At 35.8% G+C, this 116,270-nt stretch overlaps 2 protein-coding genes across 16 annotated transcripts; both read right to left on the bottom strand.

The window, feature by feature from the left end:
- Nucleotides 1–28,398: 28,398 nt before the first annotated feature.
- On the bottom strand, nucleotides 28,399–86,180 carry LOC147391169 (tRNA-specific adenosine deaminase TAD2-like). 12 transcript variants are annotated; one of them, XR_015182978.1, is made up of 12 exons: nucleotides 85,969–86,180; nucleotides 78,146–78,221; nucleotides 70,909–70,974; nucleotides 52,080–52,117; nucleotides 50,094–50,160; nucleotides 43,365–43,524; nucleotides 43,176–43,272; nucleotides 36,278–36,381; nucleotides 35,997–36,069; nucleotides 32,810–35,014; nucleotides 31,253–31,504; nucleotides 30,309–30,876 (listed from the first exon to the last, which is right to left on the bottom strand). XR_015182978.1 is itself a non-coding variant. In XM_086459234.1 (12 exons), the coding sequence occupies exons 5-12, from the start codon at nucleotides 70,972–70,974 to the stop codon at nucleotides 34,999–35,001; spliced, it is 621 nt and encodes a 206-aa protein (XP_086315360.1). In that variant the 5' UTR covers nucleotides 75,047–75,147; nucleotides 78,146–78,221; nucleotides 83,664–83,705; nucleotides 85,969–86,180; the 3' UTR covers nucleotides 34,924–34,998. The 12 variants fall into 12 exon arrangements, 10 of the variants coding, with proteins under 10 accessions (XP_086315360.1, XP_086315358.1, XP_086315359.1 ...); XM_086459234.1 differs by lacking the exons at nucleotides 30,309–30,876; nucleotides 31,253–31,504 and adding exons at nucleotides 75,047–75,147; nucleotides 83,664–83,705 and having other exon boundaries at nucleotides 34,924–35,014; XR_015182979.1 differs by lacking the exons at nucleotides 32,810–35,014; nucleotides 35,997–36,069 and adding an exon at nucleotides 28,399–29,226 and having other exon boundaries at nucleotides 30,414–30,876.
- A 9,883-nt stretch (nucleotides 86,181–96,063) lies between these two features.
- LOC147391168 (uncharacterized) lies at nucleotides 96,064–113,060 on the bottom strand. Of its 4 annotated transcripts, none has more exons than XM_086459633.1 (5): nucleotides 112,612–113,058; nucleotides 112,431–112,509; nucleotides 98,892–98,960; nucleotides 96,678–96,846; nucleotides 96,064–96,263 (listed from the first exon to the last, which is right to left on the bottom strand). In XM_086459633.1, the coding sequence occupies exons 1-4, from the start codon at nucleotides 113,019–113,021 to the stop codon at nucleotides 96,742–96,744; spliced, it is 663 nt and encodes a 220-aa protein (XP_086315759.1). In that variant the 5' UTR covers nucleotides 113,022–113,058; the 3' UTR covers nucleotides 96,064–96,263; nucleotides 96,678–96,741. The 4 variants fall into 4 exon arrangements, with proteins under 4 accessions (XP_086315759.1, XP_086315763.1, XP_086315760.1 ...); XM_086459637.1 differs by lacking the exon at nucleotides 96,064–96,263 and adding an exon at nucleotides 98,119–98,287 and having other exon boundaries at nucleotides 96,715–96,846; nucleotides 112,436–112,509; nucleotides 112,612–113,060; XM_086459634.1 differs by lacking the exon at nucleotides 96,064–96,263 and adding an exon at nucleotides 98,119–98,287 and having other exon boundaries at nucleotides 96,721–96,846; nucleotides 112,612–113,059.
- Nucleotides 113,061–116,270: the final 3,210 nt, after the last annotated feature.

Genomic DNA, 116,270 nt, shown 5'->3' with positions numbered 1-116,270 from the left:
TTGATTGTTTAGATGTGATTATTTTTTGAATTTTTTCGCCCACAAAACAATCCTTTAGTTGATATTAAAGCCTTCTATATGTTTATCATGGTCTCTTTTTCTTTTCTAGTTTAGTTGGAAGTTGTTTTTTTTTTCTTTATCTTGATGGAGTTGACCATAAAAGAAGAGAAGAAGATTCTAGAAATGATGAGAAATGGAGATTAATCCCAGAGGTATCAAGATGTTATACCTAATTGCAACGTTATTTGTTTGGTTGATGATTTCTTGATTATTGAGATTACAATTGTGCTTATTACCTACAAGGTAAGTAAGGTTGTCCATTGATCGGGCTGGGCCGGGTTTTTAATGTTAAAAATCTTCTCTTGAACCCAATCGATCTAAATATCAGACTTGACCAGGTTTAAGAAATAAAACCTTGGTCCAAGCCCGATCCACCTATATTTGGGCCATTTGAGGGCTAGGCCAAACCCATTTTAACTATTTTTATTATATCAAAAGCATACCCAATAACAATAAATTGATCAAAATAATATTTTATTATTAGATTTGACAAAACTAATTGCATTCTATACAATAATATTTTATGGGCACCATTATTAATTTATAAAAAAATTATTATGTAATATATTTTAATATAGTACAATGGGTTGAGCCTCCTAACAGACTTACATTCGAAACCCAAACATTGCCCATAATAAAACGGGCTTAGGCCGATTCAATAACTAAATGGACTAAATTACTAAACACAAACCAAGTCCATGGCGAGTTGGATTGGGCCAAAATATGGCCCATTGACAGTCCTAGCGGTAAGAATTGGTCAAAGAGTCTTAACTAGGGTTTAAAATGGGTCAGATTTGGGCCGAATATAAGTATATCCATATCCAAATTTTTTATCCAAATCTGACTCAGATCATATTAACTAAATCATAATCGAACAATTTTGCTTTCACTAAAACTATATATGGATTCGACCCAACTAAATTAGTTGATTCGGGTCGGATAATTTCGAACTCTTTAACTCTCATCCACCCACATGTACAAGGTTATGTCAAGAAAAATCCCTAAGGATGGCCAAAAGAAGGCTTGAGACCTTAACTACTACCCAACGCTTGTTTGTTGAAGAAAAATATCTTAAAAAATATAAAAATATAATTTTCAAAGTAACATATTGTGGACAAGTGATTTATTCAATTTTGAATATATCATCCACTTTGGGAGATTTTGGAGTCGCCACCATTCATATTTGAAATGGTTGTGAATGGTCACCCGGATTGCATTTTTTTGAAAAATCATGTTTTTTGACCTTTGATGACTCTCGTATGGATATGACTGATGAGTGTCTCCAAACACTCAATTATACGCACATTTTCTGGATATTTATCTTGATTTTTGTACCTATTTCTCTATATTAAGATAATAATCATGATAAGCCTCAAACCACCACGTTGCATGTTAATTAGGCTTAATTATATATAAATAAATTAATTTACTAGATAAATCTAATTACGTGTGTTTCTTGTGCAGAAAATCAACAATTTGGAATCAAAATCTCAAGGCAAAAGCATTTGGGCCCACTTTGGAATGCCCTAATCCTTTGGAATGCCCTAATCCTTAACTCATATTCTCCTCTTTTGTCTTTTGTGCAAAGAAAAGTGGAGGCTACTTTTAGACTCTTCTACACACATTTTTCTCTATAAATAGAGCCTTCATTTCTAGAGAAAGGGTCCCATCTTGGTTCTCTTATCCAAGACTCCTTTAATTTAAGGCTCTTTGCCTATTCTCTTATTTTTTGTATTTTCATTTTTTAGTTATTTTCTTTTGGTTAACTAGTCTTGTAAGAAGTAGAAGAAGAAGAAGTTGTAATTTTCTCCATGAAATGAAGAAAAGTTCTTTCATCTCTTGTCTTCCCTCTCTTGCAATGACATTAGGCTAAGTTCCCCTCCATTGGAGAGTGGAAAAGCCTAGAGCAAGTTCTTGTGTTATTTCTAATTTTATGCCTTTCTTTTATTTAAAATGCTTATGAATTCTCTTTAAGTTTCTTGCACATTTTATTCTTAATATAGATACTTTATGCTTAGATTAGATCAAGATAAAGTATGCTTAAATTAGATAATTTGTAGTAAGAAGTTCTCAAGAAATTCTACTTTGTTTTTGTTCCTTTATTTCATTTTAATTGCAAAACTTTCCGATCTAAGGAGCTAACACCAAGCCCTTATGATTGAGTTATAAAAAGGCTAGAGACTAGAAATTGCTCATTAACATGTTTTAGGTAGATCCACCTCCAATGGTGTTTTAATTCATAAGTTTACTTGCTTTTAATTTCATTTACTTTAGTTTATTTTCTAGCAATTTTACATCTTCTTATAAGTTCAAAAATACAAAGAAAAACAATTTTAATTCCTTTTAGTTAATTTGAATTTTATTTTCTTAGCTTAGCTCTATTCCTCCTTTCTCTTGGGTTCGATCCCCTACTTGCCCCACAAGTAAGGTAAAACTAAGATTATTATTAACTCCGGTGAGAAGAACAACGATAGTCTCATCAATGACTCATTTTATCCAACTTTTGATTCAAGGTAAGGGAGTTCATTTTATGGAGTAGGGAAGGTGTTAAGCACCCTACTCCATCCACCATTGGTGGTAACCTCGAACTCAGTCCATCTTGAAAATAAAAATAAAATAAAAAAAATAATCAGAAAATCAGATATGTGCCCTCAAGTATGAGGGGTTTTGATATTGGTTCAACCCATTGAGGGCACCCTTATTGAAAAATGGACCCTTTGATGGTTCAAATCATGGTGGTGTGTGTGAAGGTGTGTAGAAAATGATAAGTAGAAGAGAGTTAGAGGGGTGTTCTTTTGTCCAAATCCACCTTACTCCTTTGTTGACTTTCTTTGCCTTTTCTTGATGAATCCCTTTGACCTTCTTGGATTTGCTTGAGAAGAAGTTGAGAATTGAGGGTAATGGAGGTGAGTTGAGAGTTGAGAGTTTGAGAGTTAAGTAGAGAGGTTTTTTTTATAGAGTATTTTTCTCAAATTTTCATTAGGTAATGAGAGTTGAAAATGAGGGGGGTTTTATAGAGTTTGGGAGTTATTTTTAAGGGTAAGATGGGGTGAAATGAAGAGAAATGATAGAATGGTGTGGGGTTTAAAAAAAGGTAAGGATAAATTAGAGATAATTGAAGGGCATTTGTGTAAGAATGGTAAATGGGTTGTTTTACAATCCAAATGAGTTGGATCTTTCAACCTATTTGGGTTGAGTATTAGATGGAATAAATTAAATGAGAATGGTTGAGAGGATGAGATTGTGTAAGAGAATAATTAATTGGTGAAGTGAGTTGAGGGAATGGGATTTTAATTAAAATAAGGGTGGTTAATGATATTTTGGAAGGGTGTGGGAGATGATGCCATGTGGCAAATGGGGAGGTGATGAGATTGGTTGATTGGTGATGGTGGTCGTTTGATTAAAGAGAAAGGTATGGGTTAGTTTAGTAATGATGGTGGGAGGTATGAGTTGAGGTGATTTTGTTGGAGTGTTTTAAGGGAAAGTGTTGGGTTGAGATGTAGGAGACATGGGTGGTGATGTGGGTGGTTGATGATGTTAGAGAATGGTGATGGGGGTAGGTGATTAGATGAGGGAGGTGAGAGGGGGTGATGACATGGGTCATTTTTTTATAATAGATTGTGATTGGTTGATGTGGGTAATGGGTTGTGGTTTAGATAATAAATTGGGTATGAATAATGTCTTGTGGGCTTTGTAGTGTTGGGCTTGGGTTGTAGGTTATTTTGGCTTTGATGGGACTTGTTTTGGGTTGGATTTTTTTAGGATGAGTAGGTTTTAGGGTTTAGGTGATATGAGATTAATTTTAGGTTAGGGGGTAAGGTGAGAAATTGGTTCTTGGAGAATTGAGGGTTCATGGGCATTGAATGGGCTTAGGGTGTTTACGGACTCGGAGGCGGAGCGGTGGAAGTAGATGAGGGGTAGGCATCCCAAGTCTCACATTTTTTAATTTTTTAATTTTTTAATTTTTTAATTTTTTTGAGATTTTGCAATCATCGGTTTGATCAGAAATGCCACATGTTGGCAAATTGGGCCTTTTAGGCCCATGAGAGCGTTTATCGAGCATTTGGGTATTCTTGGATACATCGGCGGAGCGGTGAGGATTGGTCAAGTGTAGGATAGCTCAAACCCTTTTGGTGGGTCCCTTAGGTCATTGGAGGTCTTAGGGGTCTCGGTTCAAGCAAAATGTCATTTTTAATGTTTTGGGCCCTGGAGGCCTGTTGGCCAATTTTGTCGAAAAATCTGTATTTTGAGTGGAGTGGGATAAATGGGAGCATGTTGAGTCATTTTCATGTGGGTCCATTAGACCCTTAGGAGGTCTTAGGGGCTTCGATTTGATAGAAATGCCACATTTTAAAGATTCGGGCCTTCAAGGCCCATTGGCCAAGTTTATTGGGGCCCTTTCGAGTGAGGGCTCGTTCAAATTGGGGTTTCTACACATATCATTTGGATTTAAGTTGAATATAAGGGTAGATCCGTATCCAACTGGATCTACTCGGGTCAAGGGACATCAGCCCATGTCCAACCAAATTTTTTATTCCGCTATTCTCAAAGGAACCAAACCTATTAAATTTGTATTCAGATCACTTGAATTTTGGATAAAATTAGACCCATTTTGTGCCCTAATATTAACCAATTTGTAGTTTTGATAATTCTAAGAATGCATTGATTGTTTAAATAACCTTAGTTTTAGAGAACATAAATTTTGTATGGATCCTATAGATTCTTTTATTTATTTATTTTTAACTCAATTATGTTAAAGTAACACTTTAGAGAATACAAGAGAGTTGGAAGACACTTAGGTCCTATTAGATGCAGGAACCAAAAGTACTTAAAATAAAAGTACTATCTTAAGTACTGTCAAAAGTACTATCTATAGGAGCTGAATAAGTATTGTGCATTTGGAAACCAGTTATGAGAAGTGTTGTCAGAAGTACTTCTGACAGAGTTTTGTATTTGAGAATTATTTCGAATTCTGGAAAATGACCAGAATACTTTTATAAGTACCAACTACTATTTTTCGTACTATATCTCTACTAATTATGCCCTAAAATACATGTTACGAGTTATCAACCATAAAAAATCCTATATTATCATTTTGAACTCAAATTATAATTAACTGTTTTACAAAATTTCGATAAAAACTCCCTTAGAAATTGAATATATGAAAAAAAAAATTGTAAAAATATTAGATGTAACAACAACTATAAAAAAAAATACATGTTGCAACAACTAATATGATGTTCAACAATTATAATAAAAATAAAATGTATCTATTGAAGTATGGCTCAAAATCAATTAGCAATCCAAGTGTATGTATTTTTGGGTCGGTCCAAGGTAATTTGGGTTTGGCTTGTAACTTATATGAGTGGTCCACTTATTTGGTGTTTCTAAAAGATGTTTTATTTTCTTTTGTTGCAATTCCAAGTCTAAGTCTTTACTAAATGAGAGAGTAGAGAAAGAAAGAAAATTCAAGAAAAGAGAGGTTGAGAGGTTTGGGATGCTTGAGATCTAGAAAAAAGTGAGGCTAAGTGATAGATGTGACTCATTGTATCGATTTATCCCATTTTCTTCATAGTGAAATCGAGTTTCAACATTCATACTTCCGTGAATGTAACCTATGGGTGAACCACATAAAATCTCATAATGTTTCTTATTCTTTCTTTGTATGGTTGTTTATCTTATTTGCATTTACTACTATTAGTTAGGTATGTGCCATTATTAAACGAGATTTTGGAAGGTGTAACATACAAGGTGTTGGGTGAAATACTTAATAGGTATTTGATCAAATTACTACGTGAGCAACAAGTGGTATTAACGCCTAGGTTATCTAGGGGGTTTGCAATAACGGAAAAGGGTAAAACGATGTTCGAAAATTTCGGTGGGGTAAAGTTTTAGGTAAAGCCATTTGATGGAAAATCAAACTTTACATTGTGGTAAAAGAAGACGAGCAATATTCTTATCCAGCAAGGGCTTCGTAATTGTATTTGGGGCATTGAAGGGAAGTCGGAGAACATGTCCAATGAAATGTGAGAGGAGTTGGATTTAAAGGCTATTAGATCCATTGAGTTGTATGTTTCTGATGAAATCTTATACAACGTCATGGAAGAAAAGACCATAAAAAGAACATGGGAAAACTTGAAAAACTTTACATTGGGAAGACTTTGTCTAACAAGTTATTTTTTAAGGACCAATTCTATGGTCTAAGGATAGGGGAGGGACAAGACATTAAGGAGCACTTGAGCATGTTCAATAGATCTTTTAGTGATTTTTTGAAGGTAGATGTCAAGTTTTTAAAAGAAGACAAATCATTGCTTTTGTTGAGATCACTTCTTAATTCCTTCAAATACTTTCAGACTACACTTATGTTTAGGAAGGATACCTTCAAGTTTGAAGAGGTGGTTCAAGAACTTATCTCTCACTTGACTATGAACAAGTCAAGTGAGAAGGAAGCTCAAGAGGAATGACTCATTGCAAATAGTTCAACTGAGCGGGGTCGAACACAAGAGAAAAAAAAAATCTGAAGGGAAGTATACTAAATCAAAATCTAGAAGTAAGAAAGAAGTGGAGTGCTTCTATTGTGAGAAGAATTGACAGTACAAAAGAATTATAGGAAATACAAAATAGAAGTAAAAAAGGGAAGAAAGTCAAGTCAAGCTTCACGGCAAACATCACATCTAAAAAAGATGGGGAGTTTTTAGTGGTATCTTCGAGTAATCTCACTTCTAACTCTTGGAGTTTAAATTTCTGGTGTACTTTCCATATGTATTCCAATCATGATTGGTTTGACTCCTATGAACCTTATGACGGTGGAGATATTCTAATGGATAACAATGTGGTATGTAAAGTCATTGGAATAGGTACCGTGAAGATAATAATGTATGATAGGGTTGTTAGAACCTTGGGTAGTATGAGGCATGCGTTGGTACTTAATAAGAATTTGATATCCTTAGGCATACTCGACTCAAATGGGTGTTCATTCTCGACAAAGGATAGAACACTTAAGGTGTTTAAGGGGAGCCATGGTGATAATGAGAGGTGTGAAGTTTAGAAATAGTCTCTACAAGCTTCTAGGGAACACAATTCTAAGTGAAATTACAATATCCACGAAAAAAATTCTAATAAGGATGAAATTCAACTCTAGCACTTAAGGCTTAGCTATATGAGTGAAAAATCAATACAAGAGTTACATAAGCTACTATTGTTAAAAGGTGTTTAGACATGCATGCTAGAATTTTTTAAGTTTTGTGTAATGGGAAAACAAAGTAAAATATCATTCAAGGTTGCAAACAAAGAAATCAAGAGTAAGTGGTTGTTAGACTACATTCATTCTGATGTATGGGGGCCCGCATCTATTAAATAAAAGGTAAAGTTCGTTACTTTGTCACTTTTATGGATGATTTTTCAAGAAGGTTCTAGTCTACTTTATGAAGGAGAAATTTGAAGTCTGCCAAGTTTATGAAATGGAAAGACAAAGTAGAAAATCAAATGGGAAGAAAAATCAAATAATTGAGAAGCGAGAATGAGGGGATTGGTAATTACAAAGATGACCAATTTTTGTAGTTTTGCAAAGAAAAAGGCATCACAAGGAACTTTACCATGATGAAAAATCCTCAACAAAATAGCTTGGTCGAGAGGATGACTAAAACTCGCATAAAAGAGAGAGATGCATGATGCTACATACGAGATTACCCGAACCATTTTGGGCGGAATTTGTTAACCATGCTTGTTATTTGGTTAATCGATCAACATCAAAGCTACTTGAATTTAAATGTGCAAAAGATGTATGGATGAGAAAAGAAGTTGACTCTATATTGAAGGTGTTCGGATGCAAGACATATGTTCTCATTCTTAGTGATGAGAGAAATAAGTTACAATCAAAATTACTTGAGTACATCTTCCTCGGATTCGAGAGGAGAATAAAGGGATTTAAGCTTTGGGATCCGACAAACAAGAAGAAAATCCTTAGTAGTGATGTGTTATTTGATAAAAGTTCCATGCTCAAAGGAGAAGTAAAGAAATATGATGGTGAAAAGTCAGTTGTTGGTGACAATATTATTTTTACCAAAGTTCCTATTATCACAAAGAAAACTATAAGAAAATAACCTGAAAGATCCCTCGATCCGCGGGGTGTGCGGATTCGCTTTTGATCCTTGAGGTTTGGGAGTCGCCACCTAGTTATTATGGTCTAGGAACCAAACTGACTCTAAAATGGATAAAAAACTAATCTACTACAAAAAGACTGAATCCGGGGATCATATTACGGGGTTGTAAGGTGTTAGGCACCAACCCCGCCCGGCCAATGCCGGTCTCTACTTATCCCAAATAAGATTACATTGCTAATGGTAAAACTTAGATAAAAAATAATAGAAATGTTACCTTCGATGCGCAAAGGTTCGATTCCCTCAGATATGATGAAATTGATCCTTGTACCGTACTCCTTGCTTAGTTCTGTCTCCAGATCTGATTTTCGATCTCCGAGGCAAGGTATTTCCTTCTTGGATCTGAATTCTTCGAACTTGTTATGAATTTTGGGGTGTTTTAGAAAGGCTTCTGGGTGTTTTTCAGGCTAAAATTGAAGCATGAGTGTTAGGTAAGGAGTTGGGACTTCAAAATTAGGGTTTTGGGGAGGTTGTGGAGGCTTCTTCACCTACTTTTTCTAGGGTTTTTTCTTTGATCCGAAAATAGGGTGTGGAGGCCCCTATTTATAAAGTTTTTTAGAAGAATTAGGGTTTGATTATGATTTCTTTTAAGGTTTATGATTAGGGTTTTGACTTTAGTCTTATGAGATTGACTTAGTCTTTAGGGTTTTAATTTAGGGTTTTGATTTTAATCTTATGAGATTGACTTGATTAGTTTAGATTATGGTTTTGATTTAGAATTTTGACTTTAGTCTTATGAGGTTGACTTGATTAGTTTAGATTAGGGTTTTGATTTAGGGTTTTGACTTTAGCCTTATGAGATTGACTTTAGTACTTTAACTTTAGTCTTTCTTGGTTGGCTTTTAATATCTTGACTTTAGCCTTACTTGATTGACTTTAAGATTGACTTTAGTCTTACTTGATTGACTTTAATGTTTCACTTTACATTATTTAATGATTTATTTATTAATTTCAAAATTTTTAATTATTAAAGTTGTAAAATTACCGTTTTACCATCGGAGATGATTTTTTACGTTTTAAGTCATTTTTCAATGTTCTAGGATGTTTTGGAATCAGTTTTTCGTAAGGAATTCAATAGGAATGTTGGTTTTTATCATTTATGAAATTTTTTGTGTGAAATGGTTGTGAATTTTATGAGTATTTTCATAATTTTGTCGAATTCTGTGAAAATTGACGAAATGATTTATTTGATTTCGATTTGTTATTTTATGTGTTTGAATGAATTTTTCTAAGCGTAACGTAGGCTCTAGGGTTGTTTTGATGTTAGGGGTATTTTGGTAATTTGGTCATTTTGAGTAATTTTTATCGTGAAGCTTCTTTTTGTCTGTAAGATAATGATTTCTATGTTTCTAGGGTCGTATTTTCTTAGCGTAGCGTGGTTTCTAAGGTTTTGTCAGTTCGAGATACCTCATCCAGATTTCTAAAACATATCTGGTAACAAAATAAAGCATTGGAATAAACATCCATCATTGGGAACCGTTGCGATCGGGTTGATGGGGTGTCTACAAATGCCCCTCTTTGACAGAGGGTTGAAGCAAACTAGATAGCAAATCTATTTTGACAGATAGTGCGGTATTCGAATGCCAAAGCTAGTGACAATTCATTTTGCAGCCTGATTTAGCAATTCGTCGGGGGCGTTCGGATCCTTGAGGGTTAAACTCTTCCCGAACTAAAAGGTTGTCAGGTCCTCAAGCGAGAGCTCTCATTGACAACGTCAGATCCTTGAATTTTAAAGAATTCTCCCTGACTAAAAGAACAAGTGTGCAAGTGTGTGCACTGTGTGAAACTGAGTAAAATCTGAGTAATAAAACTTGAGAAAATTTGAATGAGATTTGAGACAAATCTAAGTAAAAATTGCGAAAAAGTTGAATGTCAGACTCTACCTATTCTGGGTGAAAGAGTAATGACTTTATATATATATATATATTTTGGGAAGTCCTCCTCTACCTGTCCAGGGTGAAAGAGTAATGAACTAATTTTTTGAGAAGTTCTACTCTACCTACTCGGAGTGAAAGAGTAATGAACTAAGCTTTTTGGGAGTCCTACTCTACCTGCCCAGGGTGAAAGAGTAATGAACTAATTTTTTGGAAAGTTCTACTCTACCTACTTGGAGTGAAAGAGTAATGAACTAAGCTTTTTGGGAGTCCTACTCAACCTGCCCAGGGTGAAAGAGTAATGAACTAATTTTTTTGGGAAGTTCTACTCTGCCTACTCGGAGTGAAAGAATAATGAACTAAGCTTTTTGGGAGTCCTACTCTACCTGCCCAGGGTGAAAGAGTAATGAACTAATTTTTTGAGGGAACAAACAGGGGATTAACCTTGCATTTGATTTTTTTTTTATAATAAAAAACTGGATTTTATGAAGGTCCGGTAAACAATTTAACTCTCTTTGAATCTTAGGAGTTTTCAAAATTGCTATTAAGAGGGTAACCTTTAATTCAAAGTTAACCTTATCCTTTGGGGTTGGAATTGACTAGGTTTCAAAATCAAAATGCCCCTAGTTTGATAGGGAACATTGCACTGGGGATAATTGAACATAATCTGAAAACGAATGCCCCTAGTGTAAGGGGGGAAACTGTATTCTTTAGAAAAAGGAAGTGCCCTTGTTATGAAAATTTGAAATCCTTGATTACCGCAAACGCAATAAAGGTTTAACTTTTAATTTTAACTTTTGATATTGAAGATTTTGAGTCAGGCTCAAAGAAATTGGAACAAAATATTTCTTTCTGAAATTCATCATAGAATTTGTTCTTTCTCCCCGTCGGTTCGCTTAAGGACATGAAACTCTTCAGATCAATCATAGACGAGATACTTGTTTCCACTGAGTCTATATTTAGTTCAAAATGAGTATTGAAACTTGATTATTCGGACTTCTGATGTTTCGGCTCGGACTGCCTTTTCAGCTTCTCAACTCAATGGAGATTTTCTTTTATTTTTTCGTTGCTCTATGTTTTGCCTAGATTGCCTTTTCAGATTTTTAATCTAGCGAGCATGCTCTAGCTTTTGCCTAGATCACCTTTTTAGGTTTTCGATCTAGTGAGCTTACAATTTTTTCTCTTTTCTTTGCTCTGATTGTTGCCAAGGTCGTCCTTTCAGATTTTCAACCTTGCAAGCTTGCCTTAATTTTTGCCTAAGTCACCATTTTCGGATTTTTAACTTAGCAGGCTTTTTACTTTTTTTCATTCTAAACTTCTGGAGTTACTGTCTGATCAGCTTTACTACCTTCCTTAACTTTTTCGCACAGTACTTAGGAGGACTTTTATGGGTAGGCTTATGACTAGGTATAAAAAGAGAGGAATCTTGAGGCTCAAAAACCCAAATGCCCCTTGTGTGGCATTTCCTTTTAAATTATTTTCTTTTTCCTTGAATGTTTTTCCCCACTCTGACAATATTTATTTTTCTTTTGAATTTTTTCTTTTTAGACTTTTTTTTGTCAAAAATCTATTTTTTTATTTTGATGTAGTTAGGCCTGAAATAACTTCTCAGGTTGCCTACGTACCCCAGAACTTTGGGATCAGACCAAGACGTATTTCGAATTTTTCCCTCTCCTGGGTTAGGTGATCGGGCTGAGAAATATATATATATATATATATATTTAAAATGTTGCAAAGGGCTGAGAAATGAGATTTTGAACTGGGTAGTAGAAAAATTGATTCGACCAAAAATGACCTCCTTAAAAGTAGTACCGCTTGATCTGGTCAAAGTTGATTGACTCTGATAGTTCGATTTCATCATGGTCTTGAAGTCTGACAGCTTTTCCAGGTAATATTTTTTATGATGAACAGATCTCCCGAGTTAGGTTTGAACTTCCCTTTGGGGTAAAAAATAAGTGCCTGATTCTCTTTGAGTACCAAATCTCCGACTTGTAAGTGACGGGCCTTGACCTTTTTGTCAAACGCACGGGCGACTCTTCTTTGATAAGCTTACATGTGGTACAAAGCTTTTAGGTTATTTTCTTCAGTCAGGTTCAGTTCTTTGTACTGATGTCAGATTCAGTTTGTTTCTAACAATTGACTTTCCATCAAATCCTTGATATACGGGATCTCCATTTCAACTGATGAGACTCCTTCCATATCATACACTAGAGAATAGGAAATGACTCCAGTGGAAAACTGTATTGAAGTACACTATGCCCCCAATGTGAATGATAGCTTCTCTGACCATTCCCGGTGCGATCGACACATTTTCACGATAGTTATTTTGAGACTCTTATTAACTATTTACTTCAACCACTCCATTAATCTGAGGACAGTAGGGAGATGATGTCGGATCTTGAATTTTGAACACAAAGTAATCCTTGACTTTGAAGTGTGGCCCGTTATCAGATATCAATCCCAAAGGTACCCTGTATTGACTTATGATAGCTGCAGTGAGGACAACATTGAAACGTTTTGTAACTTCTTCTTTGATCTAGTTGGTGTTTTCAGTTGATTGAGTATGTATCTATTCCATGTCGAACAATACCTAAGCTTGCACCTAACATATCCTCATCAGACCACGTGAACAAGTCTTTTGAAATTTTTGAATAAATTCATTATCCATTCGTGTTCCTCTAGGGATATGATGGTTTCTACTTGAATCTCTTTAAGAATTATTTTCTGTTCCGAGGTCAATGACCTTTGCTTTCTTGATTAAAAGTTGAGCCTAAACCTTATCTTCTTGTTCAAGAAAGAATCTATCCTTGAAGGCAGATTAGTAGTTAATTCGTTAATGCGCTCAAGGTATTCAAAAAATTTCTTTATTCAATTAAATTTAGATAGGGCGACTGACACTATTGCAGACTCGACAAACTAACTTGACTAGAACAAAATAAGAAATAAAAAGACAGACTTGATTACTAAATTGATAGAAAGAACTGGACTCAAGACTCATAAACAACTAAAGACAATTACCCACAACGGGCTTGATTACAGACTGAGAACTCGAGAAACTATTTCCAAGCGGTTGGACTGAGTCTTCTTCTTCAGATTCTTTGCATTCTTCAGACTTACTTCTTCTCTTTTGGCCAAGACTGCATTTGGTGGTGAAAACCTCATTAGGGGCCGTCACTTTGGTAAGAGGAGGGCTAGGAGGTTTATGATTGACTGATCGGATGAGAAGGATTGGGTCAAACGAGAGTTGAGTATTGGATACCATGTTCAAAGTTTGAGGAGGTTGGTAAATGGGTAGAGGGTTGGTAGTAACATTTGACTGTTCAGGGGCAGAGACAGTAACTTTTTTAGCGTCAATGAGGTCTTGTACTGTATGACGAAGAGCGACGCAACGATTAGTAAGATGACCGGGATTTTGGTGAAACTCACAAAATAGGTTGGAATTGTGAGAAGTGGGGAGTGGATTTGGTAAAGGTTGAGGTTGGAGAGGTGCAATGAGCCCTTTACTTAATAGTTTTTGAAAGACAATGCTCAAAGGCATACCAAGATCGGTGAATTTCCTACGTGGTCAAGGTTGATTAGGGTTAAACTTGGTTACTAGATAGGATAGTAGATTGGATGGGTGTAGTAGACGTATTGGCTACATAGGCGTGATCAGCGTTAGACTTGGAATTGGTGAAAAGTTTTTTGAACTTGTTGTCAGACGGATTGGAAAGGATTCTGGAAGTGAAAGCATCTTCCAATTGGCTATCAGCTTGCAATAGAGACTCGAATATAGGAAGGTATTAGGAGACTAGATGTCGGGCATACCCTTGCGAGAGGTTTTTTAAGATAATAGCCACTTGTTCTTTCTCTGAAGGTTTATCCCACATTTGTGCAGCCTTGGCCCTCCAACGACTGATGAAGTCAGTAGATGTTTCCCCATTCTTCTGTTTAGTTGACTCCAAGTCCCTTCTTGAAGTTTCAATTTCGGTACTGTATTTGTACTGATGCCAGAAAGCCTTTGACATATTCTCCCATGTACCTACTGTAGCTGGATCTTGAGACATTAGCCATCGTAGAGCTGATCCTGACAGAGTTCGTTGAAACAGTAATATCATATGTTGGTCGCTAAGCCCCATAGTGCGCATGTTAGTAACATACACCTTAAGATGCGTTTTTGCACAACTTACCCCATTGAACTTATCCATTTCAGGCATCACAAACTTCTCTGGCAGATAAATTCTAGGGATATGGTTCAGGGCTTCAATGCCCGTTGCAATTTCATCGATACCCTTTATACTCTTCATAGCTGACTCCAGTTGAGACATTCTGTTGGCTAACACTGGATTCTCATCAACATACTCTTCGTTTCCATCAAGTTCGAAGACTTCATGGGCACGTCTCGCTGTATTTTGTTCTACCCTTTTTTCCTTTAGGATCGTCAAGGGGATTGCCAGTTGATTCTGAAATCTGTTCTAAGACTTCCACTTTGTCCTTTATACTGTTGATATCATTGGCAAAGGCTGCCAAGATCTTACGGATCTCTGTAAGTTCAGATTCTGAAGCCATCTCTCCTTGTTGACTTGGTATTGTACCTCGTTCTAACCGACTGGACTTACGACTCCAACTAGGAGGTGTCCGCTTGAGTTTGGGCGCAATGATAATCCTATATGACCCCATCAAAGGTAGATTTAGTCAATTTCCGTATTACCCCCTTGATAACATTTTGAAGAATCATTTTAATTCATGCAATGATTATTCAGAAGGAAAATAATTCTATTGCACTCTTGAAAATTATTGACAAATAATGTTTTCATTGAATAAAACTTTCATAAATCTGATTATTTTTTTGCAAGTCATTTTCTTTTTAGAAAAATACATTGGAGTAATTTTTCAAAGTCCTTGCAAAAAAGAAAATTTCCAAGGTTCATGCAAAAATATATCTTTTGTAAATCATTTTTCCTTCCTTATCTTTTCTTTTGGAAAATATTTTTTCTGGAAAATATTTTTCTTCTTTTAAAATGGGTTGGAATCCGAATCTAGAAAAGAATTTGATTTCCATTTTGATTTAAATGGCCTGGTCCATTATGATTGTTGGATCGAGATGAATTGGGTCATTATTGAATTTTTGCAAGAAATGAATTTTTAATTGGGTTGGTGCACCCATTTTAATTTTCAAAAACAACATTTTTTATTCTTGAGGACAATCATACACTCTGATCTCATCATTCACATACACTCATCAATCAAAAGGTTCTATTCAATAAACAACCCGGGAACACCTACGATAAATTCGAGTCGTGACCTACAAGGAAGGTTTCTAGACTCTAAGCTTACTACGTGCAATGCATTTTATCTGGCCACCCTTGCCCAAGCACACCTATATACATCTCGATACATGGTGACTTGGTTTGATATACCGTATAGGTGATAATCTAAAACCTCAATTCACTTCTTTGAAGTCAAAAACAACCAGTTTGATTTCCAGTTGAGAGGTGGCGCACAATGCTGAGCAAGGGCCCACTTAAATACCTTTCGTCTAGAATAGACGTAGTCTATCCCCCTCATACAGTAGGGTACAACGGGCCAAGATCTCGCTTAGGCACCGGTTTTGACCAAGAAGTGCAATTGATATACTTAGATTATCTTTTATACCTACGGGTACGAGTCAAGAGTTATACCTTTCATAAATGGTTTGACATCCCACGAGGGGACCGACCACGTACTAGTACTACGTTGGCAATAGGGACATGTGACTGTGTGGCTCACAATAGGTCAAAGGCTTAGGTCGCTCCAGCCTGGGTGCATCAATATACCTCTCAGAATCACCTGATTAGATAATATTGATGCCCCAGTTTGATATACCCTAAGGTACGTGACTAGAGTTGTGATTTTTATGAATGACGTCGCATCTCCGAAGAGACCGAGCCACGCACTAGTGTCACGTTGGCTATATGGGACGTGTAAATGAGTAAAACAGTAAACGTGCATGTGGTGTGTGCAAAACAAGGTGGGGTATGCCCGGGGCCTTTTCCAAACACTGGGCCCATGGGCCTGATCATACCATCATAATATTGATACCACATAAACATGAATCAAAATAAACATTATTCCAATCACATTATTAAAGATACGCACATCAAACCTATCAAAATCACGGCAACGTTAGATAGGCAATTGAGACAATGAATAATAATTGGATCCAATCGTTGGCACAAGCTCATTATTTTTAGTCTAAACGACGGAGATTCTTTTTATGGTCCAATCAAAAGTGGTTTTGGGTGACCCAAAATAAATCCAGGCTTCAATGAACATTAAATTGAAGATAGCATGATAGTTGTTGTGATTTGGAGTGATGAATCCCTTATTTATTTATTTATTTATTTTTTAAAACTTAAAAAAAACTAATTGATTTTAAAGAAAAGAAATTCTTTTTATTTTTATTTTTTTTGGGGTTGCCAACACACAATTTTTTATTGCTGCCAAAACATCCAACATGGCGTCAGCACACACAACACTCATTTTTTTCGTATATGTTGCTGCCTAGCAACACACAACAACAACAGCATAACAACAACACACAACATGCAACAACAATACCCAACAACACCAACAACACAACAGCAACACCCAACAACACCAACACTTTTTTTTTCTTTCGTTGTTGCTGCCAACAACACACAACAACAACATTTTTTTTAGAAGAAAGGAAAAAAAATAATATGCTACCAAAGGTCAAATCGACACGTACCTAATGAACAACCAATAAATTTTTTTTCTCTTATGTATACCATCAAGGAACAAATCGGCACACACCTAAATTTTTTTTATTTTATTTTAAAAAAGGACAGATCTAGATAAAAAAAATAAATAAATAAAAGCCTGATCCAATAATCCTTATTATACCATCAACAAAAGCCACTTCTTTGCAATGTCGCATTATTTTGAGTCATCTTAAACGACCCTCAATTGAACCACATAAATAATACTTGATTGTACCAAAATAATATGTTAAAAAAAAAAAAAATTGCCGAGAGAATATAATGCAAACCTAAAAAACAAATGAATCAAATAAACTAAAAAACAAATTAGGTCTAAATGGCAATGTTCCCATACTTGGGACTTTTCAAGTTTGATCCTCAAAAGTCCCCAGTGGAGTCGCCACTGAAAGCTTCCTCGATCCACGAGGTGTGCGGATCCGCTTTTGACCCTTGAGGTTTGGGAGTCGCCACCTAGTTATTATGGTCTAGGAACCAAACTGACTCTAAAACGGATAAAAAACTAATTTACTACAGAAAGACTGAATCCAGGGATCATATTACGGGGTTGGAAAGTGTTAGGCACCAACCCCGTCTGGCCAATGCCGGTCTCTACTTATCCCAAATAAGACTACATTGCTAATGGTAAAACCTAGATAAAAAATAATAGAAATGTTATCTTCGATGCGCAAAGGTTCTATTTCCTCAGATCTGATGAAATTGATCATTGTACTGTACTCCTCGCTTAGTTCTGTCTCCGGATCTGATTTTCGATCTCCGAGGCAAGGTATCTCCTTCTTGGATCTGAATTCTTCGAACTTGTTATGGATTTTGGAGTGTTTTTGAAAGGCTTCTGGGTGTTTTTCAGGCTAAAATTGAAGCATGGGTGTTAGGTAAGGAGTTGGGACTTCAAAATTAGGATTTTGGGGAGGTTGTGGAGGCTTCTTCACCTACTTTTTCTAGAATTTTTTCTTTGATCCGAAAATAGGGTGTGGAGGCTCCTATTTATAAAGTTTTTTAGAAGAATTAGGGTTTGATTAGGATTTCTTTTAGGGTTTATGATTAGGGTTTTGACTTTAGTCTTATGAGATTGACTTAGTCTTTAGGATTTTAATTTAGGGTTTTGACTTTAATCTTATGAGATTGACTTGATTAGTTTAGATTAGGATTTTGATTTAGGGTTTTGACTTTAGTCTTATGAGGTTGACTTGATTAGTTTAGATTAGGGCTTTGATTTAGGGTTTTGACTTTAGTCTTATGAGATTGACTTTAATACTTTGACTTTAGTCTTTCTTGGTTGGCTTTTAATATATTGACTTTAGCCTTACTTGATTGACTTTAAGATTGACTTTAGTCTTACTTGATTGACTTTAATGTTTCACTTTACATTATTTAATGATTTATTTATTAATTTCAAAATTTTTAATTATTAAAGTTGTAAAATTACCGTTTTACTATCGGAGATGATTTTTTATGTTTTAAGTCTTTTTTCAATGTTCTAGGATGTTTTGGAATCAGTTTTTCGTAAGGAATTCAATGGGAATGTTGGTTTTTATCATTTATGAAATTTTTTGTATGAAATGGTCGTGAATTTTATGAGGGGTATTTTCATAATTTTGTCGAATTCTGTGAAAATTGACGAAATGATTTATTTGATTTCGATTTGTTATTTTATGTGTTTGAATGAATTTTTCTAAGCGTAACGTAGGCTCTAGGGTTGTTTTGATGTAGGGGTATTTTGGTAATTTGGTCATTTTGAGTGATTTTTATCGTGAAGCTTCTTTTTGTCTGTAAGATGATGATTTCAATGTTTCTGGGGTCGTATTTTCCTAGCGTAGCGTGGTTTCTAAGGTTTTGTCAGTTCGAGATACCTCATCCGGATTTCTGAAACATATCTGGTAACAAAATAAAGTATTGGAATAAACATCCATCATTGGGAACCGTTGCGATCGGGTTGATGAGTTGATTAATCAGGAGAGTGAAAAAATGGGGTGTCTACAGAACCTCAAATTCAATTTGAAGTGAGTAACACATCCCATAGGCAAGAACAACAACAAGAGAAGATTCATGATGAACCTTTTATCATAATACATAAAATGCCAAAAAGGACCATCAAACCACCTTAAAAGTTTAGATGGGAGGATGATGTGCATTTAGTATTACTAGCAAGCGAAGGAGATCTAATTACATTTTAAAAAACTATTGAAATAAATAAAAAAAAAGGTTGGATGGATGCTATGATGGAGGAAAAAGAGTCTTTTCACAAGAATTCCGTTTGAGAGTTAGTTCCTAAGCTTAAGGAAAGAAGACTTGTTGGTTGCAAATGAGTATTTAGGAAGAAAGAGGGAATGCATGAGAATCGGGTATTAAATTTCAAAGAGGTTGGTTGCAAAAGAGTATTCACAAAGGGAGGGTATTGATTTGATAAAATCTTATCTCCGATAGTGAGGCACACATCCATAAGGATATTGCTGCTATGGTAGCGCATTTCGACATGGAGTTGGAACAACTTGATGTGAAGATGTCTCTTCATGGGAGTTAAATGAAGTTATAAAGAAAATCTTGTTTGTAGATTAAAGAAGTCATTATATGGGTTTAAACAATTTCTAAGGCAATGGTACAAGTGATTTGATTTCTACATGTTGAAGATTGACTACAAAAGGTGTGTGTATGATTATTGTGTTTACTCCTATGTGTTTGATGAAGTTACAATTATTCTCTTGATGTTGTATGTTGATGATATGCTCAACATGCAAGAATATGATGAAGGTTTATGAACTCAAAACACTATTGAGTAAGGAGTTCAATATGAACGATCGTGGGGTAGCTACCAAGATTTTTGGGATGGAGATAATGAGAGATAGGAAAGTTGAGAAGTTGTGGTTGTCTCAAAAGAAGTACATTTACAAGGTATTTGAGAAGTTTAGTATGCTTGATGCTAAACCGGTTTCTACTCCTTTAGCTTGACACTTTGCTTTGAATGCAAAACAATGTCCTTCCATCGATGTCGACATAGAAGAGATGATGAAGGTTCCATATGCAAGTGTCGTTGGGTATCTCATGTATGTTATGGTATACACAAGACTTGATCTTTCTCAAATTGTTAATGTGGTTTCAAAATACATTGTAAACCCGGGTAAAGAGCATTGGAAAGTAATCAAGTGGATGTTTTGTTATTTGAAAGGCACAAAAAAAATTGAGAATAGTATTTGCAAGAGAACATGGAGTTGCTAATGTGATTGGTTATGTGGATTTCGATTATGTTGGAGATCAATGATACAAACTACAAGTGCATTGTCCACTATCGAAGCGAAGTATATGGCTATAGTGGAAGCATCCAAGGAGGCTACGTGGTTGAATGGGTTAGTAAACGAGTTGGGATTGAAGCAAGAATTAGTGAAATTCAAATGTGATAGTCAAAGTGTTATTTGCCTGGCCAAGAATCAAGTGTTCCATGCTAGAATGAATCACATTGATGTTAGATTCCTTCGGATTCGAGATTGGGTCAACTCAGGGGAAATCAATGTTGAAAAGGTTCATACGGATGAGAAGGCTTCAGATTTTCTCACTAAGCTGCTTACAAGGGACAAGTTCAAGCATTGCTTGAACTTGTTTTATCTCATTGCTTGTTGAGATTAGAGGCCACCTCTTCACTTGAGATGTATGGAGATGTGAGATTTCTCATCAAGGTGGAAGTGTTATAAACACATCGAGGTTCCAAAGTTTCCAAAGGTTGAAAAGTTTTTTCGCCAATATAAAAATTGTTGAAGTATGACTCAAAATCAATTAGGCCCGGTCCAAGTGTGTGTGTGTGTTTGGGTTGGGACTGTAACTTGTGTAAGCTGCTCACTTCTGTGGTGTTTCTAAAATGGGTTTTATTTTCTTTTGTTATAACTCCAAATCTAGATCTTTTCTCAAGGAGAGAGTAGAGAAAGTAGGAAAACTCAAAAGAGAGATTGAGATGTTTGGAAAGATTGAGATCTAGAAGAAGATGAAGCTAAGTGATAGAGGTAACTCCTTGTATCGATTTGCTTCATTTTCTTCACAGTGAAATCGAGCTCCAATACTTATATCTCCTTGAACGTAACCTTTGGGTGAACCACGTAAAATATCATGTTGTGGGTTTTGTGTTCTTACTTTTCTTTTGTGGTTATCTATCTTCTTTGCATTTACTATTATTAGTTGGGTTTATCTTTCATTGTCATTATCAAACAAGGTTTTTGAAGGTGTGACATATAAGATGTTTGGTGAAATACCCAAGAAGTGTTTGATCAAATTACTGAGCGAGCTTCACAAAGGTGTTCACATACACAACAATATCAACATACATTCTATTTGGATGAAATTATTTTTCTAGAGAATGGGATAAGAGAGGCATAAGTGAACACCTCCGTTCTATTTTTGTTGTTGACTATGTGAAGGAAGTTTAATGGGAGAGAAGACTCCAGACTTTTCTATCTAAAGTTAATATAATAAACGTGTTCTCCTCCCATATAACTTGAGCAAACTGGTAGTGTAGGCTCTCTTCTTTGTTATATTTATCATAGAAGGTAAAATCGACATCTGACACGTGGTGTAAATAAGACGAACATTGGTCATATGAATAACTTAATATGCATATCAAGGCATTGATTGATATATGTTGAATTAGATTTATTTGGTTAAGAATGTAATCTTATCCAGAAATAAAAAGTCTCATAATTGGTTAGAGAGTATCTATTTCTAGATAAGGGTAGATTTGTAGAGAATCATGGATTGTTTTACTTTCCTTTTAGGGTTTGACTTATTTATTTATTTATATAAAGAGAGCTATTAGGTAGAAGAAGGGGGCTTTGGGTAGGAGAAAAAAAAGTAAAGGAGGTTAGGTTTTGTAAATTTTGTATTTGTTTCAAAAATAGTGGAATGGCTCGACGAAGCTTGGGGACGTAGTCCAGATTTGGGACGAACCCTGTAATAAATTTTGTTTCTTGTCTTATCTTTCTTTTTACCTATTCTTTTATGATTTTTGTGTGATTTTGATCGTTCGTGTGCATCAATAACAGTGAAAATTGATTGTTAAGGGTAAATCTTGAGAAATCAACGGCATCCGAGATTTTATCTCTACAAATTGACGTCGTCCGTGAGAATTAAACAAAGAACCACGACAAGCCACACGGGAGGGTTTTCGATCGGATTTTGTCAAGGGACAAATCACGATCAAATCGGGGGACTGTTGACGCAGTCATGCATGGTTGAAGTCTGTAGAGAGATCAAAAGGGGGGTGGGCTGCTCCTTGTTCATGGTTGCTTCCCTCTAACAGAAGGGGAATATGATCTGGAAAAAAAATAAAAAGGGTATTTAGGCAATACAACCAGATTCAAAAAAAGGTGTTAATGGCGGTCCAAAGACAGTACACAGAGTTGTTGTTTCATCAAAAGAGAAAATCAACAAACAAGATGGCCAGACACTCCTATTGACGAGTTGGTGAGTCAGGACTTGGAACTCATAGATTGGGTTGTTGAAACCCCCACATCAGATCAGTTCTATCTATTCATCTCTTTTGTTAATGGTGATTGATAGCATAATAGTAGTTAAAAAGGGGAAGTTGGGTGTGTGAGCATACGCAAAAACGTTTTTGTGTATGTAACCCATTTCTAACTTGCCAGCTAAATGAAGGTAAACTTTAAGTAAAAAGATTATGTTGAAATGTACTTCAACCACATCAATTATTGATGAGCATAAAAGCTTCACTGTTGGTGGTAAAGCTTAAAAGGGTAAAAAAAATAAAGGTTTAAATATAAAACAAAGGATAGGATATGGTTTGTGAAATAAGCATGAGATAGTTGATATTGCCAAGGACTAATAGATAAGGGTAGGTTTACGAAAAGAACTCATGCTTAAAGGGTTCCTAACCTTTGGGTCAAACTAAATCCATGTTGCTGTATGACAAGATAGGACACTTAATGCTGCGTTACAAAGCACATCTTTAAACAATAAGGAACATTTTTATTTACATAAAAAAAATTGATCAAGTCACAAGATTCCGTTGAATCAAGTTTATTACTTAAGATTTTGATCGAATAATATACCTCATTGGACTAATTAATTGCTTGGGGGTTTAATTATGTTGAGTCAATTTTTTGTTAGTTAGGTCGATTTGACAAATAAGGTTGAGGGCTAATGACTACGTTATATTATGTGCATATGCAATTGTTTGTTGTTGGTGTCGCTTAAAAGATGCAAGTTACAAGAAAAAACATTTAGCAAACTAGACTTGTTGATGAAGTTTGATTCCCATTCTAAGAAGATCTCAAACGATTAAGTTTCTATCTCAAGTGACAAAATCGTCTCGAGTAGCGATGGGTCCAAATCCATCAAGTTTCTGTCCTGAGTGGATAGGGATCATGAGTGAAAGAACAGTCCTGAGTGGTTTAAGGGTCTCGAATGACTAATGTTTTGAATGACAACTCTGTAATGAGAGGATGAGAGCCTTGGATGACCAATGTCTCAAATGACTGTCTTGTCGTGAGTGATTAAAGATGTCATAAGTGACCATAAGGTTCCGAGGGACCATCGTCTCCTTAGAGGAAGTGAAGGGAATAATATTTTCATAAAGTAAATTGAAGACACAAAAGTAGTGTAATATTCTCGTAAGTGGATCTCGACCTCACCAATGTCCACCTACGAGAGGGGCTTAACTGTAGAAGGTAAAATCAGTATTAACACATGATGTTAATAAGGTGAATATTGATTATATGGAAGATTTAATGTGTATCTCAAGGCATTTATTGGTATATCTTGAATTAGATTTATTTGATTAAGATTGTAATTTTATCTAGAAATAGAGTCTCATAATTGACTAGAGAGTATCTATTTTTAGATAATGGCATATTTGTAAAGAATCTTGAGTTGTTTTACTTTCCTTTTAGGGTATGACTTTTTAATCCATACAAAGAGAGTTATTGGGTGGAAGAAGGAGGCTCTAGGTAGGACAAAAAAAAGTAAAGGAGGTTAAGTTTTATAAATCTTGTATTTGCTTCAAGAATAGTGGGAATGGCTCTACAAGCTCGGGGACATAGTCCTGATTTGGGACGAATCCCGTGAATAAATCTTACTTCTTGTCTTCTCTCCTTTTTTTTTTTATTATAATTTTTTGTGTGATTTTGATCGTTCGTGTGCATCAATAACAATGAAAACTGATTGTTAGGGGTAAATCTTGAGAAATCGATGGCATCCAAGATTTTACCTCTACATTTATATATATATAGGGTCCCGTTCAATGGCTAACTTTTTGGCAAAACATTTTTCAAAACATGAGTTAGAAGTTTTGGAATGGGCTGATTTTTGGTAAGGATGATCTCCTCACGGTAGAGATCATCCTCACCAAAAATTAATCCATTCCAAAACTTCTAACTCATGTTTTGAAAAATGTTTTGCCAAAAAGTTAACCATTGAACGCTACCCATATATATATATATATATATATATTAATATATATATATATATATATATATATATATATATATATGGGTGACGTTCCTATGACAACCATTGCAACTCACATCACGACAAACAATTTCAACCGTTCGATACGCGCTAGATCGACGACTCAGATCGTATGTAGCGTTACAATCGATTGTAAAATAACAAAAATTTGTTATTTCGAAGTTCCTCCCCGTAAAAAAAAAAAACAAATCATCTTCTTCACTCTCTGCCCCTGCGTTCGAAGACACAGATTTGAGATCTCCATCTTCGTCTTCTTCTTCACTCTATTCTTCTTCGACAGTTCGAAGACACAAATTGATCACCGTCTTTCTCATCTCTCTCTCTCTCTTTCTCTAACTCGTTGCGAAGAAACGAAGAGCGCCGAACCCCAGCTCGACAGAAACCCAACTCGTCCATCCTTCCCTTTGCTGGAAACGAAGACAGAACCTCATCGAAGAAACCCAACTCGGCTTCATCCTCATCTCTCTCTCTCTCTTCTCTCTCTCTCTCTCTCTTTCTCTCCAAAAGAAACCCTAATGTAAACCCTTAAATTTATTTTTTTATTTTTTTTATTTCATTTTTTTATTTCATTTTTTTTTATGTATCGATTATGACGAATCATCGACAAATTTTGTTTTGAAAGCTGCTTTGTTTCACTGATATTGAGTTATTGTTATGTGTTTCATTTTTCATTAATTAATAGTCTATGGATATTGAGTTAATTGCATCGCTTCCCTTCCGATGGTATATTATACGTACGGGTTTGTCTAGAATAAGCCCTTGGCAGCATGTCATGGATTAAAATCAAAATATCCAAGTATCCACGACATCGATATGACAGACATTTTGAAGGATTTGAGTAATATATCCACAGATTGTTAAGAAATATGTCCTTTAGGTCCTTAAAACATAGTTTTCTCTTTAGGAGTTCAGAAAAACTACCTTTGAAGATGCTTTTTATTAGAAGATTTCATGGCATGTTGTGCTCTTCTGTCAAAAAATTTTATTAGTAGGGGAGACTACCAATGACTTCTGGCTGCTCAAAGACAGTAGCATATTCACTGCAAAGTAGATGTGATTTAAGTTAAAAAAACGTGAAGGTATAGATGAGAACGAAAAAGAGTGAAATGGGAAAAATGGGGTTTCATCAATTTTAATAGAGAGATGGGATGAGAAACCATGTCCTTTATGAAGTATTGAAACACCTCAGGCTTTGTCCCTAGTTTAACCATAAAAATTGTCTTCATAGCAAGTTTGTTAATCTACCTTATGTAAGCTGCATTTTTCTCTATCTACTAAATTGTGGATAGCTTTATGTAAATTATCCAAAACCTTCACAGATGGGTGTGTTTTCATTACAATTAACATTAACATGGAAGCATGAATACTAAATTAAGCTATTTGTATTCATGATGTTAATAGTTCTTTCTTTGCGACAAACAATGTAATTTTAAGTCTATTTGTATTCATGATGTTAATAGTTCTTCTTTCTTTGCGACAAACAATGTAATTTTAAGCCTATTTATATTCATGATGTTAATAGTTCTTTCTTTGCGACAAACAATGTAATTTTAGGTCATCTTATTTGAATTTATTTGACTCATCTCAAATGAATCCTGGACATAGTCTTGGTTGGTCGAAACCAACTTGATTGTTCACTTTTCACTATTTTATGATTTGACATGTGCTCTAAAAAAGTCCTTTAGCATAAAACAATATCAGAAACCCACTCTTGATTTCTCCAATATAAATAATCCTCTCCTGGATTTTTTTAAAAAAAAGTAATTTTTTTTATTACAAAGAAAAGGTTGGTGGTGACTTAGGGCTTTCAACCTCTATGTGTTGTTCACTTATAGACCAGACCCTCTTTGGGTTCTTGGAAATATTAATTGTGATCATAAGTAGGGTTTCTAGGTTTGATTAATTCATGGAGGTATTGTTGAATCTAAGTTGGTTTTGGTATGATCCTGTAAATGGGTTTTCTGCCTAAAATTTTCTTTTTTTGAGATAACATGAGATTTTTTAGAGTGGCTATTGTCACCCCATCCCTATCATAGGAACATGCATTAATCCTGCTAGGAGCGTTGGTGCTGCCATCATCTACAACAAAACCCATGCTTGGGATGACCGTGTATGTCTACACCCCTCTTATCATACTTTATATTACATAAATATTTTTCCATAATTTTATTAATAGGAACTAATGTTTGTTTGTTTGTTTGGGTTCAGTGGATATTCCGAGTGGGACCCTTCATTGGAGCTGCTCTTGCTGCAATGTACCACCAAATTGTCATTAAGACCGTCCCTTTCAAGGCCAGATCTTAAAAGAACACCTCCCTTCTATCATCAACAAATATGATTTTTTTTTTTCTTCTAAGTTTGTTTTGTATTTTTTTTTGTTTTTCTCTTTTGAACTACTGCTACGGATTGTTGGTTATGTGTAAATTATCAAGTTATGTTGTGGTGGGTGGGGTGTGTTGTAGTGTTGTGTTGGGCTTTGAAATGGAGATTCTTTTTATTTTATTTTTTAAATGAATTAGTTATTCATTTTAATTTAAACAATGCTTGAGTTGATATTGTATCTTCTTTATTGGTTAAAAATCCTCAAGTCCTGAACAACTTGAGTTTTGTTCTCTGCAATACTAATTGAAAATGACTTTAAATGCCATTGTTTTTTCTTCCCCAAACCTGGTACAGATTCTCGTGTTTCAAGAGGATTTTATTGTGTGGAAAAATGAAAAATGAACCCATAAGATTTTATGTGGTTCGACAAATTGCCTACATCCATGACACATAATCCAGAATGAATACCACTGATCACCTCTTTTAGGGTCTTATTAGTTCTACATTCTACGCTGCATTTTTTGACAATCAAAGTCACTCTTAAATGGTTTTCAAAACCTTAAATGTCTTGCAAATCGATTTACAAGATTCTATAAAATCTTGGCTAGTTTATGGTTCAATTCATCTAGAGTCTAAATATATGCTAAAACCGAGTGATCAATGAGTCAGTGAAAAGTGCCAAGATAGTTTTAACCCAACTCATGGTGCCAACCTTGTAGTGATGCTATGATCACACCCAGTTTAACTTCAATATAAGAATTAAAAGATAAAAGGCCTAATTTCTCCATGTACAATGCATAAAGTGAAATGAGACGATCATAATTTACAAGCATGAGCATCCAATCACTTCATAAAAGAGGTGTCTTATAAACTTAGTTAAGTTAGCATTTTCATGAGGAAAGAAAACTGAGGGCCTGTTTGGATACCAGGAGCAGAACTACTCTTCCAAAGAACAGGACCTGGAAAAGTAATTCTGTACAGAAAGGACGTTTGACAATCAACTCTGTGAAGTACTGGCAAAAGTACTTTTGTGCTGGAAGTCTATTTGAGAACCATACTAACTTCTCATGACTTCTAGAAAAAAGATCAGAATACCCTTATATTATACCAGTTACTGTTTTTTATCTTTTAGTGTCATAATATGTCTTCAAACTATACTGTTTTTAACATTTTAACTATAAATATTAATATAATATAGTATAATATTTTAAATATTAAATATTAATATAATATGTTTAAATTCATTATACTCAAATTTTAAAAAAAATTTGACATACTGTTTTTGACATAATATTAAAAAAAAAAAATTAACAAACTGTCTTTTAGTGTCATAATATGCCTTCAAACTATACTGTTTTTGACATTTTAATTATAAATATTAATATAATATAATATAATATAATATTTTAAATATTAAATATTAAATATTAATATAATGTGTTTAAATCCATTATACTAAAAATAAAAATAAAAAATTGACATACTGTCTTTTAGTGTCATAGTATGCCTTCAAACTATATTGTTTTTGACATTTTAACTATAAATATTAATATAATATAATATAATATTTTAAATATTAAATATTAATATAATGTGTTTAACTATAAATATTAATATTATATAATATAATAAATATTAATATAATATAATATTTAAAATATTAAATATTAATATAATGTGTTTAAATCCATTATACTCAAAATTAAAAATAAAAAATTAAATATTAATAAATGTTTATTTCGTTTGATTTAAGAGCAAATGAATTAAGAATATTTTCATAGAAAATTAATAAAGTTAAGGGTATTTTGGTAAAACGAACTGTTAGATTTGACTCCCCGCAAGATGAGTTTTGAGAAATAGGTTTTCTCGACTTCTTCACAAAGAGTAATTTCTTGCTCTTGCGCGGAGTAACTCCTCGAAGGAGTTGTTCATCCAAACGCATTGAAACGACTTCTAACTCCCTGCAAGAGTCAGAAGTAACCAAGGAGTCCTATCCAAACGCCTACTGAGTTTTATATGACTAATATCCTTGATTTCAATTTCCAACAATATGCCACAAGTGAAACCACGAACCATTTGTGCAGTTTTTATCTTTAATCACCATTGCCTATTCTCTAACCCCACTACTAGGGACCTTCAACAACAATCTGATTTTCTCCATTCAGCTCTGTTTAGACCTATATCTTCAGTCAAGGCTCATTATTTTGTGCTACCTTAATCCACTTCATTTTTGCTTTTCCCTTTACCTTTTTAGATCCCTCAAGTTGCATAAAAGAACTCCAGTGCTGTCACTGATACATTGGCTTCGCTGTAATCCAGTGAAGTTCCTTTGCCCTTGATTTGGAGATGCAATGTCTACTAGCTTGTAAAAAACTCAAATCAGTCCAAGCCCCAATATTTTCAATTTACACCATATCATAAGTGCAGTAGTATACCATAGAGTTCAATGTAAGATATAACGGAGCAAACTAAATTTTAAGATAAACCCAAAGTCAATATGGATATGCAACTTCTTACCATTCCCCACGAACATCAGTAACCTGAACCAAACAAACTAATAGTCGGAACTCCTCGAATGGGTTGTTTCCCCTGATAATAACCATTAAAGAAACATGATTTTAAGAACAATGCACAAAATCTAATTCCATAAAAATCACATACTAGAGAGTATATATATAATACTTACAGTTAAATTACAAATAATCTCTACTTTGATCCATGGCTTAGATACAAAAGAACAGTATCTCAAACAAAAGCCGTAACTAGAGACTGATTATTGGGTCTAAGAATCGCCCGTTGTTGCATCTGAGAACCCATTACTAACAAAGCAAAACCCATTCTAAACCTAAATTCAAATCTAAGGACAATCTAACATGGATATCCGAAAGATCAATTTTCAATGAATGGTCTCCTTGTAATAGAGACAGTTTAGATGACTTACTAGTACTTCACATACAAACCCAATTCAATATAACTCATTTTAGTTGTTCGAATCATCCCCACCCCGCCATCCCCATTAATCATATATAATAGAAGATAAGGAATTATAGAACTATTTCCATGTTATCTAGAGGCCCATGTCTACTTCTCCTAAGTGAGTTAAAAATCCATGTCAATAGACAAATTTCTAAAACTAAAAAAATTTGGTTGTAGGAGTTTTAAATTAAATTTTCTTCCATTACATCATTCTTTCTTTTTCTGTTTTTGATAGGTAAAAATTACATATTTAACAGAAATGACAAAGTTTTAATATAGAAGTCATTAAACTCTCTCATGGACATCATCATTTCAATCTAGGGATTTCTTTTTTTTCTTTTTCTTTGGGTGTAAACTTTTTAAGGAATTCAAGAGTGGTATTTTTTTCAAGATTTCTTAGGTAAATGGGATTGGGTTTGTATTTTGTACATTAGAGCTGAGTAGTTTCCTTTGTTATGGGTCTTTTGGTTAGTCTGGCTTGTATTTAGCTTTGGTTAGTCATCTCCATCTCAAACTCCTTTAATGAATTTTTTTTTCCTACAAAAAAAATATTAAATTCTTGAGGAAAACTTAAAATGAAAGTAATTCAATTCCTATTTCTCAAATCAATCCAACTAACCCAAAAACGTAAGAAAATTTACTAATTATCACCTACAATGAGAAAAAAAGGCCACACTCACCCACACACACAGCTATAATTTCATCAAACAAACAATTGAAGGAAACCCATTATAACAAAAAGTTCAAAACAAAAGAAAACATCAAAGAAGGGGAAAATATATACATATTAAATGACACACCTTTACAGGAAGTCTTTCAATCCTTTTAGCCAACTTTCGAGCAAATGGGTCTCTGATTCTCTCCACTTGCTTCGGAAGAAATGACGGGAACCCATCTGCTGCAACCCCTCTACACCTCTTAAAACATCTACATTTCGTCCTTGTTCCTATTGGTGGGGCAGAAGCAGAACCCACTGTGAGAGCGAGCATTTTTCCCTGTTGTATTCCTCTGGCGTACGTTAGCATCAACAAACACCTCTACTTCAACACTAAAAGCAACAGAGACGAAACTCTCTCACACACACACACACACACAACGTGTTATTAATGGGTGCTGGAGCAGTTGAAGGTGCACACGAGGACTCTAACGAATCAAGGAAGTCCCACGTAGGCTCGTAGCTACAGTATTCGATTCGCTTTTTCTTTTTGGTTGAATCAGATCAGCTTCTAAGTAATCTACCAGCTCAAAATATGCTTTTCCAACCTGTATCCAATATTTTAAAATCTTAAATGCTCCAATTCTAATAGAATTATATGGAAAAAGAGAAATTTATAGAACATATAAACCCCTCTTTCATTTCGAAATGAAAAAGATCAAAGAAAAAATAGCTAAAATTTTTTAGTATAACATGAATGTGTCAGAGTTTTTGAGGTTCTCAACATATGAACCTATTCTGCTAAATAGGAAGCAAATAAAAATTACATCAAGAAGAATGAAAAAAGAATCAGTAACAATATTATAATAAATGGAATTCTTCACACCCATCAAATTAAGGAAACACACCAAGCAAGTGAATGCATGAACTGGAACATTGTAAATGCATGAACTGGAAAATTGTATTAAGTGTCAATCCACATACCATGACATCAAATTGTTCAGGCTTTGAAACAAGCTGCATACAGCAGTTGTCCACAATAATCTCGTTGTACTTAATGCCAGGGTATTTTCTTGCAACCTCGCGACAGGATTCTAGGAAAAGACCATCAGCAAGTTTCATTATGTTGGCTTTGTGCACAGCTGTCACTTTCTTTCTGTTGTTCAGGTAAGCATACTCAAAGGCATATTTTGCAATGCGCTCCGAGCAGAACTTTGTCATCACCTACCATAAGGTCTGAATGAGAAACAAACAAACCAAAAAAAAAAAAAAGAAAAAACTTCGAGATTATGCAACACATAAACATTTTGATGGGCAATCTTCAAAAAAATTAAGGAAAAACTCTACTTGAAAACAATGAAATCCACTAATAAATAACATAAAATGAACAGTTGCAGTTTACAGGATGAGTAGGGCAGCTACTAAATGAATATGGAGTGATACCCATTATTCATTTCGAGTGTCACACCATGTGAAACATAAACTAAGTACCTCAGAAAACAGAATCAAACAAAAAAGGTTATCTTGACACTATCTACATAAAATGCTATTTGCCAGCATACATTTTTAATAACCAAAAGATTTTATTGAAAAAGAGGACAAGGAGAAATACAAGAGCAAGGACCAAGAAGCAAAAAAAAAAAAAAAAAAAAACAGAAAGTATAAACGACCAACCCCACCTGTACTGTAAAACACTAGCCGCAAGAAGTGACCCACTGATGTTCCCAACAGATGTATGAGCATTCCAAACACCCATTATCAAACCCCTCTTTGTTTTCCCAAACCAATTACCCCATGGCCTGAAACAATCCAGCTAGCATTTGCATTACAAGATAAAACCAGAACACGTGAATATTCCAGAAGTATCCCATTTCGAAAAGCCCGACAAAGATTCCACTCCCGATCATACCCATTGTCAAGAACAGACGGAGGTCCAACGTATCTCCAAGATGTCCCACTACATACATTCCTAAAGAATAACAACCAAGGAATGCAACATCGATCTCCCCTAACTTCGCGGTACCATCTTTAACTTAAATCACATCTACTTTACAGTGAATATGCTACTGTCTTTGAGCAGCCAGAAGTCATTGGTAGTCTCTCCTACTAATAAAAACTTTTGACAGAAGAACTCAACATGCCATGAAATCTTCTGATAAAAAGCATATTCAAGGTAGGTAGTTTCTATGTTTTAAGGACCTAAAGGACATATTTCTTAACAATCTGTGGATATATTACTCAAATCCTTCAAAATGTCTGTCATATCGATGTCGTGGATACTTGGATATTTTGATTTTAATCCATGACATGCTGCCAAGGGCTTATTCTAGACAAACCCATACGTATAATATACCATCGGAAGGGAAGCGATGCAATTAACTCAATATCCATAGACGATTAATTAATGAAAAATGAAACACACAACAATAACTCAATATCAGTGAAACAAAGCAGCTTTCAAAAAAAAATTTGTCGATGATTCGTCATAATCGATACATAAAAAAAAAAACAAATGAAATAAAAAAAAATTTAAGGGTTTACCTTAGGGTTTCTTTTGGAGAGAGAGAGAGAGAGATGAGGACGAAGCCGAGTTGGGTTTCTTCGATGAGGTTCTGTCTTCGTTTCCAGCAGAGGGAGGGATGGACGAGTTGGGTTTCTGTCAAGCTGGGGTTCGGCCGAGCTCTTCGTTTCTTCGCAACGAGTTAGCGAGAGAGAGAGAGAGAGATGAGGAAGACGGTGATCGATCTGTGTCTTCGAACTGTCGAAGAGGAAGAGAGTGAAGAAGAAGACGAAGATGGAGATCTCAGATCTGTATCTTCGAACGCTGGGGTAGAGAGTGAAGAAGACGATTTGTTTTTTTATTTACGGGGAGGAACTTCGAAATAACAAATTTTCGTTCTTTTACAATCGATTGTAACGCTACATACGATCTGAGTCGTCGATCTAGCACGTATCGAACGGTTGAAATTGTTTGTCGCGATATATATGTTTTTTATTTGACTCTGGGGATAAATATTCTTTTTGAAGGAATTGATGTTTGTTTGTTTGTAATAAAAACCACTTTAAAGAACTTGGATCTCATCTTGCTTTTTACATTTTGACAGAACTTTTAGCTGAGAGAAGATGACTAAAACCAGTTTCTTTGGATCTAAACCCTTCTCAATTGGGTTTTGTTCAATCGTGTTCTTTTTTCTTGAATTGAATTTGTTTTAGGCTTTGATGAAGGTTATTGTAAGTGGGTCTAGACTGAATTTCTCTATTGGTTTCTATCTTTTTTAGTAAGTCTGAATTGAATTGAAGTTCTTTTCACCGGTTTCATGATATAGTGGGTAAGACTCAGTTTTCTCAATTGTTTTCTTGTTTCTTTATGTGTAGTTGTCTGTCTATTAGGATTTAGTAGTAGTGTGAAGGTGGGATTTTGGATTTATAAGAGGAACCAATTATAACTCTATGGGGAGTTAGATTTGGATTCCAAAAAAAAAAAAACACACTTTCGATCTGACAATGATCAACTGTGTTGGTAACACAAAAAAGAGTTACTAACAACGACAGTGTTCCATGGGGAAGACAATCTATAGAGTTAGAAGCATGAACAGAGTTGGAGGATGATCAACAGTGCCCGTGTTCTATGGGGAAGACGATCCAGTTGAGAAGATGGGTTGCAAATGATGAGACCAGAGAGTTGGAAGCATGAACAACTCGCTTGATTTGATCGGGGACAAGTGGGTAAATTGCATTATTGATGAGGGGCAAACTTGTCCCAAAGCTGTTTTTTCACGGTGTTCAATTCAAGTGCGCTCTCTATTTCTAGAAGTGGTTAAGGTGGTCCTTTGTGAAATTAGGTTCTCCCCCTCTCCACTGCCCAAGAAGTTGCTTTTTTCCTATAGAAATTCATCCAAATGCACATGCACAGGAGTCAGAAGCACTTGGAGAAGTAAATCGAAATGCCACCTGAAAGGCCAAATACTTATCCAAGGGTGGAACACCCTATCTAGCATCCTAGTTCACTTTTTCTCTCTTCTCCAATCCAAAAACTGTGGAAGTGAAATTTGAGAAGTTGATTCAGGATTTCTATTGAAATAATAAAAATCCCGTTTTGATTTAGATGAAAATTAATTTACAAACAAAAGATGTAGAATGTGCTTGGTCTTAGGAAATTCCGAATTAAGAGTGCACTGCTAATTCGTAAATGGTTTTAAAGATTTGGATCTAATCGTGCATGTAGAGGAAGGTTGGTTATTAATATTATGGATAATTTTTTTTTTTGGGTGCCGTGGGAAAGTAGAGTAGTGAGGAAGTCTTTTGGTGGTGGGGATTTGGGTTATATATATGAAATGTGCAGCTTGGGCCAAGCTGAACCTCAAAATTAAACGCACTAGTGTGTGTGTGTGTGTTCAACATGCAGCTGGGCCTCCTAAGGCAGTAAACCTGAACTACCTTTTGTTAAATCCAATAATAAAATAGCCCTAAAAAAGTTGTTTAGTACAAAAGTTAAAAGCCTTAATTATTAGTGTAAAATCATAACAATTAAAATTCAATGATTAATAATCCTACACATAAATCCATATAATAAAACACAACAGTGGGCACCACTCTCTTTATCCCCCACTTAAAGAGGGATTGGGATTTAATGTTACTACAAATCTTGAGGGAAACTCTATAACTCTATTCTCTCTTCTTTTCCTTCTCTTTAAACTTTATGGTCTTTCTTTCTCTATACTCGAACTGGCCTATGAGGCTTTGGTGCTGAAATAAACAAAAAAGAGAGGATTAAAGTGATCAAGCATAATGTAGACATTTCAATCAATTAGGGATTACTAAAGAAAGAAAGAAAGAAATGAATGAAAAGCGTATCTAATGTTCATGTTTCAAAGATAGCTGGGCATGATGGGATCCACCAAGCCAATCAATCTGAAGGCCATTTCATTAATCCTGACCTTCACATTTATGGGCAGCTATTGGATTTGATCATTACCTCTAACAATCCACTAATCACCATCTAATAAACAACATTCTTTTGAAGGTTGGCAGATTGTGAGTATTAATCACAAACCACAAACCCGCTTGCCGATAAAGATAAAAATAAAAATAAAAATAATAACCTTCAAAGTGACATTTTTTGGATATTGCCCAATCCATTCAAATGAGCATATGCACAGACAAGTATGCAAACTGGAATCGATTCACATAAAGCACACATTTTGCGTTGCACAAGTGTTTTTAGGTCAAACAGACTTATACCATTTTTTTAAGCCTAAAATGTGATCCTTCATGTTAATAGTGTTATATGAGGAGATTTTTACTACATTCATAACTATTTTTATTACACTTTTCATCCTTTTATAACTTCTTTCTGTAAGAAAGCCACCATGATTGCATTTAAGAGGTATAGAGAGACACCCATAACTCTTAATAGGAATTTTGAGGTTTTAGACAGGGTGGTGAGCCCAGAGGATACATGCATTTCACCACCACCTTGGAATCGTCCCATGTAATAGTGAGGCAAAAACATGCTTATTTTGCCTTTACCCATTTAGTAGTCCTTTAAATAATGGCTGACATTCATAAAGGGAAAGCACATCACATGGCGTGCTATAGGCATGCCTAGGCCAACCACTATTTAGTTTCCAATACATATCTACAGATGGCCAGGAAGACTAAAAAATATAAATGATACTAAAATGAAAAACTATTAATTGAAAAGAATGGAACACTTTTGACAACTAACCTATTGTTACCCCTAAGGCACTTGTGTCTCTTAACGTCTGGAATCGAAATGCCAATAAGCATGCTTTCCACCTCTTAACAGAACAGAAATTTACTATCATAATGGCTGGTAGATATACCAAGTGCCTTTTATTAATTCAAAGAAATCAATATCACAGATTCTGAACCAAGTGTTGCAGTAAACTGGATTTCATATGGATTTTGGTAGTTACCATAAATGTATGTAAATAGAAGTTCAAGTTTAGATCATGAATTTTAAGAGATTGCAATGCAAGCACATACCGTTGGGGTTCCCTTGCTCATAGAAACTTCGTAAAAGAGAGACAGCTTCTGATGCCATTATTCCTCCAATACATTTGAAATTCTTCCCTTCCAAAACCTCTTTGCTGTCACAAGAGAGAGAACTTCAAAAGATAACTAAAAATGGAGATTACAAATTTAATTTCTAGAGGCTTGCATGGCTACCATGACTTGAGAAATATTGGCAATAATCTAATTGCTTTTTTAGTCATAATTGTTTAGCAGTAATAATTTTTTTTTAATTTCTTCTTTGCAAGGGCTTTTATGTCTTTTGACTCTTTTAATTAATATAAATTCCTGTCAAGCTCTCACAAAAGAGAATTGACAGAATCCTTCTCAAAATTCTTCTTGGTATCAGAGCCTAGAGAATCCAACGACCCCCTTTGGGTTCACCTCTCTAGGTAGTGGGATCTTGAAGTCTCCTTCCTCCTTTTTCCTTCTTGTTCCTCCCTCCATCAACAACTCTAGAAGTTTTTGATACCTAATAACCTAGTAGGAACTTCGTTAGAAGGTCTCCCCTTCGGGGGCTCTTTTTTTCTTGTTCATCTTTCCTTGATCGTGTGTTGCAATAGGGATTTTATTGTTGTTTTTTTCTCGCCACATGCTGCGATAATATCTTCTGCGTTGTGCTTCTACCCTACAATAGGGTTTCTATCTGTTATAGTTGGTTTTTCTTGCCTATGACTAGGGTTTCTGTTTGTAAGAATGCCTCTTATTGCCTGCGATAAGCTTCTTGGGAGCTGAGTATACCTGCAACAACTACGTAACTACTGTTGAGGGTGCAACAGTAGTAGGTTTGCTAGTACAGGTGGTTTTTGAGGATCTGCAACAACATAACTGCCGTTTGGGGCCTGCGATACAGTTTCTGGACTGTTTGAGGGTGAGACAGCAGTAAGGCTACTTGCACAGTAATTTCTGGACTGTTTTTGAGGGTGCGACAACAGTTTTTGGACTGTTCTGAGGGTGCAACAGCAGTAGGTCTGCTAGTACAGGTGGTTTTTGAGGATCTGCAACAGCATAACTGTTGTTTGGGGCATGCGATACAGTTTCAGGACTGTTTGAGGGTGCGACAACAGTAAGGCTACTTGTACAGACTTGCAACAGGGCTGTATGTCCTTGTGAGGGTTTGTGATACAGTTTCTAGACTACTTGTGAGGGTGTGACAGTGCTACTGCCCTCCTTCTACCTTTGATTTTTTTTTTACACAGTAATCTCCCTTCAAGCCATAGTCACAAGTAATGACGACGAATCTAGAGTCTAAGGATTCTAATACGACTCTTGGGGCAAATTTCTCAACCCAGCGTATCACCATTTCTCTATTAGATGGTCGAAATTTTCAATCCTAGTTTTGGTCTGTGTGTCTTTATTTGCGCAATAGAGGTAAAATCGGATAGCTTTTGGGTACCATTACTAAACAACCCCTCATTGACCGCAAATTTGAATAATGGGAAATCGACAACTACACTATTCTTGGGTGGTTATTTAATTTCATGGAGTAGCGCATCTATACCATGTTTATGTATCATGAGTTTGTCTCAGCCTTGTGGCCAGGAATGACTCAAGGATTTATGAGCTTTATAGAGACATATCACAGGCTACCTAAGGGACTCAGAGTGTAGCCGATTACTTTGATTTTCTTCAGTCTCGGTGGGAGGAACTGTTCCATTATGAGTCTATAACTGAGTTGTTTGCAGAGGCAACTGGGTATGTGGTTAAGAGGATTTCTCAACATCAGATATATTAGTTTCTTATGGGTTTACGTCCTGAGTTTGAGACATTTGTGACCATTGACAGTGATGAGCGTCGTCGTCGTGTTTTCCCCTCTAAGACACCATGTATTCTCTCTGCTCCAACTACAGATCAGATGGTTTTAACAATCAACTCAAGTTTCTCCGACTCTCGAACCCCGGGATTAGAGAGTCGTGGTCGTGGCAAAGGGAATGGCCTCACTTGCAGTCATTGTGGAAAGACAGGTCATGAGAAGGCCTGTTGTTTTCTCATTTGATACCACGATCTTCTTCAACTCTGTCTTTGGGATAGTCTACTTATCGTGCAGTTACAATGGAGTCATCATCCATTCCTCTCACCGATCCTCCTTCCTCACTTGGCACAATTGACTTGCAACAACTACAGACTAAGATTGCCACTATTGTTCAGGATCAGATTCATGTTCACACTCACCCCTCATCGACATTGGCCTCAGATACTACGCCTTTAGGTGCATCCTCTGCCTTCCATATCACCCAGTCTGTCTTTGTTTCTCTGACCTGGGTTATTGATTCTGGTGCCTCTGATCACATGACCTATGAATCTAGTCATTTTATTTCATTTACTTTTCTTACTACTCATAGAGAGGTTCGCTTTGCTAATGGATCTCTTACACTTATCCACAGCAAAGGTACCATCCCTTTATCCTCTAAGATTTCACTAGACTTTGTACTTCATGTCCCTCATCTATCTTTTAATCTTATGTCTATGAGTAGCATTATTAGATTTATAAATTGCCCACTTACCTTTTTCCTACTCACTGCAGTTTTCAAGACTTGACTTTGAGTAGGATTTTTGGCAAAGGGCATGAGAGGGATGGATTGTACTTGTTTGGATCTCAGCATACTGCTGTTCCAATTTCTGTACTTCCTTCCCCTGGGAGTTACACGTTTTCTTCTTAGACCCTAGATTGATGGCATGTTTGCTTAGGACATGACAATTTTCAACACTTATGTTATTTATTTCCTACTTTAAAAACTACTTGTAGTGGACACAAATTTTAGTGCTATGTGTGTGAATTTTCTAAACACACACGACTTATATTCTTCGCATGCATCGATTTAATGCAATATTTGATTTAGTTCATTTTGATGTGTGAAGGCCTCCCCTATTACTGCTTTTAATAGTCATAGATACTATGTTACCTTTATTGCTGACTATTCTCGCTATGCTTGGGTTTATATGATGTGTTCTCGTTTTAAAGTACTTCCTACTTTTGTCAATTTTCTTAAAATGATTCAAACTCAGTACAATATTACTATTAAATCTCTTCAGTCTGATAATGGGGGAGGGGAAATATATATTTGATGAGATTCGTTCCCATCTTCACGAGCATGGTATGCTTCACCTCATGAGCATTGCTCGATGTCTTCTCCGAGGAATGCATGTTCCTAAGGCATATTAGAATATAGCAGTCTTCACTGCGGCTTTCCTTATTAACCGCGTCCCTAATCGCACCTTAAAGGGACAAGTGCCTCTTCATGTCCTTTAATATGATAGTATACTTTTTCCCATTACACCTCGAGTCTTTAGGTGCATGTGCTTTGTTTAGGACAAAACTCCTAATCACACCAAATTAGATGACAAAGCTATTTGGTGTGTTTTCTTGGGTTACTCTTCTATGTCAAAAGGGTATTGATGTTATGATCTAGTTTCTCATCGGATCATTCTCTTGATGTTACTTTCTTTGAAAATGTCTCATACTTTCGTGCCACATCTACTTTACAAGACCCTTCTACTTTGTAAGACCCGTCTCCTATAGTGTTGCCCTCTCCAGTTTTTTCTCCATCTTCGACGACGCTTAAGGTCTACACTCGTCACTCTCGCCCTCCTCCACCTGTACCAACCTCCTCTTTGGACTTAAGTATATCCTTTCCTAACTCGACATCTATACATGTTCTTACCCCCTTCAATTTCTGACTCACTTTCCTATTGCTATTCGCAAAAGTAAGCGGGGGTGTGTGACTGATCATCCTATTGCCCAATTTGTTTCCTATCGCCCAATTTGTTTCCTATCAAGGTCTTTCTTCCTTTTATCAGGCCTATCTTGCGGCTACTGATTCTATTCGGATTCCTCAGTCTGTATTAGAGGCTTTGTGAGACCCTCAATGGACTAGAGTTATGACTACCGAAATAGATGTTTTGCAAAAAAATAGTCCATGGGAACTTGTTACCATCCCATCTAGGGAGCGTACCGTTGGGTGTAAGTGGGTCTTCACTGTGAAATATCTCGCCGATGGGATTGTTGATTGGTACAAGGCACGCCTTGTTGTTAAGGGGGATTTACACAGACTCCTGAAAAAGATTTTGATGCCACGTTTGCTTCGGTTGCCAAACTTTTCACTATTCGCCTTCTTATATCTTTTTAATAACATGTAATTCCTGCCATTACACCAACTTGATGTGAAGAATGCTTTTCTGAATGATGATTTGACTGAGGTTATTTATATGGACCTTCCTCCTGGGTTTCATCTTCAGGGGAAGTATTTTGGGAAGGTATGCCGTCTCCTTAAATCTTTGTATGGCCTGAAGCAGTCCTTGAGAGCCTAGTTTCAACGATTTTCTAAGGTTATTTTATCTATGGAATTTTCTAGATACCACTCAGATCATACTTGTTTCATTCATCGATGAGTGGATGGTCGTTGCACTATTGTCTTGGTTTATGTGGAAGATATTATTGTGACTGGAGATAATGCATAGTGGATTGACAGAATTAAACTGTTATTGGGTCGTGCTTTGAGGTTAAGGACTTGGGTACTCAAGTACTTTTAGGGATAGAAGTGGCCCACTCTCGCCGTGGTATTTCGCTATCTCAGTGTAAAAACGCACATTAGATCTTCTTTAGGACACTGGGATGCTTGGTTGTTGTCCTACTTCCTCTCCTATGGGTCAAAATCATTGTCTTCAAGTTAATTCTAGTACTCTATTATCGAATCCTTCTTCTTATCAGAAACTTGTAGGTCGTCTGATTTATCTGACTAACACTATACCGAAGTTGTCTTTTGCCCGATCAATGTGATCAATCAGTTCATGCATACTCCGTGTACTTCTCATCTTGATGCCGTTTATCGTATTCTTCCCTACTTGAAGTCACATCCTAGTCTTGAGCTTTTCTACTCTTTCACTGCTCAATTGCATTTGTCTTGTTTTACAGATGCTAATTATGCTAGTTCTCTCACAGATAGGAGATCCATCTCTGGTTTCTGTACTTTTTATGGTAATAATCTTATCTCGTGGAAAAGTAAGAAACAAAATGTGGTATCTCGTTCTTTTGCTGAAGCTGAATATCGTGCTATGACCCTTGATATATGTGAACTAATTTGGCTTTGATTTTTGCTGACAGAGTTGGGATTTCATGTTTTTGGTTCTTCTAGTTCGCCTTGTGATAACATGTTTGCTATTATGCTTGCTTCTGACTCAATTCTTCATGAAAGAACTAAGCACATTGAAGTTAATATTCACTTTCTCAGGGAGAAAGTTCGATCTGGTGATCTTCAAACAATCTTCGTTCCTTTTTCAGATCAACTTGCTGATATGCTTACGAAGTCTATTAGTCCGTCTATCACTTATTCTCACATTGTCAAGCTGGGTTTGATATATTCACCCCAGTTTGAGTAGTATTGAAAATAATCTAGTTGCTTTTTTAGCCATAATTGTTTAGTTGTAATAGTTTTTTATTTATTTCTTCTTTGTAAGGGTTTTTTTGTCTTTTGACTCTTTTAATTAATATAAATTCCTGCCAAGTTCTCACAAAAGAGACTTGACAGAATTATTCTAGAAATGCGAGAGAACATTTCAAACTTTTGAAAAGATACGAGGTTCATAACTTACAAACCAGAATTGGGAACTAAATGTTTACGCTACTTATTCTGACTTCTAAAAGGATTTCCCTTTTGCACAACCCAGATTGATTTTGTAGATAAAAAAGCTAATGGAAGGAAGTATTGAAAGAATTTGGTATTTAGAACTGAAAAAAAATGTCCATTTGAAAATATTGGAGAGGCCACATAATTCAAAATGTGTTTTTTTACAATGTAGGGTGTCCCAACTTCCTTTGGAAGTAGGAATAATCCCTTCGGATATGACTAGCCACCACAAACTGGTGTATCGTGTATAATCACGAGAGGAGAGACTCAATCCCATGTAACGCCCCCACCCTTGATCAAGAAACAATATCGTCTGTTATGGGTTTCCTCTCACGGCTTTAAAACGCTTTGTTACAAGGTAAGGGAGTTGGACTACCTATAGCCTAGAATTTCGAGCGTTCCGTAGTCGACGTGGGACTAACTTCACCCCCTCCCTCTTATTCCACGCCGCAGCCACGAGCCCAACCATCTGTGCTTGATCAACCACGGGTCCAACCAGTAGCGCACTGGCGAGGGTGTGATATTTCATGACCTTGGGGAGAAAACCCAAGTTGCTCCACCACCTAGTAGTAATTAGTAAGCAGCTTTGAATCAATTTACCAACTTAGGAAGCTCACACTTTCCAACTGAAGAAAGAGGACTATGCTGTTACGAGCATTAAAAGATTTCAATTGCTTTATCACGTGTAGGAAAGTGATAAAATGGTATTGCAAGTGCATAACGAGAGTTGCCTCTTCCCCAAGCAAACTAGTCCAGATGCCCTATACAATAAAATGCTGAAGAGAAATGCCATGGAATGTTACAACACAGTTAGAAGTTCGACGTGGGATACAAGAAACTGTTCATTTGTCCACATCTTAGAGTTCCCTTATCTAAAACAACAAGTATTGACAATTTACAAGTATTAGTTTAGATAGCATTATACATTAATGACCAAAATTTACAGTTCAATCCAGTCATTGGAACATTTTTTCAAACTTTGAGACATAATTTTTTTCCTCAATCTCCAATTAAATTACTTGGAACCCATGAGGATTGCCCGACAGTTGCATATTCAGGATGGTACCACCTATATTTCTGGTGGTGGCCATTTGTGTGTGAGGGGGGTGTGTGTGTGTGTGTGTGAGGGGGGGGGGGAGGGATCCATTAAACAAAAATGCTGAAAATAATATGCAACAATAATAACTGGAAAAAAGACTAAAAAAATGAGCCAATAAATAACGAGTTCAATGTAGCACAAAGGTTACCCAGAAAGCTGGTCAGAGCTACTTGAATGCAGTGACAAGATTGATCCACAGCCTCCAAATTTATCATTAGCACAGCCATAATATACAGCCCTTATTCCTTAAATAAGATTAAAAATAAATAAATAACCCAGCATGGATCTTAATAAGAGAAATTAAAAGTCATGATGCAATAGGGTTGAATGAGCAAACCAATAATTGATAAGGCTGCTGCACACATTATACATGGTTCACAAGTGACATAGAGATCGCATCTTGAAAATTTGCTCTCAAGTTCCGTCTCTGAAAGTCCAATCTTTTGCCACTGTTCAAGCAGAACATTGATGGCTTCCATCTCAGCATGTCTTGTTGCCTGCATGTGTAAAATCAATAAATCGAAACTACATAATAAGCTTAGCTATGAAGTAAGAGACGGAGAAAATGACACATCTGCAGATGAGGGTTTTCCAGCCATCAAACTTGTGCAGCTCACCAAACAGCTACCAACCCAGTCGCAGACCACTCAGCAGGGCTATGGTGCTGTGTAGACCACCAAACAGCCACCAACCCAATCGCAGGCAGCCAAAACCGCACCTATTGCTGTCGCAAACCACCAAAGCTGCACCTATTGCTGTCGCAGAACCAGAAATACTTGCCAGATGCTGTTGCAGACAACAAACAGCACACTAGTTACTGTCGTGGATTACCAAACTGCTGTCTTGTACTGTTGCAGGCACAAAACTCCACCTCTTGTTGCTGTCGCAGATCACCAAGCAGTCCAACAAGGGTAGAAAACCCTAACGATCCTTATCGCAGGCTAGGGTAACTCTAGACAGGCCTATCGCAGGCAGAAAACTATATCGAGGGGTAGAAACACAGCGCAGAAACTCTATTGCAGCATGTGATCACCTGTATGATCCTTATCGCAACACACGATTAAGAGATCATGAACCGAAACAGAAAAAAAAAATCCCCCGAAAGGAAGACCTCCTAACGAAGCTCTCACTAGGTTATTAAGTCTTCAAGATCTAGAAGGTTGATGAGAGAGAGAAAAGAATAGGAGAAGAGAAGAGAGTTCAAGGTCCCAAAAAGAGGAGTCAATGGGTCTTCTAGGGCTTTGATACCAAGCAGAATTATAGAAAAGTAATTGTCAATTCTCAATTTGAGAGCTTGGCAGGAATTTATAATAATAAGAGTCAAAAGACAAAATTGCTCTTACATATAAGAAATAAAAAAAACTACTACTAGAAAACAACTATGACTAAAATAACTAGATTATTTCCAATATTTACCACACTATAGAATGAACTCTACTGAGCATGGAGAATTAAATAAGCAAATTGACGAGCTTATAGAAAAAGGATTCATCAGAGAGAGTATGACTCCATGTTTTGTGCCTACCCTCCTTACATCTAAAAAAGATGGTTCTTGGTAAATATGTGTGGATAGCAGGGCAATAGATTTCCAATACTTAGGCTTGACGATATGTTGGACATTATAGCAGGTGCCATTATCTTTTCAAAGATAGATCTTAAAAGTGGCTACCATCAAATTCGCATCTGTCTAGGGGCTGAGTGGAAAATTGCCTTCAAAACAAAGGATGGCTTGTACGAGTGGTTATTCATGCCCTTTTGGGCTAACTAACGCCCCAAGTACCTTTATGAGGGTTATGACACAGGGGTTGAGAGACCCTTTAAAGGTAAGTTCCTAGTGGTTTACTTTGATGACATTTTGATTTATAGCCACTCTCAAGAACAACACTAGACCACTTGAAACAAGTTTGTAGTGTTTTTAGGAATGAATAACTCTATGCTAACCATAAGAAGTGTTTGTTCATGTCCAATCAAGTTATTCTTAGGTTTCATAGTTTCCTTTGACGGGGGTGTCAGCAGATCCCGAGAAAGTCAAAGCCATAATGGAATGGCACAAACCACGAAACATTCATGAGGTTCGTAGCTTTCATGATCTAGCTACATTTTATAGGTGTTTCATCATAGGATTCATTTCCATTATGTCCTCATTACGGATTGCATATGCAAAGGGGAATTCAAATGGACGAATGCCGCAACTAAAGCATTTAAGGAGATCAAGTCAAAGATGATTAAAGCTCCTGTCATGCATCAACCCGACTTTTCAAAAGTCTCTGAAGTAGCCTGTGATACTTCAGGGGTAGGTATTGGTGGAGTCCTAAGCTAGGAAAATCACCCAATTGCACACTTTAGCAAGAAACTAAATGATGGAAAACAAAAATACTCCACCTAAGACAGAATTCTACACGGTAGCCCAGTCCTTGAGAGATATTGGAGACCTTATCTATTGCCGCAAGAGTTCGTTTTGCTCTCAGACCACGAAACTTTAAGATATCTCAGCTCCATGAAGAAATTAAACCCAAGTCATACCAAGTGGGTTGAGTTTCTTCAAGAGTATCTTTGTACTTAAACACAAAATAGTAGTTGAGAATATACCTACGGATGCACTGAGCTGCAAGGTTGCACTATTGCACACAATGAGTGCAGAAGTGATTGGGTTTGAGCAAATTAGAGATAATTATTCCATGTGCCCGAATTTCGGGGAGTTATATGCATCATTCTTAGGAAATCAAATTAAGAGTAATAGAGAGTTTGTTTTACAAGATAGATTTTTGTTCAAAGATAGTAGACTGTGCATTCCCCACATCGTTGCGAGACTCTCTTTTGGAAACTCCACACAAGTGGAGTAGCCGATCATTTTGGTTGAGACAAGACCATTGTTCTGGTTGAGGATCGTTTCTATTGGTCAAGTCTCAAGAGAAACGTAGCGACTAAGATTCCCCGTGGCAAGACAAAAGAAGCAAACCACCGGTTTGTACACCTCTTTGCCATTGCCACATTCCCCGTGGCAAGACATCAACATGGATTTCTTACTAGGACTCCTAAAGACTATTCGGAAACACGATTCCATATTTGTAGTAATGGACCATTTCTCGAAAATGGCTCTCTTCATTGCTTGTTCCAAGACCTCTGATGCATCTAACATAACAAAGTTTTTCTTTAAGGAGGTAGTTTGTTTACATGGGTTGCCAATGACTTTCACCTCTGACTATGAAATACGAATGCCCCCGACTGTCCTTATTAATCATTACTCTGATCCCAAAGGCCAATGTAATAGGATTAGAATCCTATGATGTTATCCCATGCTAATGTATTTAGAGCTTATGCCTACTTTGAGCACTCTAATTTCTTCAAAGTAACAACACTGAAGGCACAACTCGACTAATTAAGGCTAGGAGAGTATCGCCGACAGAAGGGATGGGACGACCGATGCACACCCAAGGGCGGACCGGCTGGCCCAACCCAAAGTCCAACTAAGAGCTTTTTAACTGCAACAACTTAAGTATATGCTATTAGAGCTGGAATTACCGTTGCTGGCACCAAACTTGCCCTCCAATGGATTCTCATTAAGGGATTTAGATTGTACTCATTCTAATTACCAGACTCGAAGAGCCCGGTATTGTTATTTATTGTCACTACCTCCCTGTGTTAGGATTGAGTAATTTGCGTACCTGCTGCCTTCCTTGGATATGGTAGCTGTTTCTCAAGCTCCCTCTCCAGAATCGAACCCTAATTCTCCATCACCTTTCACCACCATAGTAGGCCACTATCTTACCATCGAAAGTTGATAGGGCAAAATTTTGAATGATGTGTCGCCAGCACTAAGGCAGTGCGATCCATCGAGTTATCATGAAATTTGAAGTAATGGACCGTTTCTCGAAAATGGCTAACTTCATTGCTTGTTTCAAGACCTCTGATGCATCTAACATAACAAAGATATTCTTTAAGGAGGTAGTTCGTTTACATGGGTTGCCTAAGACCATAGTGTCTGATCGGGATGTTAGATTCATGAGTTATTTTTGGAAGACATTGTGGCACATGATGGGCACCAGGCACCAATTTTCATCGGCATACCACCCATAGAAAAATGGTCAAACTGAGGTCGTTAATGAGCATCTAGGAAATTTATTGAGGTGTTTAGTAGGAGAGCATGTTAGATCATGGGATTCATTACTATCCATAGTTTAGTTTGCACATACTAGTTCCACTTAGGACCACAAGCATGAGTCCATTTGAAGTTGTACACAATTATAAACCTAGGAAGCTTGTAGATCTTATACCCATAGTAGTATCACATAGGACTTCTGAGTTAGTAGACATCTGCACATCACATTCATGAATTGCATTCTAAGATCAGAAAGAAAATTATTGAGCAATGCACAATATAAATTATTTGTTGATGCACATCGTGGGTTTAAAGAGTTCCAAGTAGGTGATTTAGTAATGGTTCGTATAAGGCTATAGTGATTCCCACAAGGAGTCGTGAAGAAGTTACAAGCAATGCTGCCCCATTCAAAATACTCAAACGACTTGGTCCCAATGCGTATTACATTGATCTTCCGACAAACATGTGGATTTTTCACACCTTCAATGTGGAAGACTTAGTTCACGGCCCAATTATTGAACCTAGTAATCCTTATTCGAGCCATACCCTTTATCCTACCCAAATAATCTCAATTTCACCTGACCATGCTAGACCTACTATTAATTTAACCATTAAGCCTTCACCTAACCCCCAAATACATACCATCCCAATTTTCATAGCCTTTACCTTCAATAACTATTTTGCCTCGCATAAATGAAAAAATAGAGAATATCTTGGATCACCAAGTGGTCTCCACCAGACATCGAAGTTATCAAAAATACCTCGTCAAGTGGAGACACAGTTTGGATTCGAATAACACATGGATTATAGAGACAGTTATAACGGATTGATCCAGACATATTGGAAAGGTATCACAATTTTATCTCACCATAGGCGAGCTCTTCGCAGTTGAGAGGAGTTGATGAGGACATCATGAGCATACCTTTCAAAGTATTCCAAAGGAGGAAGAGACATTTAGAGTCGTCGTGGATAGACGGAGTATAAAAGTGAAATTTATGGACGAGCACCATTTCATTGAACCTTCTCATTGGGTCATAATATTTCATGTTTTTATTTAGTTTATGCTTAGGAGAGTCTATTTTAATGTTTAGGATTAGTATTTGGGGTTATTTTCATGTTCTATTAGCATGTGGTGTTAGTATAGGTGTTTAAGGGCAATTTGGTAACTTTATAGTGATTTTTTAATGAGTTTTCATAGGCTGAAAATTCAAGACAAACAAAATTACGAGATTGGGACATAGATGGTATGTTTTGTTTTGTTTTATTTAAGTTGTTTAAATTTTATTTACAACTATTGGATCTTATTATATTAGTTGGATGGTTGAAATTAGATTTACGGTTGAGAGAACATTATAAGTACATGTTTATTGTTGTAATTCTCTATAATAATGAAACAAATAAGATTGAGCTTTGATATTCCCAACAATGGGTGTGGTGTGAGGCCATTTTGGAGAGAGTCCAAGGTAGCATTCTTCTTCTATATCGATTTCTCTATCGAGGTAGGTATTTACAGTTTTCTTAACATCTTCTTTCCCACTTTCTCTTCTAATTTTCTATTTTCAAACTTTGTTTTATAGGCAAAAGATTTTTATTAATGAAGAAGAAAAAAAATACACAAGGTGTTCAAGGAGGACCACCGAAAAAACAACAAAGATGAAAACAAGAAGGAAGAAAACTAATCCACAGTCAAACTACAAATATGATCCCATCTAACAAAAAAAAAAATCCCAAAAAAAGACCCCTCTAAAACTCTTGAACATTTTTCCCCAGAAGAAAATGAGCCCTAGCCAATCCATTTTATACTCCAAAACCCCATTGAAATTCTTTCATCCATTGAAACTTAATCCTAATACCGAAAAACCCCCCAACCTAATCCTTTCCTACTCGAACCGCATTGTTCCGAACCACTTTGAACCCTTTTTTTTCCTTTTCAAGTTCTACTTGTTGTCCAGTGCTTTAATAGCCACCCAAAACCTAATCACTTTCCGTTGTTTTGCCTACAACTTCTTCAAACCTTCTTAACTCGTTGCCCAACAAATCAGCAATACTTATTTGGGTATTTTATATTGAAATTGAACTTAGAAATTTATTTTGAGCATCTAACTGAAACCGTAGGTTAGAGGAAGATGTGTCTTCCAATGGAACAAATTGTTAGTACTTGAACTGCTATTATTGTGGGATTGTGACGAACCTTAGGACTGTTTTTGATTGTCGCTTGGATTCTCTTGCATCTATGAATGTATGAGCTCATGATTTATGTTTACATTGCTTACATTAATTAAGTCTGATATCAGATTCATCATCTTATGGTAACATTCATAGTCTTGCATTAGGGTGGGCCCAACATTTATGGGTTAATGGACTAGTAAGAGTGTCACATGGCATGTAAAAGACAGGGAGTAGCAACTCCCATGTGCTTGATATCCACACTCTTTCATTAATTGGGTCAAGGTCGAGTGTTCAAGTAGGCAACTCATTTTTTTTCCAAATCGAAGGAAGCATGTTGAATATACCTCATATGGAAGAGTATGCTCACTAACTATATCATGATTGGAATATCAAGTAAAGTTCAGGGCCCATTTCAAACTATATAGCGGCAAATCTTGAAAGTACCATTTAATTATCTCATAGAGTTATGTGCTTCTTGTACCCTGCTACAGGCAAAACTTTCCTATAACATAGAGTTAAGCGTTTCTAGTATTGGGAGCAACAAATTTTTAATCGAAATGGATACTTTAGTCAAATAGATAAGCCTAAGTAGATCTCCGAAGAAACAAAAAAATAAACGAGAGAAGTATTGCAAATAGTTATTTGGCATGATAGAAAGCAGAACAAAGGAGATGGACATCGAAAGTACAAACAAAATGACTAATAAAACGAAGAGAGAAAATGATATAATTAATTGTCTGGCTTATTAACTACCAAAATAGTCTTACATGAAGATAAAAAAGAGGTACCGGATCGTACATTCCGTGTCTCAGTAGTTTGGTTTTTCCCCGAAGCAATGACCTTATCATCCTCAACAATCACACAACTGGCCCATGAAATTTAAAGGTTAAATGTGGAATAAGCCAACATCACATTTTTCTCATATCGAACTAAGAAAATCATCAAAAACAGAAGATTAGAGATATTCTTAAATACCGATCCTCAAATTAGTATATTGCTCCCATTAAGGCATACATTGTAACTTATAAACAAACTATCACCAAAACCCCCACATAAAAAAGAAAGAAAGAAAAACATGGTTACTTTTATAATTTACCAATAGAACTTCACAGATTCACCATCGCCAAGTTTTAAAATCTCATCTTGAGGCAATGCTTTGGTCGAGAGAAAACTGAAAGGTCTCTACTGAAACATTTCAAAACATTCAATGTTTCAGGGGTCCATGTCTTGTTCCAGTCTTGACTGAAACTAGAATGTTCAAACAAAAGATGTTGAAACGGAACAAAAGTTTGAACCGATCATCAACACCCTAGCATTATCCCTACCATTTTATGAGTTACACAAATCACGTTTCACCATTCCATTCTATTCATGGTCATGTCCTTAAATATATGCATCCAAATCCTCTTAGCACCTCAAAACAAGTCCTTTTCATTTTTCCATTTTTGTGTGTTCCCCTCCTTTTTAGAGCCCCCGACTACCGAACAATGGCTTCAATGATTATCATTGTACAAAACCAAACCATCCAAATATTCTCCCCTATTATGCCATCTATTGGTTATATTCTAGTTTCGTCCTGCACTCATGTCTGAATTTATTTTCCAACATGCCATTCATCCATCTCAATATCCTCACTTTGTCAATACCCATTCTATATATATGTTTCTCAATTGCCCAATGCATGGCAAAGGGAAACCATCTCAACATAGCAAGACCACAAGTGTCAGTGGCAACTACAGACCAACTTTAGAAAACCCAAGAACAACCTTTGAGATTCTCTAGCACCTGCCTGAGGATTGGAGAAAAGTCCTCCAAACCTCCTGAGAAAAATTGCAATGGAAGAGAAAATACACACCATGGATTTGTCACTTTTTTTACACATGAAAATATATATGGCAGGATGGCCTTCTTCCCGTTAGATGATCTATGGCTAGAGGAGATATGGTCCAAAGAACAAAATGCCACTTTGGACGGCACAAGAGCCCAAATACATGTTGGTAAAAGGAAGGTGCGGGGATCAAGCAAATGAGCAATTACCTCATAAGGATCTTCGAGAAAACTCAATATCTTATTGGTCTACATAGGTTCACCCCTTAAGCAAGTAAGAAGCCAAGCCATGTCCTACAACTTTCAGATATAGTATACGTCCTACAATTCCCTCGCTAGCCCTAAATTCCACAAAATACCAATATCCTATCTAACGCAACAAATGAAACAGAAGTACCCTAAAAAATCAGATACAGTATATGTGGATGTAAAGGCATCTTCCTAGAATCTAACTTTGTTACCTAGGCCAACCATGAACTTAGATACATGGTTTGAAATCAGTAGATACTTTGAAGACAACCTTCCATAAATCCAATGGTGTGACGAAGAAACTACTTGCTATCCCACTAAATTTCACACATGGGGAGCATACAAGGAGTCCATGTGGTACAAGGTTGTACCAAATGATGCGTGTTACATCCTACTTGGGAAACCAAGGCAATATGATTGAAACACAACACATCAAAGAGCTAAGATCACCTGCTCATTTTAGAATAGCGAAAAAAATCACATTCCCCCCCATTTGGAGGATGAGGAATTTGAGAAAAAAGAAAATGGAGAAAAAATGGTACAGAATAAAAAATTTCAAATCCACAAGAGCATGTAATAAGATTATCTATTAATCAAAAGATGGTACGACTTAAAAACTTCAATATGATACCCTCTAATGGAAATTTTCTCAAGGATCTTGGAGGTACATAATAAGGAAGATCAGAAGGGAAATTATGATAGGCTTACCCAATAGGCACTTCAAGACTGTCCAAGGCAAGCTTTGCCTGTGAAAAAGCCAAGTGTCAAAAGCGAGAAAAACAAAACTATCTTAGCCTGAAGACAATATAGTAAAAATCAATTTAAAAAAGAAGAAAAAGGATGTCATAATAACACAACAAATATTAACTTTTGCATTTGAGTCACCTTCGACTTGTTTCAGTCAAAATAGCATTCACGCAGTTCAATTGCAAACAAACCGTAAGTCTGAATTGGCTATGTATCAGAAGAGTTTGTGGTGAGTTCATGCTCACCACATCATGCAAAACAACCACATTTGGCCAACAGGTAGGTAGGGAGTTTTTGGTGTGGTTTAATCCAAAGATACCACGTTCATTGTGACCCCCAACAAACTCAGAATTGATATAAATGACTAATTAGCTTGTTTATCCTACTTATTTTTTAGGTTCGAAAAAAACGAACAAAAAAAAACAGCACATTTCAACAAATACAGATCAAATTGATGATGAACCAGGCAACCACAGCTCAAACATTGACTAATACTAGCTAATCCAAATATATATAGGTAATAATAAGTTAAATTTAAAAAAAAATTATTTTAATTAAAATACACTAGCTAATCCAAATATTGTATCTTATTCATTAGGAAATGTATTTTGGTAAGATAAGTGAGTTGAATTCATAAATTTTGAAATCAGAATTCATAATAGACTTGACCAACCTTCCATATATCATGGCAGAAGCCAGCACAAACGACATGCTGATCCGTCTAAACTCTAATCTTGTTGTCGATGACTAAATTAATTAGAATTTTCAATTCTGCAAATACATACTCTGGATGAATAAATACGAAATGGAAGCTGAAGTTAATGGAGAAAACGATTATTGGGACAAAAATGTTGCAGGTGTTTGTCAAAGTCTGCATGAAATGGGATAAGATTACAACTCAAAAAACCAGCTCCTAGTTTTTGAATAACCCAAATCGATATCAAGCTGATCATGTTTTAGAAATTTAAAAGGAAGTGGAGGCAAATGAACCCAGTGATGATTTTAGGGGCACATGAACTGCCAATAAATACTCAAAGGTGTTCACCAAACAACAAAAATGACTTATCCCAACGATTTGGGGTCGTCTAAACGAATGATGTAACTCTGTTCCACTCTATTCTAAACCAAGTCTTCTATTATTGTGAGCGAGTTCATGTATGCTTCCACTATCTCCATCAATGTTCATTTAGATCATCTTCTCACACTTTTAGGACCCCCTTTAACTTGAATACTTCTTCTAACAGGGGTTGAAATCAACCTTCATTGAACATGCCCAAAAATTCACCAACCCATCATGGCAGTTCACATATCAGTGGAAGCAACCACTATCTCAAAATGAAAAACTGTTATATTTGTACAATATCGTCAACACGCTGTCCCCTCTACTAATGAGGCAGCTGAACTCAGCCAGTCACAAAATGACACATGGCACAACTCTGGATAAGGTGACGAGAGATATTGGCTGCCATGCACAAGATACCACATAATCACCTCATCTTCGTACATACCAGATCAACACAGTGGCCACTTATTCAAAAAGAAAAGGTCCATCTTGTTAACCAACCTACTCCAAAGACTGATCTGATGGAGAAGGGGAGAACTATGAATATAAGAGGGCCACAGGGCTTAATTGGGGTATGACACACCCGAGAGTGGAGGAAAATATACACTCAACACTCCTCACCCATAAGGGTGGAAAGATTCGAACCCGCGACCTATATGAACCTAGCGCTCTGATACCATGTTAACCAACCAACTACTCCAAAGACTGATCTGATGGATTAGAGAACTGTGAATATAAGAGGGTCACGGGGTTTAATTTGGGGTATGACACCCAAAAGTGGAGGAAAATATACACTCAACACATCTAATACATAGGGGCTTCTACCCCACATGTGAGAGATCAATTACTTTTTGTTTGAAGCTCCCCTATCTTAACGAACGACAAAAACATCTAAGGACCCGTGGGTTCACCCATCAGGTTTACCTAGCAAATGAAAAGTGAACACCTGTTCAGCCAGAGGTTTCAACAAGATCCAAATCAAAAGATTTGGACAAACTGGAAGGATGGCTAACAACAAAAACATGACCACAAATAGGGATGCTAACAAAAACAACTTTCTTTAGGTTCAACTATGCAAAAGGATGAGATGAAATTGACTACAAAAAAATTGCATCCTTTTGGTTCACCTAAAAGCGGACGTACTTTCTTAAGTTGACCTAGAGTTTAATGGCTAAAAATGACTGATGTTGCCAACCCCAATATGTGGCATGAAGCATAGAACAATAAAAAAGAGGTCAGTTATGGACCCCTAAAAAGCATTCATATTTTTTCTTTTAGTGCAAAAAAGTTGAGGATTTCGTTGATATTTCAATTGCATTTTTGTAAATAACTTTGTGATATTTACAATAACGCCATCAAATAATAAGAATGAAACCCCTTTCTTTTTTACACTAGACTAGAAGACAAAATAAAAATGTTGTTTTATAGGGATTTATGGAAAATACATGGTTGTCAAGATTTTTAATATCTCATTGAAGTATTGGACGTTAGCACATTCCTATCTATGTAAGAGAATGCATGTGTGGGACTTCCTTTGGGGATGGGTTATACTAGCAAAGATATTTAGGAGCCGGTGTTAGAAAAGATGAGGAAAAAACTTACCATGTCGAAAGCCAAGTTGTTGTCTAAAGGAGGGAAGATCACCCTTATTATAAGTGCATTGGCTAGCATTCCCATCTATACTTTATCCTTATTTTCCTTGCCAAGGAACGTGGAGGTGCAATTAGAAAGAATTTGCCGAGAGCTTCTGTGACATGGTAAAGACGGAGCGAGAAAACATCATCGGGTGAGATGGGACAAGTTATGTTTACCTAAGAAGAAAGGGGGTTTGGGGATACGCAAGTTTAAATTTATGAACTCGGCTTTGTTGGGAAAATGGCTTTGGAGGTTTGAGGAAGAAAAGGAAAGTCTTTGGAGGAAGGTAATTGTCGATAAGTATGGTGTGGAAGAAAATGGTTGGGCAAGTGGTTCCGTGAGAGGTGCACTGGGGTGTGGGGTGTGGAAGGGCATCCTTAGAAGACTTACGATTTTTAAGAACAGGGTGAAATGTAAGGTTGAGAGTGGGTCTAAGGTGAGATTCTGGGAAGACTGGTGGTGTGGGAATGGCCCTCTCAAGGATTCATTTCCGGATCTTTATAGGTTATCCTTGAAAAAGAATCAAGTAGTTTCTACGTTTAAGAGTTTTGAGAATGGCATGCTAAACTGGGATTTTGGGTTTAGAAGAACTTTTAATGACTGGGAGGTGGACATGTTAGGGAAGTTAACTTTTAGGGTGGAGCGTAATTATGTGCAAAACTCTTCAAAAGACAAGAAAGTGTGGGTTGGTACTCGGGATGGGAAGTTCACGGTTAAATTTTTGTATGATAGCATTGCTCTAAGAAGTACAGAGGTGTTCCCTTACGCATTGATCGGGAGGGGGGGGGGGTAAGATACCTCCTAAGATATTAGTTTTTATTTTGTTGGCGACGTTAGGGAGACTTGCAACTCTAGACCAGTTGATCAGAAGAGGTTTCATTTCACCAAATCAGTGTTGTATGTGTAGAACCCAGGCGGAGACGGTGGATCACTTATTTATCCATTGTCGGGTGGCACATCACGTTTGGTCACACTTTTTGTCCTTATTTGGATCAGTGGGTTGTTTCCCTAACTCAGTAAAGTCGACTCTGGATTCGTGGTTGGTGTGGGGTGCATCTTTCTCGTCTTCTAAAAGGATTCTATGGTTCTTGAGCCCATTTGCAATTTGTTGGGGGATTTGGAAAGACCGCAATTGTTGCATCTTTGAGGGGAAAGTCTCCACATTGGAAGGATTAGTTCTTTCTATTTTGGAGCTTTTGTTTTTTTGGAGTAAACTTCACAGGGATTTCAAAGGGGTCTTCTTTGAAGATTTTCTCGTGCGTTGGGATAGGGTTTGTTCGTTGCCGCGAGTCTAATCCGCCGGTCACTTTTATTTGTTTTCTTTAGTTGTCTTGTTTTCTTTTCTTCTGTTGGTTCTCTTTGTGTTTGGGTTGGTCACCTCGACCACCTCGCTCTCTTTTTTCAATAAATTTATCTTTATCGATCAAAAAAAAAAAAAAAGAGAGAGAATACATGTGTGATATAAGGTGTAGATATTATTCTATTTGATAGCTTCTTGTACAAACAACGATTGTATAGAATAAAAAAGAAAGTTGGAAAGTTAGAAACTATAAAAAAACCAATATTACGGGCTTCAACCCATAGCTCAATTGGTTTGACAACGTTGCAAAGCAACTTTGAGGTTGTGGGTTCAAGTCCAGCTTACCCACCAAAAAAAAAAAAAACATAAATCACAACATCGATCTAACCAAGCTAATGGATGAAATCTACAAGCAAATGCTCATTTGATAAGGGAAAAAAAGGGGGCGAACTCCAAGATTTAAGCAAAAATCCTAATCTTTTAGAGAAGATTAAAAAAATCCTAATATTTTATTCAATAGTTCAGAAATGTCTACTTGTCTCATATGTAGGGAAACTAACTTGGCCTTTCTCAATATGCTTTATACTTAATTTTTAATTGAAGTAAAACTTCCGTATTACTAATCCATCATATTTCCCATTTCTCAAAAGTTAAATCAGTGAAGAAATCTTGAATCATGAATCTAATGGTGAATTCCAAGATCTTCTTGGTCCTAATTTTATCTCATCCAATGATCATAAATATCTTTGTGAAAATCATTACTAGCACGACCATTTGGGTTGTAAGGCCTTTACTGCACATGACCAAACCATCTCATATTTCCTTGGTTTAGCGTCTATTGGGACTAGCTACATTTTTACAAATGCATTCACTTCTAATTTTAACTCTCTTTGTTCTTCCCATCATCCATCCCAACAGCCTACTACACTCAATCTACGAACATGTTTCTTGATTGTCCAACATTTAGCTCTCTAAAACATAGCAGGTCGTACTACCTTTTGATAAAATCTTTCTTTTAGATTGATTGAGATGCATTGATCACGTACCACTCCAAAAGCACAAATCCACTACAACAATCTAGCTTTAATTCTGTGGACAACACCCTCCTCAATCTCCTCATCCTTATGAATGATAAAACTAAGATAATAAAAAGGCCATTTTGGGGTTTTGTTTTTTAATCATCAATTCAATGGGCTTTCCCTTCTATGGGGGTCATTACTAAAGTTGCACTACACATACTACTTTGTAAAAAATTTAAATATGAGGGCGGTCGGGAAGACCAACCAAAGAGAAAAATACAAGACTCGACACAAAACACACAATTAATTACTCTAAAGATATAATACAAACCCAATTGTGATGACTCGAGAAATCTTGAAAGAGAACATGACGCAAGACAGTGAGGGAAGAAGAGTAAAATAGCGGGTTCAAGGAATCTGATTTAAGTGGTTTTGGCATTGGGTTATGGATTTGGGTGACAATAGGAAAAGGGTTTCCAAAATTCCAATTGGTAATCTGTTGAAATGTAAAACACAATTTTAAAATTACAACATTTTGAAATTACAATTAGAAGAAGGTTTAGGATATTTTGTTGGGGTTAAAATAGGGTATATTGGAAATAATAATGTTTACTGTTTTTTATTTTTCTCTTCTATTATTTCTATGTATAGGGCATTTACTTCCATTTACTCTTTTATTAATATATATATATATATATATATATATATATATAGACTTGACAATTACTTTCCACAATTCTTCTTGGTATCAGAGCCCTAGAGGACCCCTTTTTGATTTTTTGGGATCTTGAAGTCTCTTCTCCTCACTTCTCTTCTCTCTTCTTCCTTCACTAATACCTGTAGATCTTAAGACCTAATAACCTAACATCAACTTTGTTAAGGGTTTCCCCTTTGAGGGCTTTTTTTTATTATTATTTATATTCGTATTCCCTTAATCGCATGTTGCGATAGAGATTTTATCAATTTTTTCACATGTTGCAATAGATTTTTGCGTTGTGTTTCTGCTATACGATAGGATTTTCTGCCTTTCATAGGCTGTTTGGTTCGATTTCTACCCTACGCTAGGGTTTCTATCTGAGATCAATTTGTCAAAGTACTGTTGGGTGCCTTTGATAGGGTTTCTACCCTTGCTGCTACCATACGAGAGCATTGTTGGGTGGTGCGACAGGATTGTTGGGCTATGTGAAGCCTGGCGACTACAATATAGTGTTGTTGGGTGATCTGCGACAGCAGCTAGGCCTGTGTTGAACCCTGCGACAGCAAATTGGGTGGAATTTTGTGGCCTGCGACAGCAGCATGTTGCTGTTGGGTGATCTGCAACAGCAACTAGGGCTGTGTGGATCCCTACGATAGCCACTAGGGTGGTGTTTTGTGGCTTGTGACAACAATAGGGTACTGTTGGGTGACCTGAGACAACAACCAGGGCTGTGTGGAGTCCTTCATTCTGCTATTTGGTGATCTACAACAGCAACTCAGGCTGTGTAAGGGACTACGACAACAACTTGACCCCTTTTCTGACCCAAGATAGCAACAAGAGAGCTGCTTTGTGGTAATTTTGACTTGGCTCCTTGGTAATATTTCAACTACAACAATTTTTGAGTGTTTGAGACCACAGTGATCTCCCTTCAAATCAAAGTTTTGACTGCTTTGTTTGTAGTAAGCAATGACATCACATCAAGAAACCAAAGACTCCAACACCATTCTTGGAACAAACCTCTTAGCTCAACACATTACTAGTGTCTTATCAGATGATCGGAATTTTTAGTCCTGGTCTCGATCAGTTAGACTTTATTTGAGGAGTAGAGGAAAATCTAGATGGTTTTTGGACACTAATAATAAGCCACCCCTTACTGATCCCAAAATTGAAAAATGGGAGATTGATAATTGCACTATTCTTAGATGACTTTTTAACTCCATGGAACAACGCATCTATACCATGTTCATGTATCATGAGACTGTCTCTTCATTATGGTCAACCCTTACTCAGACATATGCGCATGCTTGAAATAACTCGAGGATCTACAAGCTTTATCGAGACATTGCCCAGGCTACCCAAAGGACTTAGAGTGTAGCTGACTACTTTGGATTCCTTCAATATCGTTGGGAAGAGCTCTTTCACCATGAATCTATAGTTGAGTTGTCTACAAAGGCAGCTAGGTTTGTGGTTGCTAGACACCAGACATACCAACTTCTCATAGGTTTACGTCTTGAGTTCAAGACACTTCGGACATAGATCCTTAACACCACACCCTTATCCTCTTTATTTGAGACATTTGCGATCATTGATAGTGATGAACGTCATTGTTATGTAGTTCCCTCTCAAATTCAAACCACTGGCATTATCTGTGCTCCAGCTACAAATCAGATGACTCTATTAGGGATCTAGAAGTCGAGGTGGCCATGGTCGTGGTAAAGAGGGTGGTCTTACTTGTAGTCATTGTGGGAAGATTGGCCATGAGAAGGCCCGCTGCTTCCAACTTTATCCCCATCTGTTACAGTCTTTTACCACTCCCTCTTTGAGACAGTCTGCTCCTCATGCTGCTGTTGTGGAGTCATCATCAGTTCCTCTTACTGATACTTCTGTTTTCTTTGGCACTATTGATTTGCAACAACTCCAGACTCAAATTATTGCTATTGTACAGGATCAGATCCATGCTCAGACTTACTCATCTTCGATTGTGACCTCATTTACAATGCCCCCAAGTACATCTTCTGCATTTCATGTTACTCAATTTGGCTCTGCTCCTCTGACTTAGGTAATTGATTCTGGTGCCTCTGATTACATGATTGGTGAGTCTAGCCATTTTACCTCTTATATTTTTCTTACTACTCATATGGAGGTTCACCTAGTTGATGGGTTCTTTATTCTTATCCACAGCAAGGGTACCATCCCCTTATTCTCTGATTTTTCTCTCGACTCTGAGCTTCATGTTCCTAACCTATCTCTTAACCTTTTTGTCTATGAGTAGTACTACCAAATCTTTAAATTGCTCCGTAACATTTTTTCCTACTCATTGTATTTCTCAGGACCTGACTTAGAGGAGGATTCTTTGTATGGGGTATGAGAGAAATGGGTTGTACCTGTTTGGATCTCAACCTACTGTTGTTCTGACGTCTGTGCTTCCACTCTTTGGGAGCCATACTTTTTCCTCTAAGAATTTAGATTTATGGCATGCTCACTAAGGACATGCTAATTTTCGGTACTTATGTTCTTTATTTTCTACTTTAAAAACTTCTTATACTGGACACAAGTTTCATTACTCTATGTGTGAGTTTTCTAAACACACGTATTTCTTGTATTCCTTGCATGCATCGATTTAATATAATGTTTGATTTAGCCCATTCTGATGTGTGTGAACCTTCTCCTGTTATTGCTTTTAATGGTCATGATATTATGTTACATTTATTGATGACTATGTTCATTGTACTTGGGTTTACTTGATGATTTCTCGTTTTGAGGTACTCCACATTTTTGTTAATTTTTTTAAAATGATTCATACCCAATACATCACTGTGAAATCCCTTAGATCTGATAGCGGAGATGAATATATTTCTGATGGGATTCAATCCCATATTCATAAGCATGGTATGTTCCACCAGTTGACTTGTCCCTATGCTCCAGAACAAAACAGGGTGGCAAAATGCAAGAATCGCCATCTTATGGACGTTGTCCGTTGTTTTCTTCGAAAGATGCATGTTCCTAAGTTATATTGGAATATATGACAATCCTTACTGTGTCTTTTCTTCTTAACCACGTTCTGAGCCGCACCTTAGTTGGACATGTACCTCTTTATGTTCTTCGACCTGATAGCACTCTTCCCTATTACACCTAGAGTTTTGGGGTGTACTTATTTTATTCAGGACAGAACTCCTCATCGCACAAAATTAGATAACAAAACCATTCGTTGTATTTTCTTGGGTTACTCTTCTACATTAAAGGGGTATCGATATTATGATCCCCTTTCTCATCGTGTAATACATTCTTTGGATGTCACTTTTTTTTAAATGTTCTCTATTTTTGTGTTACATCTTCCTTGCAGGACTCTTCATCTTTGTAGGACCCCTCTCCTGCAATGCTACCCTATCCGTTTATTTTCTCCATCTTCATCTTCTTTTCAGGGCTATTTTCCTTTGCAGGATTCATCTTCATCTTTGTCACTTTTGAAGATCTACTCTCGTCGCCCTTGCCCCTCTCCAACCTTGCCAACTTCCTCTTTGGACTCAAGTATACCCCCTTCTACTCCTACTCTTATTCCTTCTATTTATGACTCTCACTTACCAATTGCACTTCACAAAAGTAGGGGTGTGTTACTGATCATCCTATTGCCCAGTTTTTTATCTATTAGGGACTCTCTCGTTCTTATCAAGCCTACCTTGCTGCCATTGACTCTATTTGAGTTTTTCAGTTTGTATCATAGGCTTTGCATGACCCTAAGTGGACTGAAGCCATGGCCGCTGAAATGGATGCTTTGCAAAAGAATCACACTTGGACACTTGTTCCCCTTCCATTTGAGGAATGGACTATTGGTTGTAAATGGGTTTTCACTGTTAAGTATCTTGCGGATGGCATTGTCGATCGATACAAGACCCTCCTAATTGTTAAGGGATTTACACAGACTCTAGACAAGGATTTCAGTGTTACATTTGCCCCTGTAACTAAACTTTTGTCCGCCCCCTTATCTTTTTAGTTGTTTGTCATTCATGACATTTTCACCAACTTGATGTGAAGAATGCCGTTCAGGGGAAGTATCTTGGGAAAGTTTGTTGTCTTCTCAAATCTCTGTATGGTCTGAAGCAATCTCCGCGAGCCTAATTTCAACATTTTTCTGAGGACATTTTATCCATGGAGTTTTCCAAATGCCACTCAGATCATATTTGCTTTGTTCTTCGAGGAGTGGATGAACGTTGCACCATAATTTTGGTTTATGTGGATGATATTATAGTAACTGGAGATGATGGACAATGGATTGATAGGGTTTAGATGTTATTGAGTCGTGCTTATGAGGTTAAGGACTTGGGTCCCCTCAAATACTTCTTGGGGATAGAAGTGGCTCGATCTCGCCATGGCATTTTGTTATCTCAGCGTAAATACACATTGGATTTTTTTCAGGACACTGGTATGCTTGGTTGTCATCTTGCATCCTCTCCTATGGATCAAAATCATCGCCTTCATGCTGAAACTGGTGATCTATTATCTGATCATTTTTCTTATCAGAGTCTCGTATGACGCCTGATTTATTTAACTAACACGAGATCGAATTTGACCTTTGTGGTTAGTGTGGTCAGTCAATTCATGCATGCCCCGCGCATATCTAATCTTGATGTTGTTTATCGTATTTTTCGCTATTTGAAGTCTCGTCTTGATCTTGGATTTTTTTACCCTTCCACTGTTCAATCACATTTGTCCTGCTTCCTTGTTGTTAATTATGCCGACTCTCTTATAGATAAGAGATTTTACCTCTGATTTTTGTACTTTCCATGGTGGTAACCTGATCTCATGGAAAAGTAAGAAACAAAGTGTGATTTCCCATTCTTATGTTGAAACTGAGTATCGTATTATGGCCATTGGCCGTAAGCTTATTTGGCTTAGATTTTTGCTAAAAGAGCTCGGCTTTCAGGTCTCTAGCTCTTTCACTTTGTTTTGTGATAACAAGTCTGCTATCATGCTTGCTTTTAACTCAGTTCTTCACGAAAGAACCAAGCATATAGAGATTGATGTTCACTTTCTCAGGGAGAGTTCGATCTGGTGCTCTTCAGACAGTCTTTGTCTCTTCTTCAGAGCATCTTGTTGATATGCTTACAAAGTTTGTTAGTCCTTCTGTTACTAACTCTCATCTTGTCAAATTGGGCTTAATTGATATATTTGCCCTAGCTTGAGAGGGAGTATTGGAAATAATAATGTTTAATATTTTTTATTTTTCTCTTCTATTATTTCAATGTAAAGGTGTTTACATCCATTTACTCTTTTATTAATATATATATATATATAATATATATATATATATATATCTGCCAAGCTCTCATAATGAGACTTGACAATTACTTTTCTACAATTCTTCGAGGTATAGGGTAGATTTGAATAAGAGATTAATGAAATAAGGATTCAAGAAAATAGAAAAGTATTAAGGAAAAATCAAGATTCAAGAATTCAATAACCCAAAACTTTAGAAATAAAAAATCAAGAATTCAAAATTGCTTGAAAAATAAAAAAACATAATTTATGGGTTGGTTTCTTGAATGGATTAAAGGGTTCTTGATGGTTTCATGATCCCTCACAAATAAACAAAAACAATATAGAAAAGATGGATTGAAGAAGAGATAAAGGATAAGACGAAGTCAACGAAAGTCAATGTGGGTAGACCACATCTTGCTTTTCGCAGGGGACTTTTACTAAATTATCTTGCTTTGTGTTCTTGACTGCTAAAGGGAGGGGGTAGAACTAACATATATATTTAGAAGAGGGGTATTACTGATTTCATTTTCTTCATTGTTTCATATTTTCTCTTAATTTTTTAATTTTTCTCTAGTTTTTATTTTTTATTTTTTTATTTTAGTGTTACCCATGTGGAGATTCTAAGCATTGGGTCAAAGAATTCCTTTCGGATGAGATGAACACATTGATATTAGGTTGACAAATATGAAATTGAATTGAAAATGATGAGAGATGGTTGGAAATGATGAGATTAAGCTTCAAAATAACAAAGTTTAGGTTTAAATCGATGAGAAATTGGTTGAAATTGATTAGAGTTCTCAAGGTTATTGTCTTTAGAACGATTGGATCAAAGGCATTTGAGTTGCTTTGATTGAAGAACATTTTCGTAATTTCAACACAAAGGTATTTTTGACATTTCACCATCCCTGTTAACTAACTATTGCTTTTGTTAACGATTTGACTAGGTCAACGAAAGTCAATGGGGGTAGACCACATCTTGCTTTTCGCAGGGGACTTTTACTAAATTAACTAAAAAAATTTATAATCAACTTGGAATCACCCTAATGATTTACATGGTATCAACCACATTGAATGCACTAATTTTGTTTATTCCATTCATCCTCGGTCAACAAACCCTTATACAAGCTATAAATAAAGAAAATCAACTAAAAGTCCTAATAAAACTGACGTAGCGGAAGCGTGTGAATCAATAGATTCGATAGATCGTGTTCAATGGAACACTTAAAATCAATTTGAATCAAAACAATCAATTGATAAACAAGTAATAGCTTGAAAGAAAATAAAGTATAAAGTTAAAAAAATAATAATAATTAAAAGAGAAAAGATAATTGAATTGATTATTGATTGATTGATTCTTAATTTTCGGATTTGGAGCTCCTTACATAGATAACTCCATCATAACAACTTGTAATCCTACTAAAATACTAAAAATTAATATTACTAACATATCTATAACATAATATTAGCTTTCTAATCCTATTAGAACTCAAATTGGAGACTTTTAAGCACTTCTAATTGTAGTCTAAATAATAAAAACGAATTTAAAATAAATTAAAAACTAACAAGGAATTGTACTCCTAACATAACTATGAAATAAAAATCCTACTAGAAGTAGAAATAGAAATCCTACTAGAACATGAATAGAAATCTAATAGAATTAGAAAACTACTTAGAACTGTAGATGTCCTACATCAAAAACTAAAATACAAAATAAAATCTCCTAATTTTAACTTTCTCTCTCCAAATTTTTTAACCCCAATAAATTTAAATAAAAGATAAACTAAATTAATTAAATTGCCCCAAAATATTACACGAAGACTATAGGCCAATAAAACATGAAAATAACCCCAAAAACATAAAAATAAAGCTCTAAATGTAATACCCTGAATTCAAATTAGTATCTCGAGAAATAAAATAGTGAAATTTGGAGAAATTTTAACAGAAAGACTTTAGGTAAAATACTCTGATTTTGTTATGTCCATCTTTAACGAAATTTGACTTTGCTATTAGATTCAAAATGATCGAAAAACATACTTTACCCTGTAAGCGTGCTCGAATTTGAGTTCGAACGGAAAAGTTACAAAATCCTCGAATTTCGCTTTAGATATTTACCAAATAGGTAAACAACACTTTAGAGATATAATTTGAGGAATCCGATCATACCATTAGATTCGTATCGAAAAATAACCCAAAATAGAGTATAAGATTATCTAAATCAGCATTCGGGAAAAATAACTCCCGAAATGATGTTTACGTCCCACTTAAGTTACAAATATCTGAATTCTATTAGAAAAATCTGATTTTTTCTTATTCTCCTCTCCAAACAAAACTCATCCATTTTCTCTCAAAATTTGCAACTCAGATTTACGCCGAACTAAAACGATTCAAGCTTGGCCGCAAGAAGGAAAGTCGTGCACGTCGTCAAAGACTACGCGTGGACACAGAGAAATTCGATTTTCGTCGGAAGAAAATTTTGGAGATTGGTCGAAGGCGATCTTAAACTTCGTTCAATCGTCAAATATAAGCTCGAAGTAGATTGTCTTCCCTTTTACCTTCTAGTTATGCAATAATTTCATAGAAAATCCATGTGATCTTCGATAAATCGATTGTTTCATTACATTTATACATATTTGAACATATTGGATCATGTTTGCATAGTTATTTTTTATTTATCTTAGTTCATTTGATTTATTTGATGTATTTTATACATTTTATGAGTAGTATAAGATTTGTATCAATTTTTGTCAAGTTTCGACGAAAAAATCAACAATTCGGAAAAAAAAAAATCCAAATATTGAGTTTAGTTCTAATTTTTATTTGTGTCACTTCCATATAGTATATATACCCATTTCCTACTTTTATTTCATTAAAAACATTGAAGTAATCTCCAATTACTTAAAGTTTTTTTTTGAAGTTAAGGTTTTACCCTCCATTTCGAAACGTTGGGAAAGGTTTTAAGATCCAAATCTCATCGTATCAAAATGTGATTTTTTATTTAAAAAACAAAACGTAATATTCGACGTTTTCTCCTGATTTTCAAAACGCGATATCTTAAGCGTTCCTTTGAATTAAGTAATAAAATTTTTATGGTGTTTCTCATGTTGTCGAGGGCTTTTCAATTTTGACAACTTTGAAAAATCATTTTTTTTAATACTTAACCAAATTTTCATAGATTTTCAACTTTTATGTCTTACGGTTTCAATACGTTTTCCAAGTCTTTTTACTCAACCAAAACCATCGAATGGAATTGGTTGATGCTCTATGGATTTCAAACAACTTTAAAGGTAAAGATACTTTGATAGATATGTAAGAAGTTAGACGATTGATTAATAGATAGATAGAGAGAACGTATGTTCTCGACTAATTGTTGTGACAGTACCTCCAGTTCTACATAGTGATCATGCCATGTAAAACGTGATAGATAGATGGATGGGATGATTGATAGATGGAAATAACAGATGGTTGTCACTAGAGAGCACTACCAAACCTTGTTTGTATTTTCGATACAAAGAAATTAATATATAATATATAAAAATAAACTATTTTGTTTACCAGAAAAGGTTCGTAGAAAACTCATAAAGAGTAACGTGTTACTATGCATCTAGAAATGGCGAGTGTCACGCCCCGAAATCCCAACACGAATCCCTATGATTCATCAGTTAGAATCTCGAGGTGTGAGGTAATCAATTACACAACCTGATAGAACATTCACAAATAATAATACTTATGGAAAGAAAATATACGCAGCGGAATAAACATTTAACTAACATCTATACGAGAGTCTAGAGTAAGCGAAAGAAATCGACAAACACTGATATAAGTCAAGATCCTCAATCTCATAATACATCAGGTTAAAAATTTCTAAACTAACATGTTTCTTATCTACAAGTAAAAACCGCTAAGATCCTCTACTAATCCTCAAAGACACGGTGGCGGCAAGACATCAATCTGCTCCTCAAGAGCTGAATAATCTGAAATGTGAAGGATAGGGTGAGTAACAAGGGAATGTTACTCAGCAGGATGAACACCGTTCTAACAACGAGTCATACATGCACGAATAATCATCAGAACAATTAAATGATGCAAGTTTTCATAATGTAACATACGATAAATGTTTAAGCATACTCAGTAAACAATTATAATAACTTGTAATCTATCATTTTCAATCATTTAAAGTAGCATATGCATCTTTTAAATGAAAACATCTATCAATCATTACAAAATAAGGAAAAGATACATAATAAGAACACGGCGGTGTAATCGATAAGAGAGCAGAGGAACACGCCGATATAACCGCCTCGGCTATGGCAATACGATATTCCAAACTTAACCTCCGATGTGGAATCCCATCATTATAATCTGATTTTGTGGCCGGCCTAGCATACCACAGTTGGATGACCATTTATCAGGCTCAAACTGAACGTTGACCAAGAACCCAATACTGAATTCAACCAACGGTGAGGTCGACCGTTTGACGACTACAGACTAACAATGATCACTAACTAGCCCAGGAGACCCCTCGCGTCGAAACCTATCAAGAGGCAATGCATGTGAACCCCGCCTAACTCTACACTATACAGAGACCGTCTTTACACACAACGTTCCCCAAAAAATAAGTAGGAGAAATTCCCGGATTTCATAAGCTGTAATATGCTCTAAGGTATCCCATACTACCGAAGAGCATATGACATTTAGTGTTATCCTAGATTGACTCGCCGCTTCCGGATACACAACATCGCGTCACTCTTTATGGGTTTTCTACAAACCTTTACTGGTAAACAAAATAGTTTATTTTGTATAATATATCATTTCTTTTAATCGAAAATACAAACAAAGTCTGGTAGTGCCCTCCAGTGACAGTTATCTGTCATTTCCATCCATCAACCATCTCATCCATCTATCTATCAATCACGTTTTACGTGGCATGGCCACTACGTAGAACTGGAGGCAATGTCCCATCAATCAGTTGAGAACATACGTTCTCTCTATCCATCCATCAATTAAATCGATCAATTTATCATCTAATTTCCTACATATCTATCAAAGTAATTTCACCTTTAAAGTAATTCGAAATCCATATAACATCAACCAATTCCATTCGATGGTTTTGGTTGAGTCGAAAGACTCGGAAACAAAGATAAAACCATAAGACGTAAAAGCTGAAAATCTGTGAAAATTTGGCTAAGTGTTGAAAAAAATGATTTTTCAAAGTCGAAATTTAAAACGGGTTATTTATTTATTTATTATAGAACTTAAAGTAATACTTAACTGTTTTTAATGAAATAAAGGTAGGAAATGGGTATACATACTATATGGAAACAACACAAAAAAAATTAGAACCAAATTCAACATTCGGATACTTTTCTGAATTACTGATTTTTTTTTTTTCGAAACTCGATCAAAATCGATCCAAATATTATACCAACTATAAAATGATTATATCACATTAAATAAACTAAAACCAATCATAAATAAGCATGCAAACATGATTCAAATCTTTCAAATATGTATAAACTTAATGAAACGATCGATTTATCGACAATCACATGGATTTTCTATGAAATTATCGCATAACTAGAAGGTAGAAGGGAAGGCAATCTACATCAAGCTATTTTCAACGGTTAAACGGAGTTTAAAATCGCCTCCGGTCAATCTCCAAATTTTTCTTCCGCGAAAATCAGATTTCTTTGCGTCTACGCGTAACCTTCGGCGAGAGGAACAACTTTTCTTCTTGCGGCTAAGCTCGGATCATTCTCGTTTGACGTAGATTTGAATTTCAAATATCGAGGGAAAAGGGTTGAGATTTGTTTAGAGAGGAGAATAAGAAAAATCTGATTTTTCTAACAGAATTCAAATATTTATATAACCTAAGTTGGGATATACTCGTCATTTTGGGAATTGTTTTTCCCGAATGCCGAATTAGACAAACTTATACTCTATTTCGGGTGATTTTTCGACATGAATCTAATAGTATGATCGATTTCCTTAAATTACGTCTCTAAAGTGTCGTTTACATGTTGGAAAAATATCTAATACGAAACTCGAGAATTTGATAACTTTTTCAATTGACTTTAGATTTAGGCGTGCTTACAGGCTAAAATATGTTTTTTGATACTTCTAAATCTATTGGTGAAGTTAATTTTTCTCAAATATTAAAAATTAAGAATCCATATTTTTAAATCAATGCACGGATCTAAAATTCTTTCCTCGAGAAACATTTTTAGGATTTTCAGGTCATTACATCGATTCAATCTAGAATAGCACTAGATGTCATATGCTCTTCGATGGTATGGGATACCTTAGAGCATATTACAGCTTATGAGATCTGGGAATTTCTCCTACTTATTTCCTAGAGAACGTTGCGTGTAAAGGCGGTTTCTATATAATGTAGAGGTAGGCGGGGTTCACACGCATTGCTTCTTGATAGGCTTCGACGCGAGGGGTCTCCTGGGTTAGTTAGTGATCACTTTTAATCTGCAGTCGTTAAACAGTAGACCTCACCGTTAGTTGAACTCAGTATTGGGTTCTTAGTCAACGGCTAGTCTGAGCCGGATAAATGGTCATCCAACTGTGGTATGCTAGACCGGCTACAAAATCAGATTATAACGATAGGATTCCACATCGGATTGGAAGTCTGAAATAACGAATTACCATAGCCGAGGCGATTATATCGGCGTGTTCCTCTGCTCTCTTATCGACTATACCGTCGTGTTCTTATTATGTATATTTTCCTTATTTTGTAATGTTTGATAGATGTTTTTATTTGAAAGATGCATAAGTTACTCTAAATGATAGATTGAAATTACGATAACTGTTTACTGAGTATGCTTAGACATTTATCATATGATTACATTATGAAAAACTTGCATTATTTAGCTGTTCAGATGATTACTCGTGCATGTATGACTCACTATTAGAACGGCGTTCATCTTGCTGAGTAACACCCTATCCTTCCCCTTTCAGATTATTCAACTATTGAAGAACCATTCTTTGAGGAGTCTTTTGAGGAGGTCCTCGAAGAGGATCAAATTGATGTCTTGCTACCACCGTGTCTTTGAGGATTAGTAGGGGATCCTAGCGGTTTTTGCTTGTAGATAAGAAACATGTTAGTTTAGAAATTTTTGTAATCTAAAATATTATGAGATTGGGGATTTTAATGACATCAGTGTTTGGCGATTGTTCCGTTTACTCTAGACTCTTGTATAGATGTTAGTTTATTGTTGTTCCGTTACGCATATTTTACTTTCCATAAGTATTATTGCTTGTGAATGTTCTATTAGGTTGTGTGATTGGTTATCTCACACCTCGAGATTCTGACTGATGAATCATAAGGATTTGTGTTGGGATTTCGAGGTGTGACACTAAAAATGCTCAAAACTAAAATATAAAAAAAATCTAAAGTATGCTCAAATGATAAAACAATAAATCTAGACCCAATTAAATGAACACCTAAATAATTATAAAATTTTCGTCGAAACTCTTGACCATTGAATTGATTTGCATTCCACATTAAAACACCTCTAAACTATTTGAAGATTACATCAAAAAAATATCAAACAAAGAATTGATACAGAAATATTCTTAATTGATTGCTCTTAGTTATCGAAGAATCGTGAATTCCTTTTTTTCCACAAACCCTAACAAATCGCAAAAAACAAGATGCTCCAAAATGAATCCTTTAGCAGTCGCAAAGGATCTACCTATAACTAGCCAACCATCTACAAATGACATACAAAAGTGACCTACTTTGGAGTATGCATTCAATGGTTGCATAAAGGAAATCCTTACAACATAAACTTGTTGAATAGTTTACACAATACCTGTGTTATTGCAGCCTCCATAAATGCAGGAGTAGTTGGTAAATTGTCTTCCTCCTCTGAAGCCATCTAAAAAGCAAATAAAGAAAAGATGTCATCCATATTGTCCTATAATTGAGAGAACACAAAACAAATATAACAGAAAATCAAATCACAAATTTAATATTTACAATGTAATACTTATGATATGGATGTTCTAATAATTTATCATTTGAAATTAATCACCAACATGCATTCACTTCAAAAATAATTGTTCTCAAGAAACATTTTCTCAAGTAAGCAAATTCCTAGAGAAAATGTTTTCTCATCAATCAAACACATCCTCAACTCAAGAAATAAATAAATAAATAAATAAAAGAAGTCTAGTGAATTGTGAAAAAAGTGAAATCTGACAATTAAAACAAGAAATCCAGAAGTCAGAATTAAACATAAATCCTAAGAAAAAAAAAGGAAATCAAACCAACACAAATCCTTCATCTCTTCATTTTTAACTAAGACTCGCAACACCCTTTTTAATGTTGTTGAAGGATAGAATAGTCATTTTACTATTCTAATGTATATGTAAGTATTTTTATTAACTGTTTAGGGGTATTTTGTTCCTCTAAATAATGATGTTATAAATTAAAAAAAAATTGGATTCAAAAGAATCTCTCTCCATGAGCTTTGATTTCTCCCATTCTTCTTCTCATCTTCTCTTCTAGATATAAATTTATTTTAGATTTCCACTTGGTATCAGAGCTGAAAAAAATTTAAAGGGATAAAAATACGCCTAAACAATTAATAAAAAATACTTGCATAAATTAGAAAAGTAAAATGACTATTATATTCTTTCAACACTCCCCCTCAAGTTGGTGCATAAATGTTATAACCATACCCAACTTGCCTAAATAGCTATGAAACTGAATACTGTTAATTTGTTTGGTGAGAATATCTGAGAGTTGATCTTCTATTTTCACAAAAGGCGTGCATATGATCCTAGATACAATTTTCTCCCTCATAAAATGTTGATTAACCTCTATATGATTGGTTTCGTCTTGTTGAATTGGGTTATGAGCAATACTAATAGTTGTTTTGTTATCACAATACATCCTCATTAGACCTTCCATAGGAAAGCCAAGCTCTTGAAGAAAAGTCCTTAGCCATAACATTTCACATACTCCATGAGCCACATAAACCTGAATTCCGCCTTTGTACTTGACTAGGCTCCTACATGTTGCTTCTAGCCTTTCCATATAACTAGGTTACCACCTACAAATGTATAATCTCCTAGCAGAGACCTCCTATCATCTAGAGATCCTTCTCAATCTATTTTAGTAAAATACCATCCTCATGTGCCCATTCTTCTTAAATAACAGACCCCTACCAAGAGAAGATTTGAGATGTCTCAATATCGTTGATTAGCTTTAAGATGTTGCAGTTTGGAAATCAATAGGTTTTTTTGTTGTGAGCTTCAATAGATAGAGTGGGTTGACATATGTTGAGCAAATTAGTATATTTTTGGTAGTAGGTGCCAATATTTCCGTTTGTTATATATAAATAAAGGGAGTTGTTAGATAGAACCTTGGTTTTGTTTATGTATCATATTTAGTTATGATTCCGCTGTAGTATATTAGAAATAGTGGTATTATATATGTTTATCATTGTATGGGAAATATCTCATAGCTCGAGATTCTAATACTTAATCATTAGGATGCGCGTTAGGATGTTGAGGCGTAACAGAGAGATAAAGAGATGGAGAAAGTTTCGTACATAGAAAAAGAAAAAAAAAAAAGAGAGAATGAGAAATTGGGGCTGTCATGAGGCTGGATATATGTCGTTTTCCTATGACGCTAGTTGGGAAAATGAAATCTGACCAAGGGTGGACTTTTACCTAGGCATGAATTGAATTTTCTATGAAGAGTGAGCAATCAAACAATGAAAGATTTCATTTTACATGGATAAAAAGTATTTCCCACTCATTTGCCATGGGTAATTAACCATACCCTTAGATTGTGTATTACAAATTGTTTAACTTACACTTGGGTTTGAAGGCTCTAGAAGGTAGGGACGTTTGGAAAATTATAGGATTTTGACTTTGGTCAATTTGACATTTGCTTGAAGGTTGACTCGACTTCGACAAATCCCTTTGGGCCCAAAACCAATTCTGGCCCACTAGGCGCCCTTTGCGTTCAAAACCTGTAGGCACCCCTTGGGGCTACTTGATACACTTCGGACCAACGAGGGCCCCATCAACGTTGGATGGTTTTGGTGGAGGATAAAAATCTCAACCTATCACAAACTGCCATGTTTCACCATCATGTCAAAAGATAGTCCCCAAGGGTGAAGCTCAAAGGTTGGTCGGCTTGAGCTTAGTAGGGTGCCAAAGTCGGAAGGCTGGGGGATCAAATCAGGAAAGGTAAGGGATTTTGGTCAATTCAAATCCCAAAAAAACAAGGGTATAGTGCCCATAATGGAAAGAATATTGCTATGAACAAGTTGTTGGTAGAATATCCCATCAACAGAAAGTTCCTATAAAGGTGCCTACAACTTCCAAAAAGAGTAACATCAAATCATAAAAGGAAGATTCTCCAAATTCTCTATAAAAAGGGAGCCAACAAAATCAAAAAGCACGCATATTCTTCACCAAAGCTTACTCTTACCACTTTTTTTACTCGAACTGACTTGAGCGTCGGAGAGGTTCTGATGCAACCCCCCCCCCCCCCCAACAAGGAGCAATTAGAGTAAGAGTAGCGAAGGTGTCCTTGTGGCGGAGCAAATTTTTTACTTCTATAGTTTCCTCTCCTTATTTATCTATATTTTTATTTTCATTCTTTAAATTACACACACACACACACACATATATATATCTATATATATATATAGAGAGATATGGGTAGCGTTCAATGGCCAACAGTTTGGCAAAACATTTTTCAAAGCATGAGTTAGAAGTTTTGGAATGGGCTGATTTTTGGTGAGGATGATCTCCTCAGTCAAACTTCTAACCCATGTTTATAAGTTGAAAAATCGTGGACCGTCCATTTTTTGTAAACTGTTTTTGATGGGGTTAGAAGTTTTGGAATGGGCTGATTTTTGGTGATGATGATCTCCTCACCATAGAGATCATCCTCACCAAAAATCAGCCCATTCCAAAACTTCTAACCCATGTTTTGAAAAATGTGTTGCCACACTGTTGGCCATTGAACGTGACCCTATATATATATATATATATATGGTAGCATTCGGCAGACAACATTGGGAAACAAAATTTATCCAATACGGGTTAAAAGTTTCAGATTTGGCTGATTTTTTGTGAGGATGATCTCTCTATGGTGTCAATCCAATCTAAAACTTCTAACCCCATCAAAAGTGATTTACAAAATAAAGGTAAAAAATCAATGGTCCCCAATTCTAAACCACTTTTGACGGGATTAGAAGTTCCAGATTTAGAGATCATCCTCATGAAAAATCAGCCCATTCCGAAACTTCTAGCCCATATAGGAAAAAAGTGTTGTCTCCTTAATATTGTATGCCAAACAAGACCCATATATATACATTAATTTTTTTCATAGTTGCAGATCTTGGGGTTAACCTCACCACGGTTCTACTCCAAGGAAAAGTTTTAAGAATCAAATATTAGTCACCTGGAATCAATGGAACACTTCAAACCCATAGGCCTATGCAATTTGGGCTATAAAATTATTTTTACAGTCATCATGAACCAGCTAAGAAACATTTTGAATAGCGTTAGAAATGAATCACAAAGTACATTCATTCCCAATAGGCAAATAGCTGATAACAATCATATAACACATGAGCTAATGCACTATTTATAAAAGGGAAAAAAGAAGGCTAAGCAAAGTTTTATGACAATAAAATTGGATATGCAAAAAACATTCGGTAGACTCCAGTGGCCTTTTATTGTAGCCATCCTTATAGCCCTAATTTTTCTAGACAATTAATTGGAATTACAGTAGAGTGCACAACAACAGTTTCATACTAGTAGGTTACTAATCGATATATAGATTTTCCCAACAACATTGAACCATTTGGATAACCAAACCACAACCCAAAGAAAAACAAAATTGATTCTAAAAACAACAAAATAACTTTAAAGGCAAAAAAAAAAAAAACACACACACACACAATTTCAACGAGTCAATACCTCCCATTCATTCAGAAAAATAAGAATAGATGGGAATGAGAAGCAATAACTTGTAAACAGAGCTATATGATCTATGAGAGAGTTGTCTCAGATTTGAAGATCTGGAGAGAGAGAGAGAGAGAGAGTTAATCAAATAACAAAAGAAAATAAATGGGAAAAAAATAACATAAAAACACTCTTCTTCAACTACAACCAAATCCTAAAAAGATAAAGGGGGCAATTTCATTTGCAGAAACATAAAAATTACAGAACACCAAAAATTTTGAATTTTAGTCCAAAATTTAAAACAGAACATGCATTCAGCAATGCAGGAGACTCATTGAAGCTTTATATAAAGAAATCAAAAGATGAACAATAGAAGACACAAGAGAGAGAGAGAGAGAGAGATAAAAACTGCAACAGCTCGATACAATCGAAGGAATTAAAACAGAATGAAACCCTAAAATGATAGAGGAATGAAATAGAATATCAATCCAATGCTTTGTTCTTAAAATATGAAACCCTAAAATGATTGTAAACTATTGAAGGAAAGCTTCTATGGGATAGATGTGAAAAGCAAGCCATTATTTTCAACCTCACCTTGACCCTTGCAAAAAATCTCTAATTTTCCCGTTGTTCTGAAGATTTGAATGAATGTTAAAATGTATAAATCATGGAAGCAACCCTAGAAGAAAACAGACCTAAAGAATGGCGATCTTTGAGGAACCTCTTGATCAAGTAGTGGGCACAACGACTCTCAAGTTCAATCGTCTGATCATAGAGTTGAGAGTTGAGAGTTGAGAGTTGAGAAAGAGAGAGAGAGTATAACTCTTGATCATGTAGGGAAAAAAGACTTCTAAAATCCTCACATCAACTGAGTGAATCGATAGACAATATTTATTGTGTGACAGTAAAACCTAACTAAAAACAACTAATTAGGCCAATCGATGACTTTGCATTTTTTAAGGTCGTTTTTGCCTATTGTGATGGTGTGTTTGGAAACCAAGGGCCTGCTTGGATCCAAGAGCCAAAAATACTTAAAACTAAATTATTGTCTGAAGTACCATCTGAAAGAATTAGATAAGTACTATGCGTTTGGGAACTAATTCTGAGAAGTGTTGTCAGAAGTACTTCTAAGATAGTTTTGTGTTTGAGAACTATCTTAAATTCCTAAAAAATGATCAGAATGCCGTTATAAGTATCGATTTTTGTTTTTAGCATTATAACTCCTCTAATTATGCCTAACATATGTTTTATAAGTTATCAACCATAAAAAATGTTATAACATCATTTTAAACTCAAATTATAATTATTTTTTTACAAAATTTCGGTAAAACCTGCCCTACAAATTGGATGTAAAAAAAAACTTGTAGAAGTATTACTTATAACAACAAAATAAATCATAAACAAACAATTTACATGAACAACAATCGAATACAATATCGAAATATAATGTTCAACTACAATAAGTACCAGTTTTTTATTCTAATCAAATATGTTCAACTACTATTGTAAAAACAACTTGTCTCATCATACATACAAGATACAACTCCCTAAGATTCAAGATCAAAGTTGAACTCAAGATCAAAACTCATGAAAGAAATCAATCTGCAACATATACACTAAATTAGTTCACGAATCAAAATTACTAAAATGAGATTAAACTGAAACCAAGAACACGTTTGAGTGAAAAATCGACCTAAAGTTCAAGATCAAAGTCAAACTCAAGAGCAAAACTCGTGAAAGAAGTCGATCAACTATAGATACTCTAAATTAATTCTTGAAATTACTCGAATGAGACTAAACGGAAACCAAGAATGGAATTGAGTGAAAAATCAACCTAAATTCAAGATAAAAACTCATGAAAGAAATTGATCGTCTGCAAATACTCTAAATTAGTTTACGAATCAAAATAACCACCATAAACCCATAACAAATCAATTGATTTCTAGCCCCAAACAAACATTAAAACTGATAAATCAAGATTTTTCATTTAGATAAACATGATTTGTGAAATTGATCAGAAAGAAAAACCCATGTGAGATTTGCTATGATAAGGTGAGAAAGGCAACGGATGGATGCTTGTCTCCAAGCATATGTCACTACAAGGAAAATCAGTTATACCAACAGCCAAGCTCGTCGCTATAAGCTAATTTAGCCTTTGCTGAACGATTTACCAATGGCAAGGTTTTCGTCACCAACCGCTGCAATGTATTTCGTCAGTAATACTTTTATCAACGGATACGTGGCACCTGTCGCTATATCCCTTTTATTGATGACAACATGGCATCTGTCGCTATATCCATTTTCTGGAAAACATTTGGTGGGAAAAATTTTGGCAGCAATTATTTACGTATTTTTAACGACAGATGTTTACTTGCCATCATTACTTGGCCTGTTTGTGACCCAAGTAAAGCTTGAACATGGGTAAATTTTTATTTGGTCTGGTCCTTTGACAACCCTATACACATGACAGACACTTCCCTAACATAATAAGCATCATTTCTGTTACATAATCATTTAATTAAAATAAAGAAAAGTAGAGAAGTCCCAAGCAATGGAATTTGAATTAGAATTTGACATAACAATTTTCCAGATCTAACTGACCAACGCATATAAATTGAGTTCCTAATGCTGCCAAGTTTGCACGAGAGAATAAACTACCAAATTTTGGAAATCCAATGGATTCAAACCCAAACCAAAATTTAATTGTTCGAAATCACGATAGAGAAAAAAAAGAACTATCAAACAAAATACATGAAAGCAATCCACAACCAAATCCAATTAATTAGACATTGAACAACATGGAAATAGAGCATAACCAATAAACACCAATGAAAAATGGATCACAACTCATGTACAAAAATATGGGATAGAATTCAACCAATGAGCAAATTCAACAAAACAAAATGAAAATGAATGCTCTCTAGATTAAAACTAACCAAACAATTCGAACTGAAATGAAATAATCAAGATACTTCAAAGCAATCAAATCAGATTCAAGTAGGAATCACACACTAGATCCTTTCTTCCCAAATTGCTTTTTCGAAGGTTATCAATCTGAGTAAAATAAGTTCATAAATAAAAATAAAACTAGTCTAAATCCAACAAATTACTTACTTGATTAATCCAATTGGTAATCTTCACAAAAGACTCGAACCAAAGTGAGAGAGAGGCAATTAAGAGTCGAGATCGACTGAAACAAAAGATTGAATTGAAATTAGGGTTTAATTCTAAAAAAAAATAAAAGTGAAACCCTAAGTCTAAGTCTTTTAAACTAAAATTAAACGATAAATTCACATGAAATCTGTCCAAAACGAGATTGAGATCAGAGTTGAAGTATCTGTTACGATCTACAAGTTTTCCCCACATTTCTCTTAGTTTAGTTGAGTCAACTCCTTCCTATCAGGAGGGATAAGTTGTTGAGTCAATCCTGGATTTCAGGTGAGGTTGTTCAGTTAGTAACTCACTCCTATTGAGGAGAAGAGTAGGAATCAGTTGAGTCATTTAGTTTATAAATTCTGAACCTCTTACAGAGAAGAGGCAGAGAAGAATAACTAGCTAGTTTAATTTCTGTTTTGTATTTCGAATTCTATTGAGTTATTTATATATTAGCAACAGTTCCTATCATTTTGGTATCAAAGCATTGATCTTGCGACCATGGCAGCAACTACACCACCACCACCTGGCTTCGCAAATCCAGTTCCCAATCAGACCATTGAGTTCAGAGACGAAATAGAAACTAGCAAGAGAGAGATCGCCAATTTAAGCGCCAAAGTGGTAGAACTCACGGAAGCTGTTGTCTCAATCCAAACCAATTTCAACAATTTTTTTCAACACCCCAAATTTCCTCCACAAGTTGATCCTCCTCTTCAAATGCCCTGACAACCACCACGCCAAAATCAACCTACCTTCAATGGCTTTCAAGGACAACCCCTACGATTGGATTTCCCTACTTTCAACGGCACTGACCCAGAAGGCTGGGTTTTTCGAGCACAACAATTCCAAGGATTGAATGGTGTTCCTGAAGAACACATGATGAACATAGCAACAACTCACTTACTTGGTGATGCCATTCCTTGGTACCAGTGGCTGGCAAAAACGAAGGGGCGACCAACTTGGATCGAGTTCAGCAAAGCCTTGTCCTCTCGGTTTGGTTCAACAGAAGATGATGACCCTGAAGGGTCGTTAGCTAAACTACGCCAAACAACTACTGTCAGAGACTACCAAGCCAAGTTTGAACGACTTGCAAATCGAAGTCTTATGTTACCGAAGCCCTTTCTTATTCGTTGTTTCATCTCTGGCTTACATGAGGACATTCGAGCTAGTGTGAAGTTGATGAATCCGCCCACATTAATACATGCATACACAATAGCTAAACAACAAGAAGAGGCCACCAATGCTATAGTCTGTGCTGTATCTAAACGACAGTCCAATAGGACGCCTTTCAACCGAACATCACATCCTCAAACACCTTCACCACCACTTCCAAACCCACCATCTAAGTGGACTACTCCTAATCTTTCCACTTCAGCCACCATTCCATCAGGAGTTCGACGTCTTACCGTTGCCGAGCAGCAAGAAAGAAGGGCCAAAAACCTTTGTTTCAATTGTGACGAGCAGTACCACCCTGGTCATCGATGTAAAAAGCCTCAATTGCTGTTACTTGAGGTTGATGATAGTGCTGCCCCCATTGAAACATCTGAAGGTGACAATGAAGAGGAGCCACCCATGGACATCTCTCTTCATGCCTTGTGTGGTACCAAACATCCAGAAATAATGTGTTTCTTAGGACAAATCAAATGACACTCTCTAATGATTTTGGTTGATTCTGGTGCAACTAACAACTTTCTCCATCCTAAGATTGCAAAACGATGTGGATTAAAGATAACACACTCAGAACCTATATCTGTTACAGTGGCCAATGGTTCTAAAAAACAAAGTCTTGGGCGTTGCAATCATGTGATGCTAACATTACAAGGACATACATTTTATCCAGATTTTTTCTTACTACCGGTATGTGGTTATGAGGCTGTGCTTGGAGCTAAATGGTTACGGTCACTTAGAATTATCTCTTCGGACTTCAACCGAATGAAGATGATGTTCTATCAAGACAAGCAACAAATCCTTCTGACTGGACTAAACCCTTTTGTTGGTACAGTTAAGGACTCAAGTGAGTTTCACCAACTCATGTTACAACAAAGGCTTGGGTTCTACGTCCATCTCATACACTTACAACCTATCTCACAACAGATTCCGAGGTGTCTTCCTTGCTTCAAAAGTACGCAACCATATTTGAGCAACCGCGTAGGTTACCTCCAAGTAGAAAGCAAGATCACCAAATACCATTATTACCAGGCAGCACACCACCAAATGTGAGACCGTATTGATACCCACATTTCCAAAAAAATGAAATTGAAAAATTAGTTCAAGAAATGCGTGACTCAGGAATTATTCGGCCTAGAACAAGTCCATTTTCATCTCCTGTTCTTTTAGTCAAAAAGAAATATGGAAATTGGCGGATTTATGTGGATTACCGTGCTCTCAATAAATTCACGATAAAGGATAAATATCCGATACCAGTTATCGACGAACTGTTAGATGAGCTACATGGAGCTGCGATGTTTCAAAGTTAAATCTGCCATCTGGTTACCACCAGATAAGGGTGACTGAAGCTGATATCCCAAAAATTGCTTTTCGTACTCATGAAGGCCATTATGAGTTTCTTGTAATGCCTTTTGGACTATCCAATGCACTAGCAACATTTCAAGACTTGATGAATGAGGTTTTTCGGCCTTTTCTTCGACGATTTGTGTTGGTATTTTTCGATGACATCCTCGTCTACAACAAAAGCTTGCAGGAGCATTTGGATCATCTCAATAAGGTATTTCAATCATTACATCAGCATCAATTATTTGTAAAAAAAGAAAAATGCGCGTTTGCACAATCATCAGTGGAGTACCTTGGCCATGTAATTTCAGCCACAGGAGTACAGGTAGACCCTTCTAAAATTGAAGCCATGAAGCACTAGCTTAAACCATCTACTCTCAAGGCATTGTGGGGTTTTTTGAGACTCATTGGCTACTATAGAAAGTTTGTCAAGAATTATGCCAAGATTGCTGCACCTTTAACTCATGCTACGGAAGGATTCATTCAATTGGTCACTCGAGGCAGAAATAGCTTTTGAAACTCTCAAAGAAGCTCTATCCACTACCCCGGCATTAGCATTACCAGACTTCTCAAAAGAGTTTATCATCGAATGTGATGCGTTAGGAGCTGGTATGGGTGCGGTACTCACACAAAGGGGTCAACCATTGGCTTATCTTAGTAAAGCCTTGGCTGAAAAACATATGAAGCTTTCGATCTATGATAAGGAAATGCTTGCAATAGTATTTCCCATATCAAAATGGCGTCCTTATCTATTGGGAAGACATTTTAAGGTTATTACTGACCATCGCACATTGAAGTATTTCATGGAACAAAGATTAACTACGATGGAGCAACAAAAATGGCTTACAAAACTCCTTGGGTATGACTGCGAAATAATCTACAGACAAGGCAAAGAAAATAATGTTGTTGATGCCCTTTCACTCATACAACAAGAACCAAAGTTGCTGGCCATATCCACTCCACTTTTCACCTGCATGCAAGAAATTCTTGATGAATGCTCCAAAGATGATAGCTTAAACAAAGTTGTTCAACAAGTGCTCCAAAACTCTTCTTTAGTTCCACACTACTCTATACAAAATGGCATTCTTCGTTACAAAGGGAGGATAGTACTTCCATCATCCTCACCATGGTGCACCAAAATCCTACAAGAATTCCATACTAGTCCAATTGGGGGTCATTCAGGGTACCTTCCTACTTACAAAAGAGTTTCTATAAATTTTTATTGGAATGGACTCAAGCAAGCAACAAAGAAGTTTGTGGCTGAATGTGATGTTTGCCAACGTACTAAAGTCGAAACAATGGTTCCGCCCGGTTTATTGCAACCCTTGCCTATTCCGTCTGAAGTTTGGGTTGACATATCTATGGATTTTATCGATGGTCTTCCAATCTCAAATCGTATTTCTTCAATCATGGTGGTGGTTGACCGATTCAGTAAGTATGCACACTTTTCACCATTAGCCCATCCTTATACAGCATCAAGTGTGGCAGAAATATTTGTTTGCGACATCGCCAAATTACATGGCATGCCAAGGTCAATTATTAGTGATCGAGACCCGATTTTCATAAGTCAATTTTGGGAGCCTTCAAAATGCAAGGAATAAAATTATGTAAGAGCTCGGCCTATCATCCACAATCTGATGGTCAAACTGAAGTTGTAAACCGTTCTGTGGAACAATATTTGAGATGTTTTGCAAGCCACCATCCTCAACAGTAGATAAAGTGGTTACCTTGGGCAGAATTTTGATACAACACCTCGTACCATAGCTCGCTTCAAATGTCCCCCTTCCAAGTTGTCTATGGTCGCACTCCACCAAAAATTGATACATATATCCCAGGTACGACAAATGTTCATATGGTTGATACAACACTACAAGATCGGGACAAGCTACTTCAAATGTTAAAAGAGAACCTCCTCTCAGCTCAAAATTGAATGAAAATGCAAGTCGACAAGTATCGCACAGAACGAACATTTGACGTAGGCGATTGGGTATTTCTTAAACTCTAGCTATATCGTCAACACTCATTGCGAAAACATAAGGATTACAAACTTGCCCCACGTTTTTATGGGCCATTCCAAGTCATTAGTCGCATTGGCCAAGTGGCATACAAGCTTGCGCTTCCAGCAGAATCAAGAATCCACCCAGTTTTCATGTATCTCTACTTAAAAAACGGGTGGGCAACTCCGTCAATACAAGCCAAACCATTCCTCCCATGGTCAATATAGAAGCACAGGGGTGGCAAACGGCAAAAATTTTGGATCGTGGCATCTTCAAACACTACAATAAAGCAATTACCAAGCTACTCATCCAGTGAACAGGCCAATCAATAGAAGATGTGACCTGGGAAGTCTATGACGAGTTTGTAGCCCGTTTTCCAAATTTCACGACTTGAGGACAAGTCGATTAAACCACAGGGGTGTAAAGTTACGATCTACAAGTTTTCCCCACATTTCTCTTAGTTTAGTTGAGTCAACTCCTTCCTATCAGGAGGGATAAGTTGTTGAGTCAGTCCTGGATTTTAGGTGAGGTTGTTGAGTTAGTAACTCACTCCTTCTATTGAGGAGAAGAGTAGGAATCATTGAGTCATTAGTTTATAAATTCTGAACCTCTTACAGAGAAGAGGCAAAGAAGAATAACTACTAGCTTTTTTAATTTCTGTTTTGTATTTCGAATTCTGTTGAGTTATTTATATTAGCAACAGTTCCTATCAATATCCTAATCTCAACCAACAAAATCCTAAAAAACCTGTCTCTTGGTGCGGAAGCCCAAATGAGTCAATCCCGTCTCTATATTAAAAACCTAGAAAATGAAATCTATGGTTTAAGGATCAATTACTACACCGTAAAATTGAATCAACACTACAGAACTAGGGTTTTCAGTTAAATCGAACCAAAATATAAAACCAAAACTATACTATCAAATGTGATTAAAGTTTCAATATCAGATCGAAAACTTAGAACCAAACTCACTGAAGATTATACAGAGAGAAAGAGGGAGACCGAGAGTTTGATCTGAAGAAATAGCAAATAAAAAAATCAAAATCATTGAGTGAGACCAAGAGCTCAAACCCTAGAACAGTTCAAGAGCGGGAAAAAAACACAAACAAACCTGATGAACAACGCTATGGATCCAACTTGAATAGATCTAGTCGAGAGAGCGCGCAAGTTTATTTATTTAAGGAGAGATGAATACAGGGGAATTCGAGAATCAAACCAGATCAAAGAGAGAAAGAGAGAGAGCAGATCGAAGAGAAAATCAAACCGGATCGTTGGGGAGAAGGGGTTTTTTACATATGAAAAATAAAATCTGTATAAAAACATAACAACTATCATATAATAAAACCTGTATCATCATACATAAAACCATATGTAATAATCACACCAACATATGTAAAATGAATAAAAAACATTCATAAACAAAATTTATATGTGATCGTCATACCAATAAACAAAGATGTTCATGTAGTAGAAATATATTAAATTTATCCAAAAATATAATTTATTCAGTTAATAGTAACTTTTAAATCATAAAATTATATAATTATATCATGTCGATCATAAACTTCTTTTATAGGATTTAAAACCAATAGAAGAGACAAGACAATGTATGTCTGATGTAGGACTTGTATTACATACTCTTAAGATTGTTTACAATTAGGATAAGGCTCATATAAAATCCTAAATCTAGCAAATAGAAATATAATTGAGAGAGAGAGAAAGAATACCCTTAATGTTGATAATGCACCCAGAATGTACAAAAAATGATCTGAATACCTTAAAAAATATATTATTACACTAAATATATATATATATATATATAGGGGACGGTTCAACAGCCCTAAAGTTTGCCAAGTTTGGTGCCAAACATTTTTCAAAATATGGGTTAGAAGCTTTGGAATGAGCTGATTTTTTGTGAGGATGATCTTTATGATGAGGAGATCATCCTCACCAAAAATCAGCCTATTCCAAAACTTCTAACCCCATCAAAAGTGATTTACAAAAAATGTTTGGCACCAAACTTGGCAAACTTTAGGGTTGCCGAACCGCTCCCATATATATATTAAAAAATTATAAAAATAATTATTTTCAATTTAAATAAATTTATAAATTTTATAATTCTATCGAAATTTCAACAACATCTCCTCTTAAAAATGAACGTATGAAATTTTTCTGATAAAAAAATACCTACATAATACACAATTTAACATCCATGCAACAGTTCATATAAATATTATCAATTAAAACACTCCAATATGTCATCAAAGCCTAAAACACGACCTCGAATGAACATGAGACTAAATAAATAAATAAGTAAATTCAATCTCATCCATGAACAAGCAATATTCAACCACTCTAACTAGTTACACAACATATCAGCTCAAACATGCAAGTAATGAAGTACAAAGTAGGAACATACTTCACCTTAAAACATTTGAAAAAAAAAACACTTCACAAGAAATGAGACCTAAGCATCTTGATGATAATTTTGGGTTAATCCCCACTTTGAGCTTATACAATCACAATAGCAAGACCACCATTATAATATTTAGTAAAAAAATCCGATCCAAACAAACCCATTCCTCTTATTACAACTAAACATAGGAAAAATACGAATGGAATTCGAAGGAATCAATGATTTACAGATTGTGTTGAAGGTCAGATTAAAAAAATAAAAAATAAAAACTGAAACCGTAGGCTATAGTCCTACATACCCTTCCTTTTCAACCCATTAGAATAAGTTTTTAGCAAATGTTCCTAAACGTAAACATTGGCGAAAAAGAAACACCAACATTAACAATTAACTTTATTATTATTTTATTTTTTCTAAAGAACAAAAAGGCCGTTCTAAAAAAAAAAATCAAAATTGACTTTCTATACACATTTGTCGACTGAACCTCGACAGAGAGAGGTAACTCTCAATTTTGATTTTTTTTCAAATTTTTTTTTTAAACCATTTGAAAAAAAATCAAAATTGAGTTTCTAAATAGATTTGTCGACTGAACCTCGATAGAGAGAGGTAACTCTCAATTTTGATTTTTTTTTTTTAAAACCATTTGAAAAAAAATCAAAATTGAGTTTCTAAATAGATTTTGAGAAGTGAGCGAGGTTCAGTCGAGGTTTAGTCGAAATTTCAAAGAGATTCAAATGAGAGTTACCTCTCTCTGTCGAGGTTCAGTCGACAAATCAGTTATAGAAGAACAGATGAGGGTTATACCTCTCTGTTGTGTTTTCAATCGAGAACTTCAAAGTGGGATTAAAAAAGCAGAAAAATTACCTCTCTCTGTTGAGGGTTTCAAGGATGAGAACGATCTCGCCACCGTTGAGAGTGCCGTTGAGGGTTTCTGTTGAGGGTTTCAGTTGATGGGGTTAGCCACCGTAATCGCAGGAGGGAGAAGCCAGTCGGAGGGAGAGAGATGACTCTCGGCTCTGTCGAACGAGTCTCACGATCTGCTTCTTCAATATGTAGGGTGGAGAAGACAGACTTTTCTGTGTTACGTTTCGTTAAATTAGGATAAAAGACCGATTAAATAAAACGAAGGGTAAAATTGGAAAGTTGTGAAAAAATTTGACGGGAAAATTGTTCTCCGCAAGAACGAAATTAAGAAGTACCAATTTCGGTACTTCTCCTTCTTATAAAAGTACTATTTTGACTCTTTTAAAAAGTATTTTTTCAAAGCATCAAATACCCAAACAACAGAGTAAGTGCTTCCGACTCCCTGTAAGAGTCAGAAGCACTTTGAGAAATCAATCCAAATAGGCCCTAAGTTTTGGCACGGTAGCTTGATGATCCAATTATTAAAGTTTTTATTTCTTAATGGTCTATTTTTAGGTATGTTTTAATCTTTAATTGGGGTGTCATAAATAATTTAAGAAATTGGGGGTGTGATGAGTAAAATTGGGGGTAGCAAAAGAAAAACTATTTTTATTAAAGCTCTATTGCGACGGCAACTTAAAATACTCTCACTATATATCATTATTAAAAACAAAATAAACACCTATTGCGACGGTAATTAACATGTTCGTCATTAAATCATGTTGTTGTAGGTCAATTTTCGCCACAACTTAACATGATTCAAACCAAAAATCTGTAAAGTTTCTATCGTTTTTCTGAAAAATGGAGAAGAAGGAAAAAGGGAGAGAAGAAGAAGAAGGAATGAAGGAATAGAGAGAGAGGAATCTGGGTTAGGTCGCCAATTCACCGGAGTTGCACTTCGTCGGATTCATTGTAAAATCCCTAGGGTTTTCTTTTTCGAGTCTTGGTGGTATAAATACATTTTTGAAGTTTTTGATAGGGTTAGAATTAGACTAGGTCTCTCTTGGATAGAGTCCATCTCTAACTAATTTTCAAGTTATTTAGATAATATTCAAGTGATTTTTTATTTTGATTCAATTTTTTTGAGTTACATAGAATTAAATTATTAATTTTTTGGAAAACCCTTCTATTGGAGGGTTCGTTAATTATATTTCAAGTGAACCCCACTTGAATAAATTGGTCGTCACTTAAAATTGGGCCTATGATCTTAATTAATTGTATTTATTTATTAAAATTTTAATTTGATTTATTAAGATTTTATTTTACATTAATTATGTAATACCTTTAAAATAAGAGTGATGCTAACTGGATATTGGTTTTGGCCAACACCCACTATCGCCTCTTTCTCTCTCCTGCCCATAGTTAAAAAAAGCAACTTTTTTATTTGATCACCTTGTGACATTCAAAAACATGATCTGATGCAATGGAGTTGTAGATGATAAAATTATATGAACTTTAAAAAAAAAAAAATAGTTATTTTTCATCGTTGAATTTTATTTTAAGTTTGGGTGCTTAATGGCCGTTCATTTTCAATACCTTGGATCAAGCTCGAAACACAATATTTTTTAATTTTTTTTTTAATATGAATATTTTTATGAAATCTAAAAAGTTGTGTTGTTGGATTGTCAATGTGGGCCCAACGTCCCTTTTTAAGATTTGAAATCTAAAAAAAATAAATATACCAATTTCTGAATTTCCAAAAGAGTCATTTTGAATATCTATCGATTTAACAAACAAATTATTGCATAGCATCATTGCACAAATATCACTTATCACAATTCTTCAATTTGAATAATTATACATTCATAAACATGACAACAATCAAAATAATTCGAGTCACTTCAATTGTTAAAAGAATTTAAACGAACAAAAAAAAAATCAACTTAAGCATGGTGATCTTGATTTCATAAAAAGAAAAATAATATGATTCTTAATCCTACTAATATAAGAAAAATAATGAGAAAGAATAAAAGAATAACAATTTCCTATACCCCCAAGCTATATGATGATTATTATTCTAAAATAATAGAAAACACTAATATAATAATAAATCAATAAATAAATGGAAAAGAACGAAGCATGAGTAGAAGGGGAAGAGAAAACAAAATTAAAAAAATTAAAATTATGTCAGACTTACCTTGATGTTGGAATGGCGATTGGGTGTAGCTCCTTCAGGCACAACTCGAGATGGCTTGTAAGTATGGTAGTAAGGAAGATGAATGTAAGGGGAGCATTGAAGAGTGATGGAGAGACGAGTTCGTTGCTGCTATGGAAGGGTGTGAGAGACGTCGAGTTGCTGTCAAACATGGGAAAGAGGAGCTGTGGACTGTGAGGGCTGTGAAAGAGATGTGTCGCAGTGATTGTGATAGGCTGTTGGTTGAAGATGACGATTGAAAGAGGTGACTGGGCAGAGATGTAGGTTGAAGACGCGGGCTAAAAGAGGTAGTTGGGCAGAGATGTAGGTGTTGTTGGTCTGTAAAAAAAATGAGGGGAAACAAGAAGGGGGATTGTAGTGGAGTTAGTGGTCATGAAGAATGAGAAGTTAAGAGTTTCATGTTGGAGAAGAGAGTTCTTGGTCATTGCAGCATTTTCCCATTTTAGAAGAAAGAGCTGAGAGAGAGAGAGAGATGTAAGGGTCAATGGTTGAAGAAGGAGAGAGCAAACAAGTAAGTTTCCCTTCTCTCTTATTCTTTCTTTCTTCTTTTTTGTTTACTGTCCAAAACAGATATTGAACTAGAAGTGCAGATGAGCAAGATGAGAAGAAGATAGAGAGGGGTGGAAACGTAGGGAGAGGTGAAGAGCAGAGAGAGGATGTAGGGGAGATGAGAGAAAGAACTGGGCAGAGAGAGATGTAGGGGCAGTAATGAGAGGGAATACGTTTAGCAAAAAAGAGAAGAAAAGCTCCCTTTGAGAGTGAGAAAGATATGTCTCTCTTTATAAAACAAATGTTTCTATTTTCTTTGTTTCCCTTTCTTTTGTCTCCACTTTTAAGAGAATGGGAGTAGCAATCCCACGCTACTCGCCTTGATGGTCCTCCTACAATTGATTGGATCTTCAATTTTAATTTGGTAGGTTAACTTTAATTTTTATTTTTATCTGATTGGTCAATTTTTGGTTTTGTCGATTGGATTTGAATTCGAATAATTGATTGAATTTTAAATCGATCGGTCGGTTGGAATTTGATTTTAATGTGATTGGCCAATTGGATTTTAATCTCGCTTTGATTGGTCGATTGGATTTTTAATTTTGAATTTATTGGTTGATTGATTTTTTAATTTTTTATTTGATTTTGCATTTTAATTGGTTGAGTGATTTTTAATTTGAACTTAAATTGATTTTGATTAAATTTGATCGCTTGATTAAATTTTAATTGTTTAATTTTTAATTTAATTTTATTTTTATTAGATTGGATTTTTAATTTGGTTTCGAATTTCAATTTAAATTTGATTTTGATTTTTTTTCATGTTTTCCTAAGAATCATGGTTTCTAGGTCAATGTTGGACATTGAAGGGCATTTCTATCATTTTGTGATTTTTCCTAAATTTATTTGTTTTCATCGATTTGGGTCTCATTAGACTCGAAATTATATTTTGAGTGCGATAGCAGTATTTTCAAGATTTTTCAGAGGTCCAAAATTTATGATGGGTATTTTCATCATTTTGATCATTTTTTTGCAAATTTTAGCGTGAGGTTTCTTTCAGTGCCAACGTGATTATTTCTAAGTTTTAATGTAACATTTTCCTAGCGTAGCAAGGTCTCTAAGTTATCGAATCTAAGCGTACGTGCTTGCTAAATCGGGTGTAAGGTGTAGCGGTCCTAAGTCTGTGTAAATTTCTATGTCGAGTCGTAGCGAGTAGGGGAGATGAAAAGACTAGAAACATATTCGATGTACGTTTATTTAGTGAGTTACCAATATTGTCGATGTACTCACAAGCCTTTGAGTTCTTTGTAAGTAGGACGTACATTTATTTAGTGAGTTACCAATATTGTTGATGTACTCAAGATTTTGAAATAAAAGAGAATGAAACAAATTATCAAGGATGCAACAATCATGGATGAAAGATACTTTATTTAAAGGAAAACTGAAATTACAACGTGAAAATTTTGTCTTTTTGGAATATAGTAAGAAATTAAAAAACATAACAACACACATATTGGAGAACAAGGGGGAAACTCCAAGTTCTTGATCGAAACAAATGGGAAAACACTCCAAATCCTAGACTAGTTTATTTAAAACATTCTCTTTAAAACACATTTTCTTTTTTTAACTTCTGAAGGTATGTTTTCCATGAAAAAGTATACCTTTTGGTTTTGAGAAAAATGTGAAGTGAAAAGAAAAGGAAAAGAATGTCTATTTCAGACAGCAAAGACAAAAAAAGAAAAAGAAAACACAAAACAAACAAATTATTATAAAACATAAGACAAACCATTGAGCTATGGAAAAGGTCGGGTACAACCTTATCAACTTATGGTGACAAGAAGTGGATCTATGAAAGTGTACAAGAGATGACATAAGAAAAAGAAAAAAAAAACATCTCTATTAACGCTTAAAATGTTGAAAATGACCTCAAAACAGCGTGCAAAGTGAATGGGAGTGATTCATAGAGAATAAAATTCCTTTTCAAAGTGAATGAGACATCGAATGGTACATGGTGAATGCGTGTTCGCTATGACATAGCGAATGCATTCTCGATCCATACTTAGCAAAATACGATTGGCTTATAGAGAATGCGTTCACTATAGATAGTGAACACGTTCGTTATGTGGGGTAATACTTTCATTTGTTACAACCTATTCGTTATGTGCATTGTACATGGCAAACTAACAAAACAAATAGCATAAAAATCTACATGATTATAATTTGCATAAAAGGGGAAAAAAAATCTGAAGAACAAAAAAAAAAAAAATGAAGAAAATATTCAGATTTGAAATAAGAAGAAACTCAAATCCAACTACGACCAAAAGGGGCAACGAAATCACCATTTTGTTCTCCCTCCAAAGGTTCTATCTGATTCGAGACATTTTGAAGCAACAAATCGATTTGAGGCATCTCAAGGCTTATGGAAGGAGACATTTAGCTTGAGTTCATCTCCTTATTCCCATCATGAAAATAATGGATCAAGGATCCAACCTCAACATGATGGGGTGGTTAGATCAAGTTTTAGACCTGACACCTCTATTTATTATAATTTGAAGAGCAAGAAAAAAAAGAAAAACTTGCAAAAACACTAATAAAACAAAAACTTGGAGAGCAATGAATAAGAAGAAACGCAAAAAAATTAGAAATTTCATTAAAAGAAATGAAAATAAAAAAGGAAGATTTAGAGATTTGAAGCTTCAATCAATCGAAGTTCTCTCTCATGGTGAGATGGAATTCATTCTCTTTCTAGATCATCTTCTTCTTCCCCAAGCTTCTTTATCTCTTTTCCCTTTTTTAGGAATAAAGCTCTCTAGAAAACCCCCCAAGTTCTATTCTCTCTCTCTCTCTCTCTCTCTCTCTCTCTCTCTCTCTTTTAAGAACTAGAAATCATCCCTATCACCTCACATGACTCTTCTATTTATAGAGTTATAGGGGATTCTGTTACAAAAAACTAAATGCAAATAAAAACTGCTCCTGTATGAAGTTTTGTCAAGATAACGAATAAGCATTCGCTATCTGTCAGCATATGTTTTTTGGTCTTCTTTTTTCGTTTGATTCTTATTGATAATCCTCTATTTCTCAATTTTCTTGCATTGGTCTTCCTTTTATTCCCCTTATTGGCAAAAATTGCGTCTATTTCAAACATCAAATAGGATAGGACTAAAACACCATACAACAACCTTATGGTCATAGTCAACAGTTAACTTGAGCTGGATAAACTGTTACCCAATTATGATAAGTGCAGTGATCGGCCACTGAATCAAGAACTAACGGTGGGGTTTCACATCGGTGAAATCTGGAACAATCAAATCCTGACTAGGAGGTATTCAGTCGTTATTCTCAATGCTCTTATCAACTACACTACCACTCTTTGTATTTAGTTCTGCTAGAAATGCTATGTAGATTTTAAATTAAATTATTTATAATGTGTTTCAAATGTCTATTTATATTTCCCGAATATTTTATATAACTTTACTCTTATTACATCGAAAACTTGCACGTGTTTTAAAAATGTTTTAGAATGATTGATAAATTCATAATTAGGAAATTATTAGTTTAAGATAGTTATTTACTTGATGGGTAACTCTTCCGTTACTCACCTGTAGACACCCAATTTTCGCACTCGCTTGATTAATCAACTCGTCAACCCGATTGCGACGGTTCTCAATGATGGATGAATATTCCAATGTTTTTATTTATTACTAGATATGTTTCGAAAATTTAGATGAGGTATCTCAAGTAAATAAAACTCTAGAAACTGCGCTATGATAGGAAAATATGACTCACAACGTAGAAATCATTATTTTTAAGACAATACGATAAAAACCACTAAAAAATGATCAAATTATCAAATACCCCTAACATCAAAACATCCTTAGAGCCCACAGTACGCTTAAAAAAATATTTTCAAACACATAAACAACAAATTGAAATCAAATAAACCATTTCGCCAACTTTCACCAAATTTAACAAAATTATAAAAATGCCCCTCATGGGGTTCACAATCATTTCATGCCAAAAAATTCATGAGTGACACAAACCGATAATCCCATCGAATTCTTTACGAAAAATTATTTTTAAAACATTCAACAACATCAAAAAATGATCTAAAATGCAAAAGTTCTCTTCAGGGGCAAAACGATAATTTTTCTATTTTTAAAATTTTAAAATTTTAAATTAATAATAAAAGCATTAATTAATGTAAAATGGAACCTTAATAAAATTAATTTAAAATTCTGAACCAATAAAATTAATCAATCAAGCCTTCAGGCAAAATTGTTGATGGTTGCTCACTTATTTAAGTGGAGCCCCTTTAATATTTATTAAAAGACCCTTCCATCTGGGGGTCCAAATAATTAAAATATAATTAAGGAGGTATCTCCAAAAATCAAAAATATATTCTTTCATTGTACGTAAGAATTAAAATCCTAATCTAAAGAAACCTAGTCAAGCAAATAAGACTTAAGTCAATATCCTAATTAAAATCTTAATTTAGAGAAACCTAATCAATCAAATAAGACTTAAATCAAAATCCTAATTCACCTTATTTAAAAGAAACTTAATCCAACACCAACTCTACCCAAAAACTCTATAAATATAGAGCCTCTACAACCTAATTTCACAAGTCAAAAGAAACCCTAGAAAAGATAGGTCAAAAAGTCTTCCCAATCTTCCCAAAACTCAAAAATTGAAGTCCCAACTCCTTACCTAACACCCAAACCTTAGTTTCTGCTCAAAAAACACCCAGAAACCTTCAAAGAAACATCTAGAAACCATTCAAAAACATAGAAAACTCTCAGATCCAGAGGAAGATACCTTAACTTGGAGATCAGAAGTAGATCCAATGACGGAAACAAAGAAAGGAATCTCATACGAAGAAGTTTTTCGCCAGCTCTGAGGGAACAAATTGTTGCGATCATCTAGGTATACTTCTTATTTTTTTATATTTATTTTTAGGTATTTTAGCAATGTAATCTTTTTTTTGAGAAATAGTAAAGACCGATGTTTGTCGGGTGGGGTTGGTGCATAATACCTTCCAATCCCGTAACGTGATCCCCGGAGTATAGTTTCTTTTTATTTGTAGATTAGTTGTTTTTACCTATTTAGAGTCAATGTTGGATTCCTAGACCGTAATAACTAGGTGACGACTAAAAAACCTCAAAAATCAAAAGCGAATCCGCACACCTCGCGGATCGAAGGCGTTTTCACTAACCTTACCATTTCAATTGCAGATCCACCCTCAGCTGAGGAGCATCTTGAGGAGCTTTAAGAAGAGTTCCAGCATGTAGGTCACACAAATGATCAAAGTCCACTCTTAGGTGAGCAGTGAAACTATTTTTATTAGTCCAGTTGACGCTTAATTTTAGGGTCTTTTGCATTATTTTTGAGTGAGAGGGTAGGATTCGATGTTAGTGAGAGGACTCTTGTATATTGGTCATGTTATGCCATTTATTTCTATTATTATATTATGAGTTTACTATTTGAATACTCATGCAGTCATATCTTTTGTGGATATATTGTTACATTTATAATTCAGTTTAGTTTTTTTTTCGTTACTATTTGACCATCTTAATCATGTGTTGTCTATTTATGTTATTATCATCTATGGGGAGTGTTATTTAATGCATTGAATTCTAACACATGATCATGATGATTTGTTTTAGGATTTAGGAACTCTACAACATTAGTATTCGACTGGGAACCGTTGGATCAAGGTAATACTCGATCAAGAACGACCAAGCGTGTTGGATAAAATCAATACCCGATTGGGAATGATCGGTTGCATTACATCAAGTTAGTACCCGATCAAGATCGATTAGGTATGCTAGTTCATGATTGGTATTCGATCATGGATGATCAGATCTGTTTGATCAAGTGATTTCCGATTAGACGCCATTGGAACTATTAGATTGCGTAGATTCAACCAATAGGTGTAGATCATTAGATCTCAGATTAAACACGATCCAACAACTCTTGAACCAAGAGACATTGGGTCATAAATCTTAGTCAAAATACACAAAAATGACTATAAATAACCAACCATAAATTATATTTCTGCCCTAAAAAGTCATATGCTCTCCTATTTCCGAGATTAAGCATTTGGAATTATCAGTTCTCAAATTTTCAGAGTGTTCTATGTTATATGAAATCATACAGAATCCGATTTAACTGATCCAATTTAACAACTTGAGTATAGGCTTCTCTGTATCCTAAAGGCAATTATTATTAGACCCCTTGTGTACTTGTGGAGAACTAGTAGGGGAGAAAATTGGCTAAAAGAGATCGAACCTTGAAGTCTCAAATTTTCCTTCATCGAATTATTCCAATTCCGTACACATTTTCCAACATTAAAGGTACCAACCGATTTTTTCTTCTTCCTCTCTTTCTCTTATGTCTTCTTCTTTGCATCTAGAAAGGTTTCAATGAAAATTTTAAACTTTAATCTTACTTATTTTTTTACCCTAACATGAGAAAGTATTGTTCGGTAAGTACCTACCAAATTGATTTTGTAATGTTCGGTAAAAAATTTTGTTCAATACATACCTACCGAATTTGTTTAGTAACATTAGGTAGGCACTTACCAAATTTGTTAAAACAAATTCGGTCTAAACCTAATGAACAAATCTATCAAAAAATCTATGAGTTCTTTGATTTAAAATCATCATTTTGAAAGTTTTAATAGTGATTTTTCATCTTGTTTATTAAATGTAAAAAAAAAAAAAATAATAATAAATAAATTCAAAGAAATAAAATAACTTGAAAAAAACCCTAAAATCTAATATCCATTGATTCAACCTCTCATAAAACTCAGAGAGAGAGAGAGAGAGAGAGAGAGGTGGGATTTTTGTTCGATAAGTGTGCAATAACTAAACACAAAAGGGTAAAATTATAATTTATCTTTTTTTTAACAAAAGTCACTCACACTGTTTTTGAGAAGAGACTGAAGACAAGGGCACCTAGGTCATTTTCTTCTGTAAGCCTCTCATTGAAGTCAAAATTACCCAACATATTGAAACCTTAGAAGATCTAGAGGTGCCGGAAAGGCATGCAACTGCAACTTAGGTAGTGGGGTTTCAATCCATTTCGTTGACGAACTAACACCGACTAGGTAACACACTTGGTTTCCTTTTCGTTCTCACCACCTTCCCACGAAGAGTAATCGCCCCAGGAAGTAATACTATTCAAGAAATCTCAGTAACCATAATTACAAAGGTAGCATTTGAGGGACTACTACTCATGCTTGGGGCTCCCAAAATTACTCAAGATTTTAAAATTTAGGTTTCAATAACAGCTCGACTTTCCGTTTCCCACAAAAATCCAAAAGCTGAAAACAAAAATCGGCACAAACTAATCCTTCTTCCAAGGGGATCTGGCGGAACTTAAATTTACATTTTCTCACATTAAAATATAATTAATGACATAAACAGTTCCTAGGAAATTAAATTAATGACCAAACAGCCAATAACTTTTAATATAATTACCAGATGTCCCAAAAAAAAAAAAAACCCCTCCAAACACCCAAATGGCTAATTATGCAACCACTATTCTTATAGAATCGCTTCCACCCCAGATGCACTGCTGCCCCAATTAAACAGGCCAAGGAAATCCATCTCACCTGGCAATGAGAAATTTCTTAGTATCCATCTCAATGTTTCCTGCACCAGGATTATTATTATTATTATTACATAATTAGAAGGTGGCATGTGCAAACACACATGTATCAAAAGGGGCTTACTTGTAATTTAAAATATTGATTAAAGGGATTTTGAAGATTACATAGTAAAAAGGATACTTTTGTAATTTTGAAAATTAACAACGTACTATCACAGGTTGCAATTTTCTTGTTTTATTTTTATTTATTAAATAATCCTGATTATATTAAATTTAAATATAAAAGTGAGGGCATTCATGGCCGCTCATATTTTGGTGGCCACATCTCATAATAGTAAAGAAGTGGTAAAATGGTGTATGCTATGACCGGTTATCAAAAGCGGAAAAAAAGCTGGTCTACAAGTCGAACAAGGAGTACCTGGCCAACTGACTGGGGGGGAGTGGGGTTGCAGAGGAGATTCAAGAAGATCAAGCAAGGACCATTACAGATTTTTGGAACCCTGAGATGATTTATATATGCGAAACGCAGCAATGCACATTGTGAAGTTACCAATAACTGTTAATGCCGCTTGGAGAGCCACCAGTACCTATAATTAATAGAACATCACAAACTATTTCAATATATAAAAAAACATTTGGCATAACAAAAAGGAAAATAAAATCAAAGAAGAAAAAAGGAAAATGAAACAACAAAGATTGCATGACCCCAAGTCGAAGTATCAGGAACACCAAAAGAGTTCTGTAATTTTGAATAGATTGCTAAGAGATTGAGGATCCCATGCTTCGTTTGATTTTGAATAGAGTTGTTTCTACTGAGTGAAATACAAGTTCCAAGGGAGTAAACCTTTACTTTGTGGCAGAGACTCCAGAATTTTTTACTTTTATGTTACGTAGAGGCTACGTTAACTGGCTTGTCTTTTTGAATTTGGGTTTCCATTCATCACTCTAGAACGTACTCGGGTTGTAGGGGTAGACAGATAATTCGTTTCTTGGTTCACTTATTTTTGTTAGTTCGATTAGCTAGTTTGGCTTGTGTGTGCCTAAAGATGTACACATGTGAAAAACATCTAGTTTGTTTAGTACAAGTTTGTTGTATCCCATTCCCACATACCCAAACCACAAACATTTTTTAGGTTCAGTATAATGGTGGAACGAATCAGGTAAGATAGGGGTAAAGGTATAATGATGTTATTGAAGAGTGCAAGATCTACCTAAGTACATTAGGGTATCAAAGGCCTAACTACAAATTACATACCAATTAACATTTACAAATAAGCCCTTCAAAAAACGGACGGACCCTTAAATTCTGTATACAAATTACATACCGAGTAACATTTACAAATAAGCCCTTCAAAAAACGGACCCTTAAATTCTGTATAAACCTTACACTGAAACTACAAAATGCCCACAATATTAATCACAACTTCTTGCGAGGAGTCTTCGTTTCCTTCAAAGAAGCTATGGTTTTTTTTTTCTTTCTTTCCGAAGGCACCACATATTGCAAAGGGGACCACAAATTATTATTTATTTTTTTTAGTGATGCAACACTTTGATTTTCCAACTTTGGAAGGGGAACATGACAGTTTTGAAAATACCAATAAACATGAAAGATTGACAGGAAGTAAGCCCAGATTTCTCTTGCAAAGCTACAACAAATGAAGAAAAAGTTGACTGACTCACCACACACTTTGCACAAATTACGAAAATTTAACAAAGTGATACTCCTCACAACAATGTGATCAGTGGTTACAATCTTTACTCAAAGAAACAAACCCAAAAACAAAAAAAGATACCTTCAAAGTAATGTGGAAACCCAGCTTTTGTTGGGAAGGAAAAAGAGGGTGATAGTATACGTATACCTCATATAAGGACTTAACAGAGAATTTACCATTCCTTTGATTCTCGTCCCTAAGAAACATTGGAACGAGTGAGATAGAGTTTATAAGAGTTGTCTCAGAGACTGACTCCTAGTCGTTGAAGTTCCTTTTGTAACAAACATCCCAAAAGAGTTGGTCCGAGCCCTGATATCTGGAATAGTGAGTTCATTCTTAGAATATAATGTGAAAAGGTGAGGAAATTGAATTCTGAGAGGCAATATTCCACACCATCTCTCTCCACAGAACTGAACCTTTCCCCATTCCCAATCCTAAAAGCTATATTATTGTGACAAAGAGGAAGAACTTAGGTGATTGCTTTCCACACTCCACAATCATTTGCTATAATTACCAATATATGAAAAAGGACACAAGATTTAAGTATTTCATATTGATACAGTACTTTTGAAGTACTATTCAATATGGTAAAGCATCCCAGTAACAGAGCTTGCATGTGCACCACATGCATCGAGCTCAAACCATCTGTTTACAGACCATATTTAAGTGTACAAGTTGGAAATCACATATGCACCCTACAAATTAGTTAATTTGTTTACAATTTTCATTGACACAAAAAAATTTAGAGGATTCTTGATTCTGGCAAACATCATATAATGGTTTGATTTAAGAAATGTATATAAAAAGGTGTAGAAATGTCTAATTTGGTTTAACTGTCAGATTTTCAAGATTTAAATACTGAATAATGAAAACCAATTGAGTAAATTTCCCCAAATGATTATTAAGATAAGTCTGCTTACATTGAGAGACTCGGAGTTATAGAAGAAATGCCATGTGCATGCACAAAAGGCTCCACCAAGCAGGGGTACCTGAGAATAAATTAAAATATTACGTAAAAGAAATTCTAAAACGGAATGAAAATCATAACTATTACTTTAATGTGTACATCTTTCCATGAGGCAGATTTTTTTATTTATTTCTGGACTAATGAACCTGTAAATGGTAAAACTAAGCTTCATTAATACCAAGCCATTCCCCTTGCAATGCCGCCAAGAAGTACAAACCAACAAAAGATACATGATGCAATTTCACAAGGAATAAGGCTAAGAATTTTCAAGATTCAGGTAAACATGAACATATGAGAATCTATAAACAAAAAAGAAAACGGAATGTATACAGCAGAGATGACCATGTCCGATTTATTTTGCTACACTTAGAAATAAATGGGAAACCTTACACCTGAAAAGAATTCATGGTTCAAATTCCACATAATCCTCCATGGAACCCTAGGTATCAATAGAAATTCGATATTCGACCCATCAGCATAAGGTTTCTCTTACACTACATTACCAACCCCAAGCCCAATAATGTTAGGCATGGTTTGGAATGTTTCAGCCGAGACATTTTGTTCAGTCAAGACTTGAATAAAACATTCAATGCTTTAAGAATGTTTTGGAATGTCGCAGTGGAGAGTCGGTTTTCGCTCGAAGGAGACATGAGATTTTAAACCTTAAGGTAGGTTGACAGCCGTAGTAAAACTTAACATTTCCAAACAAAAATCATGATCAAAGGTTAGAACCAAATTGAAGAATTTTTTTAATGATGAAAAGATTAGCACTCTTCATAAACAAGACACTTAACACTCAAATAGAAAATCATCAAAGGTTGCAACTACACTTTTAGAAACATGGCAATTGCATTTGAATTGTAGACAATAGATTTAACCTATGTTACCCAATTCATTGGTACTAGTCCGAACCACGAACTGAACCAGTTTGTGGTATGGTTTGGACTGGGTTTGTTACATCAAGCGAACCACAAACCCACCGAATTTTGATTAAGTTTGGTGAACTAACGCATGCTGGTTCTCAACAATTTTTTAATTGGTTCAGTGAACCAAACAAATTTATTATATTTTTTTCATTGTTTATATTTAGAATATGGATTATTACATTAATTTGTTTCTATTTAACTTGGAATTCTTTAACGTTATAATTATACTTATAACTTGTATACTTGAATTATATATATGCACAAGTGAACCAACCTAGGGAACCAAAGCAAACCAAGAAACAAATTATCTCTACCTACCCCTACAAACTGGGTTCATTCTAAAGTGACGAACCATGAACCATGAACCCGAATTCGAGCCGAGCGAACTGACGAACCAGGGAACATAGGATTTAACCATAGTAGAACAATCGTGCTTTCTAACAGAATTAGAGGGCTGAACATCACAACTAGAAAACAAAACAAAAAAAAAACCAACCACAGCTTGTCAGATAAATCTCTCACAGACCCAATTATGTGTCTCTTATAACGGCACCAGTTAGGAAAAGAAACCTGAGGTTAACCCACTTAACTAAAGGCAAGGGGGACAATCAAAAAACAAACACAAATAAGTAATTGGACACTACACATATGTCATGATATTTTCCTGGTTGCAACACACGATGATCTAGCTCCAATGTAAACAAATATGTACACCAATATGTGAATGTGGAGTCAGTCCCCCACAACTAAGGCGGCATTACACATATGTGATCATTGCACCAATTACTAAAATAGAAAACACTTTATTTCCGGATACCAATTGCTTTTTTATTACACCAATAATCCATTTACAAAACCTCTAAAAAGTGGGGGGAAAAAAAATACTAGTGCAATAAAAAGTTATCAATAAAAATAATTAAGTACTTGTGCTCAAAAAATTAGTTACTTTTAAAAGGATTATAATTCCCCCATCCTAATTGTTGCAAGGGAAGTATATCTTTATCCCTCTCTCTTGATGTCTTTCTTATGTGTTAATGTACTCTTTGGTTTTTACACAAGCTTGTAAGTGCATTATAATCCAGTTAATTAAGTACCTGTGATAAACTATCCTCATCATATATGACATCAATCGGTTCCGGCATCCTGACAACAGACCCCTTGGTAGAGACTGAATACCAAACTTTGCTCAATGATGGTTGTTGGATGGTTCAAGATTCCAAGTGATCCTAGCTTCCAAGGACTAGTAATCTATAATCCACATGAACCTCTTCTTCAAACCTTTGACCTCCTTATCCATTGGTGAACACACTCAAATTACAGCACATCAATTATACCCAGAATTGCTTGTCTTCAAAATCTCAACAACAAAAATTATTTAACATCCCAATTGAATTTATAATATGAGATCCAATAATCTAGGCTTGCTCATTGGCCTCATCATTGCAGCCCATTGGCCTTGACAACATATGAGCCAAATAGGTTCAATTCTTCATTATGGTCTCTTATAATGGACCTCTGCATGATTTGTTCCATACCATCGACCATGGAGTAGATTCCACATTTCAATCCACCATAATAGCTTTTGTAGGCCGAATATCTATATATATATTTTTTGATAAATATATATTTTATTAAGAAAAAAGAGAATGTACAAAGTCGGTCGAGATGACCAACCAAAAAGAACAAAACAAAGCACTAGCCCTCAGACGTGGAGTCCCATCTAAAAACAAAACCCTCAAAGAAAACGGCTTTGAACTCTGAGTAAAGCTTGCACCAAAAGAAAAGCAACTCAAGAATATCCATCAAAATATCTTGTCTTGAAATCGAGACATCCTTGAAAAATCTTTTATTCCTTTCCAGCCACAGCCCCCAGCAAGTAGCAAAAGGCAAGAAAGTCCAGAAAATTTTCTTCTTACCAAGGAACAAGGACTAATCCCAGCTTTGAAAGAAAGCTAACACAGAGCAAGGAAAGACCCAAGAAACCTTAGAAAGAGAAAGGAAGTGGGACCAAAGAAAGGTAGAAAACTCACAATAAAGCGAAATGTGATTAACCAACTCTGCGTCAGATTTGCAAAGAAAACAACAAATTGGAGTCACAAAACCCCTAGGAATCAGCAGGTCTAAAGTAGCAAGTCAACCAAGGGTAGCTAGCCATATAAAAAAATAGACTTTGAAGGGAACCTTCGAGCCCCAGATGGAGACAGAGGGGAAATTTGGAGTAATACCGGGGGAGGCTCCCAATGTTGTGGCAAAAGAGCTAACAAAGAAAAAATTTCCTTGTGAACACATCCATTCCCTTTCATCCTCTTCCGTAACATCCCTATGAACTAGATCCAGCTGATTAGTTAGTTCAACAACTTCCCGAACCTCCCAATCATTAAAATTCCTCCTGAATCCCAAGTTCCAAATAGGCATTTCCCCCTTCAAGATTCGAAAGAGCGGCACAAGACAAACCTATTCTATCAAAAATACTATAAAGCTGAGGGAATTGAGTACAAGGGGGGCAATCCCCACACCACCAATCCTCCCAGAACCTAACCCTATCCCCTTTTCCCATTCTGAATCTAATCTACCTCTTAAATTCCACTACTAAATTCATTATACCTTTCCATACACTGCACCCATAAGAATTTTTTACCTCGCTCTCCCACCCATTCCAACATTCCCCATACTTGGCTCGAATCACCTTCCTCCACAAACTCGACGGCTCGACCCCAAACCTCAACAACCATTTACTCAACAAAGCTGAATTAGAGACCCTAAAACCCCTTTTGCCTAAACCTCCATTTTTCTTTGACTCGCAAATCACCTTCCACTTTACTAGGTGCACTTCCCTAACCCGTTTCTTAGCATTCAACAAGAGACCCTAACCAACTTATTCAGCCTCTCCTCCACATTCCTTGGAATTGAGAATAATGAAATATGGTAAATTGGTATGCTAGCTAGAGTATTCTTAGTCAACATAAGTTTCCCACATTTTGACAAATAACAGACTTTCCAAGAACTTATCCTTTTTTTTCTATGTGCTCCACCATTGTATCCCAAATAACTTAGCTCTTGTACTCAACTCCTAAAGGCAATCCTAAGTGAGTAGATGGTAAATCCTCCTTCTGGCACTCAAGCATCTTTGCCCATCTCAAAATCTCCCCTACTTCTCCTACACCAAAAAACTTGTTTTTCCTAAAGTTGATCCTAAAACCTAAGACTGCTTCAAATCAACAAAGAACTCCCCTTAGGTACCTCACCCGATCTACAAAGGCATTTAGAAAAACTAATGTATCATTAGCAAATTGCAAATGCGAAATCGAAGTTCCATCCCTCCCTACTAAAAACCAGAATCTCCCCAAGACAAGAAGCCCTCATGATGAACCGTAGGATAAACAACTGAGGAGACAAGAGATCCACTTGTCTCAAACCCCTCGAGCTTCTGAAAAAGCCTGCAAAGCTACCATTAACCAAGATCGAAAACGAAGTTGAGATCACACATTCCATTACCCAATCAGTCCATGACTCCTCCAAAGCCCATTTGAATCATCAGAAACCTTAGAAAAACCCAATTCACATGATCATACACTCCCTTGAATCCTCGAGTTTCAGGATTGGCGCTTGAAAGCAATTCCTTCCAATGCTACCTTGAAATGTGGCTCAAGTGCCAAGTGTCAAGGTGTCCAAAGATGTCTGACACGACAACCTCAATTAATTTTGAGGACCTAGTTGGATCTCTACTTCCAAGTAGAGTTAAGGGGCATAAAACTAGTGTCGTGGAGTTCTCTCACCTGGGGAATACCTCTGGCTCCTTAGAGCTCTTCAATTGTTGGAAGCTATTTTTGGTTTAGAGTGGTAAGGTTGATCAGAATTTTCGTTCGAGAATTGTTACACCAACAATCCCAATATCATCAGTTTGGAAGAGCTTGAATGAAACCCTCTGGAAGGTCCCTTCGAATATCTCTTCTCTTAGATATCAGAGCTCTTTGGGTAAGTGGAAGGTGATTTATGAGTTATCTTTTGTTGTTGGTTTCTCTCAAGGTAATCTCTTTAGGGCTTATGTATTTTTTACTCCCATTTCAATTTCTTTTTCATTTACACTTTTCTATTCCTCGTGCCTTTCGTCTATTAGTTTTTTCATTCTTAGCTCCTTGGTCATTCATGTTTGGAAAGTTGGGTATGTGTAGAGCACAAGGGACAAGATTCTCTTTGTTCGGCTAAGCACTCTTCTGTCAATTTTAAAAATGACCTTGATGGGGTGGGGAAGAGGGGCTTTGGGACAATGTGCTCTTTGGAAGGGTCCAAAGCTGTGGCCTCCTGACACCACGTCAACTACAAGAGTAATCCCCTCGAAATAAGGTTTCTTCAGGGGGGGCTCCTTGGCCCTTTCAAGTGCAACGGTAGGCACTTTCTTCTTTAAGGAAGGCTCTGTAACCTTACTGGGAGCTTGCAGAACCATTTGTTTCTGCACAGTGGGTTCTTTGGGGTTGCTTCACTATGTAAGCTATGGCTTAGCCCTTCCTCTTGGATGGCAGGGGAAGGGTAGGAGGATTGAGATCCTTCATCTCAATGGGGGCTGGTGGTTGACGGGATGTTGAGGTGACAGGAAGATGGTCATGGGAGGAGATTCCTTCAGATTTTTTGCCTTTTTCGGAAGAATCTACTCTTTTTTCACTTTCTTATTTTTAGTCTTCTTCTTCAAACCACTCCATGGTTGAAGCAACGGTTGAAATCCATGTTTTGACTTCCTAACGCTTACGGTAGGTTTGATAAGACCTTTTCTCACAAAGTGCTTCTTGGCCAGGAGGTTGTAAATTCTATGTAATTCTTTCTTCTCCTCTTTGGTCAAAGAAGGGGCAATGCTTACAATTTCCATTGGACTCAGAAGAGTGAGGATTAGTGAAGAAAACATACCAAAGCAAATAAACTAGAAAAATGAAATATGATAATATATACCTCCTACGTTAAATTCTCTGGGAACCCTGGGCTCAAATTCTCTAGGTGGAAATTCCTATTCTCCCTAGATGGTAAGAGGATGTTGTTCCAAGACTTGTCTGAGTCAGGAAGGACACCCACCAAAGATCTAGCCTCAACCCGAATGTCAAAGGTGTAAAATCACTTGCTCTTTTTATTCTTACTATCTTGGGGGGAGGTTTTTGAGATATTAGGTAAAAAACACGTGGTTGGCGGTGATCTTGAGGCACTCTTCATCAAAAAGTTTGGGCACAACCATATTTTGCAAGAACCTCCTTGATCAAACAATCCATGGGAAGGTTGGGGCTAGCAATGAGTTGTCCACTGAAGAAGATCAAGAAAAAATCATTGACCTGAGTACCCGTTCGATTGGCCATCTGAATTTCTATTATGTCCAAAATAAAATACTTCTTTTTTGCACTTTGAACTGTGAAAGGAGCCATTGAAGCAAAAAAATAAATAAAATAAGCAAAGAAAGAGGAGAAGGGGAGAGGGAGAAGTACCTTAGCAAGAAAAAGAGATGAAATGGGAAAGAAGCAGTTTATGTTCAAGCAATGGAGTGCTAGAATTGTAGGAAGCAAGAAAAAGATGAGAGGAAAAGTCAGAGAGAACGGAAAGGAAGCGTAAGGAAAGACAAACTTGCAGAGAGGTATTTATAAGAAGGAAGAAGGGATGACACATCCCTGGGAGTAGCCTTAGAAGTCGGACCAAATAAAGTTCTAATGGGCAAGAATCTCAAGTGACAAGTTTTGCCATCATTGGAACCCGAATTAGAGGCCAGTGAGAGTATGCCACTTGCCCCACTACACAAGCAGGCATGCTTATCAATCACATAAGTGCAAAAACTAAGACAATTAAACACATATTAGTTCTAGCATTCAAAGGGCCACTCTCAACCCTAGAGTATATGGTAGGCTCCAAGCTTAAGAAAAGGGTTATTGACTACGGTAACAACAGGTAATAAATTCTCATCTTGAATGTTCCGAATAGACTAAAACCCGTAGTTATTATCGGGGCGAAGCCAAATTCCTGGTAACTAAGGATAGATCTTAGTCAAAAGGGAGAGAAAATCTTTGACCTATCGTTTCCCCATTAGTTGGAAGTCCGGATACGTAGGGACTGGGGAGTTAAAGTCCATAAATATGACCTCCAAAGAGGTAAAAGGTATGCAATCTTTGACACATCTAGCTGTTATTCTGCTAAATTAATGACTAACTTGATTGTTGGAGAGTTTACTTGACAGGTGGCCGGAGCACTCATAAGAGATCCAGTTTGTTCAAGGACTGGAGGAGGAGAAGAAAAAACCTCGAACACATAAACTTTACCACCTTACCGAGGGGGCACCTTTATACTAAAAAGGGATCTTAAGGTTACAACTCTCCAAATTCATAAAAAAAAGAGGTTACAACTCTAAAAACAAAACACGCTTTACCTGCTTAAAGTATGATTATCCATCCATGATGCAAAGAAAGCATCAAACATCTAATGCTACCAAATGACATAGAATGTGACAACAAGACCTAATGAACCAAACAAAACATGTCACCCGATAGATTGCAAGGGCACACAATATTAAAGTCAACCTCTCATATTTGCATTGCAAACCAAATGAAATTGATAACCAACTTACAAACACACCTATAATAGAATTGGTGTTCTTTTTTTCCCTTTCAATAACTAATTCAATAGAGGCAATCAATAAGTGATGCAAGTGGTGGTCAAGACTTATTTTAGAAGATTTATTTTTAATTTTCATGTAGTGTGTCGGGTACTTAAGAGTCGTTTAGAATTTTACTTTATTTAGTTAAGTCTTTACAAAAAGGTGGATTGTAGAAAATGAAGGGACTTTTGGCTATTATGTTTTGTTGAACACCTCTTGCTAGAGAGAGTTTGGGCTTGTATACCCCTCTACCTAGTGTTTTATCTCTAATCCTCCTTATTGTCTTTCATTTTAATTTGTGTATTTTTTTTCCTATTTTTCCGTTTGCTTCATTTGGTATCAAAGTCATAGTTGAATCCATGATTTCAGTGGGTTCTCATGGTAGTAAGACGAAGAAAAGTGAGTAGAGATGTTCCGGAAAAAAATTCCACAAAGAGATAAAGAAATCAAGGCACTGTGAAGGTAAGTTGAGCGCTTAACTCACCAATTGGGTGGTTATGGGTCTATGAGCAATATGAGGATGGTGATGCTTCTGAAGGTGGTGAAAACCCTTTCTACAATCGTGCTCCATATGATGAGTTAGATGAGGAGGGATTTGAAGCTCGAATGTTCCAAGTTAGACATGGTAGAGAGCTTGGAATTAAGACTTATATAAAAGATTTTCATGGGCGTCCACATCCAGATGAGTTTCTTAAATGAATAAGTTCCCTAGATAAATTCTTTGATTTCAAAGATCCTCTAAAGTTTGTGAAAGTGAAATTAGTTGTCACCAAATTAAGGGGTTACGCATCATTTTGGTGGGATGATGTTCAAAACACATAAATCTGAAGGGGAAAGCAAAAGATTATTACATGGGAGAAAATAAAATCTAAGTTGAGAAAGAAATTTCTACCGATAGATTATGCAAAAACTCTATTTTGAAGGTTTCAAAATTAATACCAATCCAAGATAAATGGCATTGCAAAATATTTGAAAGGTATTGGATGCCTACCAATTGGCTCTTAAAGTAGAAGTCCAATTGATGTATGAAAGGGGTCAAAGAACCTGACGGAAAATAACTCTTACAAGACGTATGGAAGAAGAACACCAAATGTTCGAGGAAATGCCCTAACAAACAATGGAAGTCGTGGGGCATCCAACTCTACAACAAAGAATGTTAGTTATAATATTAGTGCCTCTTCAAATTGTCCCACTCAAAAATTGAACTAGCCATTTAATTGTTTCAAATGTGCTTGAAGAAAATACCAGACCGGATGAAGGTGAGAGTTTTGTTATTTGCAAGGTATTGACCACTCCTCGAATGCCCAAAGGACATTGGTTATGGACTAGCATCTTCCGTACACAATGCACATGTGGTAGGAAGGTGTGCAATGTCACTATAGATAGTAGGAGTGTTTAAAATTTGGTCTCACAAGAGATGGTGGACAAGCTTTCACTTAAGGTTGGAGAAGCATCCCAAGCCTGACAAAATTTCATGGATCAAAAATGGCAATGAGGTAAATGTCTCTAATTGATGCTTTTGCCATTGGAAATTCATATAAAGATGAAAATATGGTGTGAGGTGGTGCCCATGGATGCTTGTTATTTGTTACTGGGGAGACCATGACAATATGATAGAAAGTCTAAGCATGATGGGAAAAAGACTACTTGCACAAATTGGAAAGATGAGGTGAAGATGACTCTTGGCCCAATAAAAGAGGAATTTGCATCCAAGTCTTCAAAGGAAAAGAGTTCCAATTTTCTTTCATTTGGTGAGTTTTTGGATGAAAGTATGGAGAGTAAACATGGTGCACAAGTTAGTGCTTAACGAAGAGATGAAAACTACTATGATCCCAAAGAGGTTAGAATTCTTAATGAGTGAGTTTGAGGGCATGATTTGAACGAATTACCGAATCGGGTACCACCTATGAGATACAAGCCAAAACAATGAGACTTAGTTTTTACCGCAAGTACAATTTGCATTCAATAACTCAAGAAATCATTCTACCAAGAAGAGTCCTTTTGAGGTCATTTATGGAAAGGCTCTCAATCATGTGCTAGATTTGGTTCCTTGCCAATTGTGGGTGGAACAAACAAGTATGTGAAAGAAATGATGACAAATATGCATGAAATCCATAAACAAGTGCAAAGGGGGTTGGAAGAAAGTTATGAGAAGTACAAAGCGGATGTGAATACACATGAGTGTTCCAAGGTATTTGTAGAAGGTGACTTGGTTATGGTGTAATTGTGGAAAGAACGGTTCCCAATTGACACTTATAACAAGTTAAAGCAAGAAAGTAGGTCCATGTAAGGTGTTGAATAAAATCAATGATAATACATATTAGGTTAAGCTATTGGAAGGTTTATACATTTCTCCTCCTTTCAATGTGGCGGACCTATATGAATTTCATAGAGGAATTGAAGAAGTAAACTCGAGTGCAAGTTTCACCCCAGCTTGGGGGTATGATGCAAGTGGTGGTCAAGACTTATATTATAAGATTTATTTTTAATTTCATGTAGTGTGTTGGATACTTAAGATAAGTTTAGTAATTTTACTTTCTTTAGTTAAGTCTCTATAGAAGGAAGGCACTTTTAGCTATTATGTTTTGTAAAAACACCCTTTGAATTTCATAGAGAAATCGAAGAAGCAAACTCGAGTGCGAGTTTCAACCCAAATTGGGGGTATGATGCAAGTGGTGGTCAAGACTTATTTTATAAGATTTATTTTTAATTTCATGTAGTGTGTTGGGTACTTAACATTAGTATAGTAATTTTACTTCCTTTAGTTAAGTCTCCACAAAAGGGTGGGTTGTAAAGAAGGTAGGGACCTTTAGCTATTATGTTTTGTAAAAACACCCTTTGCTATAAAGGAGTTTGAGCTTGTATACCCCTCTACCTAGTGTTTTATCTCTAATCATCTCTATTCTCTTTCATTTTAATTTGTGTGTTTTTCTTTGATTTGTTTGTTTTCTTCTAATACCACCTCCTGATGTAGCAGGGAGATTGAAACAGAACACACAAGAAAGTGGAAGAAAAACTAGAGGATTAAATAAGTTTCTCTCGATTGAAGTTTCGCTAGCAAAAAAAATCTCATTTCTTTTTTACAATCCACCCTTTTGTAGAGACATAAATAAAATAAGAAAAATTACTAAATTACCTCCTAAGGACCTAATAATATAACATTAAAATTAAATATAAAAAAAAACTCAACTAATTACATCATAATAACCTATTGCCACCATTTGCACCATTCTTCCCGGGTTGTGGATAAACTCGACCTCGAGTTTAATTCATCAACTTCTTCATGAAAATCGAAAAGATCCACCACATTGAAAGTTGGAGAGATATCTAAGTCTTATGGTAGTTCAACTTGAAATGGATTGTAGTTAGGGGTGCAACTTGGTACGGTTTGAGGCCAAATTGGAATTGAACCGACCTAGATTAGTTCCATTAAATGAAAACCGGAACCGAACCAAATTGCCATAGAACCAAACCAACCCGAACCGAACTAAGGTCGATTTGGCTCAGTTCGGTTCTATGGATTGTCAATATCTTAAAAACCTAATTGAATCAACAAATTTTTAATATAAATAAATAGATATGAATATGAAATCTCATGTAATGAGTCATTTATCTATCCATCAATATAAAAAATCATGTATCCATTCAAATAAAAGAAAGGTTAATAGTTTTTTCATCAATTAAAGAAAGTCATTAATCCCATCCATCCAAAAAAATGTCATTAATCTATCTATAAAAAAATAATCAATTTATCAATAAAAAATGGGTATAGTATATTAAATAGATTAAGAATATTTTTTTATAATTTTCTTAATATAAGGATTCGGTTCTTAGTTTGGTTCGGTTTCTATTTTGTTAACCCGGAACCAAACCGAAGTTCATTATAAACCGAACCAAACCAATCCAAAGTTCTCGATTTAGTTTAGCTCTCGGTTTGAACCAAAGCAAGTTGCACCCCTAATTGTAGTTGCTTTTTTCAACACCTTGCATGGGCCAACTTTCTTTGATGTAACTTGTTATAAGTGCAGATTGGGAATCATTTTTTCCACCACAAGTACCTCATGACTAAATTGCCTTCTGCAAACACTTTTGAATGCCTATGCATCCGTTTTGTTATTTTCATAACTTTCTTCCATCTTCTTCATTACTTGCTCCTAGATTTCACGCATATTCTTCATCCTTTTTTCCACCTCCTTGCTTGCTCTACCCAAAGTCGGTAAAGGAACCGAATCTCATTGAGTTCTAGAAATTCCCAATGCAGAGTCTATGCCAACATCGACCCACGGAGGCTTAGGAATTGATAATGGCTTGTAAAGCCTCGTGTTTTGCATTTAATCCTTTAAAGCTCGACAAATTCGACAACTCTCAACATACTATGTAACGTCCCACCACTATTTTGGCCAAAAGTATTTTTCCTCTATTAAGGCCATTGTCTTGTCTTGACTAAAGCAACCACCAATTCCTCCATTATGAGGGTCCACAATAATATATTGCCGAAGTGAGAAATCCAAAATACACAGTTGAGTTCCTTTGAAAAAGAATCCATCGTTCAATACATAGTCATCACATGCCCCAATCTTGCAATCAAACACAACAACTTCTGAAACCAAGGTGAGTAAACATGATGAACATGTGGTGGAAATGTGTAATATGTCATATGGGAGTGACCAAAACCTTGTGAATGACAAGACTTTCACCTTCATCCAGTCTGGTAATTTCATCAAACACATCATAGAGTTCTTTATCATAAATTGGTTCATCATCATAATCTACATGTTCCCCACTCTCTTCACCTTTATCATTAAAGGTGACTAAGCTCTTGGCTTGGCTTCTTGGGAAATCATGTGATCTATGCTCAGCTTCTCCACACTCGAAGCAATTGAATAGCCAATCCAAAATTTGTTTAGGTTTGCTTGAAGAAGCGCCAACATTGCCACTACTATTCTTTGTTGTAGAGTTAAATCCACTCGGTACATCCTTTATGTTGATTTGACCCCCATGTTAGGGTATTTTCATGAACACTTGGTGCTGCCCTCCCATATGACTCGTAGGAGTCTTTTCAACCATAGTTTTTCTACTCCCATCACGCGAAGCACGGTAGTGGAAAGGGTCATCACCTTTGAAAGCGTTGCCATAATCATGCTGCTTACGGATACTATAACAATTCAATCATCGAGTCAATCACTCAACTTGCTTTCTCAATGCTTCGATTTCTCCATCTCTTTGTGAATTTCTTCCCGAAATATCTCTACCCACTTGCCGTCTTCTTACTGCCATAAGAACCGGCTGAAAACAGAGATTCAACTAGTGGCTCTGATACCACCTAATGCAGCAGAGAGATCAAAATAGACGCACAAGAAAATTGAAGAAAAATTAAAGAGGATTAAAGAAGTTTCACAAGATTGGAGGAGTTACACACCCAAGCTCTTACTAGTTAAGAGTTCTTTCACAAACAAAATAGCTACACACAAAAAAAAAATCTCCTTTCTTTTCTACAATCCACCCTTTTGTAAAGACACAACTAAAATAAAGAAAAATTACTAAATTACCCCCTAAATACCTAATAACTAATAACATAACATTAAAATTAAAAAAGACAGAAATAGTCAACTAATTAGATCATAATAACCCATTGCCACCATTTGCATGAATAAAGGACTCAATCGTGATCAAATCCTTTATAAATTCATTCAATGCCCAACAAGGTTCGCTTTCCATTTCTCATGAACATACAAACATTGGAAAATCCTAGAGGGGCTTTGTTTTTCACTGTGTTCACACTGCATTGATGTGGTGGCCATAGATGTGTTTCCTTGAGATACAAGTGAAAAGCATCTATGCTTATGTGCGCACCTCCTCGTCAGCGCTGTGTGAAAAGCAGTGAAAAACGAAGTCCCCAGCACGACTCATAAAGATTCCAAAGAAAGACATGGTGAGCGTCACATACCATACCCCAAGAAAGCCCCTTCCAAGATTCATAACTAGATTTCTCCCCATATTGCCAAACCAACACCATTGCTGTAATCCTTTTTTTTTTTTTTACCATAAGAGAAATTGTAATCAATTAAAACAAAGAAATAAACAAGAATCCAAAAAACAGGGAAAACGAAAGAGAGCCTTTCTCTCACCATTCAACGACGCTAGAGACATGAATGGCCCAGGTTGGAAGCGAGAGAGCGTTTGGAGGTTCGTTGATTTGCAGAGAAGAAGTAGAAGCCAATAAGGGTAATTCGGCAGCACAAGTAGCTCCGCCTGTAAGTGCAGCTGTTGAAGCAACTAGTACTAAGGTCAACCCTGCTGCACCCACGACAGATGAAATGTCTGTGGTGCGATTCTGAAGTGCATAGGTGATGGTTTTGGATTTGGCGGGATGTCTTCGAAGAGGAATCGGCAATGCAGAGGGGATAGAACGAGAGAAGAAAAACGACAAGGGTTTCGTTGAACCCAACAAAGTGGTGGTGGTGGTGGTCTTGGTCTTGGTCCTGGTCCATGACGGAGTTCGTAAGGCAGACGTGGCTGGAGTGTAAAGTTTGTCCATTTGATGGATAGAGTCTAAAAACTGCAACCAAGCAACAGAGCCCATTCGATTTCAATCTCAATCTCGTAAAGAAAGAGGACTTCTGTTAACACACCAACTTTTAATTATAACACACCAATCTATATGATCTCACTAATAAATTATCAGAGATCATCTTTAAAAATATAAATAGTATTTGACATTAATATTACCTGCAATCTTGCTAGTAATTTATCAGCAAGATTGTTCATTATAAAAGTGACGATGTCGCTGGAAAACATATTTTGGAAATTAAAATGAATAGTGTATCAGAATCAAAATTTTGTTGTAAGCTGCACATGTTTATGAAAAATTTTCTTGATTTATTTTCAAAAGGATTTGTGTTGTACGTAAAAAAAAAAAAAAATGAGAATATGAAACTACATATAAAAGTGTAATTTAGACCTACCGCTCCCAATTTAAGAGAATATTAGAAATATTTGTATTTTCATGCTAACGAAACTTGCTATGGAGGATAAAAATCTCCAACCTATAATAGGCTACCACATGTTACCTAGAGGTCCGATTTCATGTTCCCATCAACAATCAGTACAAGGGAAGGAATCTAAAGGTTGGTTGGTCTGAATTGTTTAGGAAGGCATCAGGTCAGAAAAACGAGAAACCATTAAGAAAAGGTAGCAAATCGTAGATTAGTCGAAAAATCAAGAAATTGGGGATGTGACGCTGAAAAATAGAAAGAATATTCTTGCCAATAGCAAATCTTTGAGATAAATTAAGAAATATTCTCTCAATAGAAAATTTCTACAAAGGTGCCAAGATATTCTAAACGGGATAAGATCAAATATCCCATGTGTTTTCTATAAATATAGGTTTCAACAAACCCAAAAAGGTACATAATTCTTCAACCCTGAGCCCTTTACCACTTTTTATATTGAATCTGACTTGGGCATCAAAGAGGTGGTGATGCAGTCACCTCCCCTACCCCCAAGAGCATTTGGAGCAAGCATAGCTAAGGCGTCCCAACAAAGTTATAGAATCTTGTGGTAAAGTGAATTTTGTGTCTATAATTTGGTGTCATCTGTGAGAGTCAACTATGATTACAGAGTAACTCAATCATAGTGAGATCTAAGAACAATGCATTGGAAGTAATTGTAACAAGGCGACTAGATTCCATGCAAGCTATGCACTAGTTGTTGGTGCAGATGAAGGCTGAGATGCAATAAAGGTTGCAACAACGGAATACCGAGATAGAGGCGATAAAAAGGGATAACAAAGATCTTCACCACTAGTTGGTCGAGGGAACTAAAGCCAAGCAATCTCATGATGAATAAAGAAAATCGGACAATGCTACACCTCGATCAAACCGCAGAATCACTGAGGAACAAATGAGGCAAGATCTTCCGCCAAATATGATGACTTGAGAGGAAGTGGAGAAGATGCTCAAGAGAAGGGATGACACAGTTTCCATTAAAGGATAAGTAGGGAGGTTGTCACGATTGGTAATTCAAGAGCTAAAGGTATCACCATTTTTCAGACAATATTGTGAGCGTCAAACCCCTGAGGAAGTTTATTGCCCCAAAGTTTGAATTATTTTACAACACCAAGCAAGTGATCCACTATAGGAAACTCATGGTTCTACACCAGGGTGATGTTGCATTGCTCTACAACTTGTTCCATCCGACTCTCTAAATGGGGTTGATTACTTTGTTTCAAAGACTCGCGTCAAGCTTGATCGGAAGCTTTGTCGAGCTTGAGAATGTTTTCGTAGCGCAATTCATTCACAACAAGAATATAAAGGTAGGGGTAGACATGTTGTTCCACCTTAGGCAAGAGCATGATGAGAACATTCAAGTTTCATAGCTAGGTTTAAAAGCTCAGGCTCTATAGGTAGAAAGCCTAAATGACAAGATAGTTACCTTAGTGTACATGAATGTCATTACCCCTAGGACTCAACTACATGAGCACTAATCATGTTAAGGCCCTGGATTTTGAAATAACTAAATATGTAATTATATCACGCTAGAAGACACCTTCAAAAGCATAATGCAAGATAACATGATTGTGGTGCATTATATTGCTTAGATGAAACTGCAAAAAGGTTGGAGGTCAATTGAAGAAAGGAAGCCAACCAAAAAAAGATGGCAAGGGAGTTTAGGGAGAAGACATGTGGAGGTCAAGATGGGTTTTGACACCATTAATTATGCGTCCATTAGAGATCTTGAAACACATTCAAAGAGATCCATATTTCCAAAAACTTCCAACAAGTAATTGAAAGCACCCAATGAGACCTTACTATAAGTATTACAAAGTTGAGTATCACTTGATCAATGAGAATTGGAGGCTCAAGCATTTATGGCATGATTGATAGAGGGAAGTTGAGAGGATTTGTTGTAGAAACAAAAAAAAAAACAAAAATGTGGAACTACCACCTCATCTGTCGATGGATGACACTCCCTAGGGGCATATGGCTTGGAAGGTAGTACATACGATAGTTGGATAATATAAGTCGGACAAAAGGGTCAAAGAGTCACATCAAATTAATATGAGGAAGATAACTCATGAGCAGCAAGTCCATCAGATTGTGGCATGATTTTGAAAATAATGCGAGGGGAGTAAGTGTAGACACTCCATTTTGCGTCTGCTTGATCTGACCATTCGTCCCTCAGTTGTTGTAGATCCCTAATGATGAGCACATAATATATGCAAAAAATTGAAAGCTTATGAGAGGTTACCCTTCGATTTTTCAAATCCCTTTCTAGTTACTTCCTTCTTAGTCCTTCCCTTTTCTCTTTTCTCGACACGCTTAACTTAACAAAGTATGTACGCTTAGAATCATTACACATTTCGATAACCTAGAGACCTCATAATACTAAAAAAAATGGAATTTTGAGACTTATAAATAATTGCATTGGAACCAAACAAAACATCTCGCCAAGATTCACCCAAATTGCCAAAATGACAAAAAAATAACCTTGAAATTTGGAATTATTTAGAGACCCCACGCTTAGGGAAACAACGCATAAAATGGCGAATTCCTTACATGAAATGATAAGAATTTCTAACATAAAATAACAAAAATTAAACCTTTAAATCGAAAAATGAACCTTTAATTAAAATGTAAGAATTAATCTACTCAATTTTTTAGAAAAATTAAACTAATCATCAACTTTGATAATCTCGATCAAGTCAATCACGCTAATTCAATCAATTCCGATCAATGACTAATCAAAACTTAATCAGCTAATCAATTTTAAATTTAATCAATCAAAT

Source organism: Akebia trifoliata, chromosome 11 (genome assembly GCF_017979445.1).
Source record: "Akebia trifoliata isolate Shusen 1 chromosome 11, ASM1797944v1, whole genome shotgun sequence".
Lineage (NCBI taxonomy): Eukaryota > Viridiplantae > Streptophyta > Magnoliopsida > Ranunculales > Lardizabalaceae > Akebia > Akebia trifoliata.
Note: the sequence above shows the minus strand (reverse complement) of the source record. Positions and strands in the feature narration are given on the sequence as shown.

Excerpts from the sequence above, each read along its gene's own strand:
- LOC147391169 (XM_086459234.1), bottom strand. The coding sequence starts at position 70,974 with ATGGCTTCAGAGGAGGAAGACAATTTACCAACTACTCCTGCATTTATG. Across the intron at positions 50,161-52,079 it reads AGTCTTGAAGTGCCTATTGG|TTGTGTGATTGTTGAGGATG; the intron begins GTAAGCCTATCA and ends TTCATGGGCCAG. Across the intron at positions 36,070-36,277 it reads TGAGCAAGGGAACCCCAACG|AGGTGGAAAGCATGCTTATT; the intron begins GTATGTGCTTGC and ends TGTTCTGTTAAG.
- LOC147391168 (XM_086459633.1), bottom strand. The coding sequence starts at position 113,021 with ATGGACAAACTTTACACTCCAGCCACGTCTGCCTTACGAACTCCGTCA. Across the intron at positions 98,961-112,430 it reads AGGGGCTTTCTTGGGGTATG|GTACCCCTGCTTGGTGGAGC; the intron begins GTATGTGACGCT and ends ATTTATTCTCAG. Across the intron at positions 96,847-98,891 it reads ATAACTCCGAGTCTCTCAAT|GTACTGGTGGCTCTCCAAGC; the intron begins GTAAGCAGACTT and ends TATTAATTATAG.